At 43.0% G+C, this 139477-nt stretch overlaps 1 protein-coding gene and 2 pseudogenes across 1 annotated transcript; 1 reads left to right on the forward strand and 2 right to left on the reverse strand.

The window, feature by feature from the left end:
- Positions 1-459: 459 nt before the first annotated feature.
- LOC132827241 (immunoglobulin gamma-1 heavy chain-like) lies at positions 460-41062 on the forward strand (annotated as a pseudogene).
- Positions 41063-60634: 19572 nt separating this feature from the next.
- On the reverse strand, positions 60635-109903 carry LOC132827242 (immunoglobulin mu heavy chain-like; annotated as a pseudogene).
- A 12605-nt stretch (positions 109904-122508) lies between these two features.
- LOC132827406 (immunoglobulin lambda-1 light chain-like) lies at positions 122509-126462 on the reverse strand. Its single transcript, XM_060844074.1, has 3 exons — positions 126379-126462; positions 125885-126232; positions 122509-122831 (listed from the first exon to the last, which is right to left on the reverse strand). Exons 1-3 carry the CDS (start codon positions 126455-126457, stop codon positions 122509-122511), a joined length of 750 nt encoding a protein of 249 aa, XP_060700057.1. The 5' UTR covers positions 126458-126462.
- Between the last annotated feature and the right edge of the window lie 13015 nt (positions 126463-139477).

Here is a 139477-nt window from a genome sequence, read left to right on the forward strand (position 1 = left end):
TGACACCGAATAGCCCACAGATATACTAATTGCGGCTCCCCTTGTCTTGCAAAGGCAGCATAGCTGGGTGGAATAGTTCAGAGATCCACGAACACGGTTCTCGTTCTCTTTCTGTATTACCCTCTTGAAAGCTCACATAACTCCCTAATATTTTGTTCATTTCTCCGAAGCCTTCCTTTTCGGAAGGCGTCCGGTACTAGAATGACAGTGGCTCTGGGAATCACCTTCCGCTTTTTCTTTATTAGAAGTGTGTTTTGTCATTAAGCTTGTTTCCCATTGACACATTTCAATTTCATTAACAGCAATGGTTTAGATTTAACATTTTCACATAATGCTATACATAGAAATAGTGTCGCCTATCGGATGTGAAATTTCACTCCGGTAACCACCCCCACCTCACTCTGCCCTTCCTCCTCGTTCTTACTTCTCAATCTGACGCAGCACTTTCTGTAGTGCGTGATGACGACACAGGACGAGGTGACGTCACCTCGGCATTCTCCGCCCGTGCGTAAATAGATCTTGGCGCAGAAACACATAGCGTCGCACGGTGATGATGCCGATGTGCGGTTTACGCGTGCGCAGAGTGCTGGCCTTTCCTGTTATTGACAATTTGAACGATTGTGAATTCAATAAGAATTGTTTAGACACGCAATTCAGTTCTTCCTTTAATCTGATTTAATTCTTCCAATTTGCTTCTGAAGCACCAATTGCTTTCTGTCCCCTAACCTACTTCATAATAATACACGAGATTTTACTTTTCCTGCGCACAACTTTGAGCTGATAAGAGGTGGAAACTTCCCAGATTCTATTTTCTTTTTTAAAGCAGGCAGTGGTCTAGTGGTATATTTAGACCATTAATCCAGGCATCCAGTTAACGTTGTGGGAAAGGGATTTTCGATTATTGTAAAAAGCCCATATGATTCACCAAAGTGCTTACAAAAGACGTATGCCATTCTTACTTGTTGTGGCAGACAAGTAACTCTAGAATTTGTGGGCGACCAGGGATGGGCAATAAATGCTAGCCACGAATATCCACATCCCATGAAAGAATAGAACAAAAATTTCATTAGACCACCTGGAGGAGCTTGCCACGAATAGCCAACAGTCGTGGTACACCAGATGGCTGCACTACAGCAGTGACGTAATCAGATCCTATAATCTGTGGCATGTCCATTATCGATAGCTACTTTGTAATAGAGTTAATCAGTTTACAAGGGGTGGGGTAACAATAGTATCCATAATCGGGAGATTGGGGCCAGGTCTAGAAGTCAGTGAGAATGTTGCCACTGGCAATTACTTTTGGATATTTTAATCTAGTGAGCAAGGTTTCATTACATGTGCCATTCATTAAAGTCCTTGCTTTGATTGAATTAGTTTTATTGTCACATGTACTTACATGAATGCAGTGAAAGGTTTACAAAGGCATCACTCACAGCAACACCTTAGGTACAAAGGTACCTCGGTACAGGATGTTAGGAATAAGTTAGTAAAATAAAGATATAAAAGGTTCAGCACTACAGTCTTCATCTTGGATACAGGGCACGTGGGTACAAAATCTTATGAATAAATTAACTTTAAAAGGTTCAGCATTACAGTCTTTCAAGCAGATTGCACCAGGGCTTGGCACCAGACTGTGCTGGGCATTGCCACCAGACTGCACTGGCTCTCACCCTCAGACACATCGGGACAATACCTCCAAACTACACCAGGATTGGCAAGCCTACAGGAAAAAAAGACATGGCTACCACATAACTTGAAGAATTACATTATATTTTGCTCATAAATTGCATGAATCCATGTAAGATTCTGTAAATTCATTTTTAGATTAGAATCAGTCTGAACATTGTAGCACAGTCTCACACAGAGCACCCCTCACCTTAAGTACATTATATGGATCAATACGACTTCAATTGTTAAAGTTCACTTGAGAATATAACTTTTAAAAAGTTCTGCAATTTACATATGAAAGAACAGAAACCAACATGTTCATTGTAAAAGATGAGACACTTAACAAACAATCAAGGTCTTTTTCAATATATATTTTCAGTTACATCACACTGTAAACTTTTGCTATAAATTCTGTGCCTTACACCCTTATACTCCACAACCACCTGATGAAAGAGCAGCGGTCCGAGAGCTAGCGCTTCCAAATAAACTTGTTGGACTATAATTTGGTGTTGTGTGATTTTTAACTTTGTACATCCCAGTCCAACTCTGGCACCTGCAACTCACAGAACAATGAATTAGATTTGCTATCAATTGCCATTGACTTCCAGTAAACACCATCCTGTACAATACACCTTCAAATATTCATTTATTTTGTTGTAGCATCAGAGGTCTATTTACTATTCTGAATTATTTATCATGATTGCATGCCCAGTGAATCAAATCTCCCTGATTAGGAGGTACACTGCAGACAAATGTATTTGTCCACAGAACTAGCAACTTTATTTATTGAACAGCGCCCCCTACTCTCAAAAACATCCTTCAAACTCGTTCTCAATCGTGCAAGATGTGTTACTGTTTCTTTGCCTCGAGAATAGGACAGATGAGAAACAGGTTTCCTGGCCTTGTTACTGGCAAAGAAGCAGGAAAGCATTCTTGTAAGCATAAGTTATAATTCTTGTGGTCTCCTGAACTCGTTTTCAATGCCTTAAGAAGCCAAGGAGGAATTGCTAATTGATTCATATTTGTTAGGGATGTTACCTGCTACCTACTTTGCTTCTGTCTCTCTGGAGATTGCGTTATTTAGAAGAGACAGTGGTGACTCAACAGAAGCATGTAAGATCCTAAGGGGACTTGACAAGGTGGATGTGGAAAAGTTGTTTTCGCCTGTGAGAAAATCTAGAATTGGGGTCATAGTTTACAGCTAAGAGTTGCTTTTTATGGTAGAGATGAGGAAGATTATCCTCTCAGGGAATTGTGAGTCTTTTCACTCTCACACACACATATGCACTCTCTCTCACAGACACTCAAAACCCCCCACCACACACGCACACAAAACACACACAACACACACACGCACACAAACCCATACGCACACATACACACATCCACTTGTGGGGTGAATTTGTACTTGCAGAGTTACATTGTACTTTGCTCAAACACTGCATGAATCCATGTAAGACTCTGTTAGCTCATTTTTTAGATTAGAATCAGTCTAAACATTATGGCACAGTCAACAGCACAGAGGGGACTAACACTTTCAACACATTATCTGGGCAGACACCAATTGTAAAAGTTAAACCGAGAATGTAACTTATTAAAAAAAAGTTTTGTGATTTACATATGAAAGAAGTCAAACTAACGTGGTCATTCTAACAGATGAGAAACTAATAAACAATCAAGTATTTTTCAATATATAATTTCAGTTACATCACATTGTAACCTTTTGCTATAAATTCTATGTCTTACAATTGAGTACTCCACAGCCACTTGATGAAGGAACAGCGCTCCGAAAGCTAGTGCTTCCAATTAAACCTGTTGGACTATAACCTGGTATTGGGTGATTTTTAACTTTGAACATCCTTGTAAATCTTTTCTGAATCCCTTCAAGTTTCACAATATCCTTCCAATAGGAATGTGATCAGAATTGCATGAAATATTCCAAAAGTGGCCTAACCAATGTTCTGTACAGGCACAACATGGCCTCCCAACTCCTGTACTCAATACTCTGACCAATAGAGAAAAGCATATCAAATGCCTTCTTCACTATCCTATCTACCTTTGACTCTACTTTCACACAGCTATGAAACTGCATTCCAGGTCCCTTTGTTCAGCAACACTTCCCATACTATAAAGTTTATAAACCATGCTCTGATTTGCTTTTACAAAATGCAGCACCTCGCATTTATCTAAATTAAACTCCATCTGCCATTCCTCAGCCCATTGGCCCATCTGTTCAAGATCCTGTTGCAATATGAGGTTTCCTTCTTTGCTATCCACTGCATGTCCAATTTTGGTATCATCTGCAAATTTACTAACTGTATCTCTTATGCTTACACCCAAATAATTTACATAAATGATGAAAAGTAGTGGACCCATCACCGATCCTTGTGGCTCTCCACTGTTCACAGGTCTCCAGTCTGAAAAGCAACCATCCACTACCACCCTCTGTCTTTTACTGTTGAGCCAGTTTTGTATCCAAATGGCTAGTTTTCCCTGAGATCTAACCTTGCTAAGCAGTCTCCCATGGGGAACCTTGTCAAACACCTTACTTAAGTCCATATCGATCACACCTACTGCTCTGCCCTCACGAATCCTCTGTTACTTCTCCAAAAAATTCAATCAAGTTCATGAGACATGATTTCCCATGCAAATAGCCACATTGGCTATCCCTCATCAGCACTTGCTTTCCAAATATATCTACATCCTGTCCCTCAGGACTCCCTCCAACGACTTGCCCACCACAGACTTCAGGTTCACTGGTCTACAGTTCCCTGCATTGTCTCTACACCTTTCTTAAACAGTGGCATCACATTAGCCAACCTCTACTCTTCTGACACCTCACCCGTGACTATCAGTGATACAAATATCTCAGCAAGGGGCCCAGCAATCACTTCCCTAGATTCCCACAGAATTCTAGGGTACACCTGATCAGGTCCTGGGGAGTTATCCACTTTTATGTGTTTCAAGACATCCAGCACTCCATCCTTTGTAATATGGACATTTTTCAAGATGTCACCATTTATTTCCCTACATTCTATATGTTCCATGTCCTTTTCCTCAGTAAACACTGATACAAAATAATCATTTAGTATCTCCCCTATCTCCTGTGGCTCCACACAAGGGCCACCTTACTGGTCTTTGAAGGGCTCTATTCTCTCCCTAGTTACCCTTTTGTCCTTAATATACTATTAAGAACGCTTTGGATTCTCCCTAGCTCTATTTGCCAAAGCTATCTCAAGTCCCCTTTTTGCTCTCCTGATTTCCCTCTTAATTATACTCCGACTGCCTTTATACTCTTGTAAGAATTCATTCAATCTGTCTTGTCTATACTTGACATATGCTTCCTTCTTTTTCTTAACCAAACTCTCAACTTCTTTAGTCATCCAGCATTTCTTTCAACCTAACAGGAAAATACTGTCTCTGGACTCTCGTTATTTCATTTCTGAAGGCTTCCCATTTTCCAGCCGTCCCTTTACCTGCGAACATCCGCCTCTAATCAGAAATAAAGTAATGTCAAAATGTTTAATTATTCAAACCAAATAGATTGATGTTTATATCGAATAAAGCAGTTAATATTGTGAGGCATAAATTACCTTGAAAATTCACTTGAAACACAAACTCCCCTAAATGCATTTTAATATCTTCTAACTCTTCACAAAGCTACTTCGTTGTACAGGTAATGTACTTGAACATGTTTCAATTTATATGCTGTCAGAATGTGGTTGAATTTCTCCATATTGATTTCGACGTTTACGAAGATGGTCTTTGTACATTGTACAGTTAGATCAGCATTATATTTTTAGATTAGATTAGACTTACAGTGTGGAAACAGGCCCTTCGGCCCAACAAGTCCACACCGACCCGCCGAAGCGAAACCCACCCATACCCTTACATTTACCCCTTACCTAACACTACGGGCAATTTAGCATGGCCAATTCACCTGACCCGCACATCTTTGAACTGTGGGAGGAAACCGGAGCACCCGGAGGAAACCCACGCAGACACGGGAAGAACGTGCAAACTCCACACAGTCAGTCGCCTGAGTCGGGAATTGAACCCGGGTCTCAGGCGCTGTGAGGCAGCAGTGCTAACCACTGTGCCACCGTGCTGCCCACATTATCTTCATTGGGGCTTTTTCCTAAACCTTCCGTGTACAGTAAAATGATCAATAGATCCCGACTCTTCTTTAAACTGTTTTCTTCATGCTGTTTAGGCAGTTAGAAATGCCAAGACGATGTTGTATTTTGACTCAATGCTGTTTGTGATTTTCCAATGTCCCTGGCTCTGTTTGGAAATCCTGTGACTTGGATCAATTATCGATTGGGGTTTGTAACACCAACCTGTATTTGCATAATGAAATGACCACGTGTCAGTATGTCCTCCTTCTGAGCATTAATAAGACAGGGCGACCTTGGGAAACGTTCATACCATTTGTCTGCAAACCTACCCGACACTCTGAATTCAGGATGTCCCAATGGGTGTGTCTCATCTCAACGCTGCTCATCGCTGCAGTCTGTAAGTTCTCAAGATGTCATTGTAGATAAGGTTGTATGGAGAAACACACTATCAATCAGATGAATGCCATCTTGTAATATGGCTCTATTTGTTACAGGTTCAAATGGGCAGATTACATTAACGCAACCGAAATCGATTTCCACCGAGCCGCAGGGGACGGTTAAATTTAGTTGCAGTGTGTCTGGTGAAAATTTGGGGAACAGTGACATAGGATGGTACCAGCAGAAACCCGGGACTGCTCCTCGATTCCTACTCTACCATGATCTTAACAGCGATAGCAGAGGCTCTGGGGTTCCTGATCGATTCTCTGGCAGAAGTCAATCATCAACAAACGCGGCGTATTTGACAATCAGCAGTGTTCAACCGGAGGATGATGCCGATTATTATTGTGGCTGGTGCTTTTTATTTCGGTGGAGGGACCAAACTGACTGTCCTGAGTAAGTAGCTTTTGCTTCATTCACTCTGAACAATGTTTTTTTTCTTTTATCCAACATATGATCAGAAATATAGCTAATAGCTAATTCATGAATTACAAAGCAAAATACATGAAACAACATGGAGCTGTGAACCGTAACCAACTTTTTATACAATGGCTAATTAAGGATATGAGTAAAATATATTTTCAAAATCTAAAGAAAGAACTGGTTTTATTCTCTATTCAGTTTCACACATCGACTGAAATGGTGGACAATAATTAAACGGGTACAATTACTATCATTTGAAAAACAACCTGGAAGTGTTTCACTCAACAGTAGCATTGAAAAAACAACGAACCGCGGGTGCTGGAAACCAGAAACAAAAGCAGAAATTGCTGCAGAAATTGAGCAGGAGAGAAAGCAGAGTTAATGTTTCGGTCCAGTGTCCCTTCTTCAGAACTCATGGTGATCATGCAAAAGGAGAGACAGAGACAGACGGAGAGATAGAGACGAGTGAAAAGGTAGCGACCCACAGCAATAGATTGGAAAACATGGGCGCCTCTCTTAACTCCTGATGCATTTGAAAGTTGTTAATATGAAATTGAGTGCAGTGACCACTAAGAACCTCTCTAGTATTCAAAGGCAGTACCAGAAAACTCAGAGTAAACATTGGAGAGTACAAAAACAGAAATTGCTAGAGAAATTCACCAGGTCTCGTAGCATCTATGGAGAGAGAAAACAGAGTTAACAATTGGAGTCTAGTGAGCCTTCTGCAGGAACTCAACGTTAATACTATTTTCGTTATATAAATACTGCCGAGTTTCTCCAGCAATGTCTGCGGTTCAGATCTCCAGTATCTGCAGTTGTTTGTTTTATTCTGATCGTTTCTATGAGAATACGTCCCTCTGCGCACCTCGTGTAACGAATTATTTGCTGTGGGTCGATTCTTGATTTATTTACACATGGCTCCTTTGCTCCTGAACTCAATGTCATCGACTTTCTTTTGTAAAAATAGAAGGAGACATAAAAATGGACGATAAGCAGTTGTTAATGGGGCATAAAAATATCCAAATGTGCTAAAGTTGAGGAAGACTATCACGATCAATATTCAGCCTTCAACCAATGCTAGTAAAGCAACCCATCGGATTATAATCGAGTTGCAATTTATAGGAACTTGCCGTCAAATGTCTTAAATTACTACAATGATTGTAATTTTAAATCACTTCATCTACTGAGGGGCAATTCTCAGAGGTCATGGGAGACAATATTAATATGTAAACGCTTTTATTTGCTTCCTTAAATCTCGGCAAAGCGAAATGGGTCATCCTATTTCTTTGAGTTTGTCATGGCAATATTCAGACAGAGATGCGTTGCATTTAGTCAGAATCAAATTCAATTTCCAACACTGTTTAAGTAATAATGCAGTTAAAAATCACACAACACCAGATTATAGTCCAACAGGTTTATTTGGAAGCACTAGCTTTCGGATCGCTGCTCCTTTCCTACAGGAACAATGCTCCGAAAGCTAGTGTTTCCCAATAAACCTGCTGGGCTATAATTTGGTGTTTTGTAATTTTTAACTTCGTCTACCCCAGTCGAACATGGGCACTTCCAAATCACAAGTAATTATGGGTCCGAGGCACAATGGGCTGGTTGGTGTAAATCTCATTGTAATGGCAGCGCCCAGTATTTTCCCCTCATTATTGGTTGTCATTTTTTATGTTGTTGAAGCCAACGGCCATTTTACTGCGCTGCATGTACGTTTCGTCCTTAGATCTTTTGCAACTGCATGTAAGTTAACATATCCAGGTGGTTATTCTTCAAAACTGAAACATCGTGTTGCTGTTGTGAATCTTTATTTGTTTCCTCTTTGGGAATACACCTCTTTTCTCGATGTAATGAAATGTATGCTTGTTTGTTAAGAAAATAATTTCAGTGTGGGCTGTGGAGAATACCGATTTTAGTTTTGTTCGATAGACACAGACTTGCTTAATAGCAGGCTCGAAGGGCCGAATGGCCTACTCCTGATCCACATCCAATGTTTCTATGCCGTCAAAGAATAGAAAGAAGCCAAGCCTCTGGCAAATCGATCCACGAATTGCGATTAAATCCACTCATCCTTGCTAAGATTGAGGGTAACCTGAGAAGAGGATTGGTATTTGCGTAGCGCCTCTCCCGTCCTCTGAGAGTTGTGTCGCAGCAGCATTTGTTGGCAAAGTTGGGTGCAGCAACATTCAAATATTATCACGTGGTCATGACCAATATTTTATTAACATTGGTTGAATGATAAATATTGTTCTTGATAATTGCTTTCCAAATAGTGCTATTGCACCTTTTGTTTTTGTGATGTTAAAGGTTGCATTTAATTCATCATAGTTATTCGTTACTTTCTCCATAAGTATTTGGCATAGGACTTCACTTTCTGATTCAGAAATGTGGGCGCTACTGTCCGGTAAAGTGCTTCAATATAGCTGAGTGTGATATGGGTTGTACAAACGCATTATTTAAAAACAATTAATAACCGCAAATTGTTTCATTCCAACCCGGGAAGCGACTCGCCCTTCGGTATCTCTTCTCCCGCCGTCGCCCGATCAGATCTCCGCAGATGACACAGCGACCCTGGTGTGTCTGGTGAATCATTTCTTCCCTGGTTCGGTGGAAGTTTCCTGGAGTGTGGACGGTGAGACCACGGACAGTGGTGTCCAGACTACTCAGACGGTGCGGGACACCGACCAGACATACAGTGTGAGCAGTTATCTGACCCTGACCGCCGCCCAGTGGAACTCACACGAAGTCTACACCTGCGGCGTTACACACGAGTCTCTCTCATCTCAGCTCAAGCAAAGCATCAGGAGATCAGGCTGTGAGTGACAGGAGAGAATAAAGTCACTTGCTGCAAGCTGTTGTCCACGGCATTTATGCGTGAAGACGGCTTTAGTTATTCGCGTGCAGTTATTTCTCTTGGTACGCGCAAGGCACACAATAGTAACTTAAATATGGTTGCGGTAGAAACAATTTGTCTTGGTAACTGCAAAATGGAAGCATTTATTTAATAAATGATCCGGTTCATTTCTGAGATGCGTTGTGTTTTGTATGTGAGCATATGTCAATAGCAATTCAATTTAACACGAATCGTCATTAATATTTTAAAAAACTAGTTATGTGAATATATTTCCCTATTTAATCCTACATTTTACATCATTTCACTTTCCCCCTCAGCAATATCTCTCCCCAACATCTTTAACTTCCCTAACCATCAATACACGGACGCCATCGCATTTCTGTAATTAGTTTACACAAGTAGAAATATAAGATATTTTTAAAATCCTTGTATTTTCACACATTAGGACGTTCACTTTCGTTTAGAAAAGAAGAAATAATTTAAGCAAAGTCCACTTTTCACTTCATTCCAAAGTAAGTTAAAATAACATTTGAAAACTCTATACAGTACAGAAAGTTTATACAATGGGAGCACAGTTAGAGCGCACTTAACACCTATAGACTTTCGTGATTTGGCTGTTTTAAATCCTATTAGCCGCCAAAATGAAATTAACTCTTTTTACCACATTTTCTCGGATTGAATAATAGATTTTTACTTTCCATTTATTCGGAGGTGGGATTGGTTCATCAAGCAGAGAGCTGAAATATTTCCGATGTTTTCTCTTTTTTTGACGGCTGTGAAGGAGCCATCTATATTTGTAGATGTATTTGCAGATTCACTCGCTGCTTGTGATGTGTTGAAATGACTGCAACTTCTCAGAAGCTAGACAATGGCTTGAAAATAATTTGCCCCTGAAATGATTCCCTTATTTGGCTTTGAATTTCCTGCCTTGCCTACCTGTGTTACACTGATGTTGAAAGCAATGAGGCTTTTCATTTATGCAGCATGCCTTTCACTCTTAATGATAACTCCAAAAATGTTAAGTCCGTTCGTTGACTCCATCTACACTTCTCGCTGTTCCAGGAAGGCAGTCAACATAATCAAAGACCTCTCCCACCCTGGTTATACTCTCTTCCTCGGGCAGACGATACAAAAGTGTAAACGCACCAACAGATTTATCAACAGCTTCTTTTCCCATGTTATTAGACTTCTGAATATACCTCTCAAATTCTAAATTTAATGTTGATCTCAACTTTTGTGCTCCTTCCCACAAGCCCTAACATGGTATTCCTCTGTTCTATTACCCTAATGTACCGGCATGGCATGATCTGCATGCAAAATAAAACTTTTAGCTGTACCTAGGTACATGTGACAATAACAAATCAAATCAAACAAAAATACATTAAATCAACATTCTGAGGGTAATGCATAACCATGGCCTGGAGAAAATTATTCATCGTAAGTCCAGACGGCAGCTGAAAATGCTTCTGTCTGCATTTCATATTATCGTTCAGGTTGAAATGTATAAGTCTTTCCATCCCTACATAGTGTCAAGCTCCTGTCGCAATTAACAGCAATTTTTGCTTTAACCACTGCGCTCGTCACTGTCAATGTTGAATTTCTTTCAAGGAGCACCTCAATAGACATTCACACTAATTTTTTAGAGATGTTCCGATAATCTGCCCTGCTGCTGTGTCAGGCACTACTGGTCAAAGTGACATTTCTTTTCAGAAGAGAAGAGCGAAAAGGGAAGGATGTGTCGGAACACTGAATCAAAGTGGCTATAGATGCAAAGACAGGGTAGAGAACTCCAAACAGTGATGGAATTTCTCCTTTTTAGCCTTAAATTGTCAGCACCCTTTCTTCAGACCCTTAGTTCTAGACCCACCAATTGGGAGCAACAACACTGCAAAGATCTCTAGGACGGCTTTAAAAATCAATGACTTTGTCTATCTTTTTCACAAAGCTCAGGATATGTAGACCTATTCTACTCAATTACCCCCATAAAACAAGCTGTTCATCCAAGAAATCAGTCCAGTGAAGCTTTTTAATCCCTGCTAAGGCAAGTAAACATCAGGCAGGAATATCAAAACCTAAATTGTACTTCTGTTCTCACAAAAGCCCCAAATAATTGCTGAAAATGTCTTTATTCCTATATTACAATACCGTATTTGTGCGTTATACAGATTCACCAGAAATTCTTTGCTTTTACAGTCTATGCTCTTTTTTAGCCCAGGAGCCTGAATGTCATGTTAAGCAGTTTTCCAACCAACCCACCGACTTTAATACTTTACTTATACTCATATGTCCTTCTGTTCCTTCGCCACTTTTATAATTGTATCTTTTATACTGCATTGTATCTATTCCATTCATTTCTTTTGCGAAAATATGTCACCCCACATTTGTCTAAGGTAAATTTAATCCATCATATGTCTGTCCATTCTACCACTGTTCGTCTGCAGTACTCTAAAGTAATGAAACTATGGCCTTATTTTAGATCACAAATGAAGAGATGCAGCAGTTCTAGTACGGACAAATGAGGAACCCCATCATCAATCTCCCTTCAGATGGAGCAAGAACCATTCAGCACTATTCTCCACTTCCATCACTCAGCCAACTTTCTATCTATCTGCAAAACATCCCCTTTTATACCATAGGTTTTAATTTGCTAATGCACCCACAGTATCGAACTTTAGCAAATGTCTTTTTAAAATATGTTGAAAGTACATCCAGCATATTACCTTTATGAACACACTGAACTGGATTATATCTGCCCATTGGCAATGGCTTGCAAGTGCGAAAATTTGAAAATGATATGGTAAGGTGTTAGGAGAAGTGTCCGATATCATCCAGCTGCCCAAGGCATTTTCAACAGCAGTGAAGTTGGCAAATGGCCAGTCGTGCCACTCGATTGACTCAGCTCCAGGGTAATTTTGCATGCGTTTAGTGAGCTTGTTGGTGCAAGTGGAGATCACACGAGAAATGCGGCTGCCTTCTTCCATTTTCCAGGAATGGAGTCCTTCTTTATGGGTAACCTGGCCCTCAAAGACACCTCATCTCCCCACGTGGCAATGAAATCTCTGCTACTACGTTGGTATTCATCGTTGATTTCAAATTGTTTTATCCTCATCTCTTCCCTATTGACTCAACTGTCATTCGACTTCTTAAAAACACTTTGGCTTATTCCTTCAACATCTTCATGCCTGGGCTAAATGAGTTATTGAATATTCACTAAGTGCTTCCATATTGACATCCTTCGGTCCACTTGACTAATCTCATTCTCAGATATGTCATTAAGCTGGGATGTATCTTGCTCTAGAACATACTTTAGAATATAAAGTAGTTACTCCGAAAGTTCAAGATAGATGGGTGACAGTGAGGGGGAGTGGGAGGAGGAAGCCAGTGCAGGGACCCCCTGCGGTCATTCCCCTCAAGAACAAGTATACCGTTTTGGATACTTGTGGGGGGGATGACTTACCAGGGGCAAGCAACGAGGTTCAGGCCTCTGGCACGGAGCCTGGCCCCGTTGCTCAGAAGGGTAGGGTGGAGAAAGGTAGAGCAATTGTTCTTGGGGACTCGATAGTGAGGGGTACAGACAGACGGTTTTGTGGGGGCGACAGGGACTCACGTTTGGTATGTTGCCTCCCAGGTGCAAGGGTACGTGATGTCGCTGATCGTGTTTTCCGGGTCCTTAAGGGGGAGGGGGAGCAGCCCCAGATCGTGGTCCACGTTGGCACCAACGATATAGGTAGGAAGAAGGGTGAGGATGTCAGACAGGCTTTCAGGGAGCTAGGTTGGAAGCTCCGAGTTAGAACAAACAGAGTTGTAGTCTCTGGTTTGTTACCCGTGCCACGTGATAGAGAGTCGAGGAATAGGGAGAGAGAGCAGTTAAATGCGTGGCTACAGGGATGGTGCAGGAGGGAGGGATTCCGGTTTCTGGACAACTGGGGTCCTTTCTGGGGAAGGTGGGACCTCTATAAAAAGGATGGGCTACACCTGAACCTGAGGGGCACCAGTATCCTTGCGGGGAGGTTTGCTAGTGCTCTTTGGGAGGGTTTAAACTAACTCCGCGGGGGCATGGGAACCAGGACTGTAGCTTTAGGGTACAGGACCTTGAGTGTAGGGAGGTTAGGAATAATGCAGCGATCTCTAAGGAGGGTGCCTGTAACCAGAAAGGTGGATTGAAGTGTGTATACTTCAGTGCCAGAAGTATAAGGAATAAGGTAGGTGAACTTGCAGCGTGGGTTGGTACCTGGGACTTCGATGTTGTGGCCATTACAGAGACGTGGGTAGAACAGGGACAAGAATGGCTGTTGCACGTTCCAGGGTTCAAATGTTTTAGTAGGATCAGACATGGGGGTAAAAAAGGGGGAGGCGTGGCATTACTTGTCAAAGACAGTATCACAGCAGTGGAATGGACGATGGAAGAGGACTTGCCATCTGAGGTAGTTTGGGCTGAGGTTAGAAATAGGAAAGGTGAGGTCACCCTGTTAGGTGTTTTCTACAGGCCTCCTAATAGTCCTAGAGAAGTAGAGAATAATATTGCGAGGATGATTCAGGAAAAGAGTGAAGGTAGCAGGGTGGTTGTTATGGGGGACTTTAACTTCCCAGATATTGACTGGGAGAGCTATAGCTCGAGTTCATTGGATGGGTCGGTGTTTGTACAATGTGTGCAGGAGGGTTTCCTGACACAATATGTCGACAGGCCAACAAGAGGGGAGGCTATATTGGATTTGGTTCTAGGTAATGAACCAGGCCAGGTGTTAGACTTGGAGGTAGGTGAGCACTTCGGGGACAGTGACCACAACTCGGTGACTTTTACTTTAGTGATGGAGAGGGATAATCGTGCGCCGCAGGGCAAGAGCTATAGCTGGGGGCAGGGAAATTATGATGCAGTGAGGCATGACTTAGGATGTGTGGATTGGAAAAACAGGCTTCAAGAGAAGAACACTAATGAGATGTGGGGATTGTTCAAGGAGCAGCTACTGCGTGTCCTCGATAGGTATGTACCAGTCAGGCATGGTGTAAAGGGCCTTGTGAGGCAGCCGTGGTTTAGTAAGGAATTGGAGTCCCTTGTGAAAGGGAAGAAGGCGGCATATGTAAAGATGAGGCGTGAAGGTTCAGTTGGGGCGATTGAGAGTTATAAGGTAGCCAGGAAGGAGCTAAAGAGGGAGCTAAGAGAAGCGAGAAGGGGACATGAAAAGTCTTTAGCTGGTAGGATTAGGGAAAACCCAAAGGCTTTCTATAGGTATGTCAAGAATAAAAGGATGACTAGGGTAGGTATCGGTCCAGTCAAGGATAGTAGTGGGAAGTTGTGTGTGGAGGCGGAGGAGATTGGAGAGACATTAAATCAGTACTTTTCATCAGTATTCACTCAGGAACAGGACACTGTTGCTGATGTGAATATGGAATCACAAATAATTAGAATGGATGCCCTGGAAATATGCAGGGAGGAGGTTTTGGGAATATTGGAAAGGATGAATATAGATAAGTCTCCTGGGTCTGATGGCATTTACCCCAGGATCCTATGGGAAGCTAGGGAGGAGATAGCAGAGCCATTGGCCTGGATTTTTATGTCGTCATTGTCTACGGGAATAGTACCAGAGGACTGGAGGATAGCGAATGTGGTCCCATTGTTCAAGAAAGGGAGTAGGGATAGCCCTAGTAACTATAGGCCAGTGAGTCTGACTTCAGTGGTGGGCAAAGTCTTAGAGAGAATGGTAAGGGATAAGATTTATGAACATCTGGGTAGGAATAACGTGATCAGGGATAGCCAGCATGGTTTTGTGAAGGGCAGGTCGTGCCTCACAAACCTTATTGAGTTCTTTGAGAAGGTGACTAAGGAAGTGGATGAGGGTAAAGCAGTAGATGTTGTGTATATGGATTTTAGTAAGGCGTTCGATAAGGTTCCCCATGGTAGGCTAATGCTAAAACTTCGGAGGTATGGCATTGAGGATACATTAGAGGTTTGGATTAGGAATTGGCTGGCTGGAAGGAGACAGAGGGTAGTAGTTGATGGATTATGTTCATCTTGGAGCGCAGTTACTAGCGGTGTACCACAAGGATCTGTTTTGGGACCATTGCTTTTTGTTATCTTTATAAATGATCTAGAGCAAGGACTTGAAAGCTGGGTAAGCAAGTTTGCGGATGACACAAAAGTCGGTGGAGTTGTGGATAGTGAGGAAGGAAGTGGTAGGTTACAGCGGGATATAGATAAGTTGCAGAGCTGGGCGGAAATGTGGCAAATGGAATTCAATGTAGCTAAGTGCGAAGTCGTTCACTTTGGTAGGAATAACAAGATGATGGATTACTGGGCTAATGGTAGGCTACTTGGTAGTGTGGATGAGCAGAGGGATCTTGGTGTCTATGTACACAGATCTCTGAAAGTTGCCACCCAGGTAAATAGTGCTGTGAGGAAGGCATATGGTGTACTGGGCTTTATTGGCAGAGGAATTGAGTTCCGGAGTCCTGAGGTCATGTTGCAGTTGTATAAGACTCTGGTGAGGCCTCATCTGGAGTATTGTGTGCAGTTTTGGTCGCCATACTATAGGAAGGATGTGGAAGCTTTAGAACGAGTGCAGAGGAGGTTTACCAGGATGTTGCCTGGAATGGTAGGAAAATCTTATGAGGAAAGGCTGAGGCACTTGGGGCTGTTCTCATTGGAGAAGAGAAGGTTTAGGGGAGATCTGATAGAAGTGTATAAGATGATTAGGGGTTTAGATAGGGTAGATACTAAGAACCTTTTACCGCTAATGGAGTCAGGTGTTACTAGGGGACATAGCTTTAAATTAAGGGGTGGTAGGTATAGGACAGATGTTAGGGGTAGATTCTTCACACAGCGGGTTGTGAGTTCATGGAATGCCCTGCCCGTATCAGTGGTGAACTCTCCTTCCTTATGGTCATTTAAGCGGGCATTGGATAGGCATTTGGAAGTTATTGGGCTAGTATAGGTTAGGTAGGATTCGGTCGGCGCAACATCGAGGGCCGAAGGGCCTGTACTGCGCTGTATCCTTCTATGTTCTATGTTCTATATACCAGAAATTGTTTCCTCCCGTTGCCACTTTGACCATTTCAATCCAGAGTAAGATCATAAAAATACTGCATAATAACTGTTCAATAGTTTTGTACCTGTCATTAGTTTGCTTACAGATGTGCTTTTCTATATCCTTCTCACCAGTTTGTGATCTATGGGATGTACATGGTAACATGATGCTACTTAGTAACATATTGGTACCTCTGTGGTTCTTTAACTCTAACCAGATAGGTTGTGTCCTTGCGCTCACTAGGATTTTTTTTTCTTCAGCAGGCTGATAGTTTCTTTAATAAATGCAATTTCCCCACTTTCATGTTTCTTCCAGATCCTTTCCTGAACACTGCATCTAGGAATATTTGGTAGCCAACTTTGCTCTACTTTCAACCGGGTCGATGTGAGAATTGTAGAACACCAACACTTTTTAACACATTCCATGCATTCACATACTTCAATTGCCAATTTGTATTGGACATTATTACTGTATATTTATTCTTAGTCTGACTCCACCTAATGACTTACTAATTCTTCCTTGACTGCTATCGGTCTTTCACAAATATGTGCTTTGACTTTACATTGCATTACTAACTTCTCATTCCCATCCCTCTGTCTAGTTCGTTTTAAATCTCCCCAGTAGCAAACCGCCTCTCACGAAAAGTGGCAACATATCTAACCTCTTGAGGTGTCACATCCCCCACTAATTATCCCAAACACCTAAAACACTTCCTCTGAACCTGCCTTTTCAATCATATATTCATCTGCTTTATCCTCCTCTTCCTACACTCACGAACGTGTGACATTGGGAGATTAGTCCATTCGTCTGCTTGACAGTCTCCTTTCTAACTCACGAAAATCTGCTTCCAAGACCTGCTTCCTCTTTCTACCATTGTTTTTCACTTGGTACTGAAATGGACCAAGACTATGGACTGTCCGTCTGCCCCAGACCCATTCAATGCACTCTGCAGATGCTCAATGACATCATTTAACCTGCAACCAGTGAACAACAGGATCCGTATCACTTCCCTTTCTCAACCTTTCTATCATCTCTGGGCCTGTCATAGCGCCGTGGACTTTTCTCTAGTTTTACCCATTCCCTGAATGATTTGTCAGAATTAGAACTGAATATTGTTTGGAGAGCGAAATGCACTCAGGGAAACCTCATACTCCCTACCAGATTCTGCAACTCTGTCCGCACATCCTTGAGGTGAACAGTCGAACAGAAGTGTTCTACTAATCAAATATGCAGACTTACAGACGCATTGCAATGCTACAAGATGAATGTCGTTGGCAAGGCCAACAATATTTGCTCATTCCTAATGGCTGCTAATAATGTAATAATGAAAAAAGTTCTTGAACTGCCACGGTTCGTCTGGCCCAGAGACACTTGGAAAACTATTAAGGAGCTAGAAACAGTGAAGGAACAGTAATATGTTCCAAGTCAGGATGACATTTGATTTGGAGAAGAACTTGACTATGACGGTGTTCCCAAAACTCTGTTGTTCATGTAATTAGTAGAGTTTGAGGATTTGAAATTCGCTGCCAAAGCAGGCTTCTCATTTTGCTGCAGCGTAACATGAATCTGTTAAACACTACTACCACTGTGAATCAGCGAAGGAGGAAATAAATAATAAAGAGGATGAATGGAGTGCTGAGCAACAGGGTTGTCCTTGATTGTGTTGAGCTTTTTGAGTCACATTCATTCTGCCATGTGGGGACTATTCTTCCCTCATCTGACTTAAGCCTTACAAATGGTGACAGACTGTGATCGATGAGCATTTCATCTGCCCTTGTTATGACAATATTTATATGGCGACTGCAGTTAAGCGTCTGCTCCATTGCAGTGTCCAGTGTGTTGATGGTGGGAAATACAACAATGGATATTATGTTTAATTATGAAGAGATTCTCTCTTACTGGTAACGGCCATAGGTGGAAATTGTATTGGACAAATACTGCTTATCTATCCATGCTTCAGTATTGTCCAGGACTTGTTGCATATGGTTAAGGGCTGCTTCACTATCTTCCTTGAACAAAGCATTGCACTTGGTGATGTAATTGTGATTTTGCTAGCGTAGTTCAGTAATCCAGTGACCACAGTTAATATTCGAGAGACAAGGATTCAAATTCCACATTAGTACCTGGTGAAATTTAAATGTAATTAATAATTCTGGAATTAAAAATTAGTTTTAAAATGGTGTCATGAAGGAAGCAAGGAGTATTAAAACGCATACGATTCATGAATGATCTTTAGGGGAGAAGATCTAATGTCCTTATTTGGTCATTCCTACATGTAAGTCCAGAGCTAGCGCAATGTGATTGGCTCTTAACTGCTGTCTGGAATATAATAAGACAATCACTTGTCAAATGGTTACAATTATCTGTTTCACAGTGAACTGCTACACAAAAAAAAATGAAAAACATTAAAACTGGACGGACTACACAGCATTTGGCTAGGCATCCAAAACAAAATAATATACCATTCCAATAACTTTGCAACATCGGTCTTACAACCATTGGAGGGGGTTACACGATAACTGAAAGAGCTGCTCCAAAGGCTAGTCAAGCAAAAGTACCACCAATTATTACTCCTGGGCCTGTCCTGTCCTAACAGCAGGATATTTGACAAATGTAGCGGCACAGTAATATGCATTTAGACTGGGAACAATTGTTTCATGGAAAGGGCACTATAGACATGTGGAGACTGTTTAAGGAACAATTGTTGCGAGTGATGCATAAATGCGTTCCCTCTGAGACCGGCAAGAAGGGGTAAGATAAAGGAACCTTGGATGACGAGAGTGGAGGAGCATCTCGTCAAAAGAAAGAAGGCAGCTTATGTAAGGTGGAGGAAGCAATGATCTTGCTCAGCTCTAGAGGATTACAGGCAGGCGAGAAAGGGGCTCAAAAATTGTCTGAGGAGAGCCAGGAGGGAGCACGAAAAAGGCTTGGCAGGAAGGATTAGGGAGATGATCAAAGAAAGAATAGGGCCGATGAGGGATAACATAGGGAACTTGTGTATAGAGTCTGAGGAGGTAGGGGAAGCCCTAAACGAGTTTCTTGCTTCTGTCTTTACAAAAGAAAAAAAGTGAATGAAAGCATTGAGGAGCAAGTAAGCATGCTGGAATGGCTAGAGATTGAGGAAGCTGATGTTATGAAAATTTGACAAACATTAAGATTGACAAGTCGCCAGGGCTAGACCAGATTTGGCTTCGTCTGCTTTGCTTTGCTGCTTGTGAAGATTTTTGCATCCTCGCACTCCACCGGAGTCGTACCTGAGGACTGGAGGGTGACAAATGTAATTCCTCTCTTCAAGAAAAGGAATAGGGAAATCCCCGGCAATTACAGACCAGTAAGTCTCACGTCTGTGGTCTGCAAGGTGTTCGAAAGGATTCTGAGGGATAGGATATATGACCATCTGGAAGAGCACGGCTTGATTAAATGCAGTCAGCACGGCTTTGTGAGGGGCAGGTCATGCCTCACAAATCTTGCTGAGTTCTTTGAGGATATTACTAGACAAGTTGATGAGGGTCGAACGGTGGATGAGGTGTATATGGACTTCAGCAACGCATTTGATAAGATTCCCTATAGTAGGCTCATTCAGAAGGTCAGGAGGAATGGAATACAGGGAAATTTAGCTGTCTGGATACAGAATTGGCTGGTCGACAGAAGACAGCGAGTGGTAGTGGGCGGAAAGTATTCTGCCTGGAAGTCAATGGTGAGTGGTGTTCCACGGGGCTCTGTTCTTGGGCCTCTACTCTTTATATTTCTTATTAATGACTTGGATGAGGAGATTAAAGGATAGGTTAGCAAGTTTGCAGAACACACAAAGGTTGGAGGTGTCATTGTATAGAGGACTATTGTAGGCTGCATCGGGACATTGACAGGATGCAGAGATGGGCTGAGAGGTGGCAGATGGAGTTCAACCTGGATAAATGCGAAGTGATGCATTTTGGAAGGTCGAACTTGAAAGTTGAGTAGAGGATTAAAGACAGGATTCTTGGCAGTGTGGAGGAACAGAGGGATCTTGGTGTGCAGGTACATAGATCCCTTAAAATTGCCACCCAAGTGGACAGGGTTGTTAAGAAATCATATGGTGTTTTGGCTTTCATTAACAGGGGGATTGAATTTAAGAGCTGTGAGATCTTGTTGCAGCTCTATAAAACTTTGGTTAGACCGCACTTGGAATACTGTGTCCAGTTCTGGTCGCCCTATTATAGGAAAGATGTGGATGCTTTGGAGAGGGTTCAGAGGAGGTTTACCAGGATGCTGCCTGGAATGGAGGGCTTATCTTACAAAGAGAGGTTGACTGAGCTCGGACATTTTTCATTGGAAAAAAGAAGGAAGAGAGGGGACCTAATTGAGGTGTACAAGATAATGAGAGGCATAGATAGAGTTGATAGACAGAGACTTTTCCCAGGGCAGAAATTGTTAACACGAGGGGTCATAGTTTTAAGCTGTTTGGTAGAAAGTATAGAGGGGATATCAGAGGTGGATTCTTTATGCAGAGAGTTGCAGGAACATGGAATGTATAGCCAGCAGCAATTGTGGAAGCGAGGTCATTGGGGACATTTAAGAGACTGTTGGACATGCATATGGTCACAGAAATTTGAGGCTTCATCCGTTAGGTTTACCTTACATGAGGATCAATGGTCAGCACAACATCGTGGGCTGAAGGGCCAGTTCTATGCTGTACTGTTCTATGTTCTATTTCAGAATGAGATACTCAGGATGTTCTACATATTAACTATGAACCCCATTAAGACTCATAACATTATTCAAAACAGAAACAAGGCAAGTTCCAGCTGACCCCTGTCTACCATACTCCCTTGACTGCAAAGTCACTAGCTTTACATGTTGGCCAGCACTGGGGGGGGGGGAAGAAAGCAGTGATGGCAGTAAGGGCACAGAATGTGTACTGGCTGGAGAATATCAAAGTCCTTTAAGTGGCTTGGTAGAATCGCTACTGACAAAGCTGGCTGAGTGCAAAAGGGTATACCTGCCAGACATATGGAAAGGAACGTAACAGGAAGAAAAGGAGTTGGGAGTGTGTTGCTGGAAAAGCACAGAATATCAGACAGCATCCGAAGAGAAGGAAAATCGACGTTTTGGGCTGGAGCCCTTCATCAGGAATGAGGCTGGGAGCCTTGGGAGTAGAGAGATAAATGGGAAAGAGTGGAGCTGGGGAGAAGGTAGCTGAAAGTGCAATAGGAGCATGGAGGTGGAGTAAAGGTGATAGGTCAGAGAGGAAGGCGGAGGGGATAGGTGGGAAGGAAGTTTGACAGGTCGGACAGATCATGAGGATGATGCTGAGCTGGAAGGTTGGAACTGGGGTAAGGTGGGGGGAGGGGAAATGAGGAAATTGGTGAAGTCCACATTGATGTCCGGGGCTTGAAGGGTTCCGAGGCGGAAGAAACCCGTAACAGGAAGCAACGTCTACTTCAGGCACCCTCGCCAATCTACATGTCACTGATACTTCTGTGGATTGAGGGATTAATAGGAGGGTGGGGGCGGAGGATGGTAGTTGGGAAGGTGATAGGTTGATGCAGATGAGGGGTGATAGTGATAGGTCAGAGAGACTTCTGGAGCGGGTAGGTGGGAAGGAAGATAGACAGGTAGGACAGATCAAGAGGGCAGTGTCGAGTTGGAGGTTGGATCTGGGATGAGTTGGGGACAGAGCAGACTAGGAAACTAGTGAAGTTGATGTTGATGAAGGATCACAAGGTGGGTGATGAAGCATTCTTCCTCCAGTCATCTAATGGTGGCGGAGAAATCAATGTTTCGGGTATAACCCTCCTTCAGGACTGGGAGTTGGTGTGACGGGAGCTGCAGATAAAGAGGGTTTGGGAGAGCGTTCAGGATGGATAGAGGGGTGGAGTGGAGAGGCAGTGAGAGGTGAACACAGATAGAGGGTACATCCTGGTTGATTGATGGGAGGAATAAATTCAGTTGGTAGCTGGAAGGAAGGGTTGATTGGAGGAATGGAAGGGAAGGGGTGCTGGAAAGGGAGTCAGGGGATGGGAAAGGAGGTTATTTGAGTTGAATATTGAGTCTTCTGGGCCGTAGGCTGCCTAGGTGGAAGATGAGTTGTTGTTCCTCAAATTTGAAGTCTGAATCATTGTGCCATAGAAGTGACCAAGGAAGGTCATGTTGGAAAGGGAATGTGAACACGAATTAAAATGGGTGGTGGCTGGGAGGTCACATTAGCCCCTGTGGGCCTGGCTGAGATGCTCAGGAAACATGCCACTTATTTATGTTTCAGCTCCCTGACATAGAACGTAGAACATAGAACATTATAATGCACTTTCGGTCTTTCAGCCCTCAATGTTTTACTGACCTGTAGAACAAATCTGAAGCCAATTGCTTTTCCAATGACCATTAAAAAAAACCCTTAAAGTTGGTGAGTCTACTACTGTTATAGGCATTGCATTCTATGACCCTACTACTCTCTGAGTAAAGAAACTACCTCTGACATCTGTCCTATATCTATCTCCCCTCAATTAAGAGCTATGTCCCCTCGTGCTAGCCATCACCATCTGAGGAAAAAAGGCTCTCATTGTCTAACCCATCTAACCCTCTGATTATTTTATACATCTTATTTAAGTCATTTCTCAACCTTCTTCGCACTAACAAAAACAGTCTGAAGTCCTCAGCCTTTCCTCGTAAGACCTTCCCTCCATATCAGGCAACATCCTAGTGAATCTCCTTTGAATCCATTCCAAGGCTACCACATCCTTCCGATAATGTGTTGACCAGCACTGTATGCAATGCACCAAGTGCGGCTGAAGAAGAGTTTTATACAGATGCAGCATGACCTTTTGGCTCCAAAACTCAATCCTTTTAGCAATAAAACCTAACACACCTTGTGACTTCTTAACAACCCTATCAACCTGGTGGCAACTTTCAGGGATTGATGTACCTGGACACTGAGATCTCTTTGCTCATCTACACTACCAAGAATCTTACCAATAGCCATGTAGTCTTTATTCTTGTTGTTTCTTCCAAAGTGAATCACTTCACACTTTTCCACATTAAACTCTATTTGTCACCTCTCAGCCAAGCTCTGCAGTTTATCTATGTTTCTCTTTAACCTGCAACATCCTTCAGCACTATCCACAATTCCACTGATCTTACTATCATCTGTAAATTTACTAACCCATCCTTCTATGCCCTCATCTGGGTCATTTATGAAAATGACAAGCAACAGCAGCCTCAAAATAATCCTTGCAGTACACCACTACTAATTGAACTCCAAGCTGAACACTTCCCATAAGCCACCACCTTCTGTCTTCTTTCAGCTAGCCAATGTCTTATCCAAACCATTAAATCACCCTCAATCCCATGCCTCCATATTTTCTGCAAAAGTCTACCCTGGGGAACCTTATTAAGCGCCTTATTGAAATTCATATACACCACATCAACCGTTTTTCCCTTATCCTCTTGTTTGGTCACCTTCTCAAAGTACTCAATCATGTTTGTCAGGCATGACCTACCCTTTACAAAACTGTGTTGACTATCCCTAATCAACTTATTTCTCTCTAGATGATTATAACTTCTATCTCTTTCCCGACAGTTTGCCCACAACCAAAGTAAGGCTTATCAGGACAGTCTCTACTCTTGAACAAGGGGACAACATTTGCTATCCTCCACTCTACTGGCACTATTCCTGTAGACAATGACGACATAAAGATCAAACTCAAAAACTCTGCAATTTCCCCACTAGAGAATTCTAGGGTAAATCCCATCCGGCCAAGGGACTTACCTATTTTCACACTTTCCAGTATTGCTAACACATCCTCCTTGTGAACCTTAATCCCATCAATTCCAATAGCACCATCTCCGCATTTCCTTGGTGACATTGTCTTTTTCCAGCGTGAATACTGATGAAAAGTATTCAGTTAGCACTTCCCCTATCTTCTCTGACTCCACGCATAACTTCCCACAACTATCCTTGATTAGCCCTAATCATTCGTCGGTCATTCTTTTATTCCTGATATACCTATAGAAAGTTTTAGGGTTTTCCTTGATCCTTTCTGCCACGACTTCTCATGTCCCCTCGTTGCTCTTCTTAGCTCTCTTTTTGGGCCTTTTCTGGCTAACATGTAACTCTCAAGAACCCTAACTGAGTCTTCACGTCTCATCCAAGCATAAGTCTTCTTCTTCCTCTTGACAAGAGATTCAACTTCTTTATTAAACTATGGCTTCCTCGCTCGACAACTTCCTCCCTGCCTGACAGGTACATACTTATCAAAAACACTCAGTAGCTAATCCTTGAATAAGCTCCACACTTCAATTGTATCCATCCACTGCAGTTTCCTTCCCTATCCTATGCATCCTAAATCTTGCTTAATCACATCGGGATTGCCTTTACCCCAGCAATAACTCTTGCCCTGAATTATATACCTATCTCTTTCCATCGCTACAGTAAATGTAACTGAAAATTCGTCACTGTAACCCAAATGCTCACCTACCTCCAAATCTAACACCTGGCCACGTTCATTACCCAGTACCAAATCCAATGTGGCCTTGTCCTTTGTTGGCTTGTCTACATACTGTATCAGGAAACCATCCTGCACAAATTTGTCAGGATCAGACTCATCTAAAGTACTCAAGCTATAGTATTTCCAGTCAATATTTGAAAAGTTAAAATCCCCCATAACAACTAACCTGTTACTCTCATTCCTATCCAGAATTATCTATCCTTTTATCTACATTTCTGGAACTATTTGGAGGTCTCTAGAAAACTCCCAAATAGGGTGACCTCTCCTTTCCTGTTTCTCACCTCAACTCATACTACCTCAAACATCCTTTCTGCCATCATAATAGTGCCATTGACAAACAATGCATACCTCCCCTTCTTTTACCATCTTTTCTGCTCTTATTAAAACATCAAAATCTTGGAACCTGCAATAACCATTCCTGTCCATGCCCTATCCATGTCTCTGAAATGTCCACAAGGATGAAGTCCCAGGTACCAACCCATGCTGCAAGCTCATAGCATTGAAGTAGACACACTTCAAACCACTTTCCTGTTTGCTGATGAACTCTTGTGACCTTGAAACCTAATTTCTGACCTCACTACTCTCAACCTCCTGGACACTGGAACTACAATTTAGGTTCCTAACCCCCTGCTGAATTAGTTTAAACACTCCTGAAGAGCATTTGCAAATCTTCCCCCCAGGATATTGGTACTCTCTGGTTCAGGTGCAGACCATCCTGTTTGTAGAGGTCCCACCTACCTCAGAATAAACCCCAATTATCCTGAAATCCAAAATATTCCCTCCTGCACCATCCCTGTAGCCACATGTTCAACTCCTCTCTCTTCCTATTCCTCACCTTCCTAGCCTGTGGCACGGGCAACAAACCAGAGATATCAACTTTGTGTATTCTCCCACTAAGATTCTATCCTAGCTCCCTGAGTTTCTGCCTTAACTCCCCATTCCTTTTCCTACCTATGTCATTAGTACTAATGTGGGCTACAACTTGGGGTTGCTGTCCTCCCCTCGAGGATGCCGAAAACTCGATCCGAGACAACACGAACCCTGGCACGTGGGAGGCAACGCACCAGTCATGACTCTCTTCTATTCCAAAGAACCTCCTATCTGTCCACAATGGAGTCCACAATGACGAATTCTCTACTTGTCTTCCCCCTTCCCTTCTTAGCAACAAGGACAGACTCTGTGCCATAGAGAGAAGACCACATTGGGAGCAGTGGATACAGTAAACTAGATTGGAGAAGTGGCAGGTGAACCTCTGTATCACCTGGAAGGACTGTTTGGGGCCCTAGACGGAGGTGAAGGGAGTAGTGTGCTGGCAGATTTTGCATCTTTTAAGGTTGCAGAGGAAGGGGGTTCAGGGAGGTTGGTGGGGTGAGTGGCATAAACCAACGATTGGCAAAGGGAACAATCCTTGTGTAAGGCAGAGAGGGGTCGGGAGGGGAAGGCGTTCTTTATGGTGGGGTCTAGTTGGAGTTGGCAAAAGGATGATGTGTTGGATGTGGAGACTTGTGGGGTAGTAGGTGAGGACAAGGGAGCCCTGTCTTTACTGCATTTGGCAGGGGAGGGGTTTTGTTCAGTGAAGCAGTAAATGGAGTTGCGAATGAGTTTGTCTGGATGACTGAGGGGGAACAGCACGCTGTTCAAAATAGGATGACATCTGGGACACTTAGAAGTGGAATATCTCCTCGCCTGAGCAGATGCAGACGAGGCTGAAGAATCAGAACCATGGGTGAGGTTCTTGCAAGATACTTGGTGGGAGGAGATGTAGCCTAGGCAGTTATGAGATTCTGTGGGTTTATAGTAAGTGTCAGTCTGTTCTCCAGTGTAGACTGACACTGGAGGTAGAAATGGAGAGGTCAAGGAAAGGGAGGGAAGTGTCCAAGGTAGAACAAGTGAATTTAAGGGCAGAGTGGAAGTTGTTGGTGAAGTTGATAAACTTCTCCAGTTCAGCCTGGGAGTAGGATGCTGCACTGATGCAGTCATCAATGTAAATGTGGAAGAGTTGAGGCACAATGCCTATGTAGGTACTGAAGAGGGATTGTTTGACATGGCTGACAAAGAGGCAGGAGTAACTAGGACCCATCTCAGTGTCCATGGCCAACCCCTGGATTTGGAGAAAATCGGAAGAGTTAAAGGAAAGGTTATTAAGGGTAAGGACCAGTTCAGTGAGATGGAGGAAGGTATTGGTGAAGGGGGACTGGATGGGTCTGTTGGAGAAGAAGAAGCTGAGGGCCTGAAGGCCATCCTTGTGGGCTATGAATATATAAGGAGTGTGCATCCATAATGAAGAAAAGGTGCTGGAGGCTGGGGAGCTGGACGTTACTGAAGAGGTGGAGTGCACAGTTAGTTTCATGGATGTAGGTGGGAAGCGTCTTCACCAAGGAGGAGAGGTTGGAGTTGAGGATGAAAGAAATGGGTTCAGTGGGGCAGAAGCATGCAGAGATGATGGGTTGGCTGGGAGCTTGTGGATCTTGGGGAGCAGGTAGAATCAGATAGTGCAGAGCTGGGGGTATAAGGCTGAAGGTAGTGAAGGGGAGATCAATGGAGGCAATAAGATCATGGACAGTGCGAGTGATTTTGGCCTGATGGTCAAGATGGGGTTATGGTCAAGGGGTAGGTAGGATGTGGTGTTGGAGAGCTGGCGTCTGTCTTCTGTGACATAGAGGTCTGTCCTCCAGACTGCCACCACTCCACCTTGGTCAGCAGGTTTGATGATAAACCAGGGATTGGTCCAGAGGGAATGGACCACTGCATGTTTGGAGGGGGTGAGGTTGGAATGAGTGACACAGGTGGAGAAATTGAGACAGCCTACGTCACGTTGGCAGGCAGAATTATACAGATTAGGGGCAGATATAAGGCCAATGGGGGGTATCCAAGTGGAAGAGGAAGATTGGAGCTGGGAGAGTGGTTGGGAGTCTTTGTTACAGAAGAGGACATGGAGGCGGGAGGCAGCAGAAGAAGAGCTCCATGTCATGCCGGGTACAGAATTTGTTGATGTGAGGTGGATGGGCACAGCTGTGAACCCTTTACTGAAGACAGACTTTTCAGACTCAGAGAGTTCAAGGTCAGTGGGGTGAACATGTGGCAAGGCTCATGGGTGGGATTTTGACAGGGTCCTGAAGAGGCAAAGGAGAGGAAAGGTTACAGGCAATAGCATGTGATGGCTGAGGGTTCGATATGATTTGGTAGTGGGAGGACTTGTGGGAAGGAGTGGAGAGTGGGAGAAGGTTTGGGGATTAGGTGCAGGGAGGAGCACAGGGAATGAGATGGAGAGGAAGAAGAAAAGCCAATGAGTTGGCAGGCATTGTGGGGATGGATGGGTGAGGAAGTAGAGCTGGTGTGCTATTTGGTTGAAGTTAGGCAGTCGGACCCAGGGGTGACTCTGGGAGTTGGAGTCCAGCCTTGGTTGCAGAGTCAGAAGTGGAGGAAGCTGGAGGAAAGCCATGGGCCAAGATCCACTGCACCTCGTCCATTGCGCACTTCACTGCTCTAAACCATCTCTCAACAAAGATAGGGTTCCCCATTGTACTCACTTACTACTCAACCAGTCTCCGCATTCAACGCATCGTCATTAAACACATTTGCCAACTCTAACTAAAACCCACCACTGAGAACATCTTCCCTCTTCAACCCTCTCTGCCTTCCACAAGGACTGCTCCCTTCGCCAATCTCCTCACCAACACCCCCCCCCCACCCTTGAGCCCCAAGGTACCTTCCCCTGCAACTGTTAAAGCTGAAAAACCTGCTGGAACACCCTCCCCTCACCCCATCTAGGACCCTAATCAGTCCTTCGAGGTGAGACAGAGGGTCACCTGCCTCTCCTCTAACCTAGTTTACTGCACCCGGTGTGGTCTTCCCTGCATCAGGGAGACCAAAAGCAAACTCCGGGCACATTTTGCTGTGCATCTCAGTTAGGCCCGCAGGGATGATCTGACCTACCACTCACCATCCATTGTAAGTCCCCATCCCACTCCCTTTTTGACATCAGACCGCAAATTGGAGGAATAACACCTCACCTTCTGCCTGGGCAGCCTACAGCCTTATTAGTCAACATTGGATTCTCCAATCTCAAATAACCTCACTTCCCATTTCCTGACTTCCTTATCCACCATTCCCCACTTCCATGACTCTCGTTGACCCTTCTTTCCAGCTAATAACTGGATTCATTCTTTCCATCAACCAACCAGGTCGTACTCTCTATCTGTGTAGACCTATCAGTACCTTACCATTCCGCCCCTCTCCCCACCCAAAACCCTTCCCGATCCCCCTTTAACTGCAGTTCCCCTTACACTTACCCCTCCCCAGTTCTGATCAAGGGTTACACCCAAAACATTGACTTCTCCATTTCCTGATACTGCTCAGCTTGCTCTGTTCTTTCAGCTTCCTGCTTGTCGACCTTGGATTGCAGCGTCTATAGTTTCTTCATCCCAAACTAAGGTTAAAATTATTAATGGCTACGTGTGTGATTGGAGAAAGTGAAATTTCTTGACATGCTGGTTTAAAACAACACCTAACTAATGAAAATTTGTTGACCTGGATTTTGCAACCTGCAGGGAATATTTGCCATTCATGACCCTACAGACGTGCCCACAGACACCCACACGCATCCTTATAGACACACACAGTCCCACACTCACACATGCACCCCCTCACAGACTTAAGACACTCTGCACTCACTACACACACACACACATACACTTTCTCACACTCACAACCCCCAACCCAGACAGACAAACACACACACACAGACAGGCAAAGACACACATGCACACATATATTTTGTGGGCTAAATTTGTACTTTCAGGGTTACATTGTACTTTGCTCAAAAACTGCATACATTCATGTAGAACTCTGAGCTCAAAATCTGCATGAATTTATGTAAAACTGTTATCTCTCTTTTTAGATTAGAATCAATCTAAACATCATGGCATAGACAGAGAACACAAGGGGGCAACACCTTCAACATATTGTCTAGCTATCACCATTGTTAACAGCTAACCTGAGAATGCAACTTTAAAAAGAAGGGTTTTGTGATTTATACATGAAAGAAGTGAAACTATCACTGTATTCTAACAGATGCAAAGCTTAACAGACAATCAATTTTTCAATGTATAATTTCAGTTACATCACACTGAAAAGTTTTGCTATAAATTCTGTGTTACGATTGAGCCCTCCACTATCACCTGATGAAGGAGCGTCGCTCCGAAAGCTAGTGTGCTTCCAATTAAACCTGTTGGACTATAACCTGGTGTTGTGTGATTTTTAAGTTTGCACACTAACCTTGGTTGGATGGGAAACAGTCTATTGTGCAGTTAACACAGATACAACCTTAAGTTCTTTCCTACACAACTGAATGTCTGGGAAAGTACTGAAAGTACTATGAAATGGTGATACAATATGCAACATTAGATTCGGGACAGTATTAATATCAGGGACTTTGCCCCACTCTTTGGACTTTCACCATTAGTCTAGGGTCCTTGAGACCAGTGCCATGGAAACTGGTAGCTCCTAGTGCTATTGCCACCAGTCCCCGATGAGCTGGAAAGTCATGAGACTCATTAGTTTGCAGATGTATAAAATAGTTTAAGCTCGTTAATTTGCTCATTAGTTTGTTTATATATTAAGTAGATTAAGCTTATAAATTTGCTATGTATTGAAGCGCAGGTCTTTTTTTTATTCATTTTTATCAGACTTTAGAAAACCGTTAGATTCTGTCAGCCTCCCAACACACCCTTCACATTTTCATGATTTCTTCCGGTTTGATTTAAGATTCTAGTTTCTGTTTGAACACCTCATTCACAAACTTAATGCAAAACTCTGTCTTGTTGTGGTCACTCTGTCCTAAAATCTCCTTTAGAACAAGATTGTTACCTTCATCGCCATCTCGATCTATTGCCTTGCCATTTTTATTTAATTTACACAATTACCATGATTATTCTCCATCTATTGAGTTTTAAGCTCTGAATGCATTCAATACATTTTCTCTAATCTTATGTAGGCTATGTTACATGTCTTAGGTAATACCCAGAGATTATGACCTTTGGGGTTCTGATTTGTAATTTCGTGCCTGGATCATCATCCCGCTTATGGAGAGCCTCTTATCCAGTCTTACCTGAGTCTTTGTCACTTAGGTGACCAATGACAAAAGGACTCTCCCCCTGCCACTGTAGGTTTTCTCCAGTTATCAAATTTCTCAACTGCTGAATCAGTACTTCTCCCTGGTGAGCGTCACTTGTAAAGAACATTCTGTGCAGCAGAAATGTAGATTCTTGTAGCCGAGATGGGTATATCTTTGTACGTCATGAAGAATGGATCAGCAATGTCACCTCTGTTTGCCATGACCCAAAGAACATAGTTGTAGAATGGGTAGTTGTCGGAGAATCGTCCAATTATAAATTGAGGCCGCACACAAATCTTGTGAAATTGACGAATACTGGTTTATTTCTCACGATATAGTGGGGAAGAGAAATTGACAGGACTGGTTGAGAACGGACACTCTGTACAGTTAAATCAAGGATTTTCTTCCCGGAGCTGCAGATGCAGACAGTTTTTGTACTGTTACAGTAGTGTAGTATTAATTACAAGACAATATGAACTAAATTACATTCAATGGAAAACGATCAGTTGTCCGGTAGTAGCAATCAGGTAATAATTAAAGCAGGAGGTTCCTCTGCTAGAGCAGTTGCCAAAGTCCAGTATCCTGGTTACAATGGGTCTGCAGGGTGTGTGCAATCTTGTCAGGTATCTGGGTGCCACTCAGTCTCGGGTAGGCTTTGTGGGACTTCAGTACCTGAGGAGACTAGGGATTCCCTCGAGATTGCAGGAGCGGTGATGGTATTGTGAGGTAGTGAGTCTGTTATCAGAACATCTCAGGAGTGTACTCCTTCAACTTGGAAGCTATTTAGGTGATGCCTTGTTTTGCCGTTTAGTCCCTGAGCTGATTGTTGTCAAGTTGAGGTCTTATGGGTATGCTCTATTTAGCTAAGAACAGACATGGCTTCTGTGACCTAGTAGTGGGCAAGCAGAGTGGTTTAATTTTCGCCCACAGTAGCGATAGCACAAATGGAAGGGAAACCTCTTATCTACTGCACTTCATATCTTGCATGCATGCTTGGTGGCATAGGCAATCAAGTGTTTTAAGTGCTTTTAATCTATAAAGCTGTAATGAGGTCTAGGGTTAAGAGGTCCTAGTGAAACCCAAATTTACATACTTGACCAAATTATCAGTAAATGGGTCAGACGTGACATTGCCAATTACTGACACCTGGGTTGGGATTGCGGTGAGTAATTATCTAATAAGGGAAGCTGAACAGGCTGGGTTTTATCCGTTGGACTTTAGAAGAATGAAAAGTGATCTTTTGAAACTTATGCATTCCTGAAGGGACTTAACAAGGTGGATTTTTATCCTTTTGGAAGAAACTGAAACAAGAGATGTGGTTTAAAAATAATGAGTCTCCCAGTTAAAGCAGGGATGAGTAGTTGGAACTCTCTTCTGCAAAGAGTGCTTGCAGCCATGTAATTGAATGTTTAAGGCAGAGATGAATAGACTCTAGGCTAAAAAAAAATGGCTATCTGAGAAAGTTAGGAACGTGGAATTGAGAGCATAGTCCACTGAAAAACAGGCTGGTCTAAGGAGTTGATTCTAATTTGTAAGTTCATGTGATAGTATTAATAACTTTCATGCTGAGTTCTTTGTTCACTGTTAGGAAATATTATGTTCTGTTTTTGTCGTGCTGGGTGTGGTGCAGGGTTGGAAATTTTCTTCATTGTTGTGTGGATGGCACTGTTACAATGTACTGGAGCAGCTTGACACGAGCCCAGCGAGATCTGGAGAATATTTCTTCAACATTAATACTATGCAGGTACTGCAAGCAATTGGGATGGCAATGAAAGTTTGACTTTTATTATAAAGGGACAAAGAACACTTGTTACACTTTAAGAGGTTACAGTGAGACCACGTTGGTATTATTGCTTGCAGGTTGCCCTGCTCACTGAAAAGCATTGGAGGCAGTGCAGCCAAGGTTCACCAGATTGGTTCCCGGGATGAGTTGATTGAGCAAAATGGGTCTATTTTCTCTGACGTTTTAATGAGAAAAGTACAAAATTCTGAAGGGTAGTTGTAGGAAGGATGCTGCAAGTTTGTTTCCAGTAATGTGGGGGTCTAAAATGCAGGACTAGTCTCAGGATAAGGGGCCAATCATTGAGAAGAAAGTGAGGACTGAAAATGCTAGAGATCAGAGTAAAAACGTGTGGCACTGGAAAAACACAGCAGATCAGGCAGCATCCGAGGAGCAGGACAGTCAATGTTTGGGGCATGAGCCTTTTATGGGGAATGTGGGAGGGGGGAGGGCAAGCTGTCTGAGAGATAGATGGGATGGGTGGGGCTGGAGAGAAGGTAACTTGGAAGGTGATAGGTAGATGAAGGTGGGGTGATGGTGATAGGTCAGAGCAGAGGGTGGAGCGGATAGGTGGGAACGAAGATGGACTGTTCAAGAGGGCGGGGGGGGGGGTGCCAAGTTCATGGATTGGATCTGGGATAAGGTGGAAGGAGGGGAGAGGAGGGAACTGGTGAAATTGACATTGATCTCGTTTGATTGGAGGGTCCCAAGGTGGAAGATGAGGTGTTCCTCCTCCCGGTGTGAGGTGCCTTGGATTTGGCAGTGGTGGAGGCCAGGACTGGCATGTCCTTGGCGGAGTGGGAGGAAGAGTCGAAGCGGTTGGTCACAGGGCAGTGGGGTTGTTGGGTGTGTGTGTCCTGGAAATGTTACCTGAATCATTCCACAAAGTTGGCGTTCAGTCCCCCCAGTGTAGAGGAGACCACATCGCCAATCATTTCAGATGGAGATGAAGTTAAATTGCTTAACTGTGATTTCTGTGTTCCAAAGGATGTAATCGTTGGATGTAAATCGTTCCACAGTGTTGTATCTGTCACTCACGTGTTGGCTTATGCTGTTAAATGACAAAACCTTCAGGTTGCACACGACATGAGCCTGGGTCTGATCTGTGGCTGAAGATCCTGAACTCTGTCTCAGTGTCATCTGAATCATAGAAACATAGAATTCCTACAGTGTGGAAACATGACCTTCGGCCCAGCAAGTCCACACCGACCCTCCGAAGAGTATCCCACCCAGACCTACACCCCTACATTTACCCTGCCTAATTCACCTCGCCTACACATCCCTGAACACTGTGGGCAATTTAGCGTGGGCAATTCACCTCACCTGCACATCGATATGTGCCTCATGTTGAGATGTTCGTGGGTCTACAAGGTCAGATCTAACTTTTATTAATGGCTGTTATAGAGTCATAAAGATGTACAGCATGGGAACAGACCATTCAGTCCATCCCGACCAGATTTCCCAACCCAATCTAGTCCCACCTGCCAGCACCCGGCCCATATCCCTCCAAACCCTTCCTATTCATATACCCATCCAAATGCCTCTTAAATGTTGCAATTGTACCAGCATCCACCACGTCCTCTGGCACCTCATTCCATACACGTACAATTCTCTGTGTGAAAAAGATGCCCTTTAGGTATCTTTTATATCTTTCCCTTATCATCCTAAACCTATGCCCTCTAGTTCTGCACTCCCTGACCCCAGGGCAAAGACTTTGCCTCTTTACCCTATCCATGCCTCTTATAATTTGTAAACCTCTATGAGGCTGTTGATGCTCCCTTATACTACTTATTGGACCAGGTGAAGCTAATGCGATGGATATGGCAGGCTGATTTACAGAATATCATAGAGTCATAGTCATATAGATGTACAGCATGGAAACGGACCCATTGGCCCAACTTGTTCATCCTGACCAGATATCCGAAATTAATCTAGTCCCATTTGCCAGTATTTGGTCCTTATCCCTCTAAACCTTACCAATTCATATATCCATCCAGATGCCTTTTAAATGTTGTAATTGTACCAGCCTCCAATACTTCCTCTTGCAGTTCATTCCATACACTCATCACCCTCTGTATGAAAAAGGTGCTGCTCAGGTCCCTTTTAAATCTTTCCCCTCTCTCCCTAAATCCTGTAGTTCTGGACTTCAGCCCAAGGAAACAACCTTGTCTATTTATCCTTTCCATGCCCCTCATGATTTTGTAAACCTTAATAAGGTCATCCCTTACCCTCCGATGCTCCAGAGGTAATAGCCCCAGACTATTCAGCCTCTCCTTATAGTCCAAGCCCTCCAACGCTGGCAACAACCTTGCAAATCTTTTCTGAAACCTTTCAAGTTTCACAACATCCTTCCGATAGGAAGGAGACCAGAATTTCACACAATATTCCAAAAGTGGCCTAACCAATGTCCAACTATTATATGACGTCCCAACTCCTTTACTCAATGCACTGACCAATAAAGACAAGCATACGAAATGCCTACTTCACTATCCTGTCTACCTGTGACTCCATTTTCAAGGAACTATGAGCCTGTACCCTATGGTCTCTTAGTTCAACACCATCCCCCAGGACCTTACCTCACCTAAGCCCATGACTTGGGCCCATTTTGGTTTGATGGACCCAACACACGTTCATGTGCAGAGGTCCTCACACTCCCCATCCGCTCCCCCCTCCCCCCACTTTGCGCACACGCACACACCCACACAGACACACGCACACTCATATACACATATAATCACACAAACACGCACTGGCTCGAAGGGTAGAATGGCCTACTCCTACACCTATTGTCTATTGTCATTCATATACACACTTTCACACACACATACACTCATACGCAAACTCATTCAAACACACACATACACTCTCCCAATTCTGCCCCTTCACACAGTTTTGTCAGGAGAATTTTTGTTTTTAGTCGATTATAAAATATGCAGGAAAAGGAGCTTCTGTGCTGTATATCTCCGTCTTCAATTATTCATCATTTTCTTTTTTTAAATTACTTCTGCTTCCACCGTGCGAATGCATGGACAGCCACATTGCATTCTGCATAATCAGTCCGATCTGCAAAGTATTGCTCGATGATTTTCCTGTCTCAAGTCGTCTCCCCTTCTTTTGACATTTCTTTAAAAATCAATCTATTTATGGATGTTCCTACACAAGTATGGAGCAGTGGGACTTAAACCTGGGTCATTTGGCTCAGAGGTAAGGTCACTAGCACCGTTCCAATTGCTTTAATTCTGATTACATGTACTCTGTTTAACGATCTTTCTGTCGATGAAACGGTTTCTGCTCATTTACTTTGTTGGAATATTTCGTGAACGTGGACATTTCAATCAAATGCTTCTTTAATATCTTATTTGTTCTTCAGGGAAATAATCCCAGTTACTTATGTTTGTACCAAAGTACAATATTTTATTCTTGGCACCGTTCCCGCAAATGTCCTCTGTATCCTCTCTCTGCAATAATGTGATGTGGAGGAGCCGGTGTTGGACTAGGGTGGACAAAGTCAAAAATCGCATCACACCAGATTACAGTCCAACAGGTTTGTTTGGAAGAAATAACGTGAAGCGCCCAGAATTGCCTGAGATGTTCTGGCTGGGTCCGAGCTTTTGATTTGTAAAGGATTAGAACAAATGTCTTGCGTTTGTTCTTCTCACTCCCTACGACCACGCCAAAGATTCCTGGTGCATTTTTTTTTAAAAAAAGCTTACTCAAAAGTCCCTTCGCTTTCGAAAACGTATGCATGTACATCTTCAGAGCTTTCTGTTCCTGATTGGCCTTAAAGTTATGATCGTTAGCCTAGAAAAACTAATTTTCTCTTCGCAAAGGAATGACTTTAGAATCCTCCTGTGTTTTAATTAAGCCGTCTTGTTTTTTTTTTGCCCCCCACACTACCGCCTAACTGCGGTAGTGCTTTTTTTTTTCCCCAGCACCCATGTTGTGTGCGTACTAGTGCGAGACACAGTGAAAAGACACAAGGTGCACGAATCTTTATTCAATTTGCACCACCAGGAAGAAAGGAAACACCCAAGTGACCAGTGACAAGCAGTGCCCTTCACATCAAAGGGCAATGCTGTGTGATCAAACAGTGATGGGGAGGGCAGGGATTAAATCAAAATAGAATTGGAGGGGAAATAGTGCACTCCACTCCCTGCGGCGCCCACCTCTCCCTGAACAGCTCAAGGGTGTTGGTGGACACCGCGTGCTCTTCAGCCGTCTTGTATCTGTAATTGCCAATATCCCTATTGTAATATGAGTTAATTCATTTCCATGCAACATCAAGTTTCACGAAATGCAACGAACTCGAAGATAAATCTGTTTTATACCATTAAAAACAATACTAACATGAAGAGTAAAACTGTTTAATGAATCTTGCTGTAGTACGTGCTGAAGGAAACATTTATTTTAAGAAAAGCTATCAATTAGATTCGACTTTCTCTGGTAACTGTATCTAGTAAAGACGATTCAAATCAACGGTAGTGTGCTTCATGTCTTTGAGTTGTTCACAAAAGAAGGTTAATTGTAAGTTTATTTTAAGAATGTACTTGAATTTCATTGATTGGTTTGAATGTGTAAAAGCATTGCCTACACTTTGAAATAAAATAAAGAACTGCGGATACCAGCGATTTGAAGCGAACTGTCACTGGACTCGAAACATTGATTCTGCTGTCTCTTTTCATGGATGCTAACAGATCTACTGAGTTTTTCCAGCAATTTCTGTTTGCGTTTCAGATTTCCAGCGTACACATTTAATTTATTTTATTTTTAATCTGAAGGGTGACTGGACTCGGTGCATTAATTCTGCTCTCTCTCTCTCTCTAGATGCCGAGTTTCTCCAACAAATTCTGTTTATTTTGAAAAGGTCAGGAACAATGATCAAAGTCTCTTTCAAATGCTTATATCTGATTTGTAGAAAAGGAAAGATCCAAATATATATTTCAGTATATTTGTTAAAACAATAATTTCTTTGTACCGTGTACAAAATGCACGCATTTCTAAAAAGGTACCGCACTTACTGAAGTATTTTGTGAGTTGGTTTGGCATTACTAACATACATCCGTTATGATACCCACTGTTAGCATGTCTCGTTTAGAAGTCATGTGACTGGGAGGGCTGAGCATGATTATTCGTGGTCAACAGTCAGCTTCATTTGCATAATGAAGAACCATGTCGTGCGGTGTCACCATTAAAAGCATTGATAAGGCAAAGCGAGACGGGCAAACAATACTTTCTAGTAACCTGGCGACGTGTCTGAGTGTCACTCATATCATCATGTTTCATTGGGAGCGTGTCATCACAACGCTGCTCATCGGCGCAGTCTGTAAGTATTCAACAAACTTCACTGACTGATGGGAAGTGACGATAATGATCAACTGAAGCCTCCCCTCTGACTCTGCTCCACATTTTGCAGGTTCGAACGCGGCGGTTACATTAACCCAACCGAAATCGATCTCCATCGAGCCGCAAGGCACCGTTAAATTAAGTTGCACCGTCTCTGGCACTTCCTTGGGAAACAGCGACGTGGGCTGGTACCAGCAGAAATCCGGGAATACTCCGCGATTCCTACTCTATCATGATCTCAACCGCGAGGTCAAGGGTACGGGGGTCCCCGCTCGATTCTCTGGGAGGAGTCAATCGTCAACAAATGCCGCGTACTTAACCATCAGCGGAGTTCAAGCGGAGGATGACGCCGACTATTATTGTGGTTTGGGTAGCTACGGCTTCGGCGGAGGGACCAAACTCACTGTTCTGAGTAAGTAGCCGTACAGTGGACCCTTCTTTTCTATGTCTAATAGTTGGTCAAACTCGTACTTGTTTAGATGATCAATGAAGTAATGTGAGTGAGATGAAGCAACTGTGGCTGTAGATTGCTATCAATAATTGTTTGGGATACAAAACTATCACACGAACAAAACGTAAAAGGAGCGATTTGCTTCCTGTCTACAAAGAGTTCCACTTTCTTGGTGAGATTGTGAAAGACTTCTAATTCCAAAGTTAGAAACAGTATCAATGCGTTTTACATGTTGAGTTTAATCGGAGCCTTTTTTTTCAAAAAAGATCGTTGATAACATATCGAGCAGACAACAAAAGCATACAACAGTGTTAAATGTGGAGCAGCGATTGTGATCGAGTAGGATACTTTTTAGTGCAGTTTTTATATCATAACTCCATAACTCCCCGGACTACCCGAGAGCGTGAGCGTGGCTTTAGCCTTGCTGTGATTCTCTTCCCTGTCTACAGCTTTAAGGCTTCCCAACGACTCTTGCCATTTACAGAATGGTCTTAGATGGATTATGCACAAATTCCATTATACAGATTTGCAGTATTTTAAAAAGACTGTAAAATGTTGTCTTCTTTGTTTAGACGCGGGTGCGAACACTGCTTTGAAAGTTATCCACATTTTAGCCAATATTTGAAAGATACCATTCTTCAAAATTGAAGGTAGTTTAACAACCTCCTTCCTCGAACAGAAGATTTTCTCTTGGCTAAAACTAACGAAATTGTTCAGCTGTTAGCAAGGAAAGGAATTACAATGTAGGGCGCTAGAAATAATTGTTTAGATTACTTACAGTGTGGAAACAGACCCTTCGGCCCAACAAGTCCACACCGACCCGCCGAAGTGCAACCCACCCATACCCCTACATTTACCCCTTACCTAACATTACGGACAATTTAGCATGGCCAATTCACCTGACCCGCACATCTTTGGACTGTGGGAGGAAACCGGAGAACCCGGAGGAAACACACGCAGACACGGGGAGAACGTGTTTACTTTGTTCAGTGGAAATAGTTCAATGAAATGGACTGTTATTGAACTCCAGAGAAGTGATCCTTCCAATTCACTCCAAAAATTAAAGGAACTATGGTTTTAAATCGCTTCGTTCACAGTTGCAGATAAATGTGCATTGTAAATGAAATAATAATCCTTACCGTGTATTGAACATTGCAATTTGGCGTACTGGAAGGCAATTTAAACAAAGAAAGGGCCCATAAGCTGTAATGTGGTATTGATCAAATCGTCTGCGATATAAATATTGTTTGCGGCTTACAAATTGACCAGGATAACAGCGAGAATTATGTTGTTTTCCTCTCTCTCCAAATAGCACTGATGTTTTCTATTAGGTCAAACACCGCTGCCGATATGATATGCTCTGGGTGTTGCCTGATATGTTAGCACATACAAACATATGCCAGAAAGATCGGATTCTTGTGGAGACAGATGTCTTAATCTTTATTAGGAGCAACACTAACTACAGGGTACTTGCATTGCTATAACATCTTAGACAAACACGTCACCTGGATTTCTGGGCTTTCTGATGTTATTCTAAATTATATACTCATAAGACTTGACTCCATTGCCCTAAGAGAGTGGTCGAAGACGAGGTGGGTTATTTTGTACCTGAACATTACAAGTTTTGATGTCATATAACTACCTTAACGGTAGCCTTGTCAGGACTGGAATTAGTGCAATTACGCAAGTACTTCCAAAGCATTTAGAGCTACCAAATACCCTCGATTAACGATAGTTAGACGTTTTAACTTAAAGAAGGAATCTGGGTTAGTGCTACTCTATCTCAATGCCTTAGCCAAACAAAATCATCTGCTTAAGATTCGTGCGTCTTGAGCCCATTAAAGATTTTTAAAAGTGCAAGAATTGATCAAGAAAATGTACCAAGTGCTCATTTATTGCTACATGCATTTAATTGTAGGCACATTTACGACGCAATAGTTTTATTTTTGATTAACACAATCCATTTCATTACAGCCCGGGAAGCGACTCGCCCTTCGGTATCTCTTCTCCCGCCGTCGCCCGATCAGATCTCCGCAGATGACACAGCGACCCTGGTGTGTCTGGTGAATCATTTCTTCCCTGGTTCGGTGGAAGTTTCCTGGAGTGTGGACGGTGAGACCACGGACAGTGGTGTCCAGACTACTCAGACGGTGCGGGACACCGACCAGACATACAGTGTGAGCAGTTATCTGACCCTGACCGCCGCCCAGTGGAACTCACACGAAGTCTACACCTGCGGCGTTACACACGAGTCTCTCTCATCTCAGCTCAAGCAAAGCATCAAGAGATCAGGCTGCGAGTGACAGGAGAGCATCCCCCTCCTTTCCACGGGCGCAAACTATCATTCAGAATGTTCATGTTGGAAAGCAGTGTCCAGTTATTTGCAATTTTCTTCACAATTTTGCAGAAACGTTAATGTTTTCGTCTGGAATTTAAAGTAATTGTGCAATAAAGAATAATTTTAATTGTCGCAGTGCGTTTTATAAATGTGTTAGAGGTAGTTTTTGGTTAGGTTGACAGTGATAGCATTTCAATTATTCATGCGGTGCGCGCCAGTCAATACAATCTACTGACACTTCCTCCGGGCCCTTTGGCAGTCAGTTTTATCACTCCCCATATGCTAGTTTGTCATTTTCTCACTCTCAGGTGAAGAGCAAAGAGGCAGGTTTTAAGACTACCACATGTGGAATGTGAGCTCAACCTACACTGTTGGTATTGAAGTAAACCGGCCCTCAACTGTATCTTTAGCCTTACAAATGAATTGCACTATTGCATCCCGCCTTTGTATTCAATTTGATCTAATAAACAATCATTTGTTTGATAAGTAACTTGCGCAAGCAAAGCTCAAGCATCAAATTAATTAATTGACTCATCGGGATAATCATTGTCAAAAATGTTTCCAAACAAAGAAATCGTCCTTGGCATCCTTAACTTTGCAATGTAGATTAAAGCAGCAGTAGACAGTATGAAGAGACAGCTACAGTCGACACTTGCATACTTCCTAGTTTAGTGGTGACGCCTTATTAAACACAATAATGAAACGTTGCACTACTAATATCTTCCCAAATGAAATTGGAGAACTATTTTCCGAGATCATTTCAAGGCTGCTGAGCTTGAAAACAAACATAATTTGGGCTATCTTAATTCATATTTGCAATAATAAAGGAAGAAACGCATGTCAGGCAATTTACTCACTTGGTGAAACTTTTGTGTTCGGCTATGTTGGAATTGGCACCTATACTCAAATGCCTGCCCAATTCAGCTTCGAACCTTTAACAGGGACCCCTGAAAGTGGGTTTCCTATCGGGAAAGCGTGTTGCTGCTGCCGTATTCGTTGTCCAAAGCAGTCCAACTTCCCATTTTTTCAATACATGCTGTATTCTGATGTTGAATTTAAAAAGAAACCGAGTGTGAGCAATTTCGAGTAGAGGGAAGGGCCGTTACTGATTGCCCAAATCACCATACACAACGGCATGCTTTAGCACTGTCCTTATTCCAATAGGGACAATTCCTGCTCCAACTATGCAGCCATACCTGTTTGAAACACTCGATTCTTGCAGGTGATGGTATCGTATTGCTAACGAGGGACATATTGCCCTGTGGCTTAAGTCCCACAAGTCACGGACCTAATGGTTTATGGGGATTTTGAGGACGTTCATTCCTCTGAGTTGTGCTGTGCTGCACAACGCAACGCGCAGGGAAGATTTTTAAATAGTATGTTTGATACATCACTGCATATCATGCGATATCTGCGGTCTTTCACATCCTGTCCCACTAAGTATCACTGGAGACAATATCATGGATTTCACTTGAGACACTAAAAAGGCGAGGAGTTCGTGCTTCCATCTTCTTCAACTGGTGACTCATTGTCTTTGAAGTTACCGAGTACCAGATTCACAGACATAGCAATGGGAAAGTATAGAGAGCGACAGAAACTACGAAATCCGCTAGATCAATTTATCTGCTTCAAAGCGCATCAATCATATTGATCACTAGAGAGAGAATAAAAAGACTGATAAACAAGGTTCTGATGCCAGAAATGGATAAATCTGTTTCAGGTTGATTACTCTACAACGAGACAGTGTTAATTCATAACTTTCTAGTAAATGATGCACCTGGAAATAAAAAGCGATCGGAATACAATGAAATCCCATTTAAAATTTGAAAGTGACTCATTCTGAGTGCAGACAAGAATCTTGTGTTTAAACAAAGTCAACAATGTATGTACAAGGAGAGCTCTGACCAAAATAGATTGAATAAATAGACTTAAAGAAGTGGCGATAAATGAATATTGGAAACTGTTGATAAACATCTCATATTGTGCAACAAAATGCGTTATAATTAAATCAACAAAACAAAATCAAGAGAGATCCATCAGTGGTTTACTAAGCGTTTGAATAATCATGCTTACTTTAAAATATAAGTCTAAAAATATTCCACCACGACTTGGAAATACGTTGCTGTTCCTACGCTATCTCGACCAGCGCAAAATCCTGGAACTCCCTCCCCCAACAGCATGTGAGTGTATCTGTAGCAGATAGACTGCAGCTCACCATTACCATCTCCAGAAGAATTCGAGATGGACAATAATCGCTAGTCCAGCCACCGCAACTTAAATCCTCTGAATGAATAAAGCAGCCGAATACAATCAAGGTGGAGGATTAAGGTGTTTCCGAAATCAGTAAAACAAAACGAAAAAGTTGATGAGAAAAAGATAAAATGGAAGATGAAAGCAAACTAATCATTCGTATAAAAATCCATGATATTCTCTTCAGTGATACTTAGTGGGACAGGATGTGAAAGGTTGCAGATACCGCATGATGTGCAGTCTTGTATCAGAAATACTATTTAAGGATCCTACCTGCACATTGTGTTGTGCAGGACAACACAACTCAGAAGAAGGAACACTCACAAAGTCCCATAAACCATAAGGGCCGCACCCCTAGTAAGGGACTTAAGCCACAGGGCAATATATCCCTCGTTGGCGATACGATACCATAATTGAGAAAATCGAGCGTTTCAAACAGATATGGCTGCATCGATGGAGAAGGAATTGTCCCTATTGAAATAAGGACAGTGCTAAAGCACGCTGTTGTGTATGGTGATTTGGGCAATCAGTAACAGCCATTCCCTCCACTCGAAATCATTGAGCTCTTGCTCGCTCGATTTTATTATGAGCTTTAACAAGTAGATACTAACAAAAACAGTTCGAGCATAAGTATCAGTCCATTAAAAATAGTCAAGAGAAATGATCGTGGGATGAGGAAATTACAGGTTTGTGAACAAGCCATTTATGTTTGGCTCCACAGTAGAAGACCCACATTATGTGTACGAAGTAGAAGTTAACAAAAGAGCTAATAAAAATTAGGAACTTGTACAATTAATGCCAGCAGACAAAATTATTGGCGACACTCAGCAAAATAGAAATCAAACGAATTCCCGGACCTAATGGTCTATAGCATAAAGCTTTTTAAAAAAAAATATAGCTGTAGAGAGCGTGGATGTGATGGTTATGATTTTCAAAAATTCCTTGGCTTGCAGAAAAGGAGGATTTGAAATCCTTAAATGATGCTCTGCTAGTCTAGAAAGGCTCAAGATAGAAAACAGCAAAGCACGAACCAATTTAACTGGTATCAGTCGTGAGAAAATGCCAGACTCCCTTAATGAAGATTATAATGCATGATCAGAGAAAGACAACATGCTTTAATGAAAGAGAAATCATGTCGACAATGTTTTCATGACAGTGTTATAATTCATGAAAACAGAATATTAAAGGTTGGTTTAAAGTCTAAGTTATTTAAAACTGATTCAAAATTAAATCTGAAGAGCATCTGATTGTCGTCGTGGATTCAAATTGGACTCGTCTCTGGAAGAAACAAAAGAGGCATTCCCAGAGGTGAAAGGCACATCACAATTCTTCGATGGATATCTACAAATATAAAAAAAATCTCCATTGACTGTGATGCCTTCCTTCAGGCACAAAGAACATTGATAAGAAAGTTTAAGGCATGAAGAGCTGTCAAACAAGTGGGCAAAGTCAGAGCTCAAATGACACCAGGTTATAATCCAACAGATTTATTTGAAATCACAAACTTTCATCACGCAGCCCCTTCATTAGGTGAAGTGCGAAGGGAGGACCTCCACACAGAATTTATTAGCAGAGAGATCAAGGGCAGAGAGATCAAAATATCATAGAACTGATATGAGTGGAGTGTCGAATACTAAGTCTCTGCAAGCTACCAAAAGTTAGATGACGTGAGTAAAGTGTTAACAGCTGAGTAACAAGTAAGGAGATGACCTACAATCTGGTTAAATGAGGCAGAGAGATAATTACAGAAAAATAAAAATAGCGTAGTGCTAGAGCCAAACTAAATGACTGGAATAACATTACAGGTTATAAAGGGTAACCTCATGATGCTGCACTTCCCTATGGATAAGCCCTGCGCATACACAGGATCTACTCAGACGAGGAGGAATGTAATGGACACTTAAAGATTTTGAAGGACACCATCACAAGAACGGGATATTATGCTCAACTCATCGAACACACCTTCCAATATGCCACAGCGAAAAACCACAATGACCTCCTCAGAAGGCAGGCATAGGATACGACCCATAGAGCACTGTTAGTCTTCCAGTACTTCCCTGGAGCAGGAGACTGCCTCATATTTTTCACAGACTTCAACATGTCATCAATGACGACGAGCCTCTGGCCATGGATCATCGACATAGATATTACGATCACACGCGGCAGCACCACTCACCACTTACATGGCAGATACTCATGTGACTTGGCCAATGCTGTCTATCTCATATGCAGCAAGCGAGGATGCCCCAAGGCATAGTATATTGGCGAGAACATGCAGATGCTACAGCAAAGGAGGAATGGACACTGTGCAACAATCGCCAGAAAGGAATGTTCCTTCCAGTCAGGGAGCACTTCAGCGGCAAAGAACATTCAGCCTTCGATCTTTGGGTAAGCGTCCTCCAAGACAGACCTCGAGATACATAACTATACAGAATCGCCCAGCAGAAACTGATAGCCAAGTTCTTGTGCCCATGAAGACAACCTCAACAGTGATCTTGGGTTCATGCCCCGCTATACTTGACTACATTGCACTACCCTATGTCTGTACTTACTGTCCTGTTTGAAACAGTCACCTTGATAAATTGTTATGAGTGGGCGGCACGGTGGCGCAGTGGTTAGCACTGCTGCCTCACGGCGTCAGAGATCCAGGTTCAATTCCGGACTCAGGTGACTGACTGTGTGGAGTTTGTACATTCTCCCCGTGACTGCGTGGGCTTCCTCCGCGTGTTCCGGTTTCCTTCCACAGTCCACAGGTCAGGTGAATTGGCCATGCTCAATTGCCCGTAGTGTTGGGTGAATGGATGGGTGGTGGGTCGGTGTGGACTTGTTGAGCCCAAGGGCCTGTTTCCAGACTGTAAGTAATCTAATCTCTCTATCTTAATTAGTTTGGATTACTTATTGCTTTGGTCAGACCTTTGGCATGCGACTCTTGTGCCTGTCATGTTATTACAGTCATTTAGTTTGTTTCCATTTGTAATTATCTGTAATTACAAATCTGTCACTGACCTCGATTTTGCTCGGACTCTTTGAAGTCATAGTTGGTATCAAAGATGCTGCCATGATATCAAGTGCAGTCACTCTCGGCTCATCTCTTGAAGTCAGTTCTTTTAGCCATGTATGAAGTAATGCGTTCCTTAAATCAGGTACGGAGTGGTCACGAGGAACCCAAACTGAACAGCTGTGAGCACAGCTTTGCTGTGAAACTCATTTGATGCCACAGTTGATGACACATACCATTACTTCTATAAGGATTGAAAGGAGGTCGTGAATGGATAATTGACCATGTGAGATTGGCCTGGCTTTTTATGGACGAGACATATGTGGACATTGTCAGGTAGATTTCAAGCTATTGCAGTACTGCAGCAGATTGCTTTTTGGCGTGGTGAGTTCTGGGTCAGCAGTCTTCAGTACAACTGACGGGATGTTGTCTGTCTAATATCCTTTGGTGTACCATTCCAAAATCTTACCAACGACTGAAGTCAGACTAATTGGCCTATAATCTCCCATCTTTTACCTTGCTCTCTTTTTAAACATGTGGGTTGCAGTAGTGATTGTCCAGTCCTCTGGGATCCCCCTGACTCTTGTGATACCTGAAAGATCACTACTAAAATCTCCATTATCTCTTCAACTATCTCCTTCAAAACACCAGGATGTACCATGAACTTAGCTGCCAGCAACAACTCTAAATCTCCCCCATATCTCTCATAGGGTATGACAGAAGGCAGTAATCTCCAATAACACTAGAGTGAACAGGCGAATCCCAAGTCCACCCAAGCATAACGATAGATGAACGGGGCAGTGATCTGAGTTACACTGGCTGCTCAACCAACTGAGCCAATCTCACCTGCTGTATCTCCTCTTCACAGGTGAGCCAGCTATGTCTTTCTATCTGGCGACACATTTCAACCTGAGATTGTAAATAAAGCCTGAGGACCAATTTCGAGATGCTCTAAAAACAGACTCAGAATAATGCTGAGTCCAATAATTGGCCCCTTGGTTTTGCTTCAACTCTAAGGTTCCGTTAGCTGTCAGGAGAATGGCTTGAGGAGTTTGCACTGTCCTAATCTCTTCATGCCAATTTCTCTCATCATCTTGGAAAATTAGTGTAAAAAACAACTGAAAATTAGACCCAGTTGCTGAGAACTCAAGCTCATCTGCAGGTTCTGATGATATTTCCCATCACTTTACTGATGTGCAGAGACAAGATTAGAGTCACGATTAGAGTGGTGCTGGAAAAGCACAGCAGGTCAGGAAGCATCGGAGGAGCAGGAAAATCAATGTTTGGTGCAAAAGCCCTTCATCTGCAAAGCGTCACACTGCACGAAAACAGGTTCTTCTGTCCAACTCATCCACCCTGACCTGGTGTCCTGAACTGAACTAGTCCAATTTGCCTGCATTTGGCCTATATCCCTCTAAACATTCTGTATCCATGTACCTTTCCAAACGTCTTTTTAACGTAATTACATCCAACTCTATACTTCCTTTGGCAGCTCGTTCCTCTTTCACCTTAAACCCAGGCCTTCTAGTTGTGGACTCCCCTACCTGTCGAAAAGATCTTGGCTATTAACCTTATCTCGATTTTATAATGTCTGATTAAATTGTGACTTCACCTTTGCTTTCCTGTCTCCCATTTACAACCTTTGAGCTGCTTGTCAAGATCAAATCAAGGATCTATCTAGCTCAACCTTAACAACAGTAAATGGCTCTACCTGCACTGTATCATAGGGAAGGCAATTCCATTAACAGACCAATGAGAAAGAAAAGGTCCGCATCTCTGCTTTAAATGACCAAAGTCTGATATTCAAACTGCATTGTCTGGTTCTATTCCTTCCCACAAGGAGAAACATCTTCTGACAATGCATTCTGTCAAGTCCTTTAAGATCCTTAAGATCCTTATTTGTTTTGGTAAGATTTCGGGTCACACTTCTAGACTCCAATTGATGCAGGCCCAAAACTCTCTAATCTTTCCTGATAAGCAAAATCAAGAAACTGCTTCTAATGAACTCACATTCTTCCTTCTTCAAGACCTGCCCAAGACATCGAATGACTTGCTCCTCAGATGCTGCCTGGCCTGCTGTGCTCATTCCAGCGACACGCTTTCTCAACCCTGCACAATATTTCCAGACCATCCATAATTCTATATTATATCCCATTTGTAATAAGATAGAGCATTCTATTTGCTTTCTTCACTATTTGCTGCACTCATATTAACATTTAATGATTCCCATTCCAAGACATCCAGATTCTTCTGTGCCACTGAGCTCTGCAATAGGGTAAGAGTTTAACTCTGAAAAAAAAACTGTAAGATGCATCAAGCAGATCAAAATTAACTAAGTCCCCAGCAGTCATTGAATACTACGTGAACATTTGAAATATGGTAGTCTGCTTCATCGTCTTGATTCCATAGGACTTTTCTGAAGCTGTTATTAGCAACTTGTGCAAAGACAACTGGGAAAACACATCAAACTGCTTTGACTACCGTGTGATCACCCTCCTTTCTTTTGCTGAGAAGTTCCTGGCTAGAATATTTCAGAACTAGCACGTGCCTACCATTGCATAAGAAAAATTCCCTGAGTGGTATTGCAGTTTCAGAGCAAAGAGAGGTACCACAGACATGGTATCTGTTCTCAGAATTAAAATGAAAATATATGGTGAGGAATCCAAAGACCGGCATATAACTCATAAACCTCACCAAAGCACTGGATAACGTGGGCAATGATAAAGTTTGGAAAATCCTAGAAAATCTTGGATGTTTACCCAGGTTCCTGGACAGAACGAAGCAGTTTCATACAATTTGGTACAGAAAAGTCAGGTACGACAGTGACACGTTGAGTGCATTTTGAATCTGCAATAGTGCAAAACACATTTGTGTACATTCTATCACCACCACCCCTGTCCTACAACTGATCAACTATATGCTTCAGCATAATGCTGATGTGTGCAACGAAAGGCCTTACAGAGGGATTTCAGCTTTGCTTCTTCAAAGATGATCCTCAGGCATGTTCAGGGTCACACACAAAGGCACAAGACGACATAGCATTTGTTATGGAACAGCCCAGACCCCCTCAAAATATTTCAAGAAAGTAGCCAAGACCCTAACTTTGGTAATTGTTTTAAGCAGGTGTTATGCAGATATTCATGGAGGGATGCAGATGGCCAACCCACTTAGTTTTAAACATAACAGAATTTAGTTATAAGATTACCCAGTGAAACACTAGCAAGAGAAAACAGAATATAGAATAACTTATCTTATCCGAAAATCCAACAGATTCTCCCAATTTAATGATGCTGTTCCAAATACTTGCAATAATGCCCACAATCACTCCTTGGCAGAAAAGGTAAAATCAAACACAAGGTCTTACAGGAGAGAAGTCACAGAGAGAGAGTATCAGCCTAGAGCTGCTTCTTTGGGTCCAGCATTTGTTTCACACTACTGTTAAAAACCAAACCAAACCAGAGAAGAGTTGAGCTAGGAGAACTGGCCACTCCTCTTTCGTTGAATAATGGTCTTTTTGAAAACGTGAAAGCCTTCTTTCTGAGGCAATATTTGTTAGCTATAATAAAATTGGCTCTGAAAGCCTTCAACCCCAGAATTTTTGGAATCTGTTTCTTTTACTACCTCTCAAAACAAAAAGCCAAGGACAACATTACCTAGTTAAAGAAGTAGCATTGTCACACCTTCCCCCTTTAATAAAAACGAACCATCAGCATCTAAAGATGGCTTCAGTTTCAAACTGTTTCTTCCTAAGTTGGTAATATGCAACACCACACATATGCATTACATTGACAACAAACATGCAAACAGGTATCACTACATTCTGTTTCAGTCGTTTTACTCCTTCCACCGAATGCCTCCAATCCTTGTCCATGTCTCATCAGTCAGTTGGCAATCAAGTTTTCTCGAATTGCCACTTGCACAATTTCCAATTTGAATGGCTGTAACAACAAGCTTCATCTAAGTAGTCTGGCTTTTTTTTGTCCTCAAATTTCTCCACAAACTTCAATGGTTATGGTCAGTGTCCAAGATTCGTTACTGGTAACATAAACATTGAAACATTGAAAACATAAACACTGTTGCTGATGTGAATATGGAATCACAAATAATTAGAATGGATGCCCTGGAAATATGCAGGGAAGAGGTTTTGGGAATATTGGAAAGGATGAATATAGATAAGTCTCCTGGGCCTGATGGCATTTACCCCAGGATCCTATGGGAAGCTAGGGAGGAGATAGCAGAGCCATTGGCCTGGATTTTTATGTCGTCATTGTCTACGGGAATAGTACCAGAGGACTGGAGGATAGCGAATGTGGTCCCATTGTTCAAGAAAGGGAGTAGGGATAGCCCTAGTAACTATAGGCCAGTGAGTCTGACTTCAGTGGTGGGCAAAGTCTTAGAGAGAATGGTAAGGGATAAGATTTATGAACATCTGGGTAGGAATAACGTGATCAGGGATAGCCAGCATGGTTTTGTGAAGGGCAGGTCGTGCCTCACAAACCTTATTGAGTTCTTTGAGAAGGTGACTATGGAAGTGGATGAGGGTAAAGCAGTAGATGTTGTGTATATGGATTTTAGTAAGGCGTTCGATAAGGTTCCCCATGGTAGGCTAATGCTAAAACTTCGGAGGTATGGCATTGAGGATACATTAGAGGTTTGGATTAGGAATTGGCTGGCTGGAAGGAGACAGAGGGTAGTAGTTGATGGATTATGTTCATCTTGGAGCGCAGTTACTAGCGGTGTACCACAAGGATCTGTTTTGGGACCATTGCTTTTTGTTATCTTTATAAATGATCTAGAGCAAGGACTTGAAAGCTGGGTAAGCAAGTTTGCGGATGACACGAAAGTCGGTGGAGTTGTGGATAGTGAGGAAGGAAGTGGTAGGTTACAGCGGGATATAGATAAGTTGCAGAGCTGGGCGGAAATGTGGCAAATGGAATTCAATGTAGCTAAGTGCGAAGTCGTTCACTTTGGTAGGAATAACAAGATGTTGGATTACTGGGCTAATGGTAGGCTACTTGGTAGTGTGGATGAGCAGAGGGATCTTGGTGTCTATGTACACAGATCTCTGAAAGTTGCCACCCAGGTAAATAGTACTGTGAGGAAGGCATATGGTGTACTGGGCTTTATTGGCAGAGGAATTGAGTTCCGGAGTCCTGAGGTCATGTTGCAGTTGTATAAGACTCTGGTGAGGCCTCATCTGGAGTATTGTGTGCAGTTTTGGTCGCCATACTATAGGAAGGATGTGGAAGCTTTAGAACGAGTGCAGAGGAGGTTTACCAGGATGTTGCCTGGAATGGTAGGAAAATCTTATGAGGAAAGGCTGAGGCACTTGGGGCTGTTCTCATTGGAGAAGAGAAGGTTTAGGGGAGATCTGATAGAAGTGTATAAGATGATTAGGGGTTTAGATAGGGTAGATACTAAGAACCTTTTACCGCTAATGGAGTCAGGTGTTACTAGGGGACATAGCTTTAAATTAAGGGGTGGTAGGTATAGGACAGATGTTAGGGGTAGATTCTTCACACAGCGGGTTGTGAGTTCATGGAATGCCCTGCCCGTATCAGTGGTGAACTCTCCTTCTTTATGTTCATTTAAGCGGGCATTGGATAGGCATTTGGAAGTTATTGGGCTAGTATAGGTTAGGTAGGACTCGGTCGGCGCAACATCGAGGGCCGAAGGGCTTGTACTGCGCTGTATCCTTCTATGTTCTATGTTCTATAAATGCTGTAACGCCAACACCAAGTTCAAAGTCTCCTTCTCAACCACCGAATATTTCGGCTGATGAATGTTCAATTTCCCGGAGAAATACCCAATAGGGCTCTCTATCTTCTCGTCATCTTCTTGCAACAGCAGAGGACAAACACCCACATCGATAGCCATCTTGAATGGCTTTTCATAATTAGGTATGGCTAATACAAGGGCAGTAGTTAAAACAGCTTTCAGGCTGTCAAATGCCTTCTGACAGTCAGCTGTCCGCTGAAACTTCCTGCCTTTCTTTAGCAATTCAGTGACAGGAGCAGCCATACTGCTAAATGTTGGTACAAATTTTTGAAAAATTCCACTGGTTTGGGAATTCCCCAATTCACTTTGTTTTTGCATCACGTGAGGCCATTGTAACCCAAGAAGGTAACTTGGGTTTTGGCAAATATACTTACAACGAGGTTATCCCCAAGCCTGCCTTCCAAACTTGATGGAATAGTTCAGATAAATGTTGTAAATGTTCCTTCCATGTGTGACTAAAAATCACCAAGTCACCAACGTTCACAGCACAGCTGGACAATACGGCAATGTCTTTATTGGTTAGTCTGTGAAATGTGGCTGGCACATTTTTCATGCCAAGTGGCATGACTTTAAACTAATGTGGTCTATTCACTGTTACAAAAGCAGAAATTTTCTTTACCCTTTCTGGAAAAGTACCTGCCAATATCCTCTAAGCAAGTCCAACTTAGAAATATAAGTTGCTTGTCCCACCTTCTTAGCACAGTCTTCCAAACATGGAATCAAAGATGCATCAGCCTTTGTAACTGCACTGACTTTGTGATTGTCCACACATTACCACTGGTTATAATCTGATTTTGGCACCACTACTGTGGGTGAGCTTCAATCACTTTTACTCACTTTGATCATGTCACCTTGGAGTATTTTCTATGTTGACATCATGCATAATTAGGTTAGTACTTCCCTGCTTATTTCCACTTATCTCACCATGTGATAACAAAAACTCTTTTAGGTCATTTCGGTTTTCCTCTGTAAGGTAACTCAATAGTTATCCCAATTTTTTGACAACTTCCTCTTTGTCCAATTTAATTTAAGGAATGTCCAATTCAGAATCCTCTGATCTAGGATCTTCAATACCACATTCTCTTCTTGCTTTCCTGCCCTGTCAAAATATGGCACAGTAGCACAGTGGTTAGCACTGCTGCCTCACAGCGCCAGATACCAGAGTTCAATTCCTGTCTTGGGCAACTGCCTGTGTGGAGTTTGCACATTCTTGTCGTGTCTGTGTGGGTTTCCTCCGGGTGCTCTGGTTTCCTCCCACAATCCAAAGATGTGCGGGTTAAGTGAATTGGCCATGCTAAATTGCCCGTAGTGTTAGGTGTAGCGGAATGGTTCTGGGTGGGTTGCTCTTCGTAGGATCAGTGTGGATTTGTTGGGCCAAAGGGCCTGTTTCCATGCTGTACGTAATCTACAATAACTTTTCAGCATATTCACATGGCACACTCAGTGAGATTTCTTTCTGTCTGGAGTCCCTATCAAGTAGTTCACCTCACTCAATTTCCTTTCGACTTGGTAAGGTCCACTAAACCTGGCTTTGAAAGGTTCACCTACCACTGGATGTATCATATTTCCAAACACAAAATTGTGATTTTTTGATTTCATGTCTGCTTCTTGTTCATTGTATGCTGTGATACTTTTAAATGTTGTCTAGCCAACTCACCCAATCTATCGAATCATTCCTGAAAATTTAATATAGTCCAAATATATGGTCTCTGAATTGTGGCTTACCAATTTCTCCTTAAACAATTTTAACGGTCTTCCCTAAAACCTAATTCAAATGAACTGAATTTTGTCGGTTCACCTAGTGCATTTCTGATCACAAAAAGCACAAGTGGAATCCCCTTATCCCGGCCTTTGGAAATCTAGTGGATACATTCATTATTGTCAGCAACTACTGATTCCCAATTTTTGTTTGAGGTAGTGGTCCTATGAAATCAATTAAGACTTTTGGAAAAGATTCCTGAAATGCATGAATAGGTATTAAAAGGTGTAGATTTTATCACTGCCTGTGGTTTTCCAATTACCTGACATGCATAATATGTCTGGCAAAATATAACTACATCCTTATGCATTCCAGGCCAGCAAAAATGTTTTTATATTTTAGCTTGACATTTGCTCACTCCTAATTGACCTCCTAGTGGCAGCTCATGTGCCATTCGTAATACATCCGTTCTATTACCCAAATGGCAACACAATTTGATGAACTTCTGCCTATTTCCCATCCGCTGGAATATGTGATGGTCTCCATTTCTCATGAAGACATCATTTTTATGATAGGAATATTCGGAGTTATATTTGGATATTTTGTGTATGCCTTTTGATACGATTAAATTTTCATGTTGCTGCTGTAACTCAGTTAATTTATCCAAACTAAAGATGCCTGTTGTGCCATCTATCTGCTTCTGCTTTGTGTCAACCATCTGATCAAACAAGGTCTCTGCTAATTCCACTTGGACTTCTTACCTGTATTCTTTGATCTCTCCAGTTTGAACTGGTGACATTGTGACCTCTTTTCCATACAGTCAAGAAAAATCACAGGGTATGTATCATGCTATAGTTCTGTCACCTGAACCTCCACTGGCTTTTCAAACTCAATAGGCAGCACTCCTACCAGTGAATCAGTTGTATCATTAGCAAGGAAAAACTTCATTCCTGGAGCTGAGAGTTTGTTCAGTACTCCTACCACGACTTCCCCACTCTTCACTGAACACTCTAACCTCACTTTACATTATTGAGCACCTCTTGTCTGACTATGAATTCCTGGTACTAGTACCTTTTCTGGCAATAGTCCTTCGGAAGTACATATCTCCTCATCTTTCAGCATCACTTATTGAAAGGATCCTGCATCTCTTAATATTGTAACCACTTTACCTGCTGCTCCTGGGCTATGTGAGTAAACTTTACCTTCGCAGGTAGATGATTTAAGAAGACCTGGCACTTCATCCTTCACCAACCTCTGACCAGCTTGTGCATTTTGATGTAGCTTTCAAGCCTCCACTGTGCGTTCTGTTACCACTCCAATAAAATTAACTGGCTTATCCTGTTTCCTACATCTGGCCTCCCAGTGCTTTTTCTCATCCTTTTAACCTCTCCGTCCCGTTCAGGGGTTTTCTTTTTACCCTGTGGTAAGTTATCCTTATGATCTTCATCAAGATCTACCTTTCCATTTCCACACGAGAATTTTTCTTTTGACCAATTTCTATCCCTCATGGATTGAAATTGATTTTGGAAGCCAAACTTTGCTTTATGGACAAACTCATAATCATCAGCCATTTCAGCTGATAATCTTGCCGTTTTAACTCTCTGCTCTTCCACATGAGTTCTCAATACCAGGAAGTGAATTTTTGAACCCCACCAAAATAATCGTCCCTTTAAGAGCATTGCAGTTTTGCTCTATTTTCAGTGCAGTTCTCCACCTATCAAATTTACTTTGTTTGATCTTTTCAAACTCAATGCAGGTTTGAGCAGTGCCCCTTCTTAGAGTCCTGAAATAGTGCATGCTTGCTTCTGGCATAAGTTCCATATGCATTAAAGTGGCTTTCTACACTTCCTTATACGTCAAAAATGCTTCCTCTGATAGTGATGCGAATACCTCATTAGTTCTACCTACACGTTTTGTTTGGATAAACAAAACCCACATGATGACTGGCCACCGTATTTGTTTAGCCACCTTTTCAAATGAGATGAAAAAGGCTTCCACATTCTTCTCATCAAATATAAGCAATGATGGTGTATATTTGAAAAGCTTTTCACCAGGCCTTTGGCGACCATGGGTATGCTCATCCTCACTCTCTTCCTCATTAAGCTTATCTTCAGCCTTCATCTGCATCCTTTTAAGTTGACTTTCCTGTTCAAGTGCCAATTTCTAAAGTTCAACCACTCTCTCTTTTTCTCTCTCATCTGCTAAAACAATTTTTTCCTTTTTCTTTTTGTCTGCTTCTAATCGCAATTCTTTGTCTTTTGCTTCAAACTCAAGCTGTTTCATTTTCAACTGAAATGTAGCCATCTCTAAAAGTTCTGATGGTATTTCCAGCAATTTCAATTGCAGAGCTATTGCTGTAATTTTCTCTCCTTTCCTCAGGAAGGAGACAGCTCCAACCCCACATTGTCTGCTAATTAGAGCAGCTTAAAGACAAAAAAACTGCAGATGCTGGAATCCAAAATATACAGGCAGAAAGCTGGAAGAACACAGCAAACCAGCAGCAAGAGGTGGAGACAGTGATGTTCCGGGTGTAATGTTTATTCTGGACTCAGTGGGAAATTCAAAATTTCAGGTGTAACCCATCTTCAAGACCTGAAGAGCGGTTACACCTGAAACGTTGACTTCTCCATCTCCCGACAATTCCAGCAGCTTAGCCTTAATCACCTTTAGCAAAATCCCCATGGTCACTTCTTCTACCATGGGGGTTTTGCAAAACTCTTGGTGATTGAAAGAGACATTGATATTCCAAGCACTGTTCCCAGGACAAAACGCACTAGCATCTATTACTCACTGCCTTCAAATCCAACAACCCTAATCCCAAGTTGGAACTGCAGAACAAATCCAGCAAAGAGCCTTCAATATGTTATGGGCCAGGCCAAACCTCTGCAAAATATTTCAATAACGTAGGACAGACCCTAACTTTGGTAGTTGTTTTAAGCAGGTGGAACACAGATATACATGGAGGGATGCAGGTGGCCAACCCACTTAGTTTTAAATAAAACAGAATTTAGTTCTAAGATTACAGAGTGAAACACTAACAAAAGAGAACAGAATATAGAATAACTTAACCTATCCAAAAACCCAGCAGATTATTCCAATTTAATGATGCTGTTCCAAATACCTGCAATAATCCCCATAAACACCCCTTGGCAGGCTCTATCATCGTCAGCTGCTTTATCAATGGCGTTCCCTCCGTCATAAGTGGGAACGTTTGCGGATCATTGCACGACTTTCAGCACATTCATGACTTATCAGCTACTGAAGCAGTCCACGTTCAAATGCAGCAAGATCTGGACATAGCCTGGCTTAGGCTGATAGGTGGCAAGTAACATTCATGCTGCACAGATGACAGGCAATGACCATCTCCAATAACAGACAATTTAAATACTAACCCTTGATATTCAATGGTGTTGTCATCACTGAAGTCCTCTCCATCAACATTCAGGGGGTTGCCATTGATGAAAAACTGAGCTGGACTCACTAAATAAATACAGCATCTACAAGAGCAGTTCGGAGGCTAGGAATACTGTCGTGTGTACTTATCCACTGACTCCCCAAAACCTGCTATCATCTACAATTCACAAATCGGGAGTGTGATGGAATACTCACCACTTGCCTGGGTGAAAGCAGCTCCAACAACACTAAAGAAGCTTGAAATTATCCAGAACAAAGCAGGCCACTTATTTGACACCCTCTCCAATTACATTCATTCCCTCCACCACCAAATCTCAGTAGTAGCAGTCTGTATTATCCAGAGGGTGCACTGTAGAAACTCACCAAATGCACTTACACAGCACCTTTTAAACCCATGATCACTTCCTTGTAGAATGAGAAGAGCGGCAGACATATGGGAACACCACGGCCTGAAAATCCCTCAAAGTCAATCACATTGCCAGCTTGGAAAAATATCACTGTTCCTTCACATTTCATCAGATTAACATCCTGGAATCCCCACACCACACCACAGTCCTCCAGAGAGGGTCAAACCACAGCACATTGACCACAGTGGTTCATGAAGACAGCTCATCATCACCTTCTCGAAGGCAATAAAGGATGGGTAACAAATGCTGGCCAGGCAGCTTGTACACTTACCATGATTTTTTTAAACTGCTCTGCAGATGGAGAAATGCTTGTTTGAAAGGATAGGTGGTGGTGGTGTTGGGGGTGGGGGGTGGGGGGTGGTGGTGGTAAGAACTTACTTGGACAAACTTTAGAATTTGGTTGGAATTACTCTCGAAATATATGTCAGTTGTCACTTACAATCCTTGACAGACAGTGGAACTGGGTGACGAGGTCTTGAAATCATTGTGGAGAAAGGTTTGTGCAGTTTTTTTTTCTCTTCATGAATAAACAGCAATGCATCAGTATCAGGAAGAGCAGGGACAACATACTATCCACTACCATCTGACATTGGCAACTAGTGAATTAGACTGCTACAACTAATGAGCATCTACCAAATAATCTGTGCAATAGAAAATGGCAAGGGAAAAGTTGTTTTGATAGGAAGTTTTTTTTGAATGCAGTTGGTGACAAGCTTACATTCATGAGATTCATTCAAACAAACGTTTAGTCAGAAATAGTAGGTCTGGACTAATCGGCTTGATTGTACCTCTGATTCAAATGGTCAATGAAAAGGAAAAGAAACTCACATCAGTCAGTTAAAGATAGTGAATTAGGACACAATAGTAGTGGTTAATGTCTTGCATAGGGTGGTCGGTTAATATCTCATTCAGAATTATAGATTGCAAACAAAGTAGGAGATTTTCAAAATGAAAAGTGTGGGTTAAAACCTGAGAGAAAACAACATTAACCCAAGTTGGCATGGTTGCTTTGGTGCATTCAATGTAAATGCGCGGGACTGACAGGTTCTGTGATTAATATAAACAGTTGAGCCTGTTGAAAAGATTAGATTGAATGAAACAATCTCGGACTGAGATCTCATGTAGTCCACCTGAGGGATGTGAAAGGGTCTTCTTTAGAAAAAAACAGCCTGTTTGCTTGCTTCTACATCTACATTCACTCCAATTAACATGGGCTCTCAGTGGCACCTGTGTGTACCATCTACAACCTACTTTCGAGAAATTCACGAGCCTCATTCGACAGCACCGTCCAAACTCGCCGCCACTAACATTTCAAAGGACAAGGGCAACATATGCACGGGAAAACCACCATCTGCAAATTCCCCTCCAAGCCACTCACATCCTGACTTGGAACTATATTGCCATTTCTTCAGTGATGCTGGGTCAAAATCCTGGAACCTCTTCATCGCATCATTAATCCACAGCAGTTGAATAACGTCGCCCACATCACCTTCTCAAAGGCAGTTAGAGATAGGTAATAAAAGCTGGCCTAGATAGCAAAGCCTACAATCTCAGATTTCTTTTCCCTTCACATGAAGTAACTCGTATGTCCCAAACAAGACGGCATTGGTATTGGGAGGGACAAATGTGCTCACGGCACTTCTGAAGGTATAATGAGGGATCTTACTCCTTAATCAAATGTGGGTCACAAGGGAAATAGGATTCATTTGGCTCTATTTCGTGATACATAGGCCCTGATGCGACGTACAATGAGCAATCGCCTCGTTGTATGAACTGCACTGGTATGGATATCAACGCGAATGTCCCCGCTGTACTCTAGACAACTGTGTGTAGTTTGCTGTTATCACAATGAGGGATTCCTGGTTATAAAAACTACTTCTTGGTCCCAGGCCTCTGTCACCCGTATGGTGGAAATAGGACTCCCCAGTTTAAGCCCCGGTCCGTGAGCAGACTCTTGACCTTCCCATTGACATGTTCATCTACAACGATTTACAATGAAGATTATCTCAGTCCCTCTAAATTTTGACACACTTCTTTTAGTTGCTCAATCTTGAAATTGGTCCCCGCTATTTATTTAATGACTTGGATTTTTTAATCTACTCTGGCTTTAACTTCTTTGCCATACAAGTGCGTACCTTCACTTTCATCATTCTTTCTTACGTTAGTTACATTCAGTGCTATTCCTTTGTTGAATGGTAAAATCGTCGGACATTGTACCCGATGTTAGATTTGATTACTTACAGTGTGGAAACAGGCCCTTCGGCCCAACAAGCCCACACCGACCCGCCGAAGCGCAGCCCACCCATACCCCTACATTTACCCCTTACCTAACACTACGGGCAATTTAGCATGGCCAGTTCACCTGACCCGCACATCTTTGGACTGTGGGAGGAAACCGGAGCAAACCCACGCAGACACGGGGAGAACGTGCAAACTCCACACAGTCAGTCACCTGAGTCGGGAATTGAACCCGGGTCTCAGGCGCTGTGAGACAGCAGTGCTAACCACTGTGCCACCGTGCCGCCCACTATATCTATACACACATAGATACACACACTCACAATCACCTTCAGTCTTACACACACACACACAAAATGGCAGATACGGTCTTGGACCATGCGGAACAGCATGCTTCTTCTGACCGTTGGGCACTTTGCACGGTAAAGCTCCGGAAGTCTTAAAGCACTGAAATCAAAACAGATTTGACACATTTTGACAGAAATGAAACATACTGAAATGAATGCTGCCTTTGATGTTCGATCAATTGTTTTATTGAACTGTTAAGGTGGGATAGATTCATAATGCTTCAATACTTAAGACACAATCACATTGTTCCTGTCTTTTATTCAGATGTATGCATGTAAGCTAATAATCATTGGCATTTCAGTTAACACGGCATGTTTGTGAAAACCAGTTACTTTTACATCCGGAAGTTTCCCCCGCGATGAGCATTTTTTCAATTAACCGGAATACAAATAATTTCTACAGTATTGTTACATGGGAGGTCTGAACAGGAATAAACAAGCTTTCTCAATTGAGACAAGTGGAGCTTCCGAAATCACATACAGCTCGATCTCGAGATACTTGTCTGAAACGGAGTTGCCTGAGACTCATGTTTAACCCCACAGGAGTAAAGATCGTGTGAGTTCCACTCTGAGGCTGACAGGGTCAGATAGCTGCTCACACTGAATGTATTGTCCGTCTCCTGCTGGATCCGACTGGTCTCCACACCGTTCCCCTTGACACTGCCATCTACCGTCCACTCAATCTCCACAGCGCCCGGGTTAAAACCGCTCACCAAACACACCAGGGTCGCCGTGTTCTTTTCTGTGATTTGAACCGATGAAGGCGGAAGGAGGGATACCGATGGTTCCCGCGGACCTGTTTAAAATAAGTCAGGTTCATGTGAGTTAAAAGACTGCATTTTTTAAGCAGGAGATTCATCCTAAGGTAATACAATTTAAATTATATCAATCACGGAATGTAATGAATAGTTCACTTAATTTTGCATTCACTTAATTGTACTATTTAATCCAAGAAGGACTGAATATGTTTCGGTCTGACGAAATCATGTTGATCTTTAATGGCAGGCTGGAGTGTGGCAATGGATCTGACTAAGTCTAGAGAGAAGCTACGTTTGTTTCATTTTGTAACGGTATCCCTTGAAAAACAGAAGGAACACCTTTGTATTGATGCTGATGACACTTCATGCAGCTGCCATGGCTCTACAATGAGATGCCAAGGTGCCCGCCACCTTTAGAAATATTATTGATAATATGAAAAGTTAACATATGTTAAAGTTGTGTTGATTCGTTAACGTGAAGGAATTGTAATCAGTTTTATTACAAGTGGATCGATCAATTATTGCTCATGTAAAATAGTTGATTAACAGCTCACTCTCATCTCGTCTTGATATTCAATGACATTTCCATCACATTATAACTCAACTATCGATATTTGATGGTTATCATTGCCCGAAAACAAAACTATTCCAGCCATGTACTTAAGATGGAGACAAGAGCAGGGCAATGGGAGAATAACGCAATTTCTGATTCCCCAAAACTGATCGGTCATTTAAATGCAGTTTCCACCATACTCTCCACACTCGGCATTACCCCATACAAAGCAGTCCATTTGACTGGCACCCCATCCACTCCATTAAACATGTGACGGATGCATTGCAGCAACTCACCAAGGCTCTGACAAATATACCTTCCAAATTCTAAAACTCTACTAACTGGAAGGATATGGAAAGCAGGTGTATGGGGATACCACCACCTGCAAGTTCTCCAAAGGATATCCCACCCTGTACTGGAGCTATATTGCCGCTACTTCACTGTAGCTGTACCCCCTCCACAGCGTACACGTGCTGTGAAAGAATGGGGCACATAATAAGTCATAACAGACTTATCATCAGAAAAGTGTAAACAGGTTGCCCTGTTTAAGCATTAGCAATTGTTTTACTCTGTCACTAAGTCCAAAATCTCACCAATGCGCGCCCGTGCTGCTTGAATGGGAGATTTATGCAGCTGCATCTCATCGAGCAAGGATTACCTCGCAGTGATACTGTGAGATGCCGTGTCTATTATTTCAGTCAATTAAATATTCCCAATTACGTTAATGTTGCATATATTTTGTTTCGGATTCGGACTTCTCTGATCACTGACATCGAAATCACCAGCTGCTGAGATCAGAAACAATCGGGGAAAGAACAGGAAATCTCTGTAGGTAGTGCACATTCTCATTGGAAATCACACAACACCAGGTTATAGTCCAACAGGTTTAATTGGTAGCACACTAGCTTTCGGACCGACGCTCCTTCATCAGGTGATTGTCGCTCCGAAAGCTCGTGTGTTTCCAATTAAACCTGTTGGACTATAACCTGGTGTTGTGTGATTTTTAACTGTGTACACCCCAGTCCAACACCGGCATCTCTAAATCATTCTCATTGGACTATTTGACGATATCAAGAATCCAAGTACAATATAACGAGGTGATCGTGCATCTGACCTCATGCTCATTTTCAGTTTAACAAGACACTACTAATTCAGAGTTTCACCAGGTTTTGTTGATTGCAATTAAGGCCAGCGAATGCGCTGCTAATTTCATTGCAATTCGCATCCGATTCTTCAGGGAAGCAGTCATGCCTTATTTGTTTTGTCGCTTTGAGAATTCAGTTTTCCATTTGGTCCGCTAGTTAGGCAATACGTAACAAACGTCGGGAGTGTGGCGCTGGAAAAGCAAAGCCGCTCAGGCAGCATCCGAGGAGAAGGAGAATCGACGTTTGGGGCATTAGCCCTTCATCAGGAATGATGAGGGGCTTACACCCGAAACGTCGATTCTCCAGCTGGCCTCATTCCTGGTGAAGGACTTTTGCAGAACCACACTCTCCACCCCTATCTACAGCATCAGCAATCCACAATTTCGAAATGAACTTCCGTGATAAATCGAAGTCGCGAGATTCAATCCAACAGTAGTTACCGTTAAGAAAGTTAAGGAAACCGAGAACCGAAAAAGCTGAGAGCTAATGTTACCTCTTCTCAACCGCTACCTCTACAGATGCTGCCAGGTCTGCTGACGTTCTCCAGCAATTTTGTTTCAGATTTCCAGATTTCACAGCTCATTCTTTTACTTGAAGCTAAAGTTACCACTAATTTTTGACTTTCCATTGCCCTTTGTGTTTTAAGAGGGAATTTATATGGGGTTACCTTTCTCGCTTCGTCGATCAATTCAAGCAGCTGGCGTTGGGACACCATCATTTACTTGTGGAAATCGTTACTATATCTTTTAGTAAAGTATTAAGGTAAAGGTCCATTCCTTGTGTACGCCGAGAAGAATCGCGGAACAGAAAAAAAGTGCCCTAAATATTTCACTAAAAATAACAAAGGACTCTGGAGGTCTGAGACGAAGACAGAAACTCCTGGAGAAACGTAGCATGTCTGATATCATATTTGGAGAGAAAGCAGACTTGACGTTTGCAGTCCAGTTCTAATGAAGAGTCACCTGACTGGAAACGTCAACTCTGCTTTCTCCCCTCACACGCTACTAGACCTGCTGGGAGTTTCTCCAGCAATTTCTGTTTTTTTTTGTTTCTTAAACATTTTCCAGTCCACTGGCGCAGAGACTGTGGCGCCAATTGTTCTTCAGGCCGCTGAACAAACACTCAGCAGAATGCTTTATAAACCAGCAAGATTCAGTTCTTAACCAGTCAATGGACAGCTCCAGATAATTTGGAAAGTATTTATATTCTATTGTGAACAGAATGTTACAACTGTAGCAGATTAAAATGTAGGCATTCGTAGTGCTTTGCTCTTAAACGGAATCAAGTTTTAAACTCTTCAGAAAAAGGGGTTTTACTCACTGCCAACACTCAGCTTGGTGCCTGTGCCGAAGTAGACGATGCTGCTTTTCCATATGGCACAGTAATAGTCCGCGATGTCTCCCGATTCAACTCCGCTGATACTTAACGTTCCTGTGTTGCCGGAGACAGAGCCCGAAAACCGGTCTGGAACACCTGAGGCTCTGTTCGTGCTGCTGCCAGCGTAGTGATAAAGCAGATACCGAGGAGCACTTTCGGATTTCTGCTGATACCAATAAATGTTGCTGCTCCCTAATGAGGCACCCGACAAAGTGCAACTAATCCGGACGGTCCCTCCGAGGGATGTCGATTTTGAAGGCGGTTTAGATTAGATTAGACTTACAGTGTGGAAACAGGCCCTTCGGCCCAACAAGTCCACACCGACCCGCCGAAGCGAAACCCACCCATACCCCTACATTACCCCTTACCTAACACTACGGGCAATTTAGCATGGCCAATTCACCTGACCCGCACATCTTTGGACTGTGGGAGGAAACCGGAGCACCCGGAGGAAACCCACGCAGACACGGGGAGAATGTGCAAACTCCACACAGTCAGTCGCCTGAGTCGGGAATTGAACCCGGGTCTTCAGGCGCTGTGAGGCAGCAGTGCTAACCACTGTGCCACCGTGCCGCCCATTTACTGTAATCTCTGCGCTCGAAACTGGAGGAAGAAAGGCATCAAAAATCTTACTGCTGTGTACTTTGATCAGTTATTGAAACGATTGAATATGTACGCACTTGTAAGATCACACCAAACAATATTCACAAAATGGAATTCACAGTAAATCTAGAGGTGAGAACACCCACCTGCAACGCAGAAATAGAGTACAACAATAACACGTGGCCAGTCAGACATGGTGAAAAGTTTAACCAGGCTGAGATGCATTGAGAGCTGTTTAACCAGATGGATTCAGTACCTGAAAGGTTCACTCTTTTAATAAGACCTGACACCGAGAAGGTGTTGCCCTCTGCTGTTATGCAAATTAATATTTCCATCTCAACCAATCAGTCACTGAAATCCAAAGACAATCTCAAAATCCCTTCAGGGAACAGCAAATACGAACAAGGTTATAGAAAAGCAAAATGCAGCGGTTGCGGAAATTCCAAGATTAAACAAAAAATACAGGCAGGAAATATCGTGGAGCGAGAAATTGGATCCACATTTCATTTCTTGACCTTTCTATAGAAGCTAAAAACACTTTGCTAAAAGCGTTGCTACTTTCCTAGTGTATGCTCTGAGCATTCTATGTTGCTAAATGGGATTTGAATCCTCGAAACAAGCAACAATAAAAGATATCAGAAACAGATTTAACATTTCGAGTCCAGAGACATCTTCAGTTCCAAAGAATGTAAAACGTTATCTCTGTTATTTTTCTCCACAGGTGTTGGTCAGACCCGCTGTGTTTCTCTAGCACTGTCTGTTTTTGATTATGACTTCCAGTATCCGCAGCATTGTGTGTTTATATAAAAGATGTCATTTACCTTCTGAAGCGTGCATCGCCTTTTTCACACATCTACCCAACACCCAAATGTCGCAGCGTTCCGGGTAAAGTGATGGGGTCCAGTCCGCTCAGTGTTGGCTCCGACTGCCTAAACGGTACAATTGCTCACTGGGAAGGACAGCTAAACTGAAACACAGATACTTCCTGAACTAATATCGCCAGAATTTTCAGTTTACTCTCTGAATCCTCTGCATTTTGATTTTGTAATACTTGCGTTTTCTAACACCTTACTTGCAGTTACTGTTCGTTGGAGAAACGTTGTAATTGTGTTTAGGTTTCACAGACTGGTTGGTTGAGTTGAAAACATCCATGATTGTTAATTTTTAACAGTGAGATCGATAAATGTTGTTCATCAAATGTATTTCGGGACACAGGCCAAAGTCAGGAATACGGCGTAGGCCCACAGATCGACCATATCTCATTAAATTGCGGATCAGGGTCGAGGGCCTGAATGGTCTACTCCTGTCACTATGTTCCATAGTTTCTCCATTGGTCAGTCATGTCACCAAGACAGGCTGTGAAAATAAATCAGACGAATAGGTTAGATTTAAGAACTGGCGCCAATAAAGCTGGAAAACCCAGATGCGGGCGTTTCGTGCAACTCGCGCGCTTTCCACTGCAGCTTGAATTATTAGTGAAATCCAAATAATGTCTCACACAGCAAGGATGGTCAGAACGAACCCTTGGTGAGACCGATTGGCGAGATAATAGGCGAAAGGTCAGAAACGCAGCAGATGGAGGATTCATGGTCTGTGGATCCAAAAGGAGCATGTGAATAAGTATGCAATTACATTCACATCGTTACTAACTCTGCTGTCGCTTCTTCACCAACGCATGCGATGATTACTGCTGTCTCCCTCTTGCTGAATTTAACATCTGTTATCGCAAATGATCGAAGGTTTCTTAAGTTGGGGATAAAGCTTTATTCAACTTCACTTTGCAAGTTTGACTAAAAAAAACTGTGAAACTTTTCTTCAGTAACTGATGAAATAACGCACCAGGAAGAGGTTGCCTCTTTCTTTCCACAGGAAACTGCAAGGCCTGTTGAATGTTTGCAGCATGCTTTTATTCCCAAGGTTAAATTAGTTGTACCTAAGATTCAAGTACTTTGTAGTCTTATCTCTTCAAGTTTATACAAGGTATATTGTTGTAAATAGTTGTAAAAGTGTATAAAGCCACTTCCTTCTGAAAGAAAATAATGAAACAAGTAAAATGTGCTTTTTAACCGACAGTTTTGAGAAATTATGTGAAATTTCAGGAAACAGCATATTTTAAGTCATCTGTATTTATTGGAAGGATTTTCATTTGATAGCATGACACAATTTCTTATATAAAACATTTTCTGAGATTTCAAATTGTGATTTATACGGGATGTTCATTCGCTCAACTACTACGTCAAAACTTGAGCATTGATTTATTTGCCTCCTATACTTGCGTCACTTAACCTTCGGTCAAGTGCTCACAGCAGGACGATCTCATACCACTGTTAATCCTTCCTTTATCATCAAGATCTGATGTTATAACCCAGGTAAAGCTGTTGCAGCGCACTACAACGACCTTAGCTCCGCGCTCAAGGGAGTACTTGAGGACATTCTCAAAATAGCCCAAACACCTCAAAAGGCTTTTCACTACCCTAACGAACCTTGCAACAGTCAGCTCGATGAATACATGGGCCTGGTACAGTATTAAATTCTTCTGTTTCGTTTTCTTGGTTCCAACAAATCCAGCAGGGCCTAAAGTTTCTCATTAATTTTGCAGCCGTTCTCTCGGCGGCTCTCCCTAAATATGCTGTGCAAGTCTGGGGTGGACAAAGCTAAAAAACGCACAACGCCAGGCTATATCCAACAGGTTTATTTGGAAGCACTAGCTTTCGGAGTGTTGCTACCTGGCGAATAAGCAGCGCTCGCAAAACTGGTGCTACCAAATTAACCTGTTGGACTATAATCTGGTGTTGCTTGAATTTTAAATTTGTCCTCCCTAAATGTGCGTGATTGCAAATAAATTGTTTTGGCCTGATTCGGCGCTGGGTCTTCAGTGATTTGTACAACGCATCAATGGCGTTATTCGATTGAAAATAATAACGTATCCACTTTTGCTGATAAAACAAATCCAAACGTGAAAGCAGAAAGCTTGGAGGCAGAGGGCACAAACAGGCTGAAAATGCTTAGAGGGGTTTACTGAATCCTAATAAGCTCAATGTGGACATATACAAAGCAGCCACTTGTCAAAATAAATAACAAAGCAGAACATTTACAACCTATATGAAAAGCCGAAATATTAATGCCCATAAATTTTTCAGTGTACTAATTTGGGGCATACAGAAATAATTACAGCAAACAATTTGCAACGCAAGTGGTTTGGAGAGTAAGAAAAAGTAGCTGTCGCTCTAATTGCATGAAAATAGTCTGTGGATGTGGGAGAAGCTTGTCGGGTGATACATTGCATGGTTTGGGCTTCATATTTAAAGAAGGATAGCATTGCATTGCAGCTGCTACAGGGAAGGGTCTTGTGATAATTTCCTGGAGACACAGGGTCGGCCTAAGTTGTGAGGCTGAGAACATTGCGTCCATATTTCCAGGAAATCTGTGCAACGAAAGTCCATCTGATTGAAGCATGGTGTATTCTGAAGGGCCTTGAGATGCTAAACACTGAAAATGCGAAGTCTGGTATCCTTCAACCAGAAATCGGACATTAAAGTCTCAATTCAAAGTGAAACAAATGGCTTTATTTTGTCATCAACACCTTTTTGAAAAACAATGAAGACCAAACGACTGTAAAGCATTTGCAAAGACGTTGCGCTGATTTGTCGTATTTTGAAATATTAAACGTTTACCACTTCATTGATTATTTGCATGTTGCTATAGAATTGTTGCACAATTAATAATGACTGCAATTTATGTGGAACAGAGCCAATAAGCATGATCTGAACTCGCAATTAACTATGAATAAAGAGGCAATCGGAAGATAGAGGGGAAATCATTCTGCTGCCAGCGCCCGTGGGCTGTTGCCACAATGAGGGCAAGTGAGCAGACGTGAAGGATGTAAAGGCCTGAAGTCTATTTGCATCTTTCTCGCATCCATGACCTGTTCTCTCCTGCCCCCGCAGGTCATGCTCAGCAGCAGATAACTCGGCGCCGGGTTGCTGCGGGACTAAATTGCAACCGCTGTCAGTTCAGCGACTCTCTCATGCACATGAACGCATTCTAAACTTGCTGGCAGAGTAGACATAAGCACTTGTGTCTGTCGAGGCTGAATGCAACATTCTGATTAAAGACGGCCTGCGATCAGTTTCCAACCCCAAAACATTTAACTCTTTTTGGAAAAAATTAGGCTTTCCCCAAAGCATCTGTTACTTTCTGCAATAGGTTATCACTGTCTCATTCGTAAAACGTATGCAACTGCGGCTCTAACTTCTTGACATGCATCTGACGTGACCTATGTGTTGATGAATAACGTGAAACGTGTACTTGCAAATTTGCAGGGGCATCACTGTCTGTTATTGCAAGCAGCGACGAACCCACTTCTACTGAACCCATGACATGAGCTTCACGGACAACTTGCTCAGAGTGACGGGGTAATGGAGATAGAAGGGCAGGATTTCAATCATCACACACTCTCCCTTCTTCGAGTTGCATGTTTGAGGTGAACATCAGTGTTACCGCACAACCATCATGTATAGAGTGCGCCCCCTGCTGCTCCCTTTCATGATGTCTCTTTTCCTCCTTCAAAACACTTCCATATTACGTTTGTGGAAATCCCACGGTTCTGTTGCAGGAACAACATTCCATTGTAGACACTAAGCAGCTGTCACTGCTGAATTGCTGCCTTCACCAATTGATATCCCCATTAATCCTATGGACTGCTCAGAGAATTGCATTTATAATTATTAGATATAACTAATTTTCTTGTTGATACGTAATTCCCTCTTTCAGGTCGTGACATCCGCCTTGTACAAAGAGCTATACATCACGGAAACAGACCTTTCGGCTGAAAAAGTCCATGCCGAATGTAATTCCAAACTAAATTCGTCCCACTTGACTACGATTGGCTCATATACTACAAAATATTTCCTATTTATTTGCGTATCCACATGTGTTTTATACTTTGGAATTGTACCCACATGCACCATGTCCTTTGGAAGTTCATTCCACACTTGAGTGTCTTTTTTGATTCTTTATCTCCTCAACTTCGACACATGCCTCCTCGTCTTGAAATTCCCAGCCATTGGGCAATACACCTGCCATTCACCTTTTCTATGCCCCTCATGTTTTTATAAATTTCTATAAGGTAACCCCTCAATCTCCTACATACCAATGAGAAACGTACCCAGCCTATCCAGCCTCTTCCTGGAACTTAAACTCTCCATCCCTGACAAAATTCTGGTAAATCTCTTCTTAACCCTCTCCAGTTTAATGATAGCATACTTATAACAGGGCGATCAGAACTGTAGACAGTACGCCAGAAACGGCCTCACCAATGTACTGCAAACCTCAACATGATGTCTCAACTCCCATACTCAAAGTTCTGAAGAATGAAGGCAAACGTCCTAAACGCATTCTTAACCACCCTGTCTGAATGTGACGCCCGCTTCAACCAATTATTCCCTAGCCCATCTATCCTACAACAATAGCCAAGGTCCTACTTTTACTTGTATAAGTCATGTCTTTGTCTTACCAAAATACAATACCTCGCATTTATCCAAATTAAAAACCATCTGCCAACTCCTGAGCTCATTGGCCCAATTCATCAAGGTTTCTTTGTAATCATTGATAACCATTTTTGTCCACTATACTGTTAATGTTAATGTCATCCACAAACTTACTAATCATGCCTTTTATGTCCTGATTTAATTCATTCATGTAAGTGACAAACAAAAGTGGATCCAGGACCGAACCCTCCAGAACACCGTTTGTAACAGTCCTCCAGTTCGAAAAACAACCCTGCACTCTCACTCCCTGTCTCCTACTGTAAAGGAAATTTTGCATTCAATTGGCAAGCTCACCCTGAATCCCACGTGATCTGATTTAATTAATTAGTCTACACTGCAGAACCTTGTCGACGGGTTTGAAAATTTCAAGTAAATATTTTAACATTCGATGGAGCACTAGTTGGTAATCCGCAAAATCGCCGCCCCTCCCTGTCAGGTCTGGTAATTCAAGAATGTTTTCCATGCCGGCCACCCGGATGGGACTTCATTCTAAGACGTGGGAAAACCGTGGAAATCCGGTCGGGATGTGGGGTGGGGCGGTGGGGAGGGGGGAATGGCTGTGGTTTCAGTATCTCTGCATTGGGAAATCGCACCCAGATCAGTGTGAATGCACTCAAGCAAAGAGCATGCTGTTGGTTAAAACTCTGCTGTTTGTTTTCTGCTCAGACCATAATAGAAACCCTGTGGGACTATCTGCAGTAAACCTTCAGGTGAAATCACTGGTCCAATTAGAGATAAAGTGATCTGAAACCAGGTTGGTGTAGCCGGATTTGGACAAATGAGCCGCTCAATTCCTCAATGAAATTCAATAGCTACAAATCCCATTTCAGCCCTCCATAAGCCCCAACCAATCGGAATCTTTTTGTTATTTCGTTTCCCTTTCCAAAAGATCTGAACGCAATTGGACAGCACTGAGTTTTGAGAATAGGGTAGGGGCAGTTGTTGCGACTCGGGTACTGTGTTGCTGGAAAAGCACAGCAGGTCAGGCAGCATCCAAGGAGCAGAAATATCGACATTTCGGGCGGAGCCCTTCATCAGGAATGAGGCTGAGAGCCCTGGCTGTGGAGAGGTAAATGAGATGGGGTGTGGCTGGGGGGAAGGTAGCTGGGAGGTGGACGGAGGTGGGGGTGATGGTGATAGCCTGGCAGGTCATGAGGGCTGTGCTGAGATGGAAGGTTGGAACTGGGGTAAGGTGGAGTGAGGGGAAATGAGGAAATTGGTGAAGTCCACATTGATGCCCTGGAGTTGAATGGTCCAGAGGCCGAATGTAAGCCATTCTTCCTCCAGGCTTGGGTGATGAGAGAGTGGCGATGAAGGAGGCGCAGGACCTGCGTGTCCTTGGCACCGTGGGAGGGGGAGTTGAAATGTTCGACCACAGGGTGGTGTGATTGATTGATGCAGGAGTCCCGGCGATGTTTCCTAAAGCATTCTGCGCGAAGGTGTCCAGTCACCCAGTGTAGAGGAGACTGCATCGAGAGCAACGGATACAATTAATGACATGTCTGGAAGTGCAGCTGAAATTGTCCCATCTGTTAATCTTCCTTCCCACGTGTTCGCTCCACCCCCACCTCCGTCCGCCAATTGCACACCCAACTACCTTCTCCACAGCCCCAACCCTCTTCCATTTATCTCTCCCTGAGGCTCCCCGCCTCATTCCTGATGGCGGGCTCCGGCCCAAAGCGTCGATTTTCATGCTCTTTGCATGCTTCCTCACCCCCTGTGCTTTTCCAGTAACACACTCAAACTCTGATCTCCAGCATCTGCAGACCCCAATGTCTCCCTGCTAGTCTGGATGACCATTTACCGAAATGTTTTTTTTTAGACACCTGGATTCACTTCCGAGCTTCGAACGAAAAGACAGCAAAAACAACAAACTTCATCCTGTCACCCTCAAAAGACCATCTGACAACCATGCTGTCCAGGCCGAGTGCTTGGTCTGCTCAGTGGAAAGCTACAGCTCAGTCAAAGAGCATTCAACAGATATTCTGCGCCATTGAACCTCCAGAGTAAAAAAGAACGAAGATTAAAATCTTGATGACTGCACATCTTGATCTTTACTGCTTTTCATAGGATCACTCCTGCTATTAAATCAAAAACAAACTGAATGATTCCCTCTGCTGGGTGAACTTTACAGATAACAATTAATAACAAGGCTAGCATTTTGTTTAAGACGGATCAATTTTAATAAATGAGGCGCCATCCACAGGAACGTTTAAACTGTCAAATTTAAAGTATGGAGTCATAGAATCATACAGTACAGAAGATACCAACTGAGCCATCGACTCTCTGCACCTCATTTGGAGTGTGAAGAAAACAAAATTCATATACAAACCCTGTCAAAATGCCATAGTCATTCAGTGGCTCTGATGGGGCACATTGGTTCAACTATTTAAAATAAGAAAAAGATTCACATTGCGTGAATAAATTACGTATAGATTAAGTGGCAGATCACATGAATTACTAGGAATGTGCTTTCCTGGGACATGTAAAAACAATGACTGCAGATTCTGGAAACCAGATTATGGATTAGTGGTGCTGGAAGAGCACAGCAGTTCAGGCAGCATCCGAGGAGCAGTAAAATCGACGTTTCGGGCAAAAGCCCTTAATCAGGAATACAGGCAGAGAGCCTGAAGGGTGGAGAGATAAGTGAGAGGAGGGGAGGGTGGGGAGAAAGTAGCACAGAGTACAATAGGTGAGTGGAGGAGAAAATGAAGGTGATAGGTCGGGGAGGTAGGGTGGACTGGATAGGTGGAAAAGAAGATAGGCAGGTCATAGTCACAGAGTCATAGAGATGTACAGCATGGAAACTGACTCTTCGGTCCAACCCGTCCATGCCGACCAGATATCCCAACCCAATCTAGTCCCACCTGCCAGTTCCCGGCCCATATCCCTCCAAACCCTTCCTATTCATATACCCATCCAAATGCCTCCTAAATGTTGCAATTGTACCAGCCTCCACCACATCCTCTGGCAGCTCATTCCATACACGTACCACCCTCTGCGTGAAAAGGTTGCCCTTTGGGCTCTTTTATATCTTTCCCCTCTCACCCTAAACCGATGCCCTCTAGTTCTGGACTCCCCTATTTGCCTATTTATCCTATCCATTCCCCTCATAATTTTGTAAACCTCTATAAGGTCACCTCTCAGCCTCCGACACTCCAGGAAAAACAGCCCCTGCCTGTTCAGCCTCTCCCTGTAGCTCAGATGCTCCAACCCTGGCAACATCCTTTTAAATCATTTCTGAACCCTTTCAAGTTTCACAATTCAGCACAAGTCATGGGGACAGTGCTGAGCTGGAAGTTTGGAACTGGGGTGAGGTGGAGGTGGGGGACATGAGTAGCTTCAGTGCAGAGGAAATGACCTGGGAGTTGCCGTGGGAGAGGGACTCCCTGAGATTCTTGTAGAGAGAGGAGGAAAGCTTCTTTAAGGCAGCCATCCTTGCAAGAGGATTCGCAGTAGGGTTAAAATTAACGGGGTAAAAACAATGACTGCAGATGCTGGAACAGTTAAAATTTCCAAGTAAATGACAAACTTTGTTTCGGTCGTGCGTCAGGAAAGAGTGAGGGTAGTTAAATGCAAATTTATGTGCTCAAGTTGATACTTGCTTGATGGTGAAATACATTTAACAAAGTTAAAATTCCACAATACCAGGTTACAGTCCAACAGGTTTATTTGGAAGCACTAGCTTTCGGAGTGCGGCTCCTTTATCAGGTGATTGAAGGAGCAACACTCCAAAAGCTGGTGCTTCCAAATAAACCTGTTGGACGATAACCTGACGTTGTGTGATTTTTAGCTTTGTACACCTCAGTTCAACACCAGTAACTTAAAATCATGACTACATTTAACAATGATGTTTTATCATTTCAAGGATGTAGGCATGTAAGGACCCACATAATTTTTTTTCCCTGTTTGCTCTATATAACGGAATTGAAGTCAGTCTCCTTTGCAACTGAATAACCTGAAATATCAAGTGTTTTTATTTTGGCAGTACCATGTTGTTCTTGAAGCAGCGAGATTCTTATCTGACTGAGACCCTGCAACACCAGAGGTTTTGATTATAAAGTATAACTACCTGATCACATTGCTTGGATTGGTCAAGCTGCAGGTTGCTCCAGATTGGTTGGACCAGCGCAGCATGAACTATCCAGAGTGAAGAAGCAGAAAACAGAGTGGACAATAAAAGAAAGTCAACGAAACAATTCTAACATTAAGAAAAATCTACATTAAACTGATCAAATTGAACACAACTTCCGTACAGACAACCGTTTAGCATCATTGCAACAATCAAAAGATCTATGACAGAGAACCTAGCACACTCTTGTTAAGTGAAGTTTTGATGTTCAGAATTTTGTTTTCCCTGACTATGTATTTTCACACATAACGTTTGCCATGGTCAAGCCATGGTCTTTTGTCCGCCTTATTTGTGAATATGCGTGTACGTGAGCCTGAGTTTAGGGATTTAAATTGATATAATTACATTATTTTTGTCCTATCATCGATTAAACAATGTTTCTGCTGTGCAAGTAAGATGTGAAATGTTTCGTCATGAATAATACTCAGTAAGCAAATTGCTTGATTTAATGGTTTGAAGAGTTGAAATTAGGATTAATCCTAACCCAATCCTTTCTCTCAGGTTTTGAAATAGTGAAGCTCGATTATCGGCATTTGATTAATTTTAGTCCCAACTGGATCATGGCAAGCAGAACTGTGTACAATATTCTAAGCACGCCTTTACCGATGATTTTTAAAATGGCAAGAGTATCCCATTATTTCTTGCCCAATATTTTTCCACTAATTTATAGTAAATTCGCGTTTGCGTTCACGGACAATAAGTGATATTGATATCGAATCCAGTTATTGTCGAATAGATGGCCGTTCATTCTCTGCACAACGTTTATTCGTTAGTAATTAATAGCCCGTTTTTCGATATTTTATCCGATTTTAAATTTACCAATGTACATTTCATCTGCACTCAAATCATACATTGGATTGTTCTGTTTGGCTTTGGAATTTGTCATTTGGCGTTTAGATGCAATGTTATAGCCATTTTGCACGGTCAAGCTCCGGAAGTCTTAAAGCACTGAAATCAAAACCGATTTGACTCATTTTGACAGAAATGAAAGACGCTGAAATGAACGCTGCCTTTGATGTTCGATCAATTGTTTTATTGAACTGTTAAGGTGGGATAGATTCATAATGCTTCAATACTTAAGACACAATCACATTGTTCCTGTCTTTTATTCAGATGTATGCATGTAAGCTAATAATCATTGGCATTTCAGTTAACACGGCACGTTTGTAAAAACCAGTTACTTTTACATCCGGAAGTTTCCCCCGCGATGAGCATTTTTTCAATTAACCGGAATACAAATAATTTCTACCGTATTGTTACATGGGAGGTCTGAACAGGAATAAACAATCTTTCTCAATTGAGACAAGTACAGTTTCCGAAATCACATACAGCTCGATCTCGAGATACTTGTCTGAAACGGAGTTGCCTGAGTCTCATGCTTAACCCCACAGGAGTAACGCTCGTGTGAGTTCCACTCCGAGGCTGACAGGGTCAGATAGCTGCTCAAACTGAACGTGTTGTCCGTCTCCTGCTGGATCCAACTGGTCTCCACACCGTTCCCCTTGACACTGCCATCTACCGTCCACTCAATCTCCACAGTGCCCGGGTTAAACCCGCTCACCAAACACACCAGGGTCGCCGTGTTCTTTTCCGTGATTTGAACCGATGAAGGCGGAAGGAGGGATACCGATGGTTCCCGCGGACCTGTTTAAAATAAATTAGGTTCATGTGAGTTAAAGGACTGCATTTTTCAAACAGGAGATTTATTCTAAGATAATGCAATTTAAATTATGTCAATCACGGAATGTAATGAATAGTTCACTTAATTTTGCATGCATTTAAATGTACTATTTAATCCAAGAAGGACTGAATAGGAGAGACCGCTTTGTTTGCGTCTAACGAAATCATGTTGATCTTTAATGGCAGGCTGGAGCGTGGCAATGGATCTGACGAAGTCGAGAGAGAAGCTACGTTTGTTTCATTTTGTAACTGTATCCCTTGAAAAACAGAAGGAACACCATAGTATAGCTGCTGATAACACTTCATACAGTTGCCATGGCTCTACAATGAGATACCAAGGTGCCCGCCACCTTTAGAAATACGATTGATAATTTGAAAAGTTAACATATGTTAAAGTTGTGTTGATTCGTTAACGTGAAGAAATTGTAATCAGTTTTATTACAAGTGGATCGATCAATTATTACTAACGTAAAATAGTTGATTAACAGTTCACTCTCATCTCGTCTTGATAGCCAGTGACATTTCCATCACAGTATAACTCCACTATCGATATTTGATGGTTATCATTGCCCGAAAACAGAAGGATTCCAGCCATGTACTTAAGATGGAGCCAAGAGCAGGGCAATGGGAGAATAACGCAATTCCTGATTCCCCAAAACTGATCGGTCATTTAAATGCAGTTTCCAACACACTCTCCACACTCGACATTACCCCATACAAAGCAGTCCATTCGACTGGCACCCCATCCTCTCCATGAAACATGTGCAAGATGCACTGCAGCAACTCACCAAGGCTCTGACAAATATACCTTCCAAATTCTAAAACTCTACTAACTGGAACGATATGGAAAGCAGGTGTATGGGGATACCACCACCTGCAAATTCTCAAAAGCATATCCCACCCTGTAATGGAACTATATTGCCGCTACTTCACTGGAGCTGTATTTAACACCAGGCATGCCCTCCCTTTACATCAGCTCTACCCCCTCCACAGCGTACACGTGCTGTGAAAGAATGGGGCGCATAAGAAGTCATAACAGACTTATCATCAGGAAAGTGTAAACAGGCTGCGCTGTTTAAACATTAGCGATTGTTTTACTCTGTCACCAATGCCAAAATCTCACCAATGCGCGCCCGTGCTGCTTGAATGGGAGATTTATGCAGCTGCATCTCATCGAGCAAGGATTACCTCGCAGAGATACTGTGGGAAGCCATGTCTATTATTTCAGTCAATTAAATATTCCCAATTACATTAATGCTGCATAGATTTTGTTTCGGATTCGGACTTCTCTGATCACTGACATCGAAATCACCAGCCGCTGAGATCAGGAACAATCGGGGAAAGAACAGGAAATCTCTGTCGGTAGTGCACATTCTCATTGGAAATCACACAACACCAGGTGTGATTACAACAGGTTTAATTGGGAGCACACAAGCTTTCAGAGCGACGCTCCGTCATCAGGTGATTGTCGCTCCGAAATCTAGTGTGTTTCCAATTAAACCTATTGGACTATAACCTGGTTTTGTGTGATTTTTAACTGTGTACATCCCAGTCCAAAACCGGCATCTCCAAATCATTCTCATTGGACTATTTAACGATATCAAGAATCCAAGGACAATATAACGAGATGGTCGTGCATCTGACTTCATGCTCATTTTCCGTTTAACAAGACGCTACTAGTTCAGAGTTTCACCAGGTTTTGTTGATTGCAATTAACGCCAGCGAATGCGCCGCTAATTTCATTGCAATTCGCATCCGCATCTTCAGGGAAGCAGTCGTGCCTTATTTGTTGGTCGCTTTGAGAATTGAGTTTTCCATTTGGTCCGCCAATTAGACAACACGTAACAAACGGCGGGAGTGTGGCGCTGGAAAAGCAAAGCCGCTCAGGCAGCATCTGAGGAGAAGGAGAATCGACGTTTGGGGCATAAGCCTTTCATCAGGAATGATGAGGGGCTTACACCCGAAACGTCGATTCTCCAGCTGGCCTCATTCCTGATGAAGGTCTTTTGCAGAAGCACACTCTCGACTCCTATCTACAACACCTGCAGTCCACGCTTTGTCGATCAATTCAAGCAGTTGGCGTTGGACACCATCATTTACTTATGGAAATCATTACTATATAGTTTAGTATTAAAGGATCTGGATACGAAATAATTTAAGGCAACCACGCCACAGCCCGAGGGTCCATTTCTTGTGTCCGCCGACGAGAATCGCGGAACAGAAAAAAAGTGCCCTAAATATTTCACTAAAAATAGCAAAGGATCCTGGAGATCTGAAACAAAAACAGAAATTCCTGGAGAAACGTAGCAGGTCTGGCATCATCTTTGGAGAGAAAGCAAAGTTAACGTTTGTCGTCCAGTTCTAATGAAGGGTCACCGAACTGGAAACGTCAACTCTGCTTTCTCCCCTCACACGCTACTAGACCTGCTGGGAGTTTCTCTAGCAATTTCTGCTTTTTTGTTTCTTAAACACTTTCCCGTCCACTGGCACAGAGACGATGGCGCCAATTGTTCTTCTGGCCGCTGTGAAGCCGCTCAGCACAGAACAAACAGCAGAAAGCCTTATATACCTGCAAGATTCAGTTCTTAACCAGTCAATGTGCAGCTCCAGATAATTTGGAAAGAATTTATATTCCCTTGTGAACAGAATGTTACAACTGTAGCAGATTAAAAAGTAGACATTCATAGTATTTTGCTCTTAAACGGAATCAACTTTTGAACTCTACGGGAAAAGGGGTTTTACTCACTGCCAACACTCAGCTTGGTGCCTGTGCCGAAGTAGTAGATGTAGTTATTCCACATGGCACAGTAATAGTCCGCGGCGTCTCCCGATTCAACTCTGCTGATACTTAACGTTCCTGTGTTGCCGGAGACAGAGCCCGAAAACCGGTCTGGAACACCTGAGGCTCTGTTCGTGCTGCTGCCAGCGTAGTGATAAAGCAGATACCGATGAGCACTTCCAGATTTCTGCTGATACCAACTAATGGCGGTGCTTCCTAAGGAGGCGCCCGACAAGGTGCATGTAATCTGGACGGTCCCTCCGAGGGAAGTCGATTTTGAAGGCGGTTGGTTTACTGTAATCTCTGCGCTCGACACTGGAGGAAAAAAATATCAAAAATCTTACTGCTGTGTACTTTGATCAAAGCCTGAAAGTATTGAATATATACACATTTGAATGAGCACCCCAATCTTCGCAAAATTGATTTCACAATGAATTTAAATGTGTGAACACCCACCTGCAACGCAAAAACAGAAAGCAACAGTAACACGTGCCCAGTCAAACATGGTGAAAGGTTTAACCAGGCTGAGATGCAGTGAGAGCTGTTTAACCAGATGTACTCAGTACCTGAAAGGTTCACTCTTTTAATAAGATCGGACACCAAGAAGGTGTTGCCCTTTGCTGTTATGCAAATTAATATTTTCATTTCACCCAATCAGTCTCTGAAACCCAAAGACAATCTCAGAATCCCTTCAACATGCATCAAATACAAGAAAGGTTATAGAAAAGCAAGATGCAGCGGCAGCGGAAATTCCAAGATTAAACAGAAAATATTTAATGCAGGAAATATCGTGGAGCGAGCAAATGGTTCCACATTTCATTTCGTCACAATTGTATAGAAGCTAAAATCAACTTGCTAACAGCCTTACCACTCTCCCAGCGTGTGCTCCGTGCATTCTACATTGCTAAATTGGACTTGAATCTTCGAAACAAGCAACAATAAAAGATGTCAGAAACAGACTTAACGTTTCTAGTCCAGAGATTTCTTCAGTTCCGAAGAATGTAAAACGATATCTCTGTTATTTTTCTCCACAGGTGTTGTCAGACCTGCTGTGCTTCTCCAGTGCTATCTGATTTTTTTATGATTTCCAGCATCCGCAGCATTCTGTGTTTATATAAAAGATACCATTTAGCTCCTGAAGTGTGCACCACCTCTTTGACACATCCACCCAACACCCAAATGTCGCAGTGTTCAGGGAAAAGTGATGGGGTCCAGTCCGCTCAGTGTTGGCTCCGGCTCCATAAACGGGACAATTAGTCACTGGGAAGGACAGTTATACTCAAACACAAATACTTCCTGAACTAGTATCTCCAGAATTTTCCGTTACTTCTCTGAATTTCAACATCCTCTGCATTTTGATTTTGTAATACTTGCGTTTTTTAACACCTTAGTTGCAGTTACTGTCCGTTGGAGAAAATTTGTAATTTTGTTTTAGTTTCAAAGACTGATTGGTTGAGTTGAAAACATCCATTAATGTTAATGTTAACACTGAGATCCATATATATTGTTAAGGAAATGTATTAAAGGTTACAGGCCAAAGTCAGGAATATGGCGCAGGCCCACATATCAAGCATATCACATTAAATTGCGGAACAGGGTCGAGTGCCTGAATGGTCTACTCCTGTCCCTATGTTCCATAGTTTCTCCATTGGTCAGTCATGACACCAAGACAGGCTGTGAAAAGAAATCAGACGAATAGGTGACAGATGGGGTTGAAGAACTGGCGCCAAATTCCGATAAAGTTGAATAATCCAAATGCGGGCGTTTTGTGCAACTCACGTGATTTCCACGGCAGGTTGAATTATTAATGAAATTCCAATCATGTCTCACACAGCAAGGACGGTGAGAACGAACTTTTGGTGAGAACGATTGGCGAGTTAATACGCGGTCAGTAACGCAGCAGATGGAGGATTCATGGTCCATGGATCCAAAAGGAGCCTGTGAATAAGTATGCAATTACATTGCATTTACTAACTCTGCTGTCGCCTCTTCATCAAAGCATGCGATGATTACTGTTGCCTCCCTCTTGCTGAGTTTAACATCTGTCATCGCAAATACTTGAACGTTTTTTAAGTTGGGGATAAAACTTTATTCAACTTCACTTTGCAAGTTTGACAAAAAACTGCGAAACTTTTCTTCAGTTACTGATGAAATAACGCACCAGGAAGAGGTTGCCTCTTTCTTTCCACAGGAAACTGCAAGGCCTGTTGAATGTTTGCAGCATGTTTTTATTCCGAAGGTTAAATTAGTTGAAACTAAGATTCAAGTACTTTGCAGTCTTATCTCTTCATGTTTATTCAAGGTATATTGTTGTAAATAGTTGTAAAAGTGTATAAAGCCACTTCCTTCTGAAAGAAAATAATGTAACAAGTAAAATGTGCTTTTTCCCCACAGTTTTCAGTAATTAAGTGAAATTTCAGGAAATTTCAGTTTTAAGTCATTTGCATTATTGGAAGGATTTTCATTTGATAGCATGACACAATTTCTTATCTAAAACATGTTCTGAGATTTCAAATTGTGATTTATACGGGATGTTCATTCCCTCACTTACTACGTCAAAACTTGAGCATTGATTTATTTGCCTCCTATACTAGCGTCACTTAACCTTCGGTCAAGTGTTCACAGAAGGACGATCTTATACCTCTGTTGGTTCTTCCTTTATCATCAAGATTTGATGCGATAACCCAGGTAAAGCTGTTGCAGCACACTACAACGACCTTAGCTCCGCGCTCAAGGGGATGCTTGAGGACATTCTCAAAATAGCTCAAACACCTCAAAAGGCTTTTCACTATCATAGCGAATCTTGCAACAGTCGGCTCGATGAATACATGGGCCTGGTACAGTATTAAATTCTCCTGTTTCGTTTTCTTAGTTCCAAAACGTTCAGTAGGGCCTAAAGTTTCTCGTAAATTTTGCAGCCCTTTTCTCGGCGGCCCTCCCTATATATGCTGTGCAAGCCTGGGGTGGACAAAGCTAAAAAACATACAACGCCAGGCTATATCCAACAGGTTTATTTGGAAGCACTAGCTTTCGGAGTGTTGCTACCTGATGAATAAGCAGCGCTCGGAAAACTGGTGCTACCAAATAAACCTGTTGGACTATAACCTGATGTTGCGTGATTTTTAACTTTGTCTTCCCTAAATATGAGTAGATTGTATATAAATTGTTTTGGCCTGATTCGGCACTGGGTCTTCAGTGATTTGTACAACGCATCAATGGCGTTATTCGATTGAAAATAATAACGTATCCACTTTTGCAGATAATACAAATCCAAACGTGAATGCAGAAAGCTTGGAGGCAGAGGGCACAAACAGGCTGAAAATACATAAAGAGGGTTTAACTGAATCCTAATAAGCTCAATGTGGACAAATATGAAGCAGTCACTTGTCAAAATTAATAACAAAGCAGAATATTTATAACCTATATGAAAATTCGAAATGTTAATGCCATAAAGTTTTCAGTGTACTAATATGGGGCATACAGAAGAAATCTACAAGGAGGAAGTGAGGTCTGGAGATGCTGGAGATCAGAGCTGAAAATGTGTTGCTGGAAAAGCGCAGCAGCTCAGGCAGCATCCAAGGAACAGGAGATTCGACGTTTCGGGCATGAGCCCTTCTTCAGGAATGGAGAAAGGCTTATGCCCGAAATGTCGAATGTCCTGTTCCTTGGATGCTGCCTGACCTGTTGCGCTTTTCCAGCAACACATTTTCAGCTCATACAGAAATAATTACCAGCAAACAATTTGCAACGCAAGTGGTTTGGAGAGTAAGAAAAAGTCACTCTCGCTCTAATTGCATGAGAGTAGTCTATGGGTGTGGGAGAAGCTGGTCGGGTGATACATTGCATGGCTTGGGCTTCATATTTATAGAAGGATATCATTGCGTTACAGCTGCTACAGGGAAGGGTCATGTGATAATTTTCTGGAGACACAGGGTCGGCCTAAGTTGTGAGGCTGAGAACATTGCGTCCATATTTTCAGGAGATCTGTGCAAATTCTGAAGGGCCTTGAGCTGCTAAACACTGAAAATGCGAAGTCTGGTATCTTTCAACCAGAAATCGGACATCAAAGTCTCAATTCAAAGTGAAACAAATGACTTTATTTTGTCATCAACACCTTTTTGAAAAACAATGAAGACTAAACTACTGTAAAACATTTGCAAAGGCGCTGATTTGTGGTATGTTGAAATATTAAACGTTTACCACTTCATTGATTATTTGCATGTTGCTATAGAATTGTTGCACAATTAACAATGACTGCAATTTATGTGGAACAGAATCAATAAGCATGATCTGAACTTGCAATTAACTATGAATAAAGAGGCAATCGGAAGGTAGAGGGGAAATCATTCTGCTGCCAGTGCCCGTGGGCTGTTACCACAATGAGGGCAAGTGAGCAGATGTGGGGGATGTAAAGGCCTGAAGTCTCTTTGCATCTTTCTCGCATCCATGACCTGCTCTCTCCTGCTCCCGCAGGTCATGCTCAGCAGCAGGTAATCCGGCGCCGGGTCGCTGCGGGACTAAATTGCAACCGCTGTCATTTCAGCGACTCTCTCATGCACATGAACGCATTCTAAACTTGCTGGCAGAGAAGACACAAGCACTTGTGTCTATCGAGGCTGAATGCAACATTCTGATTAAAGACGGCCTGCGATGTTTCCAGCCCTAAAACATTTAACTCTTTTTGGAACAAATTAGGCTTTCCCCAAAGCATCTGTTACTTTCTGCAATAGGTTATCACTGTCTCATTCTTAAAACGTGTGCATCTGCGGCTCTAACTTCTTGACATGCATCTGACGTGACCTATGTGTTGATGAATAACGTGAAACGTGTACTTCCAAATTAGTAGGGGTATCGCTGTCTGTTATTGCGAGCGACAGACAAAGGGAGCGCCCCCTGCTGCTCCCTTTCATGATGTCTCGGTTCCTCCTTCAAAACACTTCCATATGACGTTGTGGAAAACCCACGGTTCTGTTGCAGGAACAACAGTCCATTGTAGACACTAAGCAGCTGCCGCTGCTGAAATACTGCCGTCACTAATTGATATCCCCATTGATCCCGTGGACTGCTCAGAGAATTGCATTTATAATTATTAGATATAACTAATTTTCTTGTTGATACGTAATTCCCTCTATCAGTTCGTGACATCTTCCCTGTACTTAGAGCCATACATCACGGAAACAGACCTTTCGGCTGAAAAAGTCCCTCATCTTCACCATGGATATCCAATCCCTCTACACTTCCATCCGGCACGACCAGGGCGTCCAAGCCCTCCGTTTTTTCCTCTCCAGACGTCCCCAACAGTACCCTTCCACCGACACTCTCATTCGTTTGGCCGAACTGGTCCTCGCCCTTAACAATTTCTCCTTTGAATCCTCCCACTTCCTCCAGACCAAATGGGTAGCCATGGGCACACGTATGGGCCCCAGCTATGCCTGTCTCTTTGTTGGCTACGTAGAACAGTTTATCTTCTGCAATTACACCGGCACCACTCCCCACCTCTTCCTCCATTACATTGATGATTACATTGGCGCCACCTCGTGCTCCCGCGAGGAGGTTGAGCAATTACTCAACTTCACCAACACATTCCACCCTGACCTTAAATTTACCTGGACCATCTCTGACACCTCCCTCCCCTTCCTGGACCTCTCCATCTCCATTAATGATGACCGACTTTACACGGACATTTCTTACAAACCCACCGACTCCCACAGCTACCTGGATTACACCTCTTCCCACCCTATCTCTTGCAAAAATGCCATCCCGTATTCCCAATTCCTCCGCCTCCACCGTATCTGCTCCCAGGAGGACCTGTTCCACCATAGAACACACCAGATGGCCTCCTAGAGACCGCAATTTCCCTTCCCACGTGGTTAAAGATGCCCTCAAGTGCATCTCGTCCACATCCCGCACCCCCGCCCTCAGACCACACCCCTCCAACCGTAAGAAGGACAGAACGCCCCTAGTGCTCACCTTCCACCCTACCAACCTTCGCATCAACCAAATCATCCACCGACATTTCCGCCACCTCCAAAATGACCCCACCACCAGGGATATATTTCCCTCCCCACCCCTTTCCGCCTTCCGCACAGATCGTTCCCTCCGTGACTACCTGGTCAGGTCCACGCCCCCCTATGACCCACCCTCCCATCCTGGCACTTTCCCCTGCAACCGCAGGAACTGTAAAACCTGTGCTCATACCTCCTCCCTCACCACTATCCAAGGCCCTAAAGCAGCCTTCCACATCCATCAAAGTTTTACCTGCACATCCACTAATATCATTTATTGTATCCGTTGCTCCCGATGTGGTCTCCTCTACATTGGGGAGACTGGGCGCCTCCTAGAAGAGCGCTTTAGGGAACATCTCCGAGATACCCGCACCAATCAACCACACCGCCCCGTGGCCCAACATTTCAACTCCCCCTCCCACTCTGCCGAGGACATGGAGGTCCTGGGCCTCCTTCACCACCGCTCAATCACCACCAGACGCCTGGAGGAAGAACTCCTCATCTTCCGCCTCAGAACACTTCAACCCCAAGGCATCAATGTGGAGTTCAACAGCTTCCTCATTTCCCCTTCCCCCACCTCATCCTAGTTTCAAACTTCCAGTTCAGCACTGTCCCCATGACTTGTCCGGACTTGTCCAAACGGCTTTTCTTCTTTGCCACCTATCCACTCCACCCTCTCCTCCCTGACCTATCACCTTCATCTCCTCCCCCACTTTCCCATGCTACTCTCTCCCCACCCCACCCTACTCCAGCATATCTCTCCATGCTTCCAGCTCACTGCCTTTATTCCTGATGAAGGGCTTTTGCCCGAAACGTCGATTTCGCTGCTCGTTGGATGCTGCCTGAACTGCTTTGCTCTTCCAGCACCACTGATCCAGAATCTGGTTTCCAGCATCTGCAGTCATTGTTTTTACCTACCTGAAAAAGTCCATGCCGAATGTAATTCCAAATTAAACTCGTCCCACTTGACTACGATTGGTTCATATACCACAAAGCATTTCCTATTTATTTGCGTATCCACATGTCTTTTATATTTTGGAATTGTACCCACATGTACCATGTCCTTTGGAAGTTCATTCCACACTTGAACGACACAGTTATCCCGAGTGTCTTTTTTGATTCTTTATCTCCTCAACTTCGACACATGCCTCCTAGACTTGAAATTCCCGACCATTGGGCCAATACACCTGCCATTCACCTTTTCTATGCCCCTCATGATTTTATATCTCTCTATAGGGTCACCTCTCAACCTCCTACATACCAATGAGAAACGTCTCAGCCTGTCCAGCCTCTTCCTGGAACTTAAACTCTCCATCCCTGACAAAATTCTGGTAAATCTCTTCTTAACCCTCTCCAGTTTAATGATAGCATACTTATAACAGGGCGATCAGAACTGTAGACAGCACGCCAGAAACGGCCTCACCAATGTACTACAAACCTCAACATGATGTCTCAACTCCCATACTCAAAGCTCTGAAGAATAAAGGCAAACGTCCTAATCGCATTCTTAACCACCCTGTCTGAATGTGACGCACACTTCAACCAATTATTCCCTAGCCTATCTATCCTACAACAATAGCCAAGGTCCTACTTTTACTTGTATAAGTCCTGTCTTTGTTTTACCAAAATACAATACTTCGCATTTATCCAAATTAAAAACCATCTGCCAACTCCTGAGCTCATTGGCCTAATTCGTCAAGGTTTCTTTGCAATCATAGATAACCTTTTTTGTACACTATACTGTTCATTTTCATGTCATCCACAAACTTACTAATCATGCCTTTTATGTCCTGATTTAATTCATTCATATAAGTGACAGACAAAAGTGGATCCAGGACCGAACCCTGCAGAACACCGTTTGTAACAGGCCTCCAGTTCGAAAAACAACCCTGCACCCTCACTCTCTGTCTCCTACTGTAAAGGTAATTTTGTACCCAATTGGCAAGCTGACCCTGAATCCCATGTGTTCTGATTTAATTAATTAGTCTACACTGCAGAACCTTATCGAAGGCTTTGAAAATTTCAAGTAAATATCTTAACATTAGATGGAGCACTAGTTGGGAATCTGGAAAAGCGCCGCCTCTCCCTGTCAGGTCTGGTAATTCAAGAATGGTTTCCATGTCGGCCACCCGGGTGGGACTTCATTCTAAGACGTGGGAAAACCGTGGCAATCCGGTCGGGATGTGGGGTGGGGCGGTGGGGAGGGGGGAATAATGTCTATGGTTTCAGTATCTCTGCATTGGGAATTCTCACCCAGATCTGTGTGAATGCACTCAAGCAAAGAGCATGCTGTTGGGTCAAGCTCTGCTGTTTGTTTTACGCTCAGACAATAATAGAAACCCTGTGGAACTATGTGCAGTAAACCTTCAGGTGAAATCCGATTAGAGGTGAAGTGATCTGAAACCAGGCTGGTGTTCCCGGATTTGGACGAATGAGCCGCTCAATTCCTCAATGAAATTCAATAGCCACAAATCCCATTTTAGCCCTCCATAAGTCCCAACCAATCGGAATCTTTTTGGTATTTCGTTTCTGAGGGGATGTGGCTTGGGGGAAGGTAGCTGGGAGGTGGTCAGAGGTGCGGGTGATGGTGATAGCCGGGCAGGTCATGAGGGCTGTGCTGAGCTGGAAGGTTGGAACTTCCCACCTATCCGCTCCACCCTCCCCTCCGACCTATCACCTTTACCCCCATCTCCGTCCGCCAATTGCACACCCAGCTACCTTCACCCATCCCTCTTCCATTTATCTCTCCATTCCCGAGGCTTCCCGCCTCATTCCTGATGGCGGGCTCCGGCCCAAAAAGTGGATTTTCATGCTCTTTGCATGCTTCCTGACCTGCTGTGCTTTTCCAGTAACACACTCCAACTCTGATCTCCAGCATCTGCAGACTTCAATGTCTCCCTGCTAGTCTGGATGACCATCTACCGAACTGATCAGTTTTAAACACCTGGATTCCCTTCCGAGCTTCTAACGACAAGGCAGCATAAACCACAAACTTCACCCTGTCACCCTCAAAAGACCATCTGACAACCATGCTGTCTGGGCCGAGTGTTTGGTCTGCCCAGTGGAAAACTACAGCTCAGTCAAAGAGCATTCAACTGAGATTCTGCGCCATTGACCCTCCAGAGTAAAAAAGAACGAAGATTAAAATCTTGATGACTGCACATCTTGCTCTTGATTGCATTTCATAGGATCACTCCCGCTATTTGCTGCTGGGTCAACTTTACAGATAACAGTAAGACGGATCAATTTTATTCAATGAGGTACATCCACAGGAACGTTTAAACTGTCAACTTTTAAATATGGAGTCATAGAATCATAAAGTACAGAAGATACCAACTGAACCATCGAGTCTCTGCACCTCATTTGAAGTGTGAAGAAAACAAAATTCATATACAAACCCTGTCAAAATGCCATAGTCATTCAGTGGCTCTGATGGAGCACATTGGCTCAATCATTTAAAATAAGAAAAAGATTCACATTGCCTGAATAAATTACATACAGATTTAGTGGCAGATCAAATGAATTGCTAGGAATGCGCTTTCCTTGGACAGGTAAAAACAATGAGTGCAGATTTTGGAAACCAGATTCTGGATTAGTGGTGCTGGAAGAGCACAGCAGTTCAGGCAGCATCCGATGAGCAGTAAAATCGACGTTTCAGGCAAAAGCCCTTCATCAGGAATACAGGCAGAGAGCCTGAAGGATGGAGAGAGAAGTGAGAGGAGGGCGTTGGTGGGGAGAAAGTAGGATAGAGTACAATAGGTGAGTGGGGGAGTAGATGAAGGTGATAGATCGGGGGCGGGTGGAGTCAATAGGTGGAAAAGAAGATAGGCAGGTCATAGTCATAGAGTCATAAAGATGTATAGCATGGAAACAGACTCTTCGGTCCAACCCGTCCATGCCAAACAGATATTGGAACCCAATCTAGTCCCACCTGCCAGCTCTCGGCCCATACCCCTCCAAACCCTTCCTATTCATATACCCTTCCAAATGCCTCTTAAATGTTGCAATTGTACCAGCCTCCACCACATCCTCTGGCAACTCATTCCATACACGTACCACCCTCTGCGTGAAAACGTCGCCCCTCAAATCTCTTTTAAATCCTTCCCCTCTCACACTGAACCTATGCCCTCTGGTTCTGGACTCCCCCACCCCATGGAAAAGACTTTGCCTATTTATCCTATCCATGCCCCTCATAATTTTGTAAACCTCAATAAGGTCACCCCTCAGCATCCGACACTCCAGGGAAAACAGCCCCAAACTGTTCAGCCTCTCCCTGTAGCTCAGATCCTCCAATCCTCGCAACATCCTTGTTAATGTTTTCTGAACCCTTTCAAGTTTCACAAGTCATGGGGACAGTGCTGAGCTGGAAGTTTGGAACTGGGGTGAGGTGGAGGTGGGGGAAATGAGTAGATTCAGTGCAGAGGAAATGACCTGGGAGTTGCAGTGGGAGAGAGGCTCCCTGAGATTCTTGTAGAGAGAGGAGGAAAACTTCTTCAAGGCAGGCATCCTTGCAAGAGGATACGCAGTAGGGTTAAAATTAACCAGGTAAAAACAATGACTGCAGATGCTGGAACAGTTAAAAATTTACAAGTAAATGACAAACTTTGTTTCGGTCGTGCGTCAGGAAAGAGTGAGAGTAGTTAAATGCAATATTTATGTGCTCAATTTTATACTTGCTTGATGGTGAAATACATTTAACAAAGTTAAGAGTTCCACAACACCAGGTTCCAGTCCAACAGGTTTATTTGGAAGCACTAGCTTTCGGAGTGCGGCTCCTTTATCAGGTGATTGAAGGAGCAACACTCCAAAAGCTGCTGCTTCCAAATAAACATGTTGGACGATAACCTGACGTTGTACACCTCAGTTCAACACCGGCGACTTTAAATCATGACTACATTTAACAATGATGTTTTATCATTTCAAGGATGTAGGCATGTAAGGATTTTTCCTGTTTGCTCTAGAACGGAATTGAAGTCAGTCTCCTTTGCAACTGACTAACAAATAAGTGCTTTGCAACCTGAAGTATCAAGTATTTTTATTTTGGCAGTACAATGCTTTTCTTGAAGCAGCGATATTCTTACCTATCTGAGACCCTACAACACCAGAGGTTGTGATATAAAGTATAACTACCTGATCACATTGCTTGGATTGGTCAAGCTGCAGTTTGCTCCATGCTGGTTGAACCAGCGCAGCATGAACTATCCAGAGTGAAGAAGCAGAAAAGAGAGTGGACAATAAAAGAACGTAAACGAAACAATTCTAACATTGAGAAAAATCTACATGCAACTGATCAAATTGAACAAAACTTCCGTACAGACAAGTTTGGCATCATTGCTACAATCAAAAGATCTGTGACAGAGAACTTCGCACACTCTTATCACGTGAAGTTTTGATTTTCAGAATTTTGTTTTCCCTGACTATGTATTTTCACACATAACGTTTGCGTCAAGCCGCCGTCTTTTGTCCGCCTTATTTGTGAATATGCCTGTATGTGAGCCTGTGTTTAGGGATTTAAATTGATATAATTAAGTTATCCTTGTTCTGTCATCTATTAAACATTAAGTGCTTGCCAATAATCAATGTTTCTGCTGTGCAAGTAAGATGTGAAATGTTTTTTTCATGAATAATACTCAGTAAGCTTGATTTAATGAATTGAATGGTTGAAATTAGGATTAATCCTAACCCAATCCTTTCTCTCAGGTTTTGAAATAGTGAAGCTCGATTATCGGCATTTGATTAATTTTAGTCCCAACTGGATCATGGCAAGCAGAACTGTGTACAATATTCTAAGCACTGCTTTACCGACGATTTTTAAAATGGCAAGAGTATCCCATTATTACTTGCCCAATATTTTTCCACTAATTTATAGTAAATTCTCGTTTGCGTTCACGGACAACAAGTGATATTGATATCGAATCCATTTATTGTCGAATAGATGGCCGTTTATTCTCTGCACTACGTTTATTCGTTAGTAATTAATAGCCCGATTTTCGACTGTTTATCCGAATTTAAATTTACCAATGTACATTTCATCTGCATTCGAATCATGCATTGAATTGCTCTGTTTGACTGTGGAATTTGACATTTGGCGTTTAGATGCAATGTTATAAATATTTTGCACGGTCAAGCTCCGGAAGTCTTAAAGCACTGAAATCAAAACCGATTTGACTCATTTTGACAGAAATGAAAGATGTTGAAATGAACGCTGCCTTTGATGTTCGATCAATTGTTTTATTGAACTGTTAAGGTGGGATAGATTCATAATGCTTCAATACTTAAGACACAATCACATTGTTCCTGTCTTTTATTCAGATGTATGCATGTAAGGTAATAATCATTGACATTTCAGTTAACACGGCACGTTTGTAAAAAACAGTTACTTTTACATCCGAAAGTTTCCCCCGCGATGAGCAATTTTTCAATTAACCGGAATACAAATAATTTCTACCGTATTGTTACATGGGAGGTATGAACAGGAATAAACAAGCTTTCTCAATTGAGACAAGTGGAGCTTCCGAAATCACATACAGCTCGATCTCGAGATACTTGTCTGAAACGGAGTTGCCTGAGACTCATGTTTAACCCCACAGGAGTAACGCTCGTGTGAGTTCCACTCTGAGGCTGACAGGGTCAGATAGCTGCTCACACTGAATGTGTTGTCCGTCTCCTGCTGGACCCGACTGGTCTCCACACCGTTCCCCTTGACACTGCCATCTACCGTCCACTCAATCTCCACAGCGCCCGGGTTAAAACCGCTCACCAAACACACCAGGGTCGCCGTGTGCTTTTCCGTGATTTGAACCGATGAAGGCGGAAGGAGGGATACCGATGGTTCCCGCGGACCTGTTTAAAATAAATTAGGTTCATGTGAGTTAAAGGACTGCAATTTTTCAACATGAGATTTATTCTAAGATAATATAATTTAAATTATGTCAATCACGGAATGTAATGAATAGTTCACTTAATTTTGCGTGCACTTAATTGTACTATTAAATCCAAGAAGGACTGAATATGAGAGACTGCTTTTGTTTCGGTCTGACGAAATCATGTTGATCTTTAATTGCAGGCTGGAGTGTGGCAAAGGATCTGACTAAGTCTGGAGAGAAGCTACTTTTGTTTCATTTTGTAACGGTATCCCTTGAAAAACAGAAGGAACACCTTAGTATTGATGCTGATAACAATTCATGCAGCTGCCATGGCTCTACAATGAGATACCAAGGTGCCCACCACGTTTAGAAATACTACTGATAATATGAAAAGTTGACATATGTTAAAGTTGTGTTGATTCGTTAACGTGAAGAAATTGTAATCAGTTTTATTGCAAGTGGATCGATCAATTATTGCTAATGTAAAATAGTTGATTTACAGCTCACTCTCATCTCGTCTTGATATTCAATGACATTTCCATCACATTATAACTCCGCTATCGATATTTGATGGTTATCATTGCCCGAAAACAAAACTATTCCAGCCATGTACTTAAGATGGAGCCAAGAGCAGGGCAATGGGAGAATAACACAATTCCTGATTCCCCAAAACTGATCGGTCATTTAAATGCAGTTTCCACCACACTCTCCACACTCGGCATTACCCCATACAAAGCAGTCCATTTGACTGGTACCCCATCCACTCCATTAAACATGTGCGAGATGCACTGCAGCAACTCACCAAGGCTCTGACAAATATACTTTCCAAATTCTAAAACTCTACTAACTGGAAGGATATGGAAAGCAGGTGTATGGGAATACCACCATCTGCAAGTTCTCCAAAGCATATCCCACCCTGTACTGGAACTATATTGCCGCTAATTCACTGTAGATGTATTTAACGCCAGGCATGCCCTCCCTTTTACACCAGCTCTACCCCCTCCTCAGCGTACACGTGCTGTGAAAGAATGGGGCGCATAAGAAGTCATAACAGACATATCATCAGAAAAGTGTAAACCAGGCTGCCCTGTTTAACCATTAGCAATTGTTTTACTCTGTCATTACGTCCAAAATCTCACCAATGCCCGCCCGTGCTGCTTGAATGGGAGATTTAAGTAGCTGCATCTCATCGAGCAAGGATTACCTCGCAGCGATACTGTGAGAAGCCATGTCTATTATTTCAGTCAATTAAATATTCCCAATTACATTAATGCTGCATAGATTTTGTTTCGCATTCGGACTTCTCTGATCACTGACATCGAAATCACCAGCCGCTGAGATCAGAAACAATCGGGGAAGGAACAGGAAATCTCTGTCGGTAGTGCACATTCTCATTGGAAATCACACAACACCAGTTTATAGTCCAACGGGTTTAATTGGAAGCACACTAGCTTTCGGAGCGACGCTCCTTCATCAGGTGATTGTCGCTCCGAAAGCTAGTGTGTTTCCAATTAAACCTGTTGGACTATAACCTGGTGTTGTGTGATTTTTAACTGTTTACTCCACAGTCCAACACCGGCATCTCCAATCATTCTCATTGAACTATTTGACGATATCAAGAATCCAAGTACAATATAACGAGATGATCGAAAATGACTTTATGCTCATTTTCAGTTTAACAAGACACTACTAATTCAGAGTTTCACCAGGTTTTGTTGATTGCAATTAAGGCCAGCGAATGCGCCGCTAATTTCATTGCAATTCGCATCCGATTCTTCAGGGAAGCAGTCATGCCTTATTTGTTTTGTCGCTTTGAAAATTCAGTTTTCCATTTGGTCCGCCAGTTAGACAACACGTAACAAACTGCGGGAGTGTGGCGCTGGAAAAGCAAAGCCGCTCAGGCGGCATCCGACGAGAAGGAGAATCGACGTTTGGGGCATAAGCCCTTCATCAGGAATGATGAGGGGCTTACACCCGAAACATCGATTCTCCAGCTGGCCTCATTCCTCATGAAGGTCTTTTGCAGAACCACACTCTCGACCCCTATCTACAGCATCAGCAATCCACAATTTCGAACTGAACTTCCGTGATAAATCGAAGTCGCGAGATTCAATACAACAGTAGTCTCCGTTAAGAAAGTTAAGGAAACCGAGAACTGAAAAAGCTGAGAGCTAATGTTACCTGTTCTCAACCGCTATCTCTACAGATGCTGCCAGGTCTGCTGACGTTCTCCAGCAATTTTGTTTCAGATTTCCAGATTCCACAGCTCATTCTTTTACTTGAAGCTAAAGTTATCACTAATTTTTGACTTTCCATTGCCCTTTGTGTTTTGAAGAGGGAATTTATATAGGGTTACCTTTCTCGCTTCGTCGATTAATTCAAGCAGCTGGCGTTGGGACACCATCATTTACTTATGGAAATCGTTACTATATCTTTGAGTAAAGTACTGAGGTAAAGGTCCATTCCTTCCGTACGCCGAGGAGAATCGCGGAACAGAAAAAAAGTGCACTAAATATTTCACTAAAAATAACAAAGGACTCTGGAGGTCTGAGACGAAGACAGAAACTCCTGGAGAAACCTAGCAGGTCTGGCATCATCTTTGGAGAGAAAGCAAAGTTAACGTTTGCAGTCCAGTTCTAATGAAGGCTCACCGACTGGAATCGTCAACTCTGCTTTCTTCCCTCACACTTTACTAGACCTGCTGGGAGTTTCTCCAGCAATTTCAGCTTCTTTGTTTCTTAAACATTTTCCCGTCCACTGGCACAGAGACTATGGCGCCAATTGTTCTTCAGGCCGCTGAACAAACACTCAGCAGAATGCCTTATAAACCTGCAAGATTCGGTTCTTAACCAGTCAATGGACAGCTCCAGATAATTTGGAAAGAATTTATATTCTATTGTGAACAGAATGTTACAACTGTAGCAGATTAAAATGTAGGCATTCATAGTGTTTTGTTCTTAAACGGAATCAAGTTTTGAACTCTACAGGAAAAGGGGTTTTACTCACTGCCAACACTCAGCTTGGTGCCTGTGCCGAAGTAGCCGATGCTGCTTTTCCATATGGCACAGTAATAGTCCGCGACGTCTCCCGATTCAACTCCGCTGATACTTAAAGTTCCTGTGTTGCCGGAGACTGAGCCCGAAAACCGGTCTGGAACACCTGAGGCCCTATTCGTGCTGCTGCCAGCGTAGTGATAAAGAAGATACCGAGGAGCATTTCCAGATTTCTGCTGATACCAATAAATGTAGCTGGTCCCTAAGGAGGCACCCGACAAAGTGCAAGTAATCTGGACGGTCCCTCCGAGGGATGTCGATTTTGAAGGCGGTTGGTTTACTGTAATCTCTGCGCTCGAAACTGGAGGAAGAAAGGCATCAAAAATCTTACTGCTGTGTACTTTGATCAATTATTGACACGATTGAATATATACGCACTTGTAAGATCACACCAAATAATATTCACAAAATGGATTTCACAGTAAATCTAAATGTGAGAACACCCACCTGCAACGCAGAAACAGAAAATAACACGTGCCCAGTCAGACATGGTGAAAGGTTTAACCAGGCTGAGATGCATTGAGAGCTGTTTAACCAGATGGATTCAGTACCTGAAAGGTTCACTCTTTTAATAAGACCTGACACCGAGAAGGTGTTGCCCTCTACTGTTATGCAAATTAATATTTCCATCTCAACCAATCAGTCTCTGAAATCCAAAGACAATCTCAAAATCCCTTCAGAGAACAGCAAATACAAGCAAGGTTATAGAAAAGCAAAATGCAGCAGTTGCGGAAATTCCGAGATTAAACAGAAAATACAGGCAGGAAATGTCGTGGAGCGAGAAATTGGATCCACATTTCATTTCATGACCTTTCTAGAGAAGCTAAAAACACCTTGCCAAAAGCGTTGCCTCTTTCCTAGTGTGTGCTCTGAGCATTCTATGTTGCAAAATGGGATTTGAATCCTCGAAACACGCAACAATAAAAGATATGAGAAACAGATTTAACAGTTCGAGTCCAGAGACATCTTCAGTTCCAAAGAATGTAAAACGTTATCTGTTATTTTTCTCCACAGGTGTTGGTCAGACCCGCTGTGATTCTCTAGCACTGTCTGTTTCTGATTATGACTTCCAGCATCCGCAGCATTGTGTGTTTATATAAAAGATGTCATTTACCTTCTGAAGCGTGCATCGCCTTTTTGACACATCTACCCAACACCCAAATGTCGCAGCGTTCCGGGAAAGTGATGGGGTCCAGTCCGCTCAGTGTTGGCTCCGACTACCTAAACAGTACAATTGCTCACTGGGAAGGACAGCTAAACTGAAACACAGATACTTCCTGAACTAATATCGCCAGAATTTTCAATTTACTCTCTGAATTTCAACATCCTGTGCATTTTGATTTTGTAAAAGTTGCGTTTTCTTACACCTTACTTGCAGTTACTGTTCGTTGGAGAAACTTTGCAATTGTGTTTAGGTTTCACAGACTGATTGGTTGAGTTGAAAATATCCATTAATGTTAATTTTAACACTGAGATCGATAAATGTTGCTCAACCAATGTATTTCGGGACACAGGCCAAAGTCAGGAATACGGCGCAGGCCCACAGATCGACCATATCTCATTAAATTGGAGAACAGGGTCGAGGTCCTGAATGGTCTACTCCTGTCACTATGTTCCATAGTTTCTCCATTGGTCAGGCATGTCACCAAGACAGGCTGTGAAAATAAATCAGACGAATAGTTTGATTTTGAAGACCTGGCGCTAAATTCCAATAAAGCTGGAAAACCCAGATGTGGGCGTTTTGTGCAACTCGCGCGCTTTCCACTGCAGCTTGAATTATTAGTGAAATCCAAATAATGTCTCACAAACAAGGATCGTCAGAACGAACCCTTGGTGAGAACGATTGGCGAGCTAACAGGCGAAAGGTCAGGAACGCAGCAGATGAAGGATTCATGGTGTGTGGGTCCAAAAGGAGCCTGTGAAAAAGTATGCAATTACATTCACTTCGTGACTAACTCTGCTGTCGCTTCTTCACCAACGCATGCAATGATTACTGCTGTCTCCCTCTTGCTGAGTTTAACATCTGTTATCGCAAATGATCGAAGGTTTCTTAAGTTGGGGATAAAGGTTTATTCAACTTCACTTTGCAAGTTTGACCAAAAAAAACTGCGAAACATTTCTTCAGTAACTGATGAAATAACGCACCAGGAAGAGGTTGCCTCTTTCTTTCCACGGGAAACTGCAAGGCCCGTTGAATGTTTGCAGCATGTTTTTATTCCCGAGGTTAAATTAGTTGAACCTAAGATTTAAGTACTTTGCAGTCTTATCTCTTCATGTTTGATTCAAGGTATATTGTTGTAAATAGTTGTATAAGCGTATAAAGCCGATTCCTTCTGAAAGAAAATAATGTAGCAAGAAAAATGTGCTTTTTAGCCAGTTTTGAGAAATTATGTGAAATTTCAGAAAACAGCATGTTTTAAGTAATTGTATTTATTGGAAGGATTTTCATTTCATAACGTGACACAATTTCTTATATAACACATTTTCTGAGATTTCAAATTGTGATTTATACGGGATGTTCATTCGCTCAACTACTACGTCAAAACTTGTGCATTGATTTCTTTGCCTCCAATACTAGCGTCACTTAACCTTCGGTCAACCTTCTGTTGGTTCTTCATCAAGATCTGATGCTATAACCCAGATAAAGTTGTTGCAGCACACTACAACGACCTTAACTCCGCGTTCAAGGGAATGCTTGAGGTCATTCTCAAAATAGCCCAAACATCTCAAAAGGCATTCATAGCGAATCTTGCAGCAGTTGGCTCGATGAATACATGGGCCTGATACAGTATTAAATTCTTCTGTTTCGTTTACTTAGTTTCAAAAAATCCAGCAGGGCCTAAAGTTTCTCGTTAATTTTGCAGCCCTTCTCTCGGCGGCCATCCCTAAATATGCTGTGCAAGCCTGGGGTGGACAAAGCTAAAAAAAAAAACAACACAACGCCAGGCTATATTCAACAGCTTTATTTGGAAGCACTAGCTTTCGGAGTGTTGCTACCTGATGAATAAGCAGCGGTCGGAAAACTGGTGCTACCAAATAAACCTGTTGGACTATAACCTGGTGTTGCGTGAATTTTAACTTTGTACTCCCTAAATATGCGTGATTGCAAATAAATTGTTTTGGCCTGATTCGGCGCTGGGTCTTCAGTGATTTGTACAACGCATCAATGGCGTTATTCGATTGAAAATAATAACGTATCCACTTTTGCTGATAAAACAAATCCAAACGTGAATGCAGAAAGCTTGGAGGCAGAGGGCACAAACAGGCTGAAAATGCTTAGAGGGGTTGACTGAATCCTAATAAGCTCAATGTGGACATACATGAAGCAGCCACTTGTCAAAATAAAAAACAAAGCAGAATATTTACAACCTATATGAAAAGCCGAAATATTAATGCCATAAAGTTTTCAGTGTACTAATATGGGGCATACAGAAATAATTACAGCAAACAATTTGCAACGCAAGTTGTGTGGAGAGTAAGAAAAAGTCACTCTCGCTCTAATTGCATGAAAGTAGTCTGTGGATGTGGGAGAAGCTTGTCGGGTGATACATTGCATGGTTTGGGCTTCATATTTAAAGAAGGATATCATTGCGTTACAGCTGCTACAGGGAAGGGTCATGTGATAATTTCCTGGAGACACAGGGTCGGCCTAAGTTGTGAGACTGAGAACATTGCGTTCATATTTTCAGGAGATCTGTGCTATGAAAGTCCATCTCATTGAAGCATGGTGTATTCTGAAGGGCCTTGAGCTGCTAAACACTGAAAATGCGAAGTCTGGTATCTTTCAACCAGAAATCGGACAATAAAGTCTCAATTCAAATTGAAAGAAATGGCTTTATTTTGTCATCAACACCTTTTTGAAAAACAATGAAGACTAAACGACTGTAAAACATTTGCAAAGACGCCAATTTGTCGTATGTTGAAATATTAAACGTTTACCACTTCTTTGATTATTTGCATGTTGCTATAGAATTGTTTCACAATTAATAATGACTGCAATTTATGTGGAACAGAGCCAATAAGCATGATCTGAACTCGCAATTAACTATGAATAAAGAGGCAATCTGAAGATAGAGGGGAAATCATTCTGCTGCCAGCGGCTGTGGGCTGTTGTCACAATGAGGGTGGATGAGCAGATGTGAGGGATGTAAAGGCCTGAAGTCTATTTGCATCTTTCTCGCATCCATGACCTGTTCTCTCCTGCCCCCGCAGGTCATGCTCAGCAGTAGATAATCCGGCGCAGGGTTGCTGTGGGACGAAGTTGCAACCGCTGTCACTTCAGCGACTCTCTCATGCACATTCTAAACTTGCTGGCAGAGTAGACACAAGCACTTATGTCGATCGAGGCTGAATGCAACATTCTGATTAAAGACGGCCTGCGATCAGTTTCCAGCCCGAAAACATTTAACTCTTTTTGGAACAAATTAAGCTTTCCCCATAGCATCTTTTACTTTCTGCAAGTAGGTTATCACTGTCTCATTCGTAAAACGTGTGCATCTGCGGCTCTAACTTCTTGACATGCATCTGACGTGACCTATGTGTTGATGAATAACGTGAAACGTGTACTTCCAAATTTGCAGGGGCATCACTGTCTGTTATTGCAAGCAGCGACGAACCCACTTCTACTGAACCCATGACATGAGCTTCACGGACACCTTGTTCAGAGTGACGGGGTAATGGAGATAGAAGGGCAGGATTTCAATCATCACACACTCTCCCTTCTTCGAGTTGCATGTTTGAGGTGAACACAAGTGTTACCGCACAACCATCATGTATAGAGTGCGCCCTCTGCGGCTCCCTTTCATGATGTCTCGATTCCTCCTTCAAAACACTTCCATATTACGCTTGTGTAAATCCCACGGTTCTGTTGCAGGAACAACATTCCATTGTAGACACTAAGCAGCTGCCACTGCTGAATTGCTGCCGTCACCAATTGATATCCCCATTGATCCTGTGGACTGCTCAGAGAATTGCATTTATAATTATTAGATATAACTAATTTTCTTGTTGATACGTAATTCCCTCTTTCAGTTCGTGACATCCTCCTTGTACAAAGAGCTATACATCACGGAAACAGACCTTTCGGCTGAAAAAGTACATGCCGAATGTAATTCCAAACTAAACTCGTCCCACTTGACTACGATTGGCTCATATACTACAAAATATTTCCTATTTATTTGCGTATCCAAATGTCTTTAATATTTTGGAATTGTACCCACATGTACCATGTCCTTTGGAAGTTCATTCCACATTTGAACGACACAGTTATCCCGAGTGTCTTTTTTGATTCTTTATCTCCTCAACTTCGACACATGCCTCCTAGTCTTGAAATTCCCAGCCATTGGGACAATACACCTGCCATTCAGCTTTTCTTAGATTTTTTTAGATTACTTACAGTGTGGAAACAGGCCCTTCGGCCCAACAAGCCCACACCGACCCGCCGAAGCGCAACCCACCCATACCCCTTACCTAACACTACGGGCAATTTAGCATGGCCAATTCACCTGACCCGCAAATCTTTGGACTGTGGGAGGAAACCGGAGCACCCGGAGGAAACCCACGCAGACACGGGGAGAACATGCAAACTCCACACAGTCAGTCACCTCAGGCGGGAATTGAACCCAGGTCCCTGGCGCTGTGAGGCAGCAGTGCTAACCACTGTGCCACCGTGCCGCCCTATGCCACCGTGCCGCCCCTCATGTTTTTATAAATTTCTATAAGGTAACCTCTCAATCTCCTACATACCAATGAGAAACGTCCCAGCCTATCCAGCCTCTTCCTGGAACTTAAGCTCTCCATCCCTGACAAAATTCTGGTAAATCTCTTCTTAACCCTCTCCAGTTTAATGATAGCATACTTATAACAGGGCGATCAGAACTGTAGACAGTACGCCAGAAACGGCCTCACCAATGTACTGCAAACCTCAACATGATGTCTCAACTCCCATACTCAAAGTTCTGAAGATTGAAGGCAAACGTCCTAAACGCATTCTTAACCACCCTGTCTGAATGTGACGCACGCTTCAACCAATTATTCCCTAGCCCACCTATCCTACAACAATAGCCAAGGTCCTACTTTTACTTGTATAAGTCATGTCTTTGTCTTACCAAAATACAATACCTCGCATTTATCCAAATTAAAAACCATCTGCCAACTCCTGAGCTCATTAGCCCAATTCGTCAAGGTTTCTTTGTAATCATTGATAACCATTTTTGTTCACTATACTGTCATCCACAAACTTACTAATCATGCCTTTTATGTCCTGATTTAATTCATTCATGTAAGTGACAAACAAAAGTAGATCCAGGACCGAACCCTCCAGAACACCGTTTGTAACAGGCCTCCAGTTCGAAAAACAACCCTGCACTCTCACTCTCTGCCTCCTACTGTAAAGGCAATTTTGCATTCAATTGGCAAGCTCACCCTGAATCCCACGTGATCTGATTTAATTAATTAGTCTACGCTGCAGAACCTTGTCGACGGCTTTGAACATTGCAAGTAAATATGTTAACATTCGATGGAGCACTAGTTGGTAATCCGCAAAATCGCCGCCTCTCCCTGTCAGGTCTGGTAATTCAAGAATGCTTTCCATGCCCCCCACCCGGATGGGACTTCATTCTAAGACGTGGGAAAACCGTGGCAATCCGGTCGGGATGTGGGGTGGGGCGGTGGGGAGAGGGGAAATGGCTGTGGTTTCAGTATCTCTGCATTGGGAAATCGCACCCAGATCTGTGTGAATGCACTCAAGCAAAGAGCATGCTGTTGGTTAAAGCTCTGCTGTTTGTTTTACGCTCAGACCATAATAGAAACCCTGTGGGCCTATCTGCAGTAAACCTTCAGGTGAAATCACGGGTCCGATTAGAGGTGAAGTGATCTGAAACCAGGTTGGTGTAGCCGGATTTGGACAAATGAGCCGCTCAATTCCTCAATGAAATTCAATAGCCACGAATCCCATTTCAGCCCTCCATAAGCCCCAACCAATCGGAAACTTTTTGTTATTTCGTTTCCCTTTCCAAAAGATCTGAACGCAATTGGACAGCACTGAGTTTTGAGAATAGGGTAGGGGCGACTCGGGTACTGTGTTGCTGGAAAAGCACAGCAGGTCAGGCAGCATCCGAGGAGCAGAAATATCGACGTTTCGGGCGGAGCCCTTCATCAGGAATGAGGCTGAGAGCTGTGGAGAGGTAAATTAGATGGGGTGTGGCTGGGGGAAGGTAGCTGGGAGGTGGACGGAGGTGGGGGTGATGGGTGATAGCCGGGCAGGTCATGAGGGCTGTGCTGAGATGGAAGGTTGGAACTGGGGTAAGGTGGAGTGAGGGGAAATGAGGAAATTGGTGAAGTCCACATTGATGCCCTGGAGTTGAAGGGTCCCGAGGCCGAATGTAAGCCATTCTTCCTCCAGGCTTGGGTGATGAGAGAGTGGCGATGAAGGAGGCGCAGGACCTGCGTGTCCTTGGCACCGTGGGAGGGGGAGTTGAAATGTTCGGCCACAGGGTGGTGTGATTGATTGATGCAGGAGTCCCGGCGATGTTTCCTAAAGCGTTCTGCACGAAGGTGTCCAGTCACCCAGTGTAGAGGAGACTGCATCGAGAGCAACGGATACAATTAATGACATGTCTGGAAGTGCAGCTGAAATTGTCCCATCTGTTAATCTTCCTTCCCACGTGTTCGCTCCACCCCCACCTCCGTCCGCCAATTGCACACCCAACTACCTTCTCCACAGCCCCAACCCTCTTCCATTTATCTCTCCATTCCTGAGGCTCCCCGCCTCATTCCTGATGGCGGGCTCCGGCCCAAAGCGTCGATTTTCATGCTCTTTGCATGCTTCCTCACCCTCTGTGCTTTTCCAGTAACACACTCAAACTCTGATCTCCAGCATCTGCAGACCCCAATGTCTCCCTGCCAGTCTGGATGACCATTTACCGAAATGTTTTTTTTTAGACTCCTGGATTCACTTCCTAGCTTCGAACGAAAAGACAGCAAAAACAACAAACTTCATCCTGTCACCCACAAAAGACCATCAGACAACCATGCTGTCCAGGCCGAGTGCTTGGTCTGCTCAGTGGAAAGCTACAGCTCAGTCAAAGAGCATTCAACAGATATTCTGCGCCATTGAACCTCCAGAGTAAAAAAGAACGAAGATTAAAATCTTGATGACTGCACATCTTGATCTTTACTGCTTTTCATAGGATCACTCCTGCTATTAAATCAAAAACAAACTGAATGATTCCCTCTGCTGGGGGAACTTTACAGATAACAATTAATAACAAGGCTAGCATTTTGTTTAAGACGGATCAATTTTAATAAATGAGGCGCCATCCACAGGAACGTTTAAACTGTCAAATTTAAAGTATGGAGTCATAGAATCATACAGTACAGAAGATACCAACTGAGCCATCGACTCTCTGCACCTCATTTGGATTGTGAAGAAAACAAAATTCATAAACAAACCCTGTCAAAATGCCATAGTCATTCAGTGGCTCTGATGGGGCACATTGGTTCAATCATTTAAAATAAGAAAAAGATTCACATTGCGTGAATAAATTACGTATAGATTAAGTGGCAGATCACATGAATTACTAGGAATGTGCTTTCCTGGGACATGTAAAAACAATGACTGCAGATTCTGGAAACCAGATTATGGATTAGTGGTGCTGGAAGAGCACAGCAGTTCAGGCAGCATCCGAGGAGCAGTAAAATCGACGTTTCGAGCAAAAGCCCTTCATCAGGAATACAGGCAGAGAGCCTGAAGGGTGGAGAGATAAGTGAGAGGAGGGGAGGGTGGGGAGAAAGTAGCACAGAGTACAATAGGTGAGTGGAGAAGAAGATGAAGGTGATTGGTCGGGGAGGTAGGGTGGACTGGATAGGTGGAAAAGAAGATAGGCAGGTCATAGTCATTGAGTCATAGAGATGTACAGCATGGAAACTGACTCTTCGGTCCATCCCGTCCATGCCGACCAGATATCCCAACCCAATCTAGTCCCACCTGCCAGTTCCCGGCCCATATCCCTCCAAACCCTTCCTATTCATATACCCATCCAAATGCCTCCTAAATGTTGCAATTGTACCAGCCTCCACCACATCCTCTGGCAGCTCATTCCATACACGTACCACCCTCTGCGTGAAAAGGTTGCCCTTAGGGCTCTTTTATATCTTTCCCCTCTCACCCTAAACCTATGCCCTCTAGTTCTGGACTCCCCTATTTGCCTATTTATCCTATCCATTCCCCTCATAATTTTGTAAACCTCTATAAGGTCACCTCTCAGCCTCCGACACTCCAGGAAAAACAGCCCCTGTCTGTTCAGCCTCTCCCTGTAGCTCAGATGCTCCAACCCTGGCAACATCCTTTTAAATCATTTCTGAAACCTTTCAAGTTTCACAAGTCAGCACAAGTCATGGGGACAGTGCTGAGCTGGAAGTTTGGAACTGGGGTGAGGTGGAGGTGGGGGACATGAGTAGCTTCAGTGCAGAGGAAATGACCTGGGAGTTGCCGTGGGAGAGGGACTCCCTGAGATTCTTGTAGAGAGAGGAGGAAAGCTTCTTCAAGGCAGCCATCCTTGCAAGAGGATTCGCAGTAGGGTTAAAATTAACGAGGTAAAAACAATGACTGCAGATGCTGGAACAGTTAAAATTTCCAAGTAAATGACAAACTTTGTTTCGGTCGTGCGTCAGGAAAGAGTGAGGGTAGTTAAATGCAAATTTATGTGCTCAAGTTGATACTTGCTTGATGGTGAAATACATTTAACAAAGTTAAAATTCCACAATACCAGGTTACAGTCCAACAGGTTTATTTGGAAGCACTAGCTTTCGGAGTGCGGCTCCTTTATCAGGTGATTGAAGGAGCAACACTCCAAAAGCTGGTGCTTCCAAATAAACCTGTTGGACGATAACCTGACGTTGTGTGATTTTTAGCTTTGTACACCTCAGTTCAACACCAGCAACTTAAAATCATGACTACATTTAACAATGATGTTTTATCATTTCAAGGATGTAGGCATGTAAGGACCCACATAATTTTTTTTCCCTGTTTGCTCTATATAACGGAATTGAAGTCAGTCTCCTTTGCAACTGAATAACCTGAAGTATCAAGTGTTTTTATTTTGGCAGTACCATGTTGTTCTTGAAGCAGCGAGATTCTTATCTGACTGAGACCCTGCAACACCAGAGGTTTTGATTATAAAGTGTAACTACCTGATCACATTGCTTGGATTGGTCAAGCTGCAGGTTGCTCCAGATTGGTTGGACCAGCGCAGCATGAACTATCCAGAGTGAAGAAGCAGAAAACAGAGTGGACAATAAAAGAAAGTCAACGAAACAATTCTAACATTAAGAAAAATCGACATGCAACTGATCAAATTGAACACAACTTCCGTACAGACAACCGTTTAGCATCATTGCAACAATCAAAAGATCTATGACAGAGAACCTAGCACACTCTTGTTAAGTGAAGTTTTGATGTTCAGAATTTTGTTTTCCCTGACTATGTATTTTCACACATAACGTTTGCCATGGTCAAGCCATGGTCTTTTGTCCGCCTTATTTGTGAATATGCCTGTACGTGAGCCTGAGTTTAGGGATTTAAATTGATATAATTACATTATTTTTGTCCTATCATCGATTAAACAATGTTTCTGCTGTGCAAGTAAGATGTGAAATGTTTCGTCATGAATAATACTCAGTAAGCAAATTGCTTGATTTAATGGTTTGAAGGGTTGAAATTAGGATTAATCCTAACCCAATCCTTTCTCTCAGGTTTTGAAATAGTGAAGCTCGATTATCGGCATTTGATTAATTTTAGTCCCAACTGGATCATGGCAAGCAGAACTGTGTACAATATTCTAAGCACGCCTTTACCGATGATTTTTAAAATGGCAAGAGTATCCCATTATTTCTTGCCCAATATTTTTCCACTAATTTATAGTAAATTCGCGTTTGCGTTCACGGACAATAAGTGATATTGATATCGAATCCAGTTATTGTCGAATAGATGGCCGTTCATTCTCTGCACAACGTTTATTCGTTAGTAATTAATAGCCCGTTTTTCGATTGTTTATCCGATTTTCAATTTACCAATGTACATTTCATCTGCACTCAAATCATACATTGGATTGTTCTGTTTGGCTTTGGAATTTGTCATTTGGCGTTTAGATGCAATGTTATAGCCATTTTGCACGGTAAAGCTCCGGAAGTCTTAAAGCACTGAAATCAAAACCGATTTGACTCATTTTGACAGAAATGAAAGACGCTGAAATGAACGCTGCCTTTGATGTTCGATCAATTGTTTTATTGAACTGTTAAGGTGGGATAGATTCATAATGCTTCAATACTTAAGACACAATCACATTGTTCCTGTCTTTTATTCAGATGTATGCATGTAAGCTAATAATCATTGGCATTTCAGTTAACACGGCACGTTTGTAAAAACCAGTTACTTTTACATCCGGAAGTTTCCCCCGCGATGAGCATTTTTTCAATTAACCGGAATACAAATAATTTCTACCGTATTGTTACATGGGAGGTCTGAACAGGAATAAACAATCTTTCTCAATTGAGACAAGTACAGTTTCCGAAATCACATACAGCTCGATCTCGAGATACTTGTCTGAAACGGAGTTGCCTGAGTCTCATGGTTAACCCCACAGGAGTAACGCTCGTGTGAGTTCCACTCCGAGGCTGACAGGGTCAGATAGCTGCTCACACTGAACGTGTTGTCCGTCTCCTGCTGGATCCGACTGGTCTCCACACCGTTCCCCTTGACACTGCCATCTACCGTCCACTCAATCTCCACAGTGCCCGGGTTAAACCCGCTCACCAAACACACCAGGGTCGCCGTGTTCTTTTCCGTGATTTGAACCGATGAAGGCGGAAGGAGGGATACCGATGGTTCCCGCGGACCTGTTTAAAATAAATTAGGTTCATGTGAGTTAAAGGACTGCATTTTTCAAACAGGAGATTTATTCTAAGATAATGCAATTTAAATTATGTCAATCACGGAATGTAATGAATAGTTCACTTAATTTTGCATGCATTTAAATGTACAATTTAATCCAAGAAGGACTGAATAGGAGAGACCGCTTTGTTTGCGTCTAACGAAATCATGTTGATCTTTAATGGCAGGCTGGAGCGTGGCAATGGATCTGACGAAGTCGAGAGAGAAGCTACGTTTGTGTCATTTTGTAACTGTATCCCTTGAAAAACAGAAGGAACACCATAGTATAGCTGCTGATAACACTTCATACAGTTGCCATGGCTCTACAATGAGATACCAAGGTGCCCGCCACGTTTAGAAATGCGATTGATAATTTGAAAAGTTAACATATGTTAAAGTTGTGTTGATTCGTTAACGTGAAGAAATTGTAATCAGTTTTATTACAAGTGGATCGATCAATTATTACTAACGTAAAATAGTTGATTAACAGTTCACTCTCATCTCGTCTTGATAGCCAGTGACATTTCCATCACAGTATAACTCCACTATCGATATTTGATGGTTATCATTGCCCGAAAACAGAAGTATTCCAGCCATGTACTTAAGATGGCGACAAGAGCAGGGCAATGGGAGAATAACGCAATTCCTGATTCCCCAAAACTGATCGGTCATTTAAATGCAGTTTCCAACACACTCTCCACACTCGACATTACCCCATACAAAGCAGTCCATTCGACTGGCACCCCATCCTCTCCATGAAACATGTGCAAGATGCACTGCAGCAACTCACCAAGGCTCTGACAAATATACCTTCCAAATTCTAAAACTCTACTAACTGGAACGATATGGAAAGCAGGTGTATGGGGATACCACCACCTGCAAATTCTCAAAAGCATATCCCACCCTGTAATGGAACTATATTGCCGCTACTTCACTGGAGCTGTATTTAACACCAGGCATGCCCTCCCTTTACATCAGCTCTACCCCCTCCACAGCGTACACGTGCTGTGAAAGAATGGGGCGCATAAGAAGTCATAACAGACTTATCATCAGAAAAGTGTAAACAGGCTGCGCTGTTTAAACATTAGTGATTGTTTTACTCTGTCACAAATGCCAAAATCTCACCAATGCGTGCCCGTGCTGCTTGAATGGGAGATTTATGCAGCTGCATCTCATCGAGCAAGGATTACCTCGCAGAGATACTGTGAGAAGCCATGTCTATTATTTCAGTCAATTAAATATTCCCAATTACATTAATGCTGCATAGATTTGTTTCGGATTCGGACTTCTCTGATCACTGACATCGAAATCACCAGCCGCTGAGATCAGGAACAATCGGGGAAAGAACAGGAAATCTCTGTCGGTAGTGCACATTCTCATTGGAAATCACACAACACCAGGTGTGATTACAACAGGTTTAATTGGGAGCACACAAGCTTTCAGAGCGACGCTCCGTCATCAGGTGATTGTCGCTCCGAAAGCTAGTGTGTTTCCAATTAAACCTATTGGACTATAACCTGGTTTTGTGTGATTTTTAACTGTGTACATCCCAGTCCAAAACCGGCATCTCCAAATCATTCTCATTGGACTATTTAACGATATCAAGAATCCAAGGACAATATAACGAGATGGTCGTGCATCTGACTTCATGCTCATTTTCCGTTTAACAAGACGCTACTAGTTCAGAGTTTCACCAGGTTTTGTTGATTGCAATTAAGGCCAGCGAATGCGCCGCTAATTTCATTGCAATTCGCATCCGCATCTTCAGGGAAGCAGTCGTGCCTTATTTGTTGGTCGCTTTGAGAATTGAGTTTTCCATTTGGTCCGCCAATTAGACAACACGTAACAAACGGCGGGAGTGTGGCGCTGGAAAAGCAAAGCCGCTCAGGCAGCATCTGAGGAGAAGGAGAATCGACGTTTGGGGCATAAGCCTTTCATCAGGAATGATGAGGGGCTTACACCCGAAACGTCGATTCTCCAGCTGGCCTCATTCCTGATGAAGGTCTTTTGCAGAAGCACACTCTCGACTCCTATCTACAACACCTGCAGTCCACGCTTTGTCGATCAATTCAAGCAGTTGGCGTTGGACACCATCATTTACTTATGGAAATCATTACTATATAGTTTAGTATTAAAGGATCTGGATACGAAATAATTTAAGGCAACCACGCCACAGCCCGAGGGTCCATTTCTTGTGTCCGCCGACGAGAATCGCGGAACAGAAAAAAAGTGCCCTAAATATTTCACTAAAAATAGCAAAGGATCCTGGAGATCTGAAACAAAAACAGAAATTCCTGGAGAAACGTAGCAGGTCTGGCATCATCTTTGGAGAGAAAGCAAAGTTAACGTTTGTCGTCCAGTTCTAATGAAGGGTCACCGAACTGGAAACGTCAACTCTGCTTTCTCCCCTCACACGCTACTAGACCTGCTGGGAGTTTCTCTAGCAATTTCTGCTTTTTTGTTTCTTAAACACTTTCCCGTCCACTGGCACAGAGACGATGGCGCCAATTGTTCTTCTGGCCGCTGTAAAGCCGCTCAGCACAGAACAAACAGCAGAAAGCCTTATATACCTGCAAGATTCAGTTCTTAACCAGTCAATGTGCAGCTCCACATAATTTGGAAAGAATTTATATTCCCTTGTGAACAGAATTGTAGCAGAACTGTAGCAGATTAAAAAGTAGACATTCATAGTATTTTGCTCTTAAACGGAATCAACTTTTGAACTCTACGGGAAAAGGGGTTTTACTCACTGCCAACACTCAGCTTGGTGCCTGTGCCGAAGTAGTAGATGTAGTTATTCCACATGGCATAGTAATAGTCCGCGGCGTCTCCCGATTCAACTCTGCTGATACTTAACGTTCCTGTGTTGCCGGAGACAGAGCCCGAAAACCGGTCTGGAACACCTGAGGCTCTGTTCGTGCTGCTGCCAGCGTAGTGATAAAGCAGATACCGATGAGCACTTCCAGATTTCTGCTGATACCAACTAATGGCGGTGCTTCCTAAGGAGGCGCCCGACAAGGTGCATGTAATCTGGACGGTCCCTCCGAGGGAAGTCGATTTTGAAGGCGGTTGGTTTACTGTAATCTCTGCGCTCGACACTGGAGGAAAAAAATATCAAAAATCTTACTGCTGTGTACTTTGATCAAAGCCTGAATGTATTGAATATATACACATTTGAATGAGCACCCCAATCTTCGCAAAATTGATTTCACAATGAATTTAAATGTGTGAACACCCACCTGCAACGCAAAAACAGAAAGCAACAGTAACATGTGCCCAGTCAAACATGGTGAAAGGTTTAACCAGGCTGAGATGCAGTGAGAGCTGTTTAACCAGATGTACTCAGTACCTGAAAGGTTCACTCTTTTAATAAGATCGGACACCAAGAAGGTGTTGCCCTTTGCTGTTATGCAAATTAATATTTTCATTTCACCCAATCAGTCTCTGAAACCCAAAGACAATCTCAGAATCCCTTCAACATGCATCAAATACAAGAAAGGTTATAGAAAAGCAAGATGCAGCGGCAGCGGAAATCCCAAGATTAAACAGAAAATATTTAATGCAGGAAATATCGTGGAGCGAGCAAATGGTTCCACATTTCATTTCGTCACAATTGTATAGAAGCTAAAATCAACTTGCTAACAGCCTTACCACTCTCCCGGCGTGTGCTCCGTGCATTCTACATTGCTAAATTGGACTTGAATCTTCGAAACAAGCAACAATAAAAGATGTCAGAAACAGACTTAACGTTTCTAGTCCAGAGATTTCTTCAGTTCCGAAGAATGTAAAACGATATCTCTGTTATTTTTCTCCACAGGTGTTGTCAGACCTGCTGTGCTTCTCCAGTGCTATCTGATTTTTTTATGATTTCCAGCATCCGCAGCATTCTGTGTTTATATAAAAGATACCATTTAGCTCCTGAAGTGTGCACCACCTCTTTGACACATCCACCCAACACCCAAATGTCGCAGTGTTCAGGGAAAAGTGATGGGGTCCAGTCCGCTCAGTGTTGGCTCCGGCTCCATAAACGGGACAATTAGTCACTGGGAAGGACAGTTATACTCAAACACAAATACTTCCTGAACTAGTATCTCCAGAATTTTCCGTTACTTCTCTGAATTTCAACATCCTCTGCATTTTGATTTTGTAATACTTGCGTTTTTTAACACCTTAGTTGCAGTTACTGTCCGTTGGAGAAAATTTGTAATTTTGTTTAGGTTTCAAAGACTGATTGGTTGAGTTGAAAACATCCATTAATGTTAATGTTAACACTGAGATCCATATATATTGTTAAGGAAATGTATTAAAGGTTACAGGCCAAAGTCAGGAATATGGCGCAGGCCCACATATCAAGCATATCACATTAAATTGCGGAACAGGGTCGAGTGCCTGAATGGTCTACTCCTGTCCCTATGTTCCATAGTTTCTCCATTGGTCAGTCATGACACCAAGACAGGCTGTGAAAAGAAATCAGACGAATAGGTGACAGATGGGGTTGAAGAACTGGCGCCAAATTCCGATAAAGTTGAATAATCCAAATGCGGGCGTTTTGTGCAACTCACGTGATTTCCACGGCAGGTTGAATTATTAATGAAATTCCAATCATGTCTCACACAGCAAGGACGGTGAGAACGAACTTTTGGTGAGAACGATTGGCGAGTTAATACGCGGTCAGTAACGCAGCAGATGGAGGATTCATGGTCCATGGATCCAAAAGGAGCCTGTGAATAAGTATGCAATTACATTGCATTTACTAACTCTGCTGTCGCTTCTTCATCAAAGCATGCGATGATTACTGTTGCCTCCCTCTTGCTGAATTTAACATCTGTCATCGCAAATACTTGAACGTTTTTTAAGTTGGGGATAAAACTTTGTTCAACTTCACTTTGCAAGTTTGACAAAAAACTGCGAAACTTTTCTTCAGTTACTGATGAAATAACGCACCAGGAAGAGGTTGCCTCTTTCTTTCCACAGGAAACTGCAAGGCCTGTTGAATGTTTGCAGCATGTTTTTATTCCGAAGGTTAAATTAGTTGAAACTAAGATTCAAGTACTTTGCAGTCTTATCTCTTCATGTTTATTCAAGGTATATTGTTGTAAATAGTTGTAAAAGTGTATAAAGCCACTTCCTTCTGAAAGAAAATAATGTAACAAGTAAAATGTGCTTTTTCCCCACAGTTTTCAGTAATTAAGTGAAATTTCAGGAAATTTCAGTTTTAAGTCATTTGCATTATTGGAAGGATTTTCATTTGATAGCATGACACAATTTCTTATCTAAAACATGTTCTGAGATTTCAAATTGTGATTTATACGGGATGTTCATTCCCTCACTTACTACGTCAAAACTTGAGCATTGATTTATTTGCCTCCTATACTAGCGTCACTTAACCTTCGGTCAAGTGTTCACAGAAGGACGATCTTATACCTCTGTTGGTTCTTCCTTTATCATCAAGATTTGATGCGATAACCCAGGTAAAGCTGTTGCAGCACACTACAACGACCTTAGCTCCGCGCTCAAGGGGATGCTTGAGGACATTCTCAAAATAGCTCAAACACCTCAAAAGGCTTTTCACTATCATAGCGAATCTTGCAACAGTCGGCTCGATGAATACATGGGCCTGGTACAGTATTAAATTCTCCTGTTTCGTTTTCTTAGTTCCAAAACGTTCAGTAGGGCCTAAAGTTTCTCGTAAATTTTGCAGCCCTTTTCTCGGCGGCCCTCCCTATATATGCTGTGCAAGCCTGGGGTGGACAAAGCTAAAAAACATACAACGCCAGGCTATATCCAACAGGTTTATTTGGAAGCACTAGCTTTCGGAGTGTTGCTACCTGATGAATAAGCAGCGCTCGGAAAACTGGTGCTACCAAATAAATCTGTTGGACTATAACCTGATGTTGCGTGATTTTTAACTTTGTCTTCCCTAAATATGAGTAGATTGTATATAAATTGTTTTGGCCTGATTCGGCACTGGGTCTTCAGTGATTTGTACAACGCATCAATGGCGTTATTCGATTGAAAATAATAACGTATCCACTTTTGCAGATAATACAAATCCAAACGTGAATGCAGAAAGCTTGGAGGCAGAGGGCACAAACAGGCTGAAAATACATAAAGAGGGTTTAACTGAATCCTAATAAGCTCAATGTGGACAAATATGAAGCAGTCACTTGTCAAAATTAATAACAAAGCAGAATATTTATAACCTATATGAAAATTCGAAATGTTAATGCCATAAAGTTTTCAGTGTACTAATATGGGGCATACAGAAGAAATCTACAAGGAGGAAGTGAGGTCTGGAGATGCTGGAGATCAGAGCTGAAAATGTGTTGCTGGAAAAGCGCAGCAGCTCAGGCAGCATCCAAGGAACAGGAGATTTGACGTTTCGGGCATGAGCCCTTCTTCAGGAATGGAGAAAGGCTTATGCCCGAAATGTCGAATGTCCTGTTCCTTGGATGCTGCCTGACCTGTTGCGCTTTTCCAGCAACACATTTTCAGCTCATACAGAAATAATTACCAGCAAACAATTTGCAACGCAAGTGGTTTGGAGAGTAAGAAAAAGTCACTCTCGCTCTAATTGCATGAGAGTAGTCTATGGGTGTGGGAGAAGCTGGTCGGGTGATACATTGCATGGCTTGGGCTTCATATTTATAGAAGGATATCATTGCGTTGCAGCTGCTACAGGGAAGGGTCATGTGATAATTTTCTGGAGACACAGGGTCGGCCTAAGTTGTGAGGCTGAGAACATTGCGTCCATATTTTCAGGAGATCTGTGCAAATTCTGAAGGGCCTTGAGCTGCTAAACACTGAAAATGCGAAGTCTGGTATCTTTCAACCAGAAATCGGACATCAAAGTCTCAACTCAAAGTGAAACAAATGACTTTATTTTGTCATCAACACCTTTTTGAAAAACAATGAAGACTAAACTACTGTAAAACATTTGCAAAGCCGCTGATTTGTCGTATTTTGAAATATTAAACCTTTACCACTTCTTTGATTATTTGCATGTTGCTATACAATTGTTGCACAATTAACAATGACTGCAATTTATGTGGAACAGAGCCAATAAGCATGATCTGAACTCGCAATTAACTATGAATAAAGAGGCAATCGGAAGGTAGAGGGGGACATCATTCTGCTGCCAGTGCCCGTGGGCTGTTACCACAATGAGGGCGGGTGAGCAGATGTGAGGTATGTAAAGGTCTGAAGTCTATTTACATCTTTCTCGCATCCATGACCTGTTCTCTCCTGCTCCCGCAGGTCATGCTCAGCAGCAGATAATCCGACGCAGGGTTGCTGCGGGACTAAATTGCAACCGCTGTCACTTCGGCGACTCTCTCATGCACATGAACGCATTCTAAACTTGCTGGCAGAGTAGACATAAGCACTTGTGTCTATCGAGGCTGAATGCAAGATTCGGATTAAAGACGGCCTGCGATCAGTTTCCAACCCCAAAACATTTAACTCTTTTTGGAACAAATTAGGCTTTCCCCAAAGCATCTGTTACTTTCTGCAATAGGTTATCACTGTCTCATTCGTAAAACGTGTGCAACTGCGGCTCTAACTTCTTGACATGCATCTGACGTGACCTATGTGTTGATGAATAACGTGAAACGTGTACTTCCAAATTTGCAGGGGTATCGCTGTCTGTTGTTGCGAGCGACAGACAAAGGGAGCGCCCCCTGCTGCTCCCTTTCATGATGTCTCGTTTCCTCCTTCAAAACACTTCCATATGACATTGTGGAAAACCCACGGTTCTGTTGCAGGAACAACATTTCATTGTAGACACTAAGCAGCTGTCACTGCTGAATTACTGCCGTCACTAATTGATATCCCCATTGATCCCGTGGACTGCTCAGAGAATTGCATTTATAATTATTAGATATAACTAATTTTCTTGTTGATTCGTAATTCCCTCTTTCAGTTCGTGACATCTTCCTTGTACTTAGAGCCATACATCACGGAAACAGACCTTTCGGCTGAAAAAGTCCCTCATCTTCACCATGGATATCCAATCCCTCTACACCTCCATCCGCCACGACCAGGCCGTCCAAGCCCTCCTTTTTTTTTCCTCTCCAGACGTCCCCAACAGTACCCTTCCACCGACACTCTCATTCGTTTGGCCGAACTGGTCCTCATCCTTAACAATTTCTCCTTTGAATCTCCCCCTTCCTCCAGACCAAAGGGTTAGCCATGGGCCCACGTATGGGCCCCAGCTATGCCTGTCTCTTTGTTGGCTACGTAGAACAGTTAATCTTCCGTAATTACACCGGCACCACTTCCCACCTTTTACTCCCCTACATTGATGACTGCATTGGCTCCATCTCGTGCTCCCGCGAGGAGGTTGAGCAATTCATCAACTTCACCAACACATTCCACCCTGACCTTAAATTTACCTGGACCATCTCTGACACCTCCCTCCCCTTCCTGGACCTCTCCATCTCCATTAGTGATGACCGACTTCACACGGACATTTTTTACAAACCCACCGACTCCCACAGCTACCTGGATTACACCTCTTCGCACCCTATCTCTTGCAAAAATGCCATCCAATATTCCCAATTCCTCCGCCTCTGTCGTATCTGCTCCCAGGAGGACCAATTCCACCATAGAACATACCAGATGGCCTCCTTCTTTAGAGACCGCAATTTCCCTTCCCACATGGTTAAAGATGTCCTCTAACGCATCTCGTCCACATCCCGCACCTCCGCCCTCAGACCACACCCCTCCAACCGTAACAAGGACAGAATGCCTCTGGTGCTCACCTTCCACCCTACCAACTTTTGCATAAACCAAATCATCCGCTGACATTTCTGCCACCTCCAAAAAGACCCCAACACCAGGGATATATTTCTCTCCCCACCCCTTTCTGCCTTCCGCAAAGACCGTTCCCTCGGTGACTACCTGGTCAGGTCCACGCCCCGCTATGACCCACCCTCCCATCCTGGCACTTTCCCCTGCCACCGCAGGGACTGTAAAACCTGTGCTCATACCTCCTCCCTAACCTCTATCCAAGACCCTAAAGGAGCCTTCCACAGCCATCAAACTTTTACCTGCACATCCACTAATATCATTTATTCTGTCCGTTGCTCCCGATGCGGTCTCTTCTACATTGGGGAGACTGGGCGCCTCCTAGAAGAGCGCTTTAGGGAACATCTCTGAGATACCCACACCAATTAACCACACCGCCCCGTGGCCCAACATTTCAACTCCCCCTCCCACTCTCCCGAGGACATGGAGGTCATAGGCCACCTTCACCGCCGCTCCCTCACCACCAGATGCCTGGAGGAAGAACGCCTCATCTTCCGCCTCGGAACACTTCAACCCCAAGGCATCAATGTGGACTTCAACAGCTTCCCCATTTCCCCTTCCCCCACCTCATCCTAGTTTCAAACTTCCAGTTCCACACTGTCCCCATGCCTTGTCAGGACTTGTCCAACCGGCTTATCTTCTTTTCCACCTATCCACTCCACCCTCTCCTCCCTGACCTATCACCTTCATCTCCTCCCCCACTTTCCAATTGTACTCTATACTACTCTCTCCCCACCCCACCCTGCTCTAGCTTACCTCTCCATGCTTCCAGCTCACTGCCTTTATTCCTGATGAAGGGCTTTTGCCCGAAACGTCGATTTCGCTGCTCGTTGGATGCTGCCTGAACTGCTTTGCTCTTCCAGCAGCACTGATCCAGAATCTGGTTTCCAGCATCTGCAGTCATTGTTTTTCCCTACCTGGAAAAGTCCATGCCGAATGTAATTCCAAATTAAACTCGTCCCACTTGACTACGATTGGCTCATATACCACAAAACAGTTCCTATTTATTTGCGTATCCACATGTCTTTTATATTTTGGAATTGTACCCACATGCACCATGTCCTTTGGAAGTTCATTCCACACTTGAACGACACTCTTGTGTAAAACAGTTATCCCGAGTGTCTTTTTTGATTCTTTATCTCCTCAACTTCGGCACATGCCTCCTAGTCTTGAAATTCCCGACCATTGGGCCAATACACCTGCCATTCACCTTTTCTATGCCCCCCATGATTTTATAAATCTCTATAAGGTCACCCCTCAACTTCCTACACACCAATGCAGCCTATCCAGCCTCTTCCTGGAACTTAACCTCTCCATCCCTGACAAAATTCTGGTAAATCTCTTCTTAACCCTCTCCAGTTTAATGATAGCATACTTATGACAGGGCGATCAGAATTGTAGACAGCACGCCAGAAACGGCCTCACCAATGTACTACAAACCTCAACATGATGTCTCAACTCCCATACTCAAAGCTCTGAAGAATGAAGGCAAACGTCCTAAACGCATTCTTAACCACCCTGTCTGAATGTGACGCACACTTCAACCAATGATTCCCTAGCCTATCTATCCTACAACTATACCCAAGGTCCTACTTTTACTTGTATAAGTCCTGTCTTTGTTTTACCAAAATACAATACTTCGCATTTATCCAAATTAAAAACCATCTGCCAACTCCTGAGCTCATTGGCCTAATTCGTCAAGGTTTCTTTGCAATCATAGATAACCTTTTTTGTCCACTATGCTGTTCATGTTCATGTCATCCACAAACTTACTAATCATGCCTTTTATGTCCGATTTAATTCATTCATATAAGTGACAGACAAAAGTGGATCCAGGACTGAACCCTGCAGAACACCGTTTGTAACAGGCCTCCAGTTCGAAAAACAAACCTGCACCCTCACACTCTGTCTCCTACTGTAAAGGTAATTTTGTACCCAATTGGCAAGCTGACCCTGAATCCCATGTGTTCTGATTTAATTAATTAGTCTACACTGCAGAACCTTATCGAAGGCTTTGAAAATTTCAAGTAAATATCTTAACATTAGATGGAGCACTAGTTGGGAATCTGGAAAATTGCCGCCTCTCCCTGGCAGATCTTGTGATTCAAGAATGGTTTCCATGCCGGCCACCCGGGTGGGACTTCATTTTAAGACGTGGGAAAACCGTGGCAATCCGGTCGGGATGTGGGGTGGGGCGGTGGGGAGGGGGGAATAATGTCTATGGTTTCAGTATCTCTGCATTGGGAATTCTCACCCAGATCTGTGTGAATGCACTCAAGCAAAGAGCATGCTGTTGGTTAAAGCTCTGCTGTTGGTTTTACGCTCAGGCAATAATAGAAACCCTGTGGGACTATCAACAGTAAACCTTCAGGTGAAATCCGATTAGAGGTGAAGTGATCTGAAACCTGGATGGTGTTCCCGGATTTGGACGAATGAGCCGCTCAATCCCTCAATGAAATTCAATAGCCACAAATCCCATTTCAGCCCTCCATAAGCCCCAACCAATCGGAATCTTTTTGGTATTTCGTTTCCGTTTCCAAAAGATCTGAACACAATTGGACAGCGCTGGGTTTTGAGAATGGGGTAGGGGCACTTGTTGCGACTCGGGTACTGTGTTGCTGGAAAAGCACAGCAAGTCAGGCGGCATCCGAGGAGCATAAATATCGACGTTTCGGGCGGAGCCCTTCATCAGGAATGAGGCTGAGAGTCCTGGCTGTGGAGAGGTAGTTGGGAGTGGGTGTGGCTGGGGGGGAAGGTAGCTGGGAGGTGGTCGGAGGTGGGGGTGATGGTGATAGCCGGGCAGGTCATGAGGGCTGTGCTGAGCTCCAAGGTTGGAACTCGGGTAAAGTGGGGTGAGGGTAAATGAGGGAATTGGTCAAGTCCACATTGATGCCCTGGAGTTGAAGGGTCCCGAGGCGGAATATAAGGCATTCTTCCTCCAGGCTTGGGTGATGAGAGAGTGTCGATGAAGGAGGCGGAGGACCTGCGTGTCCTCAGCACCGTGGGAGGGGGAGTTGAAATGTTCGGCCACAGGGTGGTGGGGTTGATTGATGCGGGTGCCCCGGCGATGTTTCCTAAAGCGTTCTGCTCGTAGGTGTCCAGTCACCCAGTGTAGAGGAGACTGCATCGAGAGCAACGGATACAATAAATGACATGTCTGGAAGTGCAGCTGAAATTGTCCCATCTGTTAAAATCCTTCCCACCTATCCGCTCCACCCTCCCCTCCGACCTATCACCTTTACCCCCACCTCCATCCGCCAATTGCACACCCAACTACCTTCTCCCAACCCTCTTCCATTTATCTCTCCATTCCCGACGCTCCCCGCCTCATTCCTGATGGCGGGCTCCGGCCCAAAAAGTGGATTTTCATGCTCTTTGCATGCTTCCTGACCTGCTGTGCTTTTCCAGTAACACACTCCAACTCTGATCTCCAGCATCTGCAGACTTCAATGTCTCCCTGCTAGTCTGGATGACCATCTACCAAACTGATCAGTTTTAAACACCTGGATTCCCTTCCGAGCTTCTAACGACAAGGCAGCATAAACCACAAACTTCACCCTGTCACCCTCAAAAGACCATCTGACAACCATGCTGTCCGGGCCGAGTGTTTGGTCTGCCCAGTGGAAAACTAAAGCTCAGTCAAAGAGCATTCAACTGAGATTCTGCGCCATTGACCCTCCAGAGTAAAAAGGAATGAAGATTAAAATCTTGATGACTGCACATCTTGCTCTTGATTGCATTTCATAGGATCACTCCCGCTATTTGCTGCTGGGTCAACTTTACAGATAACAGTAAGACGGATCAATTTTATTCAATGAGGTACATCCACAGGAACGTTTAAACTGTCAACTTTTAAATATGGAGTCATAGAATCATAAAGTACAGAAGATACCAACTGAACCATCGAGTCTCTGCACCTCATTTGAAGTGTGAAGAAAACAAAATTCATATACAAACCCTGTCAAAATGCCAAAGTCATTCAGTGGCTCTGATGGAGCACATTGGCTCAATCATTTAAAATAAGAAAAAGATTCACATTGCCTGAATAAATTACATACAGATTTAGTGGCAGATCAAATGAATTGCTAGGAATGTGCTTTCCTTGGACAGGTAAAAACAATGAGTGCAGATTTTGGAAACCAGATTCTGGATTAGTGGTGCTGGAAGAGCACAGCAGTTCAGGCAGCATCCGATGAGCAGTAAAATCGACGTTTCAGGCAAAAGCCCTTCATCAGGAATACAGGCAGAGAGCCTGAAGGATGGAGAGAGAAGTGAGAGGAGGGTGGGGGTGGGGAGAAAGTAGGATAGAGTACAATAGGTGAGTGGGGGAGTAGTTGAAGGTGATAGATCGGGGGAGGGTGGAGTGGATAGGTGGAAAAGAAGATAGGCAGGTCATAGTCATAGAGTCATAAAGATGTATAGCATGGAAACAGACACTTCGGTCCAACCCGTCCATGCCGAACAGATATTGGAACCCAATCTAGTCCCACCTGCCAGCTCTCGGCCCATATCCCTCCAAACCCTTCCTATTCATATACCCATCCAAATGCCTCCTAAATATTGCAATTGTACCGGCCTCCACCACATCCTCTGGCAGCTCATTCCATACACGTACCACCCTCTGCGTGAAAACATCGCCCCTCAAATCTCTTTTATATCCTTCCCCTCTCACCCTGAACCTATGCCCTCTGGTTCTGGACTCCCCCACCCCATGGAAAAGACTTTGCCTATTTATCCTATCCATGCCCCTCATAATTTTGTAAACCTCAATAAGGTCACCCCTCAGCATCCGACACTCCAGGGAAAACAGCCCCAAACTGTTCAGCCTCTCCCTGTAGCTCAGATCCTCCAATCCTGGCAACATCCTTGTAAATCTTTTCTGAACCCTTTCAAGTTTCACAAGTCAGGACAAGTCATGGGGACAGTGCTGAGCTGGAAGTTTGGAACTGGGGTGAGGTGGAGGTGGGGGAAATGAGTAGATTCAGTGCAGAGGAAATGACCTCGGAGTTGCAGTGGGAGAGAGACTCCCTGAGATTCTTGTAGAGAGAGGAGGAAAACTTCTTCAAGGCAGCCATCCTTGCAAGAGGATTCGCAGTAGGGTTAAAATTAACGAGGTAAAAACAATGACTGCAGATGCTGGAACAGTAAAAAATTTACAAGTAAATGACAAACTTTGTTTCGGTCGTGCGTCAGGAAAGAATGAGAGTAGTTAAATGCAATAGTTATGTGCTCAATTTTATAATTGCTTGATGGTGAAATACATTTAACAAAGTTAAGAGTTCCACAACACCAGGTTCCAGTCCAACAGGTTTATTTGGAAGCACTAGCTTTCGGAGTGCGGCTCCTTTATCAGGTGATTGAAGGAGCAACACTCCAAAAGCTGCTGCTTCCAAATAAACATGTTGGACGATAACCTGACGTTGTGTGATTTTTTAACTTTGTACACCTCAGTTCAACACCAGCGACTTTAAATCATGACTACATTTAACAATGATGTTTTATCAATTCAAGGATGTAGGCATGTAAGGATTTTTCCTGTTTGCTCTAGAACGGAATTGAAGTCAGTCTCCTTTGCAACTGACTAAAAAATAAGTGCTTTGCAACCTGAAGTATCAAGTGTTTTTATTTTGGCAGTACAATGCTTTTCTTGAAGCAGCAATATTCTTACCTATCTGAGACCCTACAACACCAGAGGTTTTGATATAAAGTATAACTACCTGATCACATTGCTTGGATTGGTCAAGCTGCAGTTTGCTCCATGGTGTTTGAACCAGCGCAGCATGAACTATCCAGAGTGAAGAAGCAGAAAACAGAGTGGACAATAAAAGAAAGTAAACGAAACAATTCTAACATTAAGAAAAATCTACATGCAACTGATCAAATTGAACACAACCTCCGTACAGACAACAGTTTGGCATCATTGCTACAATCAAAAGATCTGTGACAGAGAACTTCGCACACTCTTATCACATGAAGTTTTGATGTTCAGAATTTTGTTTTCTCTGACTATGTATTTTCACACATAACGGTTGCGTCAAGCCATGGTCTTTTGTCCGCCTTATTTGTGAATATGCCTGTACGTCAGCCTGTGTTTAGGGATTTAAATTGATATAATTAAGTTATCCTTGTTCTGTCATCTATTAAACATTAAGTGCTTGCCAATAATCAATGTTTCTGCTGTGCAAGTAAGATGTGAAATGTTTTTTTCATGAATAATACTCAGTAAGCTTGATTTAATGGATTGAATGGTTGAAATTAGGATTAATCCTAAACCAATCCTTTCTCTCAGGTTTTGAAATAGTGAAGCTCGATTATCGGCATTTGATTAATTTTAGTCCCAACTGGATCATGGCAAGCAGAACTGTGTACAATATTCTAAGCACGGCTTTACCGACGATTTTTAAAATGGCAAGAGTATCCCATTATTACTTGCCCAATATTTTTCCACTAATTTATAGTAAATTCTCGTTTGCGTTCACGGACAACAAGTGACATTGATATCGAATCCATTTATTGTCGAATAGATGGCCGTTCATTCTCTGCACTACGTTTATTCGTTAGTAATTAATAGCCCGTTTTTCGATTGTTTATCCGAATTTAAATTTACCAATGTACATTTCATCTGCATTCGAATCATGCATTGAATTGCTCTGTTTGACTGTGGAATTTGACATTTGGCGTTTAGATGCAATGTTATAAATATTTTGCACGGTCAAGCTCCGGAAGTCTTAAAGCACTGAAATCAAAACAGATTTGACTCATTTTGACAGAAACGAAAGACGCTGAAATGAATGCTGCCTTTGATATTCGATCAATTGTTTTATTGAACTGCTAAGGTGGGATAGATTCATAATGCTTCAATACTTAAGACACAATAACATTGTTCCTGTCTTTTATTCAGATGTATGCATGTCAGCTAATAATCATTGGCATTTCAGTTAACACGGCATGTTTGTAAAAACCAGTTACTTTTACATCCGGAAGTTTCCCCCGCGATGAACATTTTTTTCAATTAACCGGAATACAAATAATTTCTAACGTATTGTTACGTGGGAGGTATGAACAGGAATAAACAAGCTTTCTCAATTGAGACATGTGGAGCTTCCGGAATCACATACAGCTCGATCTCGAGATACTTGTCTGAAACGGAGTTGCCTGAGTCTCATGTTTAACCCCACAGGAGTAACGCTCGTGTGAGTTCCACTCTGAGGCTGACAGGGTCAGATAGCTGCTCACACTGAACGTGTTGTCCGTCTCCTGCTGGATCCAACTGGTCTCCACACCGTTCCCCTTGACACTGCCATCTACCGTCCACTCAATCTCCACAGCGCCCGGATTAAAACCGCTCACCAAACACACCAGGGTCGCCGTGTTCTTTTCCGTGATTTGAACCGATGAAGGCGGAAGGAGGGATACCGATGGTTCCCGCGGACCTATTTAAAATAAATTAGGTTCATGTGAGTTAAAAGACTGCATTTTATAAACAGGAGATTTATTCTAAGATAATACAATTAAAATTATGTCGATTACGGAATGTAATGAATAGTTCACTTAATTTTGCGTGCATTTAAATGTACTATTTAATCCAAGAAGGACTGAATATGAGAGACCGCTTTGTTTGCGTCTGACGAAGTCATGTTGATCTTTAATGGCAGACTGAAGTGTGGCAATTGATCTGACTAAGTCTAGAGAGAAGCTACGTTTGTTTCATTTGGTAGCGGTATCCCTTGAAAAACAGAAGGAACACCTTAGTATAGCTGCTGATAACACTTCATGCAGCTGCCATGGCTCTACAATGGGATAGCAAAGTGCCCGCCACGTTTTGAAGTACTATTGATAATATGAAAAGTTAACATATGTTAAAGTTGTGTTGATTCGTTAACGTGAAGGAATTGTAATCAGTTTTATTTCAAGTGTATCGATCAATTATTGCTAACGTAAAATAGTTGATTAACAGTTCACTCTCATCTCGTCTTGATAGCCAATGACATTTCCATCACATTATAACTCCGCTATCGATATTTGATGGTTATCATTGCCGGAAAACAAAACTATTCCAACCATGTACTTAAAATGGAGTCAAGAGCAGGGCAATGGGAGAATAACGCAATTCCTGATTCCCAAAACTGATCGGTCATTTAAATGCAGTTTCCACCACACACTCCACACTCGGTATTATCCCAAACAAAGCAGTCCACTTGACTGGCACCCCATCCCCTGCAGCAACTCACCAAGGCTCTGACAAATATACCTTCCAAATTCTAAAACTCTGCTACTGGAAGGGTATGGAAAGCAGGTGTATGGGGATACACCACCTGCAAGTTCACCAAAGCATATCCCAGCCTGTAATGGAACTATATTGCCGCTACTTCACTGGAGTTGTTCTTAACACCAGGCATGCCCTCCCTTTTGCACTAGCTCTACCGCCATCCACAGCGTACACGTGCTGTGAAAGAATGGGGCGCATAAGAAGTCATAACAGACATATCATCAGAAAAGTGTAAACAGGCTGCCCTGTTTAAACATTAGCAATTGTTTTACTCTGTCATTAAGTCCAAAATCTCACCAATGCGCGCCCGTGCTGCTTGATCGGGAGATTTATGTAGCTGCATCTCATCGAGCAAGGATTACCTCGCAGTGATACTGTGAGAAGCCATGTCTATTATTTCAGTCAATTCAATATTCCCAATTACATTAATGTTGCATAAATTTTGTTTCGGATTCGGCCTTCTCTGATCACTGACATCGAAATCACCAGCCGCTGAGATCAGAAACAATCGGGGAAAGAACAGGAAATCTCTGTAGGTAGTGCACATTCTCATTGGAAATCACACAACACCAGGTTATAGTCCAACAGGTTTAATTGGAAGCACACTAGCTTTCGGAGCGACGCTCTTTCATCGGGTGATTGTCGCTCCGAAAACTAGTGTGCTTCCAATTAAACCTGTTGGACTATAACCTGGTGTTGTGTGATTTTTAACTGTGTCCAAAACCGGCATCTCCAAATCATTCTCATTGGACTATTTAACGATATCAAGAATCCAAGGATAATATAACGAGATGGTCGTGCATCTGACTTCATGCTCATTTTCAGTTTAACAAGACACCGTACTAATTCAGAGTTTCACCAGGTTTTGTTGATTGCAATTAAGGCCAGCGAATGCGCCGCTAATTTCATTGCAATTCGAATCCGCATCTTCAGAGAAGCAGTCATGCCTTATTTGTTGGTGGCTTTGAGAATTCAGTTTTCCATTTGGTCCGCCAATAAGACAATACGTAACAAACGGCGGGATTGTGGCGCTGGAAAAGCAAAGCCGCTCAGGCAGCATCCGAGGAGAAGGAAAATCCACGTTTGGGGCATAAGCCTTTCATCAGGATTGATGAGGGGCTTACACCCAAAACGTCGATTCTCCAGCTGGCCTCATTCCTGGTGAAGGTCTTCTGCAGAACCACACTCTCGACTCCTATCTACAACATCTGCAGTCCACGCTTTCGAACTGAACTTCCGTTATAAATCGAAGTCGCTAGATTCAATGCAACAGTGGTCGCCATTAAAAAACTTAAGGGAACCGAGAACGCATAAAGCCGAAAGCTAATGTTACCTCTTCTCAACCGCTATCTCTACAGATGCTGCCAGATCTGCTGACGCTTTCCAGCAATTTCTGTTTTTGTTTCAGATTTCCAGATTCAGCAGCTCATTGTTTTACTTGAAGCTAAAGTTACGACCCATTTTTGACTTCCCATTGCCCTTTGTGTTTTAAGAGGGAATTTATATGGGGTTACCTTTCTCGCTTCGTCGATCAATTCAAGCTGATGGCGTTGGACACCATAATTTACTTATGGAAATCGTTACTATATATTTTAGTATTAATGCTCTGGATACGATATAATTTAAGGCAACCACGCCACAGCCCGAGGGTCCATTTCTTGTGCACGCCGACGAGAATCGCGGAACAGAAAAAAAGTGCCCTAAATATTTCACTAAAAATAACAAAGGATTCTGGGGATCTGAAACAAAAACAGAAATTCCTGGAGAAACTTAGCAGGTCTGGCATCATCTTTGGAGAGAAAGCAAAGTTAACATTTGCATTCCAGTTCTAATGAAGAGTCACCTGACTGGAAACGTCAACTCTGCTTTCTCCCCTCACACGCTACTAGACCTGCTGGGAGTTTCTCCAGCAATTTCTGCTTTTTTTTTTGTTTCTTAAACATTTTCCCGTCCACTGGCACAGAGACGACGGCGCCAATTGTTCTTCTGGCCGTTGTAAAGCCGCTCAGCACAGAACAAAGAGCAGAATGCCTCATAAACCTGCAAGATTCAGTTCTTAACCAGTCAATGGACAGCTCCAGATAATTTGAAAATAATTTATATTCTATTGTGAACAGAAAGTTACAACTGGAGCAGATTAAAATGCAGACATTCATAGTATTTTGCTCTTAAACGGAATAAAGTTTTGAGCTCTACAGGAAAAGGGATTTTACTCACTGCCAACACTCAGCTTGGTGCCTGTGCCGAAGTAGCCGATGCTGCTTTTCCATATGGCACAGTAATAGTCCGCGACGTCTCCCGATTCAACTCTGCTGATACTTAACGTTCCTGTGTTGCCGGAGACAGAGCCCGAAAACCGGTCTGGAACACCTGAGGCTCTGTACGTGCTGCTGCCAGCGTAGTGATAAAGCAGATACCGAGGAGCGTTTCCAGATTTCTGCTGATACCAATAAATGTCACTGCTCCCTAAGGAGGCACCCGACAAAGTGCAACTAATCTGGACGGTCCCTCCGAGGGATGTCGATTTTGAAGGCGGTTGGTTTACTGTAATCTCTGCGCTCGAAACTGGAGGAAGAAGGGCATCAAAAATCTTACTGCTGTGTACTTTGATCAATTATTGAAACGATTGAATATATACGCACTTGTAAGATCACACCAAACAACATTCACAAAATGGATTTCACAGTGAATCTAAATGTGAGAACACCCACCTGCAACGCAGAAATAGAGTACAACAATAACACGTGACCAGTCAGACATGGTGAAAAGTTTAACCAGGCTGAGATGCATTGAGAGCTGTTTAACCAGATGGATTCAGTACCTGAAAGGTTCACTCTTTTTATAAGACCTGACACCGAGAAGGTGTTGCCCTCTGCTGTTATGCAAATTAATATTTCCATCTCAACCAATCAGTCACTGAAATCCAAAGACAATCTCAAAATCCCTTCAGGGAACAGCAAATACGAGCAAGGTTATAGAAAAGCAAAATGCAGCAGTTGCGGAAATTCCAAGATTAAACAAAAAATACAGGCAGGAAATGTCGTGGAGCGAGAAATTGGATCCACATTTCATTTCTTGACCTTTCTATAGAAGCTAAAAACACTTTGCTAAAAGCGTTGCTACTTTCCTAGTGTATGCTCTGAGCATTCTATGTTGCAAAATGGGATTTGAATCCTCGAAACAAGCAACAATAAAAGATATGAGAAACAGATATAACATTTCGAGTCCAGAGACATCTTCAGTTCCGAAGAATGTAAAACGTTATCTCTGTTATTTTTCTCCACAGGTGTTAGTCAGACCCGCTGTGTTTCTCTAGCACTGTCAGTTTTTGATTATGACTTCCAGCATCCGCAGCATTGTGTGTTTATATAAAAGATGTCATTTACCTTCTGAAGCGTGCAACGCCTTTTTGACACATCTACCCAACACCCAAATGTCGCAGCGTTCCGCGAAAGTGATGGGGTCCAGTCCGCTCAGTGTTGGCTCCGTCTGCCTAAACGGTACAATTGTTCACTGGGAAGGACAGCTAAACTGAAACACAGATACTTCCTGAACTAATATCGCCAGAATTTTCAGTTTACTCTCTGAATCCTCTGCATTTTGTTTTTGTAATAGTTGCGTTTTCTATCACCTTACTTGCAGTTACTGTTCGTTGGAGAAACGTTGTAATTGTGTTTAGGTTTCACAGACTGGTTGGTTGAGTTGAAAACATCCATGATTGTTAATTTTAACAGTGAGATCGATAAATGTTGTTCATCAAATGGATTACGGGACACAGGCCAAAGTCAGGAATACGGCGCAGGCCCACAGATCGACCTTATCTCATTAAATTGCGGAACAGGGTCGAGGGCCTGAATGGTCTACTCCTGTCACTATGTTCCATAGTTTCTCCATTGGTCAGTCATGTCACCAAGACAGGCTGTGAAAATAAATCAGACGAATAGGTTAGATTTAAGAACTGGCGCCAATAAAGCTGGAAAACCCAGATGCGGGCGTTTCGTGCAACTCGCGCGCTTTCCACTGCAGCTTGAATTATTAGTGAAATCCAAATAATGTCTCACAAAGCAAGTATGGTCAGAACGAACCCTTGGTGAGACCGATTGGCGAGCTAATAGGCGAAAGGTCAGTAACGCAGCAGATGGAGGATTCATGGTCTGTGGATCCAAAAGGAGCATGTGAATAAGTATGCAATTACATTCACATCGTTACTAACTCTGCCGTCGCTTCTTCACCAACGCATGCGATAATTACTGCTGTCTCCCTCTTGCTGAATTTAACATCTTTTATCGCAAATGATCGAAGGTTTCTTAAGTTGGAGATAAAGCTTTATTCAACTTCACTTTGAAAGTTTGACCAAAAAAAACTGTGAAACATTTCTTCAGTTACTGATGAAATAACGCACCAGGAAGAGGTTGCCTCTTTCTTTCCACAGGAAACTGCAAGGCCTGTTGAATGTTTGCAGCATGTTTTTATTCCCAAGGTTAAATTAATTGAAACTAAGATTCAAGTACTTTGCAGTCTTATCTTTTCATGTTTATACAAGGTATATTGTTGTCAATAGTTGTAAAAGTGTATAAAGCCACTTCCTTCCAAAAGAAAATAATAAAGCAAGTAAAATGTGCTTTTTACCCACAGTTTTCAGAAATAAGTGAAATTTCAGGAAACAGCATGTTTTAAGTCATCTGTATTTATTGGAAGGATTTTCATTTGATAGCATGACACAATTTCTTATATAAAACATTTTCTGAGATTTCAAAATACGGGATGTTCATTCGCTCAACTACTACGTCAAAACTTGAGCATTGATTTATTTGCCTCCTATACTAGCGTCACTTAACCTTCGGTCAAGTGCTCACAGCAGGACGATCTCATACCTCTGTTAATCCTTCCTTTATCATCAAGATCTGATGTTATAACCCAGGTAAAGCTGTTGCAGCACACTACAACGACCTTAGCTCCGCGCTCAAGGGAGTACTTGAGGACATTCTTAAAATAGCCCAAACACCTCAAAAGGTTTTTCACTACCCTAACGAACCTTGCAACAGTCAGCTCGATGAATACATGGGCCTGGTACAGTATTAAATTCTTCTGTTTCGTTTTCTTGGTTCCAAAAAATCCAGTAGGGCCTAAAGTTTCTCATTAATTTTGCAGCCGTTCTCTCGGCGGCTCTCCCTAAATATGCTGTGCAAGCCTGGGGTGGACAAAGCTAAAAAACGCACAACGCCAGGCTACATCCAACAGGTTTATTTGGAAGCACTAGCTTTCGGAGTGTTGCTACCTGACGAATAAGCAGCGCTCGGAAAACTGGTGCTACCAAATTAACCTGTTGGACTATAACCTGGTGTTGCGTGAATTTTAACTTTGTCCTCCCTAAATATGCGTGATTGCAAATAAATTGTTTTGGCCTGATTCGGCGCTGGGAGTTCAGTGATTTGTACTACGCATCAATGGCGTTATTCGATTGAAAATAATAACGTATCCACTTTTGCTGATAAAACAAATCCAAACGTGAATGCAGAAAGCTTGGAGGCAGAGGGCACAAACAGGCTGAAAATGCTTAGAGGGGTTTACTGAATCCTAATAAGCTCAATGTGGACATATACAAAGCAGCCACTTGTCAAAATAAATAACAAAGCAGAACATTTACAACCTATATGAAAAGCCGAAATATTAATGCCCATAAAGTTTTCAGTGTACTAATTTGGGGCATACAGAAATAATTACAGCAAACAATTTGCAACGCAAGTGGTTTGGAGAGTAAGAAAAAGTCACTCTCGCTCTAATTGCATGGAAATAGTCTGTGGATGTGGGACAAGCTTGTCGGGTGATACATTGCATGGTTTGGGCTTCATATTTAAAGAAAGATATCATTGCGTTACAGCTGCTACAGGGAAGGGTCATGTGATAATTTCCTGGAGACACAGGGTCGGCCTAAGTTGTGAGGCTGAGAACATTGCGTCCATATTTCCAGGAAATCTGTGCAACGAAAGTCCATCTGATTGAAGCATGATGTATTCTGAAGGGCCTTGAGCTGCTAAACACTGAAAATGCGAAGTCTGGTATCTTTCAACCAGAAATCGGACATTAAAGTCTCAATTCAAAGTGAAACAAATGGCTTTATTTTGTCATCAACACCTTTTTGAAAAACAATGAAGACCAAACGACTGTAAAGCATTTGCAAAAACGTTGCGCTGATTTGTCGTATTTTGAAATATTAAACGTTTATCCCTTCGTTGATTATTTGCATGTTGCTATAGAATTGTTGCACAATTAATAATAACTGCAATTTATGTGGAACAGAGCCAATAAGCATGATCTGAACTCGCAACTAACTATGAATAAAGACGCAATCGGAAGATAGAGGGGGAAATCATTCTGCTGCCAGTGCCCGTGGGCTGTTGTCACAATGAGGGCGGGTGAGCAGATGTGAGGGATGTAAAGGCCTGAAGGCTATTTACATCTTTCTCGCATCCATGACCTGCCCTCTCCTGCTCCCGCAGGTCATGCTCAGCAGCAGATAATCCGGCGCCGGATTGCTGCGGGACTAAGTTGCAACCGCTGTCACTTCAGCGACTCTCTCATGCACGTGAACGCATCCTAAACATGCTGGCAGAGTAGACACAAGCACTTGTGTCTGTCCAGGCTGAATGCAACATTCTGATTAAAGACGGCCTGCGATCAGTTTCCAGCCCCAAAACATTTGGAACAAATTAAGCTTTCCCCAAAGCATCTGTTACTTTCTGCAATAGGTTATCACTGTCTCATTCGTAAAACGTGTGCACCTGAGGCTCTAACTTCTTGACATGCATCTGATGTGACCTATGTGTTGATGAATAACGTGAAACGTGTACTTCCAAATTTCCGGGAGTATCACTGTCTGTTATTGAGAGCAGCGCCGAACCCTCTTCTACTGAACCCATGACATGAGCTTCACGGACACCTTGCTCAGGGTGACGGAGTAATGGAGATAGAGAGGCAGGATTTCATAATCACACACTCTCCCTTCTTCGAGCTGGACGTTTGAGGTGAACACAAGTGTTACCGCACAACCATCACATATAGAGTGCGCCCCCTGCTGCTCCCTTTCATGATGTCTCTTTTCCTCCTTCAAAACACTTCCATATTACGTTTGTGGAAAATCCACGGTTCTGTCGCAGGAACAACATTCCATTGCAGACACTAAGCAGCTGTCACTGCTGAATTACAGCCGTCACCAATTGATATCCCCATTGATTCTGTAGACTGCTCAGAGAATTGCATTTACAGTTATTAGAAATAACTAATTTTCTTGTGGATACGTAATTCCCTCTTTCAGTTCGTGACATCCTCCTTGTACATAGAGCCATACATCACGGAAACAGACCTTTCGGCTGAAAAAGTCCATTCCGAATGTAATTCCAAACTAAACTCGTCCCACTTGACTGCGATTGGCTCATATACCACAAAACAGTTCCTATTTATTTGCGTATCCAAATATCTTCTACATTCTGGAATTGTACCCACATGCACCATGTCCTTTGGAAGTTCATTCCACACTTGAATGACACGCTTGTGTAAAACAGTTATCCCGAGTGTCTTTTTTGATTCTTTATCTCCTCAAATTCGACATATGCCTCCTAGTCTTGAAATTCCTGACCACTGGGCCAATACACCTGCCATTCACCTTTTCTATGCCCCTCATGATTTTATAAGTCTTTATAAGGTCACCCCTCAACCTCCCACACACCAATGAGAAACGTCCCAGCCTATCCAGCCTCTTCCTGGAATATAACTCTCCATCCCTGACAAAATTCTGGTAAATCTCTTCTTAACTCTCTCCAGTTCAATGATAGCATACTTATAACAGGGTGATCAGAACTGTAGACGGTACGCCAGAAATGGTCTCGCCAATGTACTGCAAACCTCAACATGATGTCTCAACTTCCATACTCAAAGCTCTGAAGAATGAAGGCAAACGTCCTAAACGCATTCTCAACCACCCTGGCTGAATGTGACGCACACTTCAACAAATGATTCCCTAGCCCATCTATCCTACAACAATACCCAAGGTCCTACTTTTACTTGTGTAAGTCCTGTCTTTGTCTTACCAAAATGCAGTACCTCCAAATTAAAAACCATCTGCCAACTCCTGAGCTCATTGGCCTAATTCGTCAAGGTTTCTTTGTAATCATAGATAACCTTTTTTGTCCACTATACTGTTAATGTTCATAGAGCATAGAACATAGAAAAATACAACGCAGTACAGGCCCTTCGGCCCTCGATGTTGCGCCGATCCAAGCCCACCTAACCTACACTAGCCCACTATCCTCCATATGCCTACCCAATGCCCGTTTAAATGCACATAAAGAGGGAGAGTCCACCACTGTTACTGGCAGGGCATTCCATGAACTCATGAAACGCTGAGTAAAGAATCTACCCCTAACATCTGTCCTATACCTACCACCCCTTAATATAAAGCTATGCCCCCTCGTAATATCTGACTCCATACGTGGAAAAAGGTTCTCATGGTCAACCCTATCTAAACCCCTAAGCATCTTGCACACCTCTATAAAGTCACCCCTAAACCTTCTTTTCTCCAATGAAAACAGCCCCAAGTGCCTCAGCCTTTCCTCATATGATCTTCCTACCATACCAGGCAACATCCTGGTAAACCTCCTTTGCACCAGTTCCAGTGCCTCCACATCCTTCCTATAGTATGGCGACCAAAACTGCACACAATACTCCAGATGCGGCCGCACCAGAGTCTTATACAACTGCAACATGACCTCAGGACTCCAGAACTCAATTCCTCTACCAATAAAAGCAAGTACGCCATATGCCTTCTTCACAGCACTATTTACCTCGATGGCAACTTTCAGAGATCTGTACACATGGACACCAAGATCCCTCTGCTCATCCACACGACCAAGTATCCGACCATTAGCCCAGTACTCCATCTTCTTGTTACTCTTACCAAAGTGAGTCACTTCACACTTAGCTACATTGTACTCCATTTGCCACCTTTCTGCCCAGCTCTGCAGCTTATCTTTAGCCCGCTGTAACCTGCCACATCCTTCCTCACTGTCAACAACTCCACCGACTTTCGTATCATCCGCAAACTTGCCCACCCAAACTTCTAGCCCCTCCTCCAGGTCATTTATAAAAATGACGAACAGCAATAGTCCCAAATCAGATCCTTGTGGAGCACCGCTGGTAACTGCACTCCAAGATGAACCTTTACCATCAACTACTACCCTCTGTCTTCTTCCAGCCAGCCAATTCCTAATCCAAACCTCCAACTGACCCTCAATGCCATACCTCCGTATTTTTTGCAGTAGCCTACCCTGGGGAACCTTATCAATGCCTTACTAAAATCCATATACTCCACATCTACTGCTTTACCCTCATCCACCTCCTTAGTCACCTTCTCAAAGAATTCAATAAAGTTTGTGAGGCACGACCTGCCCTTCTCAAAACCATGCTGACTATCCTTGATCACATTATTCCTATCCAGATGTTCATAAATCCTATCCCTTACAATTCTCTCTAAGAATTTGCCCACAACAGAGGTAAGACTCACCGGCCTATAGTTACTAGGGTTATCCCTACTCCCCTTCTTGAACAATGGAACCACATTTGCTATCCTCCAGTCTTCTGGCACTATTCCTGTAGACAACGAGGACATAAAAATCAAGGCCAATGGCTCTGCAATCTCTTCCCTTGCTTCCCAGAGAATCCTAGGATAAATGCCATCAGGCCCAGGGGACTTATCTATTTTCACCCTTTCCAGCATTTCCAACACCTCTTCCCTACATACCTCAAAGCCATCCATTCTCATTAATTGTGACTCAATATTCACATCGGCAACAATGTCCTATTCCTGAGTGAATACTGACGAAAAGTATTCATTCAGTGTCTCCCCAATTTCTTCAGCCTCCACACGCAACTTCCCACTACTCCCCTTGACTGGACCTATTCCTACCCTAGTCATTCTTTTATTCCTGACATACCTCTAGAAAGCCTTTGGGTTTTCCCTAATCCTACCAACCGAGGACTTTTCATGTCCCCTCCTTGCTGCTCTTACCTCTCTCTTTAGATCTTTCCTGGCTACCTTATAGCTCTCAATCGCCCCAATTGAACCTTCACGCCTCATCTTTACATAGGCCGCCTTCTTCCCTTTAACAAGGGATTCCAATTCCTTTTTAAACCACGGCTGCCTCACACGACCCTTTCCTCCCTGCCTGTCATACTTATCAAAGACATTCAATAGTTGCTCGTTGATCAAGCACCACATATCGATTGTACCCTTCCCTTTAAGCTTACTTCTCCAAGCCACGCATCCTAAGTCATGCCTCACTGCATCATAATTTCCCTGCCCCCAGCTATAACTCTTGCCCTGTAGTGCAGACTTATCCCTCTCCATCACTAGAGTAAAAGTCACCGAATTGTGGTCACTGTCTCCAAAGTGCTCACCTACCTCCAATTCTAACACCTGGCCTGGTTCGTTACCCAGAACCAAATCCAGTATGGCCTCACCTCTGGTTGGCCTGTCTACATATTGTGTCAGGAAACCCTCCTGCACCGACAAACACCGACCAATCTAACGTACTCGAGCTATAGCTTTCCCAGTCAATATCTGGAAAGTTAAAGTCCCCATAACAGCCACCTTATTACTTTCAATTTTCTCCTGAATCATCCTCGCAATCCTTTCTTCTATGTCTCTAGGACTATTAGGAGGCCTGTAGAAACAGGGTGACCTCACCTTTCCTATTTCGAAGCTCAGCCCAAAGTACCTCAGATGGTGAGTCTTCATACTTGGTCCTTTCCACTGCTGTAATATTATCTTTGGCAAGCAATGCCACACATCCCCCTCTTTTACCCCACCTCTGACCCTATTAAAACATTTAAACTCTGGAACCTGCAACAGCCAATCCTGTCCCTGTTCTGCCCATGTCTCCGTAATAGCCACAACATCGAAATCCCAGGTACCACCCCACGCTGCAAGTTCACCTACCTTATTTCGTATACTTCTCGCATTGAAGTATACACACTTCAAGCCACCTTCCTGTTTACAGGAACCCTCCTTCGAGATTGATGCCATGTTCCTAACCTCCCTACACTCAAGGTCCTGCACCCTAAAGTTACAGTCTAGGTTCCCATGTCCCTGCAGAATTAGTCATACACAAACTTACTAATCATGCCTTTTATGTCCTGATTTAATTCATTCATATAAGTGACAAACGAAAGTGGATCCAGGACCGAACCCTGCAGAACACCGTTTGTAACAGGCCTCCAGTTCGAAAAACAACCCTGCACTCTGATTCTCTGTCTCCTACTGTAAAGGCAATTTTGTACCAATTGGTAAGCTCACCCTGAATCCCATGTGATCTGATTTAATTAATTAGTCTACGCTGCAGAACCTTGTCGAAGGCTTTGAAAATTTCAAATAAATATTTTAACATTAGATGGAGCACTAGTTGGTAATCCGCAAAATCGCCGCCTCTCTATGTCAGGTCTGGTAATTCAAGAATGCTTTCCATGTCCCGTACCCGGGTGGAACTTCATTCTAAGACGTGGGAAAACCGTGGCAATCCGGTCGGGATGTGGGGTGGGGCGGGGTGGATGGGGAATGGCTGTGGTTTCAGTTTCTCTGCATTGGAAAATCGCACCCAGATCTGTGTGAATGCACTCAAGCAAAGAGCATGCTGTTGGTTAAAGCTCTGCTTTTTGTTTTCTGCTCAGACCATAATAGAAACCCTGTGGGACTATCTGCAGTAAACCTTCAGGTGAAATCACTGGTTCGATTAGAGGTGAAGTGATCTGAAATCAGTTTGGTGTTCCCGGATTTGGACGAATGAGCCGCTCAATTCCTCAATGAAATTCAATAGCCACAAATCCCATTTCAGCCCTCCACAAACCCCAACCAATTGGAATCTTTTTGGCATTTCGTTTCCGTTTCCAAAAGATCTGAACGCAATTGGACAGCGCTGGGTTTTGAGAATGGGGTAGTGGCAGTTGTTGCGACTCGGGTACTGTGTTGCTGGAAAAGCACAGCAGGTCAGGCAGCATCCAAGGAGCAGAAATATCGACATTTCAGGCGGAGCCCTTCATCAGGAATGAGGCTGAGAGCCCTGGCTGTGGAGAGGTAAATGGGAGGGGGAGTGGCTGGGGGGAAGGTAGCTGGGAGGTAGACGGAGGTGGGGGTGATGGTGATAGGCAGGCCATGAGGGCTGTGCTGAGCTGGAAGGTTGGAACTGGGGTAAGGTGGGGTGAGGGGAAATGAGGGAATTGGTCAAGTCCACATTGATGCCCTGGAGTTGAAGGGTCCCGAGGCGGAATATAAGGCATTCTTCCTCCAGGCTTGGGAGATGAGAGAATGACGATGGAGGAGGCGCAGGACCCGCTTGTTCTCTGCACCGTGGGAGGGGCAGTTGAAATGTTCGGCCACAGGGTGGTGGGGTTGATTGATGTGGGTGTCCCGGCGACGTTATCTAAAGTGCTCTGCGCGAAGGTGTCCAGTCACCCAGTGTAGAGGAGTCTGCATCGAGGGGAACTGATACAATAAATGACACGTCTGGAAGTGCAGCTGAAATTGTCCCACCTGTCAATCTTCCTTCCCACCTATCCGCTCCACCCTCCCCTCTGACCTATCATCTTTACCCCCACCTCCGTCCGCCAATTGCACACCCAGCTACCTTCTCCACAGCCCCAATCCTTTCCATTTATCTCTCCATTCCAGAGGCTCCCCGCTTCGTTCCTGATGGCGGGCTCCGGCCCAAAACGTCGGTTTACATGCTCTTTGCATGCTTCCTGACCTGCTGTGCTTTTCCAGTAACACACTCCAACTCTGATCGCCAGCATCTGCAGACCTCCATGTCTCCCTGCTGGTCTGGATGACCATTTACCGAACTGATCTGTTTTAAACACTTGGATTCACTTCCGAGCTTCTAACGAGAAGGCAGCATAAACAACAAACTTCACCCTGTCACCCTCAAAACACCATCAGACAACCATGCTGTCCGGGCCGAGTGCTTGGTCTGCCCAGTGGAAAGCCACAGCTCAGTCAAAGAGCATTCAACTGCGCCATTGAACCTCCAGAGTAAAAAAGAATGAAGATTAAAATCTTGTTGACTGCACATCTTGCTTTTTACTGCATTTCATAGGATCTCTCCCGCTATGAAATCAAAAACAAATTGAATGATTCCCTCTGCTGGGTGAACTTTACAGTTAACAATTAATAACAAGGCTAGCATTTTGTTTAAGACAGATCAATTTTGTTAAATGAGGTACCATCCACACGAATGTTTAAACTGTCAACTTTTAAGTATGGAGTCATAGAATCATACAGTACAGAAGATACCAACTGAACCATCGACTCTCTGCACCTCATTTGGAGTGTGAAGAAAACAAAATTCATATCCAAACCCTGTCAAAATGCCATAGTCATTCAGTGGCTCTGATGGAGCACAATGGTTCAACCATTTAAAATAAGAAAAATATTCACATTGCGTGAATAAATTACGTATAGATTAAGTAGCAGATCAAATGAATTACTAGGAGTGTGCTTTCCTGGGACAGGTAAAAATAATGACTGTTGTTTCTGGAAACCAGATTCTTGATTAGTGGTGCTGGAATATCACAGCAGTTCAGGCAGCATCCAAGGAGCAGTAAAATCAACGTTTCAGGCAAAAGCCCTTCATCAGGAATACAGGATAGAACCTGAAGGCTGGAGAGACAAGTGAGAGGAGGGGAGGGTGGGGAGAAAGTAGCACAGAGTACAATAGGTGAGTGGGGGAGGAGATGAAGGTGACATATCGGTGGAGGTAGGGTGGAGTGGATAGGTGGTAAAGAAGATAGGCAGGTCGTAGTCATTGAGTTATAGAGATGTACACCATGGAAACAGACTCTTCGGTCCAACCCGTCCATGCCGACCAGATATCCCAACCCAATCTAGTCCCACCTGCCGATTCCCAGCCCATATCCCTCCAAACCCTTCCTATTCATATACCCATCCAAATGCCTCTCAAATGTTGCAATTGTACCAGCCTCCTCTGGCAGCTCATTCCGTACACGTACCACCCTCTGCGTGAAAAAGTTGCCCCTTAGGTCTCTCTTATATCTTTCCCCTCTCACCATAAACCGATGCCCTCTAGTTCTGGACTCCCCTATTTGCCTATTAATCCTATCCATTCCCCTCATAGTTTTGTAAACCTCAATAAGGTCACCCCTCAGCCTCCGACACTCCAGGAAAAACAGCCCCAGTCTGTTCAGCCTCTCCCTGTAGCTCAGATCCTCCAACCCTGGCAACATGCTTTTAAATCATTTCTGAACCCTTTCAAGTTTCACAAGTCAGCACAAGTCACGGGGGCAGTGCTGAGCTGGAAGTTCGGAACTGGGGTGAGGTGGAGGTGGGGGAAATGAGTAGCTTCAGTGCAGAGGAAATGACCTCGGATTTGCAGTGGGAGAGGGACTCCCTGTGATTCTTGTAGAGAGAGGAGGAAAACTTCTTCAAGGCAGGCATCCTTGCAAGAGGATTCGCAGTAGGGTTAAAATTAACGAAGTAAAAACAATGACTGCAGATGCTGGAACAGTTAACAATTTACAAGTAAACGACAAACTTTGTTTCGGTCGTGCGTCAGGAAAGAGGGAGGGTAGTTAAATGCAATATTTATGTACTCAATTTTATACTTATACAAAGTTAAAATTCCGCAACACCAGGCTACAGTCCAACAGGTTTATTTGGAAGCACTAACTTTCGGAGTGCGTCTCCTTTAACAGGTGATTGAAGGAGCAACACTCCAAAAGCTAGTACTTCCAAATAAACCTGTTGGACGATAACCTGACGTTGAGTGATTTTTAACTTTGTACACCTCAGTTCAACACCAGCGACTTTAAATCATGACTACATTTAACAATGTTTTTTTTTATCTTTTCAAGGATGTAGGCAAGTAAGGACCAACTTAATTTTTTCCTGTTTGCTCTATAGAACGGAATTTATGTCAGTCTCCGTTTTTCAACTGACTAACAGATAAGTGCTTTGCAACCTGAAGTATCAAGTGTTTTTATTTTGGCAGTACAATGCTTTTTTTGTAGCAGCGATATTCTTACCTATCTGAGACCCTGCAACACCAGAGGTTTTGATATGAAGTGTAACTACCTGATCACATTGCTTGGACTGGTCAAGCTGCAGGTTGCTCCAGATTGGTTGGAACAGCGCAGCATGAACTATCCAGAGTGAAGAAGCAGAAAACAGAGTGGACAATAAAAGAAAGTAAACGAAACAATTCTAACATTAAGAAAAATCTACATGCAACTGATCAAATTGAACAAAACTTCCGTACAGACAACAGTTTGGCATCATTGCTGCAATCAAAGGATCTGTGACAGAGAACTTAGCACACTCTTGTCACGTGAAGTTTTGATGTTCAGAATTTTGTTTTCCCTGACTATGTATTTTCACACATCACGTTTGCGTCAAGCCGCGGTCTTTTGTCCGCCTTATTTGTGAATATGCCTGCACGTGAACCTGTGTTTAGGGATTTAAATTGATATAATTAAATTATTCTTGTTCTATCATCCATTAAACAATAAGTGTTTGCCAGTAAACAATGTTTCTGCTGTGTAAGTAAGATGTGAAATGTTTTGCCATGAATAATAAACAGGAAGCAAATTGCTTGATTTAATGGATTGAATGGTTGAAATTAGGATTATACCTAACCCAATCCTTTCTCTCAGGTTTTGAAATAGTGAAGCTCGATTATCGGCATTTGATTAATTTTAGTCCCAACTGGATCATGGCAAGCAGAACTGTGTACAATATTCTAAGCACGG

The sequence above is a fragment of the Hemiscyllium ocellatum genome, chromosome 24 (genome assembly GCF_020745735.1).
Source record: "Hemiscyllium ocellatum isolate sHemOce1 chromosome 24, sHemOce1.pat.X.cur, whole genome shotgun sequence".
In the NCBI taxonomy this organism is placed as follows: Eukaryota; Metazoa; Chordata; class Chondrichthyes; order Orectolobiformes; family Hemiscylliidae; genus Hemiscyllium; species Hemiscyllium ocellatum.

Coding starts and splice junctions, on each gene's coding strand:
- LOC132827406 (XM_060844074.1), bottom strand. CDS start 126,457: ATGCATCTCAGCCTGGTTAAACTTTTCACCATGTCTGACTGGTCACGT. Junction 126,233..126,378: donor ACTCTATTTCTGCGTTGCAG/GTGGGTGTTCTC, acceptor TTCTTCCTCCAG/TTTCGAGCGCAGAGATTACA. Junction 122,832..125,884: donor CACCAAGCTGAGTGTTGGCA/GTGAGTAAAATC, acceptor TATTTTAAATAG/GTCCGCGGGAACCATCGGTA.